The following is a 144,179-nucleotide window of genomic DNA, read 5'->3' as shown; positions in this document are numbered from 1 at the left end:
TAGGACACAAGAACTTAAATTGAAATTTTCAAAATCACTACAGCTAAAAGTTATTGATGTTTGGTTTTGCTTTTATAATTTAATTCAAACTATAGCTAAAAAAAATATTATCAATCCATCCACAGTACAAAAAAAAAGAAGAAAAAAAAAAAGACTGCAAACCACAATGGTCCTTAATTATATTTGCTGAATTGGATAACTCCTTTTGACTTTGTTATATAATCAGAATGAGTGGGGAGAGTGCACTCAGCACTATTTTTGCTAACGTAATCAAAAGAGAAATCTTGTTTTTTTTTTTTTTTTTTCTAAACCTACAGCCTAATTGTCCTTGTAAGAGGACAGTAACATTTAGTGCTCTTTTTGTACTCTTTGTAATACAGGAAGAAGAGAACAGAACAAATATATGATTGTATACTTCATAAAATGGTGGCTGGCTCTTACAATCCAATTATAACAGAGACATGACCAATGCTGTGGTATAAAATTCACATTACTTTTGTAATCCTCATCTCAGAAGACCGAGATTAATAAGCATCATCACAGCACAGAGCTAACTAACTGTTCTCAAAAGTGAAGCAGGAAGCTGAAAGGTCAAGTACAAACCCTCATTCTGAATTATGGAGTGCATGTAGTGCTTCCTCTCTGATTCAGTCTTTAACAAAGCACAGCAGAGGATTAATAAACTTTCACAATCTGACCACAGCAATGTGGAATGAATGTGGTTCTTTGTTGTCAGCCCAATCTGTAATACCCTGGGTGGGAATGTGAAGTCCTGACGTAGTTCATCAGGCAGATGTTGCTGTACCTGGAAGAGGACTGGAGGAGCTTTGCACTAGGCCCTGAAACATACACTGGAGCCCCAGCTGGTCAGGCTGATTTACTAGGATCTGTGACACCCATGCTCTGAACCATGACTATTTGGGAATGCTGTAATATCCAGATTTCTCTGTGCTAAGATCTCATTATCTGAATGAGGCACCGGAGAGAAGTGCATGTGGTCATTAATGAGTCAGTTTGGAATTAAATCGTTTAGCAGGTGTCACCCAGCAAGTACTTTCCTAGAATATGAAAGTTTGCAGTAATTTGGGGTTTAAAATCATGTGGGGAAAATAAAATAAAATAAAATATATTACATTCACACACTTGCTTCAATTATGAGTGGTAGCCTGGGAAAAGCCTTCACATGGTCAAATTGTGTCATTTTCTACTATGATATGCAACAGTTCTGGAACTTGATGTCTTAATTGCACATTTGCAAATTGCACATTTGATGTCAACCAGAAATAAAGTTCTAGCATTTTAAAGCCTGAAAACCCCGAAAGTGTGAAAACTGCACTTAAAGATTTCATTCCATCTATTTATGGAAAAAACATTACTGACAAATTTGTAGAAACATATAAGTTTACAATGGGAAATTAGTTTTCACTTTGATTATCATCATCATCATCATCATCCACATCAGTCACTGAAGTAAAAATTTCCTGCGGCATAAGCCTCATCATCGTCTGTTCACTCACTGCTCAATGTTCAAAATTAAAATCAAAATGATTAATTCAGTCAGTTGTGTTCTGTTGACTACATCTCTTGTTATTAATGTCTTATTAGGTCTTCCCTGTTTTGATGTGATGGTGCAGGAGCATGGCTGACAGTTTTAACAGTTAGTATCTGAACACACACTGAATTGATTAGGTTTATGTCTGTTTTGTTTTGCTATGAAACTGTCCAAAAACATGATAAAATTTTAAGAAAAGCACACTTAGCTAGCAGGGGTTTTGACAGCTTTATGCAGACTGACTGCATTGACCATGGCATTACACTGTCTCCTCACAGAACACGATGTTTTCAGGAAGACAGCCAAGGCAAGGTTGCAAAGAAGCCTAAATATGTTCTTAAAGTATATTACTGTCAGAAAAACTACATTTTGGCTCACAAGTGGTGCAAGAGAGACATGATATATGGCACCAACCACCTCCTCACAACCCCCCCTCCCCAGCAATGAATATCTATGCTATGAATATTTGTGGCCAGTAGCTGGAGGATAAAAAATGGCCAGGAGGGATGGCATACTCTTTCTCCCCTTTCAATCACAGTGACATCATCTGTGAGCCCATGGATGCAGAAACGGATATATAGCTCTTTCCTCCTATTGTGTTACACTGCCATGTGCTTCAGCATGAGCAGCAGTTCAGATGGCTTCACTTATTCTCAGCGGAAACACATGTTCAGAAATGACAGGTGACCAAATTGGGGAGAAAATGGGGAATAGTAAAAAAAATTCTGTCTGTTTTTTTTTTTTTTTGTGTTTTCCACAAATGTTGAAAATGTGTATGACTGTAAATATAACTGAATGTAAATGTATGACTTTCATTTGATAAAATATCGCATCAGGCATGTAAGGTTACATTTCCATGAGAATTGTCCATCTCTCGCTCACAAAAGAAATTTGAAACCACACTAACAGAATGAGCAATGGAAAAGAAGACAGAGGTGATACACCATTGTATCACCTGTACAATGGGCTTGATAGTATGCTGCAGGAAAAGGATGTGAAAAATGCAAATAGTTAAAATATGTTACCTATGCATGAAATGAAATTTCATAAGTAATATTCATTGGCATTGCAATTCTTACCTGGGAATTAAACAATAAACAGTTTGAACAAGATGACACATGGTATAAAATGGCTAGAATGGATTGTAACATAATAAGTTTATAAGGCAAGGAAATTAAGAGATGTGCTTTGGTGAAGAGTTTTTGCATTAGAAATCCCATCTGTTAGTGAAAAGGAGAGAGAGAGCGAGTGATGGTTTCTGAGGGGGAAAGAGCGCCCACAGTGGAGCTGACTCTTTTCCCTGCAAACAGTGACGTGTCAGATCACTGCCACATTGCCAAACTGGGGAGACAGTAGGAACGCTGAAATGACACCACAGTTTGACAACTTCCTTATCTATGGGAGAATATCAGGAATAACAATGAGCTGCACAGTGTGTTTCAGAGTATTGTTGAGGCTCAAGTGGTTTCCGGTACATCACACACAGATATGTAAAAGTGTATTGGATTTTCTGATACTCAACTTCAAGTTTTTTTTCAATATTCTTCAATTATTGATCCAATTTATGCAAAAAGGCAGCGCTATCCTAGAATTAGCCCTCATTTTGAAAGCAATCAACTTTATATTTTAACGTTACATTTTTGATCACATTGGTGATTAACATTTTGTTTATAAATCACCATTAAAAAAGTCATATTGTTAAATAACCCATCATAAATAACAAGTAGTGTAAACATTCGTAGTCCTTTAAACCTGTGGTTCTCAAACTTTTTCAGCATTTTTTGGCCCCCTAGTGTCATCAAATTTTCGCAATTTCTTTTTTTCCATGCTAGGCGCTTCCGTATTAACTTTCTCAGCTAAGAGACTATGTCCTCTATCTAAAAACGCATCTATTTTAAATACTCTTAGGTTTTATCAGAGTGTGGCTAACAGTACACTAGTATGTCAGTGGATGTCTTTGTTTGGTGTGTGTCTTAGTGTGCGGTGTATAGCTGATTTAATTTATTAATATTTCTCATTGTTAGGTACTTCATAGTTCAAAGGTTAACAATTCTGACTTACATACAGGTAAAATTAATTGTAAGAAAATAATGTTCTAGAATTTCTATGTGGCTCCCCCTGGTGCTATTTGGTGGGCCCCCAGGGGTCCACGGCCCCCAGTTTGAGAACCAGTGCTTTAAACAGTCTGCTGGATTAGTCACATTTTGTCCTCTCTCTTTCCCATGCTCTTCCGCTGTTCTTCAGAAAGGTCAGGATCTGCTAAAATGCATCTCTAGCTTCGTTTCCCTCTGACTGAGGGCAGTGAGATGCACAAGGGTGCCGTTACAACTAGCCAGGTCTGGAAGAGTGATGGAGTGATGGTCTGGCTTCTGCACTGAAACTGATACTCATGAATTCCAAGTTGCAGTCTGAAGACCAGAGCTGTGACATTTTGATGTCACAGCTGCCACAGTTGTACTTCTTGAATTTCTTATTCAAGCAACTTCCATACATATTGGCTATAAATACGTTAACATTCCTGCAGCTGTTTTTCAGCAACATTTTCTCAAACCCAGATTTTGAGGTTTGTTCACAAATGCAACGTTTGGCGCATTGAATGTTCAGCAAGTAGGGTGGGTGAAAAAATCTATACTGCATTTCATCATTTTTAATACAATTTAAAGTCTTTTAAGGTATGAGAAATTATTTGTGTGAAGCCATCATTGCCTTTTAAACCCCTTCAAAATATAACAATTAGAAAAATAACAATTAATGATTTTTGTCTGTTAATCTGCATGAATAATAGTTATTCATACAGATTAACAGACAAAAATAATTTATTATTAATATTTTTTTAATTGTTAAATTTGTTAAATTGTTAAAAATAGTTTATTGTTATAGGAATATTATCACCACCACAAAGTTGATTAATTTTCCAACAGAACATCCTGAAATGTTTTACTACTCTTATTCCACAGCACTATGCCAACAATTATTTGTTGTAATTTCGGACAGTGCTGACACTGGAGACTCCTTCCAAAAATGCTAAATAAAAATCCTCACAGAAAACTTATCAAAAACCTCGGCACTTATCAACATCACATTTGTTTAAAATTCTTTTTATGTGGTGTGTCCACCTTATACATATACCGTACCTGTCGACAATAAAGTATTAAAATGATCACATTAATGTAATCCTTGTAGCCAGAACTGCTGTTGGCGGCGCTGTTATAGAAACTTAATCAACACCTTCTGACCAATCATATCAAAGATTTCAATAGTGCTGTCGTATAATAAGCAGTAAAGCATTCTCTTATAACGTTAAATCATTAAAGTAATGATTAATAAAAGAAGAACTTCAGGGTCATATTGCAGTAATTACTTGCTAAATACAATATTATTAATGAATCGTGTGATGGAACGACATCATTTAGTTTTATCAGAGGAAAGGATGTCATGTGTTATGGATGGGTCTGATCCTGAGAAAAAAAATGAAAGAAATACACAACGGCACAGAAGTACACAATGACAGCAGGAGCTGTGGGACCCAACACAGGGGCTTTTTGAAAGGCTCTTGTTTCTCTGAGTTTCTTCTCTGGGGGTGACAGACAGACAGTGACAAACAGACCGACAGACAGGCAGCACTCAGCCTCCATATATCTAACCCGATATCTCTTATGCCAGCCAGCCCTGCTCACATCTGTTGGCCAGCAGCACTCATGCAAACATCGATCAGCTGCTAGCTTATGTCCAAATATTTCACAATGTTGTACATCAAACTTTTGGCAGCATAAATAGCACAATTCATTATTTATGGTACCATGAATTATTCTCCCTGATATGAGCTGCAGTCACGTAATGCTAATATGAAGATGGTTCTGTGGAGGCCCAGTGCTGCTTCTCTCTCTCTCTCACTCTCCCTCAAACACACACTCAAACACACACACACACACACACACACACACACACACACACACACACACACACACACACACACACACACACACACACACACACCCATGTCTTAAACAAAAAAATCCCACCTTGTGGAGACCAGTCAAATGTCTGTGAGATATTCCTATCTTGTGGGGACACTACCACCCTTTCCTACATATTTAATCACTAAGAGCACATGGAAATATTACAGTTTTGTGTCTTCTTAATTCTGATCATAATAAAGTGGGCTGTTTTTTCCCCTACAAGTTCTGGATTCGGTGAGCCAGTGTGTATGTTATTTCAGGCTTTAAGCTTAAATTGACTTTGTACTATTTTGATGTGATGAGTTAAAATGTTCACTGATAAAACAAACTAAAAATTAAAACAAAAATAAAACCATTTATTAGTTTTCAAGATAAATAAAAAGAGCTGAAAATGATGCCCTTTGTTTACAAAAGAATTACTGCCAGTGTCAGTGTATTGAAATTGCTGTCTTAAATGTTTTGTTATGGCCACTCGTTAATGTTGACTGTTTCCATATGAAGAACTGTTTAAAACGCTCCACGGGGAACATTCCCTGCTATAATTTTCATTTAATGGACTCATAAAATTCTACTTCAAAGTTTTAGGATTATATATCTCTAACATATTGTTCAATCATTTTAATTCATTTAGACCACAATAATACTTGAATAAAAAAGTGATGACTTTCTTCACCTGAGTGAGTTTTGAGCTGGTACAAGAGAATAAATATTCCTGTAAAAGTTTTAAAGACTGCCCTAAAGACTGTCTGTTTGACTCTAGGAGCTCCCTTTCTCTATCTCTCTTTCTTTTGCTCTCTTGCTCTCTTTCTCTGCCTCTCTTACACCCCCCCCAACCTCCCCCCCCCCAAACACACACATGGTTCTCAGGGCAAATTACCCTCTCATTCAGATAATAATGTTTTTATATCCTTGGGCGGTAAAATACATTTGATGATTTCTTTGAAATTATAGTATAATAAATGTGCTTTGAGCTGTGAGTCTGGTCTGTTTGATCTTTTTTTATGTTAAGACACTTTAGATTTTTTTTCCTCAAATCTGGATTCATATTTTTCCAGGTAGAATCACATTAGAATAACTTCATGGAAATGAAAATATATAGTAAGCACCGTTCAGGAGTATAATCGAAAATTATTGTGTAAAATAAACATTCATGGTTCAATATTTTCCACTTGAGCAGATTTGTAGGGAAGATTTTCTACCCTTATGCAAGAACCATATGCTGTGATATACTGTAAAATGCTCTACAATACATTGAATAATACATGTAAGTTTGTACATGTTCCCTCAATGTATTTAAAATGTAAAATATATTGTTAAATATACTGTAACACATATAGTTTGTGCTGCTGTAGTACATAACAATATATAGTACATACTACAGAACATATCAGAGTGTAATAGTGAGTGGATAATATGTCGCAGTGGACTAGGGAATTTTCATAATTTGTTGCTTCCAAATCTTTCTCTCCTAAGATGCATTTTTTTTGTAAACAATGTTAAAAAGCTTCTATGGAGCACGGTAATATGGCTTTAGCACATTTTGTGTATATATATTGAGACGTGTTACAGTATTATTAATGTTTATTCTGAAGTGATAGTGAAAGTTATACCAGCAATGTTTTAAATAAATGCCATCCCATGTATATCTATCATATAGATTATGTAAAAACTGTAGCTTAGTTTTTGTCAGGATATTATACAATTAATTAAATTACATGTAATACAGTATATTGTGGTTTATATTTTCATGTCAGGTTACTAGCAAAAAAACATTCTAATAATAACTTCTTTCTAAGTTATTTGAATATTTAAAATACATACAAATTGTCCAGATCTTTAAAATGAGGTCTTTTAGGAACTTGACTTGCAGTAAATAAAATCATTACTATTACTACGGGGAAAAAAAAGTGCTTTCAACATGAAACAGACACGTTGTTGATAAAAAGATAAGTACATATTCTAGCATTTTTTTTATTTTTTTACCATATTTCTACATTAAACATGATAAGTATTAAGATAAGATAAGCATTTATAGATTTAGTTAGATTTAGTTATAAACAATTCTGTGAATCTTCTCATGAAAGGCTTCCTCATGTTAGTATTTCATTACATAGTCTCTAAGGTGAGATGAAAAGATCAGTTCCTGAGCTCTATAATGGCTGGGTCATATCATGTTTGGTCTTTTTGCTTCGAGTGAGAGGAGGCATTAGACAATGCAGCTGCTTAATCTCTGCCGCTGAATAAAGATTGGGTCATTTTCCTGTCCGCCCACCGGCCGTCTGCCAGAGCAGGGTGCTTTCATGTTGCCTGTGATTGGGATCATGCTGGGTGTCAAGTAGTCAGAAACACAAAGATGAATGTGTTACTGCAGCAAACCAGAAGAGACACCAATACAGATGCACCCACACCCACACATACACACGCAGACACACACACACACACACACACACACACACACACACACATACACAATACAGAACTAAGGTAAAATGGAGACCTTGAGGAAAGTATGAAGTTAACAGTGGAAAAAGGAAGACATGCAATTTTGCAATTTAATATTCCTCTTTTAGGAAGTCCTGGAGCTGGACTTCACATATCTTCATGTATCTGTTAGCAGAACTGGTAAAATTGCAACTTTAAGAGGGACTTTTTAGCATGAGGTTTTTTCTCCATATAGTGCTGAAAGCAAAACTCAGGAGACTCATTTGTGTGCTATAAACAAAGAAGGTACACAATTGAGCATATACTGTCTCGGCACACCATGAATGTTGTGCCTTTGCCATATTTGTCAAATGTTCTTTGCATATGCAATACTAATTATTTATATGAATAAAAAGGCAATACTTTTTGGAATTTGGACTGGTTTTTGTAATGTTTCTTTTGAGAATGTTGTTAAGTAAAGGATCGTGGAGTACACCTAACTTACAGAGCAAGGTCCAAATTCTGCCTAAAAATCACTTCCTAAATATTCACCCAACCATTTAGCCTCATACATGAAATGAATTTTAATGATCATTCCATAACCTATTTTAAGACTGGGGCGAGCTCCATAGTGAGAGCTAGAAAACCACATTGAGTGGATTCTAGGACTATAATTGAGGATGGAAAACTGTTAGTGCTAATAAAACCGAATGGCTCAAAAGCTCATTTTAGTGCATAATGCCAGTCTGCTGTGTTAAATAGAATGTGGGCTGATTGTCTTTAGGGAAGACTGCATTCTCCAGATCAGCTATTTTTTTTTCTGGTGAATGCCACTTTCAGATGAGAATGTCCTCATTCTTGAACTCAGACAATATGTTCTTCCACCGAATGAAGTGTTTTTTTTTTTTTTTAATTAAATGGAAAGGTCTTCATTTACACACTAATGGCCATGAAAGGTGGAGGGAAAATCAAATCGTGTTCAAAGATCAGAATATTTATTCCTTAATTCTTTGAGAATACCATAAGACATGTCTTGAGTTTTTTTGGGGGGTGGAATATTAATAATTGTTTGAATTTAGAAGTATAATAGATATCATATTAAAAAGGAACATAGGTATGAATGTCTTACTTTGGACCTTCAGATTTGCTCAGGCAGGCTACACATCGGGAAAATAACCGCAGTGCTATACATCTTCACAATAACTCGTGACATATAACTGCAGTTATTACCTGATCAGTGACAGTTGATTAGTAGCATCATGGAGATATGTTACAGTTCAAAACCATATCCACACTTTAATAAACACACATCCTCAGCTTAATTCTGTCCAGATTTCTCTTACCAATTCCATCTACATGTTATTGTTGTAGCATTTTAGTGGCATTATTTTAATTCAGTTTGGTCATTAATGATAATACAATGTAATAATAGTGGTAATTTCTTTCCAGGGATCTACAAGAACACTGAATCTGCACAGAAAACTGCACTTCACTTTGAGATCATAATACAATTTGTACATCTGAATTTGATTTATTTTAGCTATTACTCTCACTGTAAACATAAAGCAGGAAGATCAGCTGTGCTCCAAGCTGTGCTCTAGGACAAACAATAAAAAAATTATGATGGGAAAAAAAAGCATAGCATAGAACATACGAGAGTGTCTTTGACAGGAACCATGCCGAAAGTGTCATGTTTTAGGCACATGTCCTGCTGTTTCCAAACTCACTTTTGATGGATGAGCCACAAACGGGACCCAGGACTATCGACTGCAATGTTTGAGTCACTTTGTATGTCATAAATTAAGTCTGGATGGATGTATTGAATAGCATGTCTGCCTTCTCAAATTGTATCCAGATGTCATTGCATTTAAATTAAATACAAAGGCCGAAGTATGTGTTTCATAAATGTTGAGTTTCCCAAGCAGGTGCAGGATGATCAGAGTGCTCAGAAATGCACAGGCGATACATGTCCTGTTCTTCTTAGTGATGACCAGAGATGCAGGCATGTCCGAGTTAGTGAAATCCAAACACAAATCACAACCCATGTACTTATTCTCCCTTATCAGATATTGTATTATTTCTGCTACATTTTGCTATTTTCTAAGAATTAACTAAGAAGAAAAAAGTAACCACACAAAATTAATCATTAATAAACTTCTATTAGTAAACTGAACTGAAAAAGAAAAAATAGCCAAATATTTCTGATTTATTTGTGTTTTGGTGGCTGTGGTGATTCCCATTCTCTCATACACTAGTCAGGCTCTTCATCATATAGTTAAAGCCTTGGGGACAAGCCAGATTTGTTGCTTGTTAGTGACATTGTCTCATGACCTCTCTCTTCATGACACATCATATCTAGAATAAATGAAGTTAATGGAAATGCCATTATGCTCTTGCACCACTGCCCTATAACTCAATAAACAAAAGTGCACCATGCCCTTGCTGCTCTGCTGAGGAAGACACTTAGATACAACTCGTTACAAGAGGCCTTCCCTCCTGCATGACTGCATATACACTGATAATAGTGAGAGTGCTGTAGGCAATGTCACCAGAAGACTGCCTGCGTACTCCTCACTGTAAAAACGCAGAAGAAAGAGCCAGGCAGCCATTACAATCACAATTTCTTTCACACACATGTGCACACATGCACGTGCGCGCACACACACACACACACACACACACACACACACACACACACACACACACACACACACACACAATCCCTTCGGTGGGTAGGATATAAAATGCACTTAAGCATAAAGAAAAAATAGCATAAAGAAAACACAATAAATTATCGTGTTAAGCTTTAAGTTACGCACAATGTGGGACTACCATTTCCAGTCCATATATAACAACAATATATTTTAACGAGTCATTTATTGAGTAAGCCAAAACACACCACAGGTGCACAAGCTAAAACCATGAATTAAAACATATGACTCAGAATTCACTTTGAGTTCAGTACTAGAAATGTGGTACAGTCATCATGTTGTGTATTATGATATATTCTTAATATTTCAGGCAAATGCTTTACCTAAAAAATAGGGCAAAGGCTTCCTCACGCTTGCGTGATCATTGTGTCAGGCATGGGTACTGGCAGATGGTCCTCTGCTTGTGCATGTGTAGGCTGATCAGCAGCAGCACAGACGTCTGATGTACCGATTATATTTTTAAGTCATTTCTGTGATTGGAGTCATTTGAATCATCCCAGTTAAATGATTTGTTCAGATTTGTTCAGTAATTTGTTTAAATGCATGGATTGCTGAGATGTGGGACCTGATCATGCTGAGGTACACAACAAACAACTTGAGTAGTACAAGCTAGCTAATATTTGATATATTGTATATTTTATAATCTGCTTATATGTCCATGTTTAGAGTCATATTTTCCCAAAACTTAGACTACTGAAACGCTGGAAATCTGCTCAGATCGAATGAGCTGTAACGAGACTCACTGACTCAACTGATTTACTGAACGAGAGAAGAACAAGACCATTATATGAACATACAACCCATGTAAATCTCTGTTTGATAAGCATCAAGTTGTGGATAATCATTGTGGATTTGTATGAAAATGCAGTGCTCTAGAGTCAACGGTTTTTGGGATTTTTTTTTTGTGAAGGCAGTTACCAGCGACAGAACTGGCATTCTAAAAGACAAGTCAGTCTGATTTCTATGGCAAAGTCCCAGGACAAGTCTCATTCTCAACTCTTCCTCCCCCTCCTCACCCACTCCCCCTCCATCCGGTACCGCGTACCGGGAGCACAGCCCACTGATGAGTAACAGTCAGTCAGCCAGGCACATCTGCCCTTAAACTGGATGTCAAAATGCAGACATGCTGAAAAGCAAAAAATGGGAAAAACAATCCTTTTCTCCTTGGGTGAAGGTTCAAGAAGGAAGACTTTTGGGTGCAAGGGATAAGTAAAACTAACAACAATCCCTTGAAGTTTTGTAACATTTTCTGTGATTAACTAACTAAAAATATTTACACTTCTCTGAGGTCTGAGAGACCTGTCTGAGATTTAAAAGAGGTATTATAGTACTGCAATCTTATTTTATCTGTATGACCTCAGATTTAAAAAGGCTTTGCTGCATGCAGTTATATCAGTATTCTGTTCCAACAAATGACTCAGTGTTCCTCAGTTGCTGACCTGGTTTTTGGTTGGCAAGATGGTTTGCATATGTTGTGTTCCCTCTGATTAAGTCATTTGTTGTGGCCAATGACTAGTTTTCATTGTTACAAATATTTTTTGTAATTTATCTGATAGTGATGTTCTCCAGGGCATTACTGAAGTGCAATAACCTTGCTGAGAGTGAGAGAGGAGAGTGAAAGTGCATGTCACACTGGCTGAACAACGTGGAGGCTTCAGGCCAATGGAAGTGGGAGGTCAACGTCTCCTTCTATCACATATGCACAGCCATCAATTTCCTCATGCGGGTCAGCACTGGGGCCTCTAGAGGCAGGCAAGGTTGCCTTATCTGATGTTACTCATGGCTAAACACGAGAAACTCCAGGGTGAGAATGTAGGCCTCCCCTTCACTGGGCTGAGCGGTAGGAAGGTCCAACACAGACTAAAAGCTGTTGCAGAAGCATGATGAAGGCCTGACCGAGCCTCCGTGCTGATGTCACCACCAATGTATGATTTGATGATGTCCCAAGTCCAGACTGCATCACAAACAAAACTTTTGTTTTATGTATAATGTATTACCTGGATAAAGTAGTTACTGAAAATGAATAGATGAATGAATGAATAAATGCATTGGATGATTGATGCTGCTACCCTTTGGATTCTTTATTGTTGATGTATTTTGTCACATATTTTATGAGAAATATCCAAATGTATAAAAAAAATTCCTGTTTTCCTCTACCCTAAATGCTTTACTGTGATAAGTACAGAATATTGTTGTAGACTGTTATAAATTCTCCAGAATCAAGCAAAATACATTATTATTAAGGAGGTGATCAACTCAGCTAATTAAATTGTAATGAAAGCGAGTCAGTAAAGCCCCCACAGAGAGGAATTGTTTTGCAGCTTTGCAGCAGTTGATGAATATTAACTTTTTTTCTGCTCAATTTCCCCTTTTATTTTTAGACCTTTCCCCAGAGGATAATCTGAAGTCAAATTAATTACAACTGTTGGTCAGAAGAGGGCGATCTAGTGGCATGCCTCGGGGTGCCACTGGCAGGGAATCTCTGTGTGCTTAAAATAGCTTCTTTTCTAAAATATTTTCCTCTCTGGAGCAATATAAAATCGACAAAATAAGCAAACAGAAATGAGCCTCATCAAAATCGCATTCACTCTCAAGAGGGTGGAAATTCAATAAAATAACATAAAAAAGCAGCTATGATTTACAAACATGGCATGGGGCACACAAACAAAATTTGGATTGTAGGTTCTCTTCAAGGAGATGCAAGTGACTACAAATAAGCAAGGGGGCTATAATTGCAGAGATATCTAAGCAAAGTGTCATATAAAGAAGTCCCTGCCGTGGTGTAGATGATTTAGCTTTTCCCCCGTGAGAGAACATTCTCTGCTGAAATTCAATGGTGATAATTAGCTCGACATTGTGTTCCCCTGCTTCCCTCCCACTATGTCTCGTTCCTCCATTCTGCACTCCCTAACAGGCCCAGGTTTTCTGCTGAGGGGTTTGCATATGAAACTAAGGATCGAGAAGAAGAATAGGAATGATATGCAGTCATTATTTGCACCGAAATGGCCTTGAGCTCACACCACATCTATTCATTGCTGCATCAAAGACCCTCTCTCCTCTTCCTCCACTAGCATAGGTAAATAGTTATCTGGTTTCCCCTTTAGAAATGAAGAATTGACTAATTTCTTCTCTCATCTCTAAGTTTGAACTTTTTCCCCCTCACAAAAGCCTTTTACCCTAGATTTAAGCTGCTATAATAGGGTTATTTTTGGTTTCAAGAAAAAACAGAGATATTAGGTGGATGTACAGGAAAATGAAAATACTACAGGCCTAATAAAAAGAAAATAAATTTGTAGGTGCTACACAGATTTGATATCTATTTTATTTCTTTAGTATATTTTTGTGTGATATTTTGTGGAATTTAATGTTTTTTTTTTTTTTTTTTTTTAAATAGATTTTGTAGGTCTTAGCTTTGCTGTATTCACAAATTTTCTGCACATTTTCCTAGATATTTATTTATTTATTTATTTATTTATTTTAAGGTGGCCAGTTTAGGCAACATCAAAATACCTGACTGCTAATCCCCCCAAAATAATTTGAAAGCTCCAATATAGTGAAAATAATTTTAGTGGAATAACTGCTGCAGGGTATAACCTCACAGCTGTAGTTCTTTCACACAATGTGATATTCAAAAATTCAGGATTCTTTTGGGACAAATGACACTGATCACTTTAGTTAAGGACTCTTTCAAGAATTAATGAAAGATTTTCCATGCTTAGTGGTTGGAATAACAGCACTGATTATTACATATTCTGTGCCCCGTTTGCTTGATAAAAAGTTACTTCCACCAGAAGAGCTTCCAGCTGCTTCAGTTTCTGTGGCCTCTCATCCTCTGAATATTTTTTTGCAATGCCCATGATTTGTTGCATAATGTCTCGTGATATTAAATTCCTTATTTATGCAACATTCTCTTGAAATATGTGGCACACACTTTTGCTATGACTCTCAAGGAAAAAGTATTCTCGTTTCCAGATTTCTTAAATTGCTTCTTCTCTCACTGTTAACTTTGTGTGTTTTGTCTGTAGTCATGACTAAATACAATTCAGTAAATTCATTTGCAGGTGTAGTCAGAAGAAAAAAGCCCTCTTGCATTTTAGCTAAATGTTTTCACACAGGCTGCTGCTACTGCCAGGTGAAAAGAAGAATTACAACGTGTTATTTGGCAGGCCACCTATCATACATTCGAAGAGAGAAACCACAAGCCAGTTAACATCTGTCCATAGCTGCATTTGGCTCTAGGGCCGGACTTTGGAAACCCCTGTTTTTTGTTTGAATAAATGTCACAAAAGAAAATATATGTTAATAGTACAAATAATACATTTGAAAGGCTTGTGAATAAAGATGTAAAAATAGTGAACATTGAGAATGTTTTGCCACAATATGGTGTGAATCTGTTTTGTTTGCAAATGTTTAAAAGACATTTCTCGTTTCTTGTGACAAAATAGTTAACTTAAGCCGGGTTTACACAGTACGAATTTTGTTCTGATTTTGCTATCACAGACAAAAATCGACACATCAGAAAATAATACTTTGGCTGTAGTTCAGATCCGTGGTCTTTGAAAGCATAAACTGGTGTGCTCACCAGCAGCGGATTTAGTGCCATTGCAACCGAAGATAGCTGAAAACAATGTTGTCGCACTGTCTGAGATTTTTGGTTTAAATCTCAAAATGTGACCACTGCTATGAAAGTCATCTAAAAGCCACCAATAGGAGCATGTCATATGATGGCAGCTACAAATATGGTAATGTCAAAATGTAAACTAAAAATGCTAATGTATAGAAAAAATATGCTTATTACCTTACGATAACATTGAAGCATGTTTCTGTTGAGTGGCCTAAGCAGAATGTAGTCATTTTAATTAATCACAAGTCTACTGTTAGATCTTTTTCTAGGATATAGTATCTTCTTCATATAATCTGACAGAGAACACATTATCACGCAGTCTGTCACCACATTCAATAAAGATTTTATTTTAAGGCCTCATCTCATACAGTGACTAATTATAATCTTAAAAGGCTACTCTAATAAAACACAAATTTCTGAAGTACTTTATTATTTAAAAAAAAAACATTTTATATTAAAACAATATCACAATTTATGTGTGACAGAGAAGCTCAGGCTGCACATTTAGCTTGTATAGTACAGTACATACAGCACCTGGGACAATGTTTGCTACATTTCAGCAAGAGCTGTGCAGTCAGTTAACTAGGTCAGCGGTGACTGGGTGTAGAGAATATAGCCCTCCTGCATGTTGCCTTTCTGGGAAGAAACAGGGGAAAGGGACACCTTGCCAGAGATATTCCCAGCCTTGTTCTAACAGCAGGAGGGAGCACATGAGTTGACCTCACCTGACAACAGCACCTTTAGAGCATCTACATATAGAAACTGGACCATATCACAGTGGGTGGATTATGTCTGGAATGCAGCTGATATTATTACATTGCAGAACAGCACATAGCAAAGCACCAAATAATACATTTAATACTTTGCAGGTACTGTTCAGATATATTTCATACACATGTCAGTTTTCTTTCCTTTCCTTTTTTGTGTTTTAAAAACAAAAACAAAAACTCACTATATATTTATTGCAACATCCACTGTGGGTTTAAAGCTCAGATATCTTATATTTGAAGTGTAGAGGGATTTATAGTTATAACCTCATGATAGGTATGGATTTTACCATCGTGTACTATCTTACCAAAAAGGTAAGCTTGTATGACTTTCATTACCGGACTAGTCCGATTAAAGCAATGCTCTTATCAGATGGAAGCTTAGCTCTGGAGCTGGGTTCATGCAATGTCAAAAATAAAAGAGCAGAGTAAAAGGTAGGATTAGGTTCGATTTGTGGGAAGGGAAAAAAAAGAGCCCGAAATTAGAAGCATATAGTCGCTCTGTTTTTGAGCCTCTGTTTCTGACTGAGTTCAGACCAGAGAACAGTGAAGTCACAGCACACACAGAGCTCCATGCTGTCTGTCTGGGCCCAAACAGCAACTATGATCAGATAATAGGGATCAACAGACCTACCACTGCTGAGAGCCAGAGAGATAGAAGGAGATAAAGAGAGCGACTTATCAAAGTTCTTTCTGTAAAAAAAAGTGTAAAATTGTTTTTTCAAAATAATCTGAAGAAGAAGCAGTAAAAGATCATATCTCTCTTATACAGAAAAATAAGAAACCTTCCAAACTACAGTACTGTGCAAAAGTTTTAGGCACCCAATTTATTTAGTACAAACCTTGCTATAGATTATTTATTTTATGACTTCTACATTATCAAGTCAGTACAAACTTTAAAACATTAGTTTTCTACCATAAAATTAAATGTTACAGAAAAATGTTTGTAAGTCATTAAAGAAAGCAGCATATTATGTAAGAGACCACTTTTCAGACAAAAAACATAGTGATTGCTGCTGGGTTTTGTTGCAAAAATAAGAAGCGAGTGCAACAGTCAAAATCTCCAGAAGAACCGTGTCTGGTGCTGCAACATGCTCAATAAAACTTACAGCTCATTTCCTCATAAAACTGCACTAATTGTACCTGAGAATACTATTTTTATTTTTATTTTTATATTTTTGTCACACCAAACATTGACTTTCTTTCATTTACTACTGTTTACTGCTCTTTACGGTATTTAAATTTTTTTTTTAGAAACATTTCGTTTCATTATTTTGAAGGCATCTTTGCTCTAAAGCATTTCTTTGAATTTCTTTTGCTCAGTACTATACATCCGCATAGTTAATTAACATACTTAAAAAAAATCACATCTATACCCACATTCCTGTAATTTATCCCAAACAAGCTGCTCTTTTTCTCCTACTGAGCTGCTTCACCTTTGTTGGAGGCAGCTGAGATACGGCCATATATGCCAAGCTTGATTACAGCCTCATGCAGCTGTCTGTGTTCAGAACAAATATATTGGCCTCCTTCCACGGCTAATGAGCATAGCCATATTACGAGGCTAGACATTAAGATGTTATAATTTTGGAGATAATTAGTTAGCTTGTCAGTTTTATGTTTGGTACCTCTGTGGCGTTGGGAACAGGGTCTTGCAAACTGGGTGTTTGTGAGTCAAGTGTCTGTGTGTTTTATAGTGTGATTTTATTTAAATTTTATTATATTAATTTAGCTATTACTGTTATCATTCATCAGTCTGCCAAAGTTTTTTTTTTTTTTTTTTTTTTACAATTTCCTTTCCTATGTATATAAACTGAAACAGGAGATGGCCTTGGGAATTTTTGCTTAAAAGAAAAAAACTTTCAGAAATAATGATGTCTAAATATTAAAAATGGACTATTATTATGGACTAAATGGCATTGTCAAATGTGGAGATCTCTAAAGTACAAGAATTGTGCTCGACAGATCAGTTGACTCAGATAATAAACAATCACATTTTCAAACCCAATGTGTTTCTGTTATGAGCCCTGCAAACACAAACTGAACAACTATAAATTAACAAATTATTCTGCTTCACAGTACTTCATATTAAAAGTGATTTTATGCTGAAATGTGGTTTATTTAAAATGCATGTATTATTTTATTGAGACAACAGCAATCTCAGTCAAAACAGGTCCATGTCAAAAAATACTTGCATATGTATAACAAAACATGTTCTAAAGACTTTTGAATATAATTATCACATGCACCCTGTGCATACCAGCAGTAGTGTTAGAATACTGTGTATGGTCAGGGGGGGACAGTAATCTAACCCAACATGTGACCTGTGTCCCTCATTAATGCAAACAGCACCAGTCCCATAGGTTTTGGCTCTGGGTTTCAAAAACAACTTCAACCATTGTACTGTGTGTACATTGCACATTTGCAAAACATTTGGGACTTGACTTGGCAACTTGTGGAAGCCTGAGTGTAATTTCCTCTCTTTGAGTTGAAATTGCACTCAAGGGTCAGGGAAAAGAAACAAAAAAATCCTTTTACTTAATTCACACAATCTATCATCCTTCAAAGCAGGAGCAGCATGTGAATTTCTTTAAAACAGTGTTTACTGGCTCTAGCCCATTAGCTTGTTGAAGCTGCTATTATTCATTATTCATTACAAAGGTAGTTGCTTTATACTTGATTATACTTGATATACAATGGCGCATTGAACGTGAAGATTTCCATAGGTAATCAGTTAGGTTTGACAGAAGGCCGACTTCTTGTGGAGCAAATGTTTGAGCACTTAACAAATAATAATGTATTTAAAATGGATACCAGTAATTTTATTACATTATGTTGATAGAATTTTTTTTTATTTGAAAAACAGAGCTTGTGCTTTGCGTATATAACAATAGCTGTATATACTTTATGACATGCACAATACATAGCACACACCATTTTAAATATTGAGCCACAGAAAAAATGTAGTAGACAAATGCTAAAAGTACATCCTTATTTTTGCATACTTAAGTGAGGTTAAAAATTAATACCCAATAAAATTACTTTTACAAGTGTGATTATTTAAACAAGCCAAAACCACTCATTTTATACAAAAGTGAGATTGTCACCATTTTAAAATCTGTGCCGAACTAGAAATGTACTGGTACTTCTCAGTACCCAATTCTCTCACTTACATCCTCACTCCTAACTCTTTTCCCTATACTCAGCGTAACAACCCTGTTCTTTTTCAGCCTAATAGCTAATGACAGAATTTTTGATTATTCTTATGAGCTTGTCTTGCGCTGCGATGGATTGGCACCCTGTCCAGGGTGTACCCCGCCTTGTGCCCAATGCTCCCTGGGATAGGCTCCAGGTTTCCCTGTGACCTTGAAGAGGATAAGTGGTATAGAAGATGGATGGATGGATGGATGGATATGAGCATGCTTTTTTCCTCTGAAATTATGTCACACACACACACACACACACACACACACACACACACACACACACACACACACACACCGTTTAGGAGGGCGTTGTTATAAGTAATATAAGTAATATCATGACTAGCATAAGGATACTGATGAAATAATTATTATGAGTCTTTGGGTTCTATTTACAAGAATAACCCAGAAAAAAGTTGAACTTTTAATAATAAAAAAAGGGTTGTGAAAGTCAACTGAAAGCTAAATGGCAACTGAAAATTTGGCTGAATTTAACATAAATGTAATCATAGGCATGGGAAGTAACAGGCTGCAGCTGGTGACAATTAGCCGTAAGTCCTGTGTTGCACAACAAAACTAAAATAAAAACAATGATGTCACACATTTACATTTAGGTAGCAGCTTCCTCTAACTCTTAAAGCATCTTCCTGTGGACCTGAATAAAATCATATATAATAAATGAAAAGAACAGATGTTACTGCTTCCAGATACTGTTTAAATTGAGTATAAATATGGTTAATCTTGTGAAATTGCCACACATTTTGCCTCATTATTTTGTGCGTATTCTCCTGTTAATTTCTGTCAATGTATGAGGTAGAGATGGCAGAAGAGTGACGTAATGTTTGAATTTATAAAAATAAGCACACATTATAAATATTCTTTATTAGGAAAGTAAGGTATCAAAAGTATAAATACAATATTGATTCTACCCATCCCTAGTCTCCAGTACAAGAGCACATCACCTAGCTTAATTACATTTCAGTAAGCAGGACAGCATTCAATTATTTATCCTTTAAAAAACAGATTCTACATCGTTTATATGTACATGTAAATGTAATATGTTGGAATATGGGTTTGGGCCTAAGAAAGTTTTACTTTTGATGCAAATATGCTAGACCTCCACACTGTTAAGAGAGAAAAACACGAGTTAATATTTATGTTTGTTTAAATTCCCAGCTTGATCTTATTTCTGAATGCATTGCTAGACGTGTGTTTGGACTAGGATGTAGCAGTCAATATGTAGTGGAATCAGCCATTCATGTGGAAGCAGTACAATGCATAAAATCATGCAGATACAGGTTAAGAGCTTCACTTAATATTCCTATCAAACATCAGAAAGGGGAAAATGTGATCTGAGTGACCTTGACCGTGGCATGGTTGTTGGTGCCAGACAGGCTGGTTTGAGTATTTCAGAAAGTGCTGATGTCCTGGGATTTTTATGCACAACAGTCTAGAATTTACACAGAAAAAAAAAATCCATTGAGTGGCAGTTCTCTGGGAGGAAACGCCTTATTGATGAGAGAGGTAAGAGGAGACTGGCTAAACCGGTTTGAGTTCACAGAAAGTCTACAGTAACTCAAATAACCACAACTATGATGAGCACAAAAGCATCTCAGAATGCACAACTTGCCAAACTTTGAGGTGGATGCGCTACAACAGCAGAAGACCACATCGGGTTCCACTACTGTCAGCCAAGGACAGGAAGCTGAGGCTACAGTCGGCACAGGCTCACCCAAACTGGACGATTAAAGATTGGAAATAACATCCCCTGGTCCCAGATTCCCAGATGTGAGTAATAAAAAAAAAGAATTTTGGCACTATAGGATCAGTCATGTCTCCTGTGACTATATCTACAATTTCCTTTCTGATATGATTAGAGCATTGTAGAAAGCCCCAATGCTTTGTTCTAAAATACTGGACAGACAGAAAATGCTTAATAAATTAAAATTGGAAAAATTTTCCTATAATAACTGAGTTCACCCTATACACACACACACACACACACACACACACACACACACACACACACACACACACACACACACACACACACACAAATACTGTATATTTAAGGATAACTGCATACTCAACTGGTTACAAATATAATAACCATCCTCATGGTACCAATGCAGTCATAAATATCTACTGTTTTATCTTCAAATTATCAGTATTATAAATATCCTTATAAGTATACAATCTAAATTATATACATTGTGACCCAGTGGCTGATAAAATCAGAAACTGATCAGGTGAGACAATAGGACATAAAGCAAAGAGTGTAACCCCCACCAACACTTCACTGACCTTTTCTTCACCTCAAAGAAAGGGAACTGATTATGGTTTTCACCTCTTTTCACATCTTTTACCGTTCAGAATATATGGCAAACCGTGGAGTTCAAGGACACCACACTTTCACACATAATAGGAGATTCATCACTAACAGTCTCACATTTTTAAGCACTGCCTGTGTCTGAATAGGATAGTGTGAAAAGAAATAATACAGCAAATCAAACACTACACTGAATGACTTTCATCTCCTTTCATGCCTATAACAAAGTAAAATGCAGTCTTGGGATAGAAAGAGTATTTTGTGTTCAATAATTATTCTGTGAATAATTTGCATATGAGGCAAGCATGTCCTGGTGAAACAGGACATAGAATCCCCTGTTGGGATGCATCAATTTTTTCAGACTGATTATGTGTACGAGTGCATGTTATCTGGTACTCTTTGATAACAATACCACTATAAAAATGAGAAGCCTACTTAGTATTAATCAGTCAGGGGCATCATACAGTAGAGCATTTTATTTAGCTCTGTTGATTCTGGTTGCTGCCATGTGCTGCGAACAATAAACTACTCATGCTGAGTTTTATGTTTAAGACAAGGGAGGAAGTAAACACACGTATGTAATGAAATGTTCTCATAACAGTTTCTCTGCACATTCGCTTCACACATTTGTGTGCATGCAATTCATAGTACCTTGCACTGATTTTTAATGAGCACACTTTAACACCATGCCATAACACCTTATTACAGATGCTGTATATAAACGCCATATGATGTTTCCACAAGTTATTGTATTGCAGGGAGATGCCCTAATACAGCCTATTGATAGTTTCACAGAGCACAGTTTGCAGTCAGTTTAACTTTTTTTCGCCATTATTAATACTGAAATACGTCCAGATCACTGTCATTTCATGTTGTCTCTTCATTAACATGACATGAATGGATTATTTATAAAGTCAGTGTTTTAATGAAAAAGCCCCCCCCCCTTTATTTTTCAGCATGGAATCTACTCTACTCGGCCCTGATCCCAACCATGCCCATTAAAACACCATCACACAACAACAGAAGGCTGAGGTGCAGATAATCTCATCCATTTCTCAGACCATCACAGCATTCTGCATCATTTTCATGACATCCTCAACAATGCTGGTGTCTTTTGTGTTTAACTGTAAGAGGAGCAGAAAACAATAGACAGGAGACCGTCCTGTCAAATTCTCCTATAACTAAGGCTGTTGAAGCAGCATATTGAAGAGCAGACAACTGATGAAGATGATCAAACAATGGTGAAGCCCAGTAGTCTTTTATATCGTAGAAGAAAAAAGAAATGTTTGCCTTCTCTGTGTAAAAAGTGAGTAGGCAATGGTGAAGTTCAATCCCTTTAGTCTTTTACATCATAGAAAAAAAAAGACATGTTTAACTTCCCTACGTAAAGTATGGTTTGTTTAAATTTATTTTATAAAGCAGATCCTGAGATGACTATGGCATTCAGTCGAACCAAGTTATGCACGGTTCTTCATCTTATCTTAATCAAACAAGATACAGTGCTAATGCCAACCGCCTTTAAAGCTGTGTCCTTAATCCAGGATGTTTGTAGAAGGAGAGAAACTCTTCAGTAAATACAGGCCTATCATGATTCCATTTATTTGAAAGATCATGTGTGTTGATGTTCCATCTGTTTATTCAAATAATACATTCAACATAACATCAACAGTGTGCTTCTGAGTGATGAGGCGTACAAGGATGGTTAATAGGACAGAGGGATGTGTTATTCTTGTCTGTGGCCTCCCCACCACTACCGGTCTTTCCCTCTCTCCTTTGTCCCTTCTGTGTTGTGTCTGCTCTCTCCTTGTCTCCTTCACACACTGTCTGTGGCCATCTGGGCTGTGGTAATGTCTGTTCACTCAAGGTGAAAGTAAACTACAGTCCATTCTGTCTGAACACCCGTACCACCAAGGCTTCTGCCTCTAATAGCACCACATTTGTTTCAGTAAGCTATCGCGCATGTACTCCAGATAAGTCTATGGAGTGGGTATGTACTAACACAAGTCTGTGTAATCTGACATTTATGCAAAGGACAAACGAGAACTTCATAACAGTAAAGGAATATGATCAGCCAGTTTTGAGTAATTATCTTAAGGTATAGGTATGATACCTCAATATGCCAACAGATGTTAGTCCTCAGAATACTGACCACACACACACACACACACACACACACACACACACACACACACACACACACACACACACACACACACACAACACACACAGCTTGAGACAGCCTTGCTTCAGAAGTGTTAATAGGCTGAGGGTATTGCTTCACAGGAGGCTAGGGAGAAAATAGGTTTTGTGTCTTGGGGCTGAGTCTGCTCTTATATATTAGCTCCAACCTTTATGCTTCTGTAATTGTGCTACTTTGTGAATATTGGGAATGCACATGCTCAAACATGCTGCAAGAAAATAATCTGCCAGATGAATATTCAGCAAGGCTTGACATATACGTAGGACATATGTTGTCTCATAAGCACCTAATAAATATGCATTATAATTTTGCTTGTACATACTACTGTCCCTAGCACATTTCTTCTCATGCTGTCCTCTCTCTAAAGTGCAAAGACAGCTCTGTTTAAGAAGGAAACAAAATCTCCAAAAACATAGTGGAGAGGCCAAATATCCACAGAGTTTACAGTGCAGTGCTCCCAGAATAGAGTATTTCTCTGTATAGGACCACCACATAGTGAAGACATGGATGTGTGAAATGTCTGACAGTTGCCCCAATAAGAAGAACATGTCTGCAGTTAGAACTTCTTCAATATTTCCATTATCCGGGGAATGCAAGAACAATCACTAATTTCCATTTTTGCCACCAAATTAGTTGTTAGCATTAGACAGCAGTGTAATCCTGAACAAACTACGACTGGAGATCAGTGTTAATAGAGGTCATGGTAGTAATCCATACACCCTGCACTTGCTGCCCTCCTGTGTTGTATAGACTCACTAGCTCAGTAGTGTTACATATGCAATTAGGTTGTTTGTTTTACATGCATTTATGGGTCCTGGAGGTCTGACAGACACAGGGTAGATCTCGCTCCCCATTGAGAACCATCTGCCGCACAGTCAATTAATATTCAGTAGGCATCCTGCCAAAGCTCACATTCACTATACCTGTTCAGAGAGCTACCGAGGAACGGGTGCAGGCTCAGCACACTTCAGTTCATTTACAGTAATGTAGTGTGTTGGAGAGTCCTGGTACACATCTTTTGGGAAGCATGTTAAAGGCAGGATTTTTTGTACAAATGTATACACAATATGCGCACAAAATATTAAAGCTTCTCGTGGCAAGATTTTGGAATTCAGTCCACTTTATGATAGAAAAATGCTACTGTAAACTACTCGCACAGGAACAATACATAACATGAGCTGTGTTCTCCTCCACAAAGATTCATCTCATGGCTCCAGTGTTAATCATTACACTTTTTAAGAGAATTTAAGGCTGTGTTCAATAGTACATAATAGTACTGTGCCTAGTTGGTAAAGAAGTCATTTTAAAAAGGTTATTGTACACATAAACAAGACGGTAACATGAGTACTAGGTGGAAGAGTGATATGCTCCCCTATAAACCTCAGTTAACCAGGCAGGGCTCACGTACACTGATGTGAAAAAGCATTTGCTTCATACTGATCTCATACTAAACTGTTTCAGAAATTAAAACAAAACCTAAAAACAAAGGCAACCAGAGTAAACACAAAATACAGTTTTTAAATGATAATGTTATTTATTGAAGCAAAAAAATTATCCAACATCAACTGGGCCTATGTGAAAATGTATTTGTACCTGTAGTTACTAATTCCCCAAATCTATGAAACTGCATTCATAATAGGGTTCAGTCTGATTACTGCGAACCCTGTTCAATCAAATCAACACTTACATAGAACTTTTTCAACAGCATGAAGTTGGTTAAAAGATCTTACCCAGTAACACGCTATGCCAAAGTTGAAAGAAATTCCAGAAATGATAAGGAAGAAGGTGATACATCGGTCTGTGAAGGGTTACAAAGCTATTTCAAAGGCTCTGGGACTATAAAGAACCACAGTCTCCAAATGGAAAAACTCAGCACAGTAGTGAAGCTTCCTAGAAGTGTCTGACCTTCCAAAATTCCTCCAAGAGCACAGCAACGACTCAACGATCAAGTCACAAAAGAGCCAAGGACAACATCAAAGGACCTACAGGCCTCTCTTGCATCAATAAATGTCACTGTTCATGACTCCACTATCAGAAAGACTCTGGGCAAAAAATGGCATCCACTGAAGAGTGGTGAGTTGAAAACCACTGCTAACCTAGAAGAAGCTCTTCAAAGATCGTCTGAATTTTGCCAAAACACACCTTGATGATCCTCAAACCTTTTGGGAGAATGTTCTGTGGACTAATGAGTTGAAAGTGGAACTGTATGGAAGACAAATGTCCCATTACATCTGGTGTAAACCAAACTCCAAATTCCACAAAAAGAACATCATACATACGGTGAAGCATGGTGGTGGAAATGTGATGGTGTGGGGATGCTTTGCTGCTTCAGGGCTTGGGCAACTTGCAATAATTGAGGAAAACATGAATTCTGCTCTCTTAGAGGAAATCCTAAAGGAGAATGTCCGATGTTCAGTCCATAAGTTGAAACTCAAGTGCAACTGGATTATGTAGCAAGACAATGTTCCAAAGCATAGGAGTAAGTCCTCGTCCTAGAAGTACGTGAAAGACTGATCTCCAGTTATTGGAAGCATTTGCTTGCAGTTATTGCTGCTAAAGGTGGCACAAACAGATTTTAAGTTTCAGGGGACAATTAGTTTTTCACATTGGTGATAGGTGAGGGATAATTTTTTTGTTTCAATAAAAAATAAATAAACAAAAACTGTATTGTGTGTTTACTCAGGTTACCTGTTTTTTATGTTGTATTTCGTTCACTGTAAAGATCTAAAACTATTTAGTCAATATATACACAAAAACAAAAGAAATCAGGAAATACAAAAGGCAAATACTTTTTCAGAGAACTGTATGCTAAGATCTTCAAACAAAGACAAGTAGTAACTAGGGTTGTAAAGATACACAAAATTCTAATTCTATAATTGAAGATGTGTCTTCAACTGCCATTTTCAGTTAAAAGATTTAAAATTATAAAAGTACAATAACTGAAACTCAACATTGACAGAGTTTGCATACTGCTTGCATAATCCATTCAGACTTTTGGCAGCAGATAATGAGACAAAATCTGTGCTTTAGAATATGACAAATTTAAACATTGTTAATTAAACATCTCTCTGGCCAAGCTTTCACTGGTGTTTTCAAGGGGAAGTGTCTGAAGCACAGAGCTTTTTCATTTCATACTCTGCTGTTAGCTAGTTGTGCTGTCCAAGTCACATACCTGTCTGTTGCCCTGGACATATTTTTTAATCCTGCATACTCCACTAGCAAGTAGTGACATATCTGCAGCTATCTGTAGTTTTTCTCATTCGCCATAGTGATGTCTTCAGCCCAGACTGAATCAGCCGGGAAATGCTGCCTGAATGTTGCAGAGAGACGTGCGTGTGTATATGTGTGTGTGTGTGAGTGTGTGTGTGTGTGAGTGTGTGTTTTGTCCTGTGATGGACTGGCATTCCATCCGGTCTGAATTCCCGCTCTGGATCCACCACAGCCCTGACAAGGACAAAGTGGTTACTGAAAGTGAGAGAGTGGTCTTGTTCTCCATGTGTTTATCTAATCTGCTTTGTGTCATACACCTCCATTAGCTACTACCCAGGATATAAAACACAAATAGACACAGCAGCTAAGCAGGGGTGCAGAAGGAACTACTTGATCTAGTCTTACACAATCGAGTGTGAAGTAGAAAAATACAAGGAAATCTGGCTAATCATTACCTGTTCATCTGGTAAAAACAACTTCACAACTGTGTAACCATCAAAATTCCACCACGAGGATAAATCAGATCTATATCATTAGTTCGCTTCCCATAAAATTAGGGTGTTTTCACATATAGTTCATTTTAAAAGAACAAAACCCAGTTCACTTAAAGTCAACCAGAAAGGTAACCAGCTTAAAGTAACCTCAGACCTTTTGGTGTTCACAGTATAGTGGACTCAAATAGAACCTGGTTCTTTTTTTGGTCTTCATCAGCAAGGATGTGATCTCAGGCCCTTTCTTGCTCACATCAAAACTTCATAAGAACTTAGAACCAGCTTGCACCCAAGATTTCATCCAAGTCATCATAGAAGGGAAAGGAATCCTTCGTTTCAGCGGACTCTCCACTTCGACGGATTTTGGATTTTTGCAATCCTCTTACCAAATTTCAAGAAATGCACAGCTCTCTCCTGAGACCACACAACCCTGTGACCTGACATAGTGAAAAGTTTTGTGCTGTTTTCAGCAGTGACGGAACATGGCTACAGGTACAGCAAGCTTCCAGGTACACATGTTGAAAAGAAACGCAAAGCGGACCGGGACCTCATTGCTTTCACATATCACGAAGAAATCGTAGATCATAAACCAGTGAAATTGTCTGAAAAATGTAAACGTTATTGTGCTTTTTATCCAGAAAATCCACAGGTCTTGCCACAGTCTTGCCCGGATCAATATGGCAGACATGTGTATCAGTATCAAGTATCGACTATCAAAATCTAAAAGGATAGGTTGATTTTGCTGCTTTTACTACTAGGATTGTTCCTCTGCTGCTGACTGTTATTTCTTTTCTCTACTGGTTGTGCTTACAGTGGCGGAAATAAGTATTGAACATGTCAACATTTCTTTCAGTAAATATATTTTCAATGAGGTTATGCACATTAAATTTTCAGCAGACTTTGGTATTAAAAAAAATCCACACATATAAAGAAATCCAAACATTTAAGTCCATAAATGAAGTTATGTGTAATAAAGAGGAATGACACAGGAAAAAGTATTGAACACACTAACTGAAATTTATTTAATACTTAATGCAGAAGCCTTTGTTTGTAATGACAGCTTCAAGACACTTCCTGTATGAATAAATTAATCAGCCGCAGTATACAGATGTGATGTTGGCCCATTCTTCTAAACATATTGTCTTTAAATCTTGTTCAATTGGATTAAAGTCAGGTGATTGACTGGGACATTCTAATGCCTTGATTTATTTCTCTGAAACCAATTGAGAGTTTCCTTTGCTGTATGCTTTGGATCGTTGTCCTGCTGGAAGGTCCACCCACGTCTCATCGTCATCATCCTGGTGGATGGCAGCAGACTCTTCTCAAGAATCTTCCGGTAAAGGGCTCCATTCACCATTCCTTCAATTATATGAAGTCTGCCAGTACCATTTTATGAAAAACAGCCCCACACCATGATGCATCCACCTCCAAGCTTCACTGATGGTATAGTGTTTTTAGGGGGATATGCAGTGCCATTTCTTCTCCAAACATGGTGTGTAGTATGACAGCCAAAAAGTTCAATTTTGCTCTCATGTGACCAGACTACACTCTCCCAGTATTTAATAGGCATTTCCAAATTTGTCTGTGTCGTCTGACACTCAATGAAGTGTGGCATTTTATCCAACATGGCGGAATTGACTGAGCAGTAATATTCCTCAGAAGCCCCAGCAAACGAATCTCTTTAGCTGGATATTCATTTTTCATGATATTCATACTTCGGAAATCATATTAACAGGGAAGTTACTCAAAATTATGGCTTAGTATTGCAAAACAGTGAGAAACTTTTTTATTTGTAATTATTCATCAGTATATCAAAATGGGAAAGTGTTTCAAAATTATGACTATTATATATACTGTACTACTAATATCATAGTCATATGAAAAAAAATACAATTACAAAACATACTTAGAAAATAATGACTTTTTTCCATTATTCAGTAAAAAGATGGTTTTAATTCTTCAAACTATACTCTGTTTGGTGCTACAGTAAGATATAAAACATTTCTCCTTGAAATGAAAAAAGGCAGGTAAAATGAACCCCAGCCCCTCTAAGCGCCTTCTTGCTTGACTAACCTTGAATGAAATCTCAGATGAGAAGAGAAGCTATTTTCACTCACCTCACCTCACCAAGGATAGTGTGTGTATTATTATATCTTCTGTGCTAGGCTGTTTTCACCTGTCTCTGTTTTCAAATACTATACGTGGATTCACACAATAAAATACTGGCTGACTATTTTCTATACTTATGACATTCATAATGTTTATACTGCATTGATTTATTAATATGGTTCATTTCCACTATTATTCTACTCATATTTGGCATCAAATTTCAAATTCCAAATGAATGTACATATTTTTCATAAAATTTTGCAGGACAATATTATGCTAATATTATTTTTAAAAAATAATGCACAATTAAAGGCAAACCCTCCACACCACCCCCAAATTCACACCCCAAATACAAATAAACAAAATATATTTTGTCCTATCACACTCAACTAGCTATTGAAAAGTGAAGCATAAATGGTAACTATTTTGGCTCTTTTCACTTTCTGCTTAAAACAGGTGAATCTGATCTTTGCTGAAGATCAGTGACGAGTCTGTTACAGAAACGAGTTGTCAGTGCTGCATTTGGTAAAAGGAAGAGATGGTCATAGTGCAAAACAGAATGATGTATACTTTGTTTCCCACATCCAAGTACTTCAGCATACTACATATCACATTTACAACCCTGCTCCTTGAACTATCACATAATTTGTGTCAAGTCTCAGAACCCCACTTTCTGCAAGCCTGACCTCTGAACTGCACAACCTCAGCCTCCCTTTGTCTACCCCTGCATCGCTGGCATCTTGGAAAACCATCAGCTGACAGATTTATTGGTGTGAGCATTAGCTAAACTCAGCAGAGGGTACAGTCCCATAAGGTTACATTCCCAGAATGTCCTCCTCTTCTTTGGATCCTGAGTAGCCTCCTCTTTATAAAACCGTAAAATTGTATATAAACTGTAAGGGCACCTTTGTGAGCACAGTACAGGAATAATAATAATAATAATAATAATAATAATAATAATAATAATTATTATTATTATTATTATTATTATTATTATTATTGTTATTATTATTGTTCAAGGAAAACCTCTGTCGGTCCCTCTATTTCTTGCCTGGTTCAAAAGAGACAAGATAAATCCATATTACTGGCCATAGCTGTCACTGGTCATCTAGCCAAATATTAATTTGGACATCGGTCCAAATTAATTTGCATTTTATCCTGTTGGCATTGTTGTGTCCCATTTTGGACATGTGACAAAGTGACTTAGTCCCAGCTTGGGTGATAATTTATGGAAACAGGTCTAATAAAAAAGGTACAGTTTTCATTAATTCTAATTTCATGTAAACGAAGCCATAAAAAAGTACAAATGTATCAATAATCTAACCCCATTTGCATGAATGGAATGCTTAATAACCATAAAGTCATTAAACTGATCTTCTGGATGACATGCAAAGAAAGTGAATCCAGACATAGGTATGATGTCAACACCATACAATCCAAATTTAGCTCTGAGACTGAGAAAATATAATAAACCCATAACCACTATAACCACAAGTATAACCACTTAATTTTTGGAGTGGAAAAAGTGGTGTGGAAGGGGTGTGATGGAGCGGTGGAATTTATTTACTCATTTACCATTGGTAAATTAATGTTTTGATTCTATTCAAATAATATGAAATAACACTACATAATTATTCCAGCAAAGACCACTGTAAAACCTTTATCTCTTTTTAATGCCTCTTCAGCTAAGTCATAAATAAACTACATTGTACTGAGGCATGGACTTCAGAAATGACAATTCCAATTAAAATTCATAGAAACTGGATTTCCCAGTCCAGCCTATGAAGGAACAATTGGAAATTAATGTTTAATCCTATTAAGATAAGGCTGTGATTTTGGCCTGGTCCCTATCTGCCTCTCAACAGAGAGCCTGTCATATATTGAATCTCCTCTGTGACAAGCACAGTCTCAGACTTCCCTCAAGTCATTATCAATCCAATGACCAGCACCACACATGCCACATTTTTATGTTAGAGCACTTGTATAAACTGAATCACTTTGACTAACAGCAGCAATGGTTTACCTAACAGTGACACAATATGAAAACAGAAAAATGTTTAGATAATGTCTACCTTTAGTTATACCATCAGTATTCACACAAAAATGTCATGCCAGGCTTCAGATGGTTCATTTCTAGAGAGGATATGCTCAGTAGGATTTCTGAAAGTGATAAGAAAGGAGGAATACTTTTGGTTTTTCATTGCCATCATAATTCCCTTTCAGTGTAGAAATCCATTGTGACAAGATGAAAATAGCCTGTGCAAATTGTTGCCTTATGGTAAATGTTTGTTTCATTAACAGAACTTCAACATGTGTGAAGGGTAGGTAATTAATCATATATGCTTTAAATGTATGTTCTAACTTGAACTGATGAGAGAACTTTAATCTTGTTTTTAAACTATAGTCTACATTTGCTTGTTGTTTGTTTTGTTTCTTTGTATAAGTGGACCTTGATTGCATTGATTGGATTAATCGTTCTTTGTGTCTTCCTTTGTTTCCTATGCAGCATTGTATTCTAATCTGTTTTATCACTTAAACATCTGTGTAAGCAAACATCCTTTTCCTAGTCATTTCTCTGTCACTAATCCTGTTGGTAGGTGTATATTGACTTACACTGTTCTTTTATGTGCTCTTTCTTCCTAATCAACATTGTATACTCAGCTGTACTGACACTAGTCCTGACTGCCTGTTTGACCTTTGATCCTCTGTATAAGCAGATATAGGTTTTTCTACCAATATGAGTTGGATGTAAAGTATAATCCAGCTCTCCGGTCTCTCAGTCAAGACACAGACCATCTACACAACTGCACCTAACCTCTCCTGATGGTCAAATAAAATTAAGATTAAGAGTTTGAGTTGTCATTTCACCTTGATCTGACATGTAACATATTAAATAAGCAGCTTTTTATTTTTCAAATATAGCATTATGAAATTAATTGACATCTCCCACTCAAATTTGAATACTTTCTCTGATTTCTTTTTTTTCAAAGTAATGATATCCAATCATTCTTTAGCTTATTCAAACAATTCAATGATAATTTTGATCTATCAAAAATAGAGAACTAATGAGACATTTCAGTCTCAACCATTGTACTATCAAAGCAACTCGTCAAAATCCCAAGATGGCTTTTATCTACCTTGATGTTGCACCCTAATTTCATTGTTTAACACTCTGCAATCAACTCAGTGCCTGCTCTTCCAATCTTGGCCTCATTTACAATTTGCTTCAAGGGACACTTTAATGCAATTATTACTGTCTTATAATTAAATACAAAATGGCACAATTTTCCTCTTGTCTCAGTACTGAATAAATGCTCATTTGTTTTTACATTTAAACAATAATGTATTAGACCACCATAATGGGCATGTATCTTTGTCTTTTTCCATTCTGTATCACTTTTTCTCTCACCACTTTTATTTTTCCCAAGAACAGATTTAAGGGGAAATTTGTGTGCCCTTTCTCACCTGTCACAATTTGTCAATGGCTAAATTTGCACCTTAATTCAACCAGCAAAAGAAACCGACCACACTCTGCACAATGCATTAACAACTCCGCTAAATGCCATCGGGACCAAAATTCACCATGGCTTGGCGTGACTTATTGAAATGTAGTCCAGCATGAAATACCACCCACAGCAAGTATTCCTCCATGCAGACGAGCTACTGTTATTCTTAACTGAGAGTGCTGTGAGACCACACTTCACCAACGTGGGGAGGAATGCACAATCAAGGATAGTCACTAATGAGAGCCATTTACAGCAGAGCCTGCATCTCATCTTGTGTGTGTCTAATTGCAGTATGTGCAAGCTCATTTAGTGTTTTGTTTATCCAGGCCTGCTCTGGCCATGCCATGGCTTAGCCTCAGACCTGGATATGGGAAGAGTGGATAGTGAATTAATGCCAACATGGAAATGATCTGTATCTATGTGTCATCCTGAATAGGTTGAGAAATCCATCAGAACAAATAGAGCGAGCACTCTGTGGGTACTTCATTTAGATGGATATCTGTAGAGTCCACATGTATTTTCTCCTGTTTTATCTCCAGTATTGACCTTCATTAGTTAAAAGAGCTGGGCTAACCATTACTTTTACCCAATTAAATCAATTTGTTTCGGGGAACATCCAAAATCAAAGCATTGCAAGGGAGCATTAGCTTGAATGGGTGTGCTCTAGAGCGTGTGAAAGCGTTGGGAACAGGCAGGCATCCTGCTGATGTGTATTCAGATCTTCAGACTCAATAAAGTGGATACAGTGTCCACAGAGCTAAAATCCAGATGGTCCACGCACACAAATACACACACATTGCTGTCAAAACATGCTGTCAAATTTATGTGACAGGCAGTTGTTTCATTAAGGGAATGCACTGTGTCTGAAATAACGACAAACTGGTATATACTCTAATTAAATCAAACAGGGATTTTTCACTTAGTTGTCAAGCTGGGGGTATGTTTTTTTCTAGTTATTCCTAGTTGGCTTTCATACTATTAAAGATAACTAAGATGTACTGAGCAGGAAGAGGCTGCATAAAACAGAGTCAGATGATTTATACTCCTTCATGATTCCAGCGATTTTCTCTGGTTTGGAATTCTTTAAGGAAAATTCCTCTCACTTGCTGTCTCCAGCCACTGACTCACTGAGCTCTGTTGTCTATGACCTCTATTATTTCCCAATGTTGGCAGGCACCAGGACAAACAGTAGCCCAGATCCTTTTATTCCTTACCAGCTCTGCAGTGGAAAACATCAATAAAGAGTGGTGTATAATCCCAGTTGTTTGTATCTTAAGGGAAACGATCGTTTACAGGGCTACAGGAGTGCTTTGTCATGATGATAAAGTAGTAAGGTCCTACGCATATACTGGGTTGTTCACTGGTCTCTGCTGAGTGATGAAAAAGCATATTTAAATGCAACCATATTTAAAGACTTGGACTGATGCTGCCCTGATAATGGTGGCAATACTTAGTCATCTGAATGGCAGAAAGGAGAAAATGGAGCAGTAAAGGTGTGGAAATGTTTTGCAGCAGAAGGTGTGGATGTGGGGGGTGCATAGTGGGGCATATTTCATACTGCCAGGTGATAAAGAGCATGCAAATAAGTCATTTTTCACAGCGAGCCATGGCTTAGAATTAAACACAATGTTGATTACAGTGAGAAAATGGTTTGGGTGAATATACATACTGTAGGTATTCAAGTTTGTGAGGAAACTTGCTTGGCAGAACAGAGAACATGGTTTATATACGGTTTCATATATAGGTCCCTTTTTACTTTTTAAATAAAATAAATCATTTCAACCATTTATAGCTGTTTTTAGGGTTTAAATAGTATGATCAAGTAAGTCCAAATAAAAGAAAAGTACAATAAATAAGGATCTACTGCAGAATATTTACACAAAAGTTAAGAAACTGCAGATGTGTTAACACCAAATGTTGAAATGCTTTATTTATCTAGAGCAGGCAGTTTCTAAAAACAGTCACTTTTTCTGCAAGAGCATGCAATCGTTCAGCAGAGTAATTTTCTGACTAGAGGTGAGCGCAGTGTTTGAGTATGGATGAACAGACAAAATAAGATTAAATTATTGAACCTGTTAATCATTTTCATTCATATTCTACATATAGGACAATGCTAGTTGATTTTGTGTCATGACCTCTTTAGCACAAAGGCACAAAAGTATTTAATATACACTCAGGCAAAGGCATCAGTTAAACAAGGTTTGCCGATCAACCTTACAAATGTTCATTCAAATATAAAGAGAAAACTCTCTAGCACTGACAGTTGATATGTTTTTTCTTGTTATATTGTGATTGTGATGTTTTAAGTATGATAACATTGCTTTAACAAAGTAAGCAACATTTCTCTTGCCATTTATTGTAGTGATAGACGGTTCAATTTCCATTGTTTCAATAAAATGAAACAGCGCAATTACATTAGTACATGAAGGTAGCAGGTGTAAGTTGTAGATGTCAATTTGTGCTTGGACTGGTTTGGAATTTGACCTTGGGTTAGTTCTTGCTTTTAATATTTTGCAGCGTAGTTGTTTCTGCTTCTAAAGATTTATGAGGGGCCATTTGAAGCTATGTCGGTTTGCTTACTGGTGATAGATATCAGAGTAGTGCTAGGTAGCTTGTTACACAAGATGTTAGCAAGCAATGTTAGCTAGATTTCTAACATTAACCACCTGGAAAAATTTGTGGCATTGATTTTTTTTTGACTTAATTCAGCAGTAGGCCTACAGAAATAATGGACTGGCAACGTGTATTATTTAAACACTGAATAGTAGCAGTTTAACTTTATATATATATATATATATATATATATATATATATATATATATATATATATATATATATATATATATATATATATATATGTGGGGCAGTACAGATGTGTATTTTAATGGTGATCATAGTCGAGTGCATATGTATGTCCCTGTAACTTTTCAAAACAATGTTACATGATGGCAAAGACAGTAAATGCTAGTGCTATAGGACTTGGACTAGAGTATGGTATTGAAAATGGTGTTCTGTATTGACTTGTACTTGTCTAGGAATTATTACCATTTGTACTTGAACTTGTCTCATTCTTGGCCATTGGTCCTGTTAAATATGATCATGGTCTTGACCTGTGAGTTTGTAAAAATTAAAGTTTGACAAGTAGCAATTGCTTCTTCTAGAAAACATAACCTAATCATTAACAATGCACAAATGAAGCCAACTAGTTGAAGTAAAAGTTTGAACTTGATAGGGATTTCATGGTTTTTTGGTCGCAACCATGACTCGACTGGTTTTGGACTTGTTTTGGATTTGGATTTGACAACAGCTCTAGTGATTACATTAAAGTATTGCACCATTCAGCATGTATATTAGTTTTAGAGCTATTTTGCTGAAAATGGCACTATTGTATTTTTTAAATCAGTAATGTTTTAGACTGGATGGGACCATCTGATTCTCAGATATAAGGATGTCCCAAATTCCATCTGTCTCATACAAATTAAATCACTTATGGATTTAGGCTATAACCACATGCCTACATGCCAAATCCACAAGAGGAAATTGAACACATGCAGCAGGCACAGTTCATGGGAGTTTAAGAGAATGAAGATGTTCTTATGGATAGATTACTTACTTACAAACCTAAGTACGAAACACCAGTAAATCTTTCAATATTTTTAAAGTAAACAGGCAGTGCAATTTGACAGTTTGGTCATATTTACTTATAATTATGCTGAACAAAATCTACTGATGCTATTAACTAAATGATGGTTAATACTGGATGTCTTATGAGAAACAGATTGCAGTTCTGGCCATGAAGATGTTTCTAATAGAAGAAAGCCAAGTCATCTCTCTGCATCATTCTAGACAACTTCCTTCTGTTTGGGCTCTGGTTGGTTTTGTTTATGAAAGTGTTCTGCTCTCCATGTCGAACCATGACCAGCCACGCAGCTTATCAGAAACACCTGTTGTGTTTGAGATGGTTGAATAAAAGCTCTGTTCAAGCTCTCCATTCACTCAGTCTCAGGTACAGCATGAACAGCAACTGCGGGCTAAAGGTTTACTTCCTCACTGAAGAAAATATGAATATGTAACATATAAGGTCCATGCATCCAGAAATCAGATTCTCATGGCATATAGCTAGCTATCTTCATGAGTAGTGACTTGTTTGAATTACGTTGCTTTAAGCAATAACATTCAAAGAAGAAGGCTGCATAAATAATCCACTGGATTACTTCAACCATACAGTATGAAGGTTAATATCTTCTGAATGAATGAATGATTAAAGGTGAATTAGAACTTTTTTAGAACATGTTCCATACTTTTTTTATGCATGAGCCAGCTAGCTAAAATTATTTTTATACTTACATAAATATTAATAGAAACACAAAAACACCTCCCATTAGTCTCTAGCTGGCTAAAGTCACTAGCTAAACATTATGCTCTAGCTAAAAAAAATCACAACTGGGTAGTGAGGATAAACTGTTTCTAGCTTCTAACCAGTTAGAGAACAAATAAATAAAAATATTTTTATTTATATATATAAATATCATATTCTTTCACTTTGTCATTTCCACCTGCTTGGTTTAAATGATCTCTTATGCTTTCTCTCCTCTGTCTTGTCAGTCACTGAGTAGTCAGATTTCTTTTAAGACTGCTGTTGGGGCATGATGACATTTGACGTATCTAAGCTGATGTATCACACCCTGTGAATTACTATTATAGGACTGTAAGGGCAATTCACAGCAGCTCAGGAGCATAATATTATTATATTAAAATTATTAATATAATTATTATAGAGTTTTTTGTTCCCTAACTCAATAATCATGTTTTTATGGTTATGAAAACGGAAAATTCTATGCACTGTAGATTTAAGAACATACATTTCTTAAAAATGGAATTGCTTAACATTAATATTATAAATTACATACATTTTCTTATGTTTACTTCTTGTGACTAAACTGAAAATTTGCAGTTCTAATGCCCAGATACGTGGATACATCTGCAGTCTGTCAAGACTATAAAGCATGCATTAAAACTCAATCACTGAGACATATTACAATCCACATGAACAAAATCCAAGCAATATAAGACTTGACTTGGTGTGACCAGTGGAACCATATCTGACTTTGGTACTATAAGAGTCAGTAAAATACTTACCTTTGTAATATGTTACCTCCTGCACCATTTCTGTGTATTCTGAACAATTACCAAATGTATCCAAAAAGAAGAAATACAAGGCAGCACCAAATCTTTCATTTGTTTACTTGTCTGAATTTGCTCACTCTGACTTACCCTCTAATCAAATTTTCAGCAGATGTAATGTAAGTAAATGTAAGTAAATGTAAGTAAATTTAAAATTCTGAAAGAAACGTTTTGTCCATTGCAGAATCAGGCCAAATTTGACAACCATCTGCAACTCCATGGGATAAATATGGAAGGAAAACATCTGAATAATTTTCTTCTGTTTAGCGGCGGTACTGCAATTAGACTGCACTCATGTCCAAATATAATTCGGCAGAATTAAATGATGAAAAAATCAGTCAGTAGTGACACAGAAAACAGAAAACAACAGACCAGTGTGTGTCTTTCTGTAATAAATGTTCAGGTATAGCATGCACGTGCAGCAACCCTGGCTTCGTGGAATGAGCTCTGTGACATGCTGTCCTGTGTCTCAGCTGTGATTCATGGCACTGGCTGCCACCTCTCCCTCTCCTCTTAACATGTGAGTGAGAGAGTAGACATGTGGGTGTTCACACATCCTCACGCTGAAGTATAATCAGTCCGACAACACCTCTGAGAAAGACCTCTATCATCTGACCTTCAGAATGACTTGCTGAAAACCAGGGTGGTCCAAAGCTGAGAGGACGCTGGAGTTCTATTTTGCTTGTAATAGCTTAAAGCTGGAAGTTAATGAATACTGCAGGATTTGCGGTGAAGTAACTGGAGATCTCCCTCTGTCAAAGTCATACTAAGCTCAGGCTCATGTTCCAAATGTAAATTCACACCAAGGATAAATTGGCTTCAACTTTCCTCTATCTTCCAAGCTAATAACTGTGCAGTGGAAAAGATTCAAACTGGCCTTTAATAAGATTAGGTAGATAAACTCTAAATGGTGTACTGAAAGGAAACAAAAATGCGGGTGCGGTCTGAGAATTTTATTAAGAAAGACGTGCATGTCCCCATAAGAGGTGTGCTTTTACATGCAAATGGATTCAATACATACACAGTGTGAAAACCTCTGGATCCAGTTTTACGATTGGTTACACTAAATTGACAAGCAGCGGATATGATTACACAATCAATACCTGCTGTACAGATCATTTGACTTGTTTACATTTTTGCATGAATATAGCATTAAAAACAGTGCATATGTTCCAGACCTGTGTTCTGGGCTAGCTGTGTAAGGAGGTTCATATGTGCTTTTGAGCTGAATTCTAAACCCACACTATAAACCAATAATACATTATGAATTAAAGTCATTGCCTGATCAGATTGGGTGCGTCTTAAATTAAATTGGGATGCTTTTAGATTGCTTTTGTCTAAATATCAAGTCAACTTTGATTATGTGCACAATCTCTGATTGATAAGAATGCATAGGTAAGATCAAACTGTACATCAATAATAATAATAATAAAAAAAGAGGAATATATAAACTAAAAAAAAAATACTATTATGGGTCAGACTCTCCATGTAGATGAAAAGCTTGTTTGACAGGCTGTTTGACTGCATGTTGAACTTTAAATATGACCCGAGCAAAACAATTTATGTCTGATATATTTATAACAGACCTTGAAACTTATGGAAGTGGTGTTTTTTTTTTTTTGGCCATGTCTATCAGGTGTGTTTAACCCACATCATAAATATTATGTCAATAAAAACCAGAGCCTATGCAATGATAAGTTGTAATATAGCCAAAGCCACTCACAAGTTACACATGCCCTCATTCATCAGATGTCTCATGTCTGATAATACTCTTTGAATCAATCTGAATTAAGATCATGTTCATATTATTAAAACAGTTTATTTCTATTGTGTGTCAGTCTATATTAAAAACAGGCCTGCAGCACCTCTTTTTATTGAGTGGAACTCATTCTTTGAACTGTACATAGTAGTCACTATATCCCACCTGCACACAGAGAAGGAAAAGGCAGATGAGAAACATGACATCCCACCAAGAATAAATAAAAACATAGAATCAGGGATATTTTAGCTTAGTGGACCAAGCTAACCCTTATGACCACCCTTATAGGCTGAAGTGTTAGTGGACCATCACATAAAGAGCACTGTAATAGCCATACCTCCTTTCAAAGTAAATTAGGCAGTAAATCCCCCTTTGCTTAGAATCATCTGCTGAAATAATCCCAGGATTGTCTATGAGGAACACTTCAAATCACTTAAAGCTTAGCTAAGTCATAGAAGGAAAATCTGACTGTGCTCTTGTGCCTAAATATAAATATGTAAATGATGTTTTCTCATTTCCTTTTCTACTATGTCTATTTTTACATTATCATAATTATTATCATAAACGTAATTATATTAAAGTTTAAATTTGAACAGATTAACATTATGGAAATAATGCAGCATCTTGACACCAATTGAAAACAGTTGCACTAGTGCTTCAGCATTAAAGAGGTTAATTATTTAGGGGCTGCTGAACGAAGAGAAATAAAATAATTTGGCACGCAGTGTCTCTGCCCATGACATTAGAAGAAAACTGTGCGTATTTATCATTTCCTATTTAGAAATGAGCTGCATCCTGTTTAATGCCACAACATGCTTGTAAAAGGCCATGAACACAGTCCTTACAAAGCACCCTGTGATCTGAGCACTTCTAACACTGTTTGACAATCAACAGCACTTGTAAACGAGTCACAGCCAGAATGGAAAGAGCCAGTAATTGTAAATGTCAGGCAGAATTAAGAGGGGAATAAATAGTTTTACCTTGGTGCAGCAGAACAACAAAGCAAGAACAGGGAAAAAACACCCACTCTTCCCAATAGGAGGCCTTTGTGCAGCGCTGCACCCTGAATGAGGAGGCCCTGTTGTGACAACTCCTAATTGTGGAAACATGTTCCATTTAATGAACAATAGCATGAAAAGTGATTTATGATTTGTGAATTGGTGCGTTATCACTATAAAATTTGTTGCATCCCTGGGTGCACACATGAATAAGTAACCCGTCTTTTCCATTAATTTCATACAGAGCTGCTTATTTTATTACAGAGCATTTACTTATTGTTTTGAGTATTTCCTTCTTTTCTATAAAGCTGAAACAGAAGGGATTTGTGGGTCACAGATTAGGCCTATTGTTGGACGAAATTAAATAATTTTGTTTTTACCATCCTATTTTTCTGTCTTTCTTCTTTATTTATTTATTTATATAAAAAAAACAACAATAAGCTAAGAACATATTATCAATATTAATTTGGGGGTGGATGAATTAAACCATGGATGCATACAATCATTAATGAGCTCTTCATTATTTTAAAATAAGTTCTTGAATCTAAAATATAATGCATTTTCAAAAAAATATGAAATGCCTCATTTGAAATCAGTCCAGAAATGGGGATAGAGAAGTATAATACCCGTGGAATTAGTATTTTTGAGGTTGTGCTAAGTTTTGTGATGGATCGGAGGAAAGGATTAGTCATGTCTGAACTGTATGGAAACATTCTGCACACAGAGGGAGGGTCAAGCCCAGCTAATGAGAGGAACTAAATTAGAACAAGAAACAAATGCATTCCTACATTTTTAAGATTTGTGGATTTGGAAGCCATCAAGCTCTCAAAGTAAACATAAAAGCAGCCCCTCTCTAAATGCAGGACTGGAGCAAAGGCTGCTAGAAGCATTGTGCCTGTGGGCCTGAGGTCAAAGCAGCCATAGACCCATGTTGTTTTATAAGTGAGTTATGGCAGATTCTTCCAGCTTCCTCTCAGCCTGGGTAAATCCTGAGCTCTTGTGGGTTCCCCTCCCAGCATGCTGCTTCCAAGCAGCTCTGTGGCTTCTTTGTCTGGCATGCAGTGCAGCCCATTGGGAGCCACATTCACCCCATCCCCCTAGTGTCCAGATGTTACCTCCTATGTACCAACCAGCCTGATCCACTCTGACACTGTTTACACTTCACTGTAATATGACCTTTAAATGAATTTCCTCCATTTAGTAAACAGAAAAAAAAACCCCAAGTGTGCAGGTGTCTTCTCAAAACTATAAAGGAAGGACTGGGCATAAATCGTTAAGGAGTTTGAGCAACAATAGGTGCTAACCTATATTAACTGCATGTTTGATATAAAAAGCAATGACAAGATTAACTGCACTTCAAGGCATCTCATTTACGGCTAGGGGAAGATCATAATAGCGACAGTAGTCTGTAATGAGTACACAGCAGGGGCCCATACTATAAAAGTCACAGACAAGGATGATAGCAGTTAGAAGTCTGTAAATCATCAAAATGGTCCATTTAACTGCTTTTGATCTGTGACAGTGCTATATGAAATATCCAATATGAGATCAGAGTGTGCATATACAGCATGGGGTACCATGTTCGACACTCAGGCTTTATTCTATAGTGCTAAGGTCTACCATTAATGAAATATTATCAAATGCATGCATAAAAATACATACTCAATCTGTGAGTGTGGAATCCATGACACCATATCATAAGCAGCTTTTATCAGAGAGAAAAGGCACTAAACACAGGCGCCTTAGCCCCATCTGTTCTGGCCTATGCTGGATAGCTTTATGATTTAAACAGACCCACAATTAAGACAAACACAACAAGATGTTAACTGAATACTTGCCACATTAAGTACACATGCAATGATGTATTATAGTGACTCAGCTTAGGCTTTGATCATAAGGAGAGCATAGCCAATGGTCATGATGTAATGGACCCTACATTCTCAGAGCCACAGCATGTTGTCTGATTTCAAGTCTGGAAATGGAAGTGACTATTCTTCATCCATAGCAAATGTTTGGAAACTAGTCAGTGTACTTGAGTGGTTTTCACTTGTCCCACTTCAGATGATAAAACATAACGACTACATTAGCTGGCAACAGTCTTTCCTGTGTGTAGAAGTAAGAGCTTGAAATGCTTCTCATTTGAACATGCTATTTAAAAAAAATTATAAACACTAACACACACAGACACACACACACACATATTCATATATATATATATATATATATATATATATATATATATATATATATATATATATATATATATATATATTCTTAAACCAAAGATGCAATGTTAAGTGTTTGAAATTTGTATAAATGAGAAATACGGACAAAAGATTTTATCTTCCTTGATCCATGGAAGGAGGAACATCATAGTCAGGCATTTATGGTGATGAAGTTCCCTCTTGCATCTGACAAGTCATTTGTTATACAAACAGGAACAGAGGAATGTGTTTAATCCCATGACCTGTTTCCTACTTGAAATGCTATTGACTTTTCCCTTGGTTAAACAGAGATTGACGAGCTAGTCCCTGAAAAATGTACTACAGAGACTCCAACCTTTCCATCCGGTTCAGTCATCAACATAGCACGCACACACACACACACACACACACACACACACACACACACACACACACACACACACACACACACACACACACACACGCTGTGACAAAGTTGCTTCAGCCTTGTGGCATTCAGTCAGAGTCATTAGTGGACAGATTAAATGCTCCATTTATATTTAGTTCATTAACCTTGAGAAGGCACTTGATTAAAAAAGGCACAAAGGTTATAGCAATGAGGTTTTAAATGAAGACTCTTCCATCTTTAGGGACAAATGCAGAGCTGGAATTATTAACACATGTCATCTCCAGCTTTATTGCTGACCCATGACCCCTTTTTCAGGAAGTGACTTTGGCGGATATCATGCCCTTAGTTGAAGCTGCTAGTGTCAAGGCTGTTTATGTGTTTGCAAGGTGTTGTTCTACTTCATGCTGCAGCTGCAAACAGCTGGAGACTTTTTAAGGGCTGGAAGACTGAAGTGTCTCTGGGTGTCTTTTAAAAAAATGCAGTGATCATATTTATCTGATCTTAAGCAGTTTAGCAGTTGCTTTGTATGATTTATTTGTATGATTTTGTATGCTATCAAAGACAAACCATCTTGAGTGATTCATAGCCCCCAACATCATCTACACTATAAAAAGAAGTCCTAACATTTTTCATCATTCATGCTATTCCACAAAAGGCTTAACAAAGAAACTATGGCTCACAGAGAATAAACATTATCCTACACTACACTCCTGCAATCTTGTTAAGCACACTTGCACCTGTCTTAATGCTTTACATCTCATGTCATGTCTCTTATCACACAGGAGCCTTGAAGGAGCAATGGTGGGCATTACATCACATGCAGAACTAACAGAGCAGCATCCTACACACTTTGTTCATTGCTTCTCATCCTGATCTCACCCTGAGCTCTCCTTTTCCTGGGACTGTGAACTTCCAGCACATCTGGCCCTTCACATCTGTTCTGTCTCATGCTTTCTGGGTAGAGCAGATTTCCCATCACTCATATCTCAGGCAATTGGGTTTGATGGCTCTGGAAAACTTAAAAAAAATCAGTTGCATTAAAAACTAAATCACACAATAAACCCAGGGTCTAAGTATTTATGAAAGAATATGGAGTTGTTTATTGAAAATGGGTTGTAACATAACCTATATTGGCTGTCTGTTATGTACTGAGGACACAAGAGATTTAGTAAATGGGAACCACATGGATGATGCATAATTATATGAAACATCAACACAATAGGATGCTTGTTTATAGATTTGAGCATCATTCACAAGTAGAAGGGAGTATCTTTTTTATAATTTCCAGCTGTGGGCGAGATTTTCTAACCAATCTCATAGCACAAATCACATCTTATGAATGAGTAGTTCAGTTTTATAACTGACTAAATGCATCCTCATATCACTAGCAATGTAGAAAACAAATATCAAATGTATTCATTCTTGTGAGTTTCTAGCTAAACATATGACTTTTTCCACAGAATAACTGGCTTCCTGCTGTATCATTACTGAATCTGTAGATATAACAGATGCTAGAAATTGCAGGAACTTTCCGCTTGGGTTGTATCATTGCAACACAACTCCTGTTGCCTTCAAAATGAAAACCTACAGTACTTACATAAGAACATGAAACACAGCATAAAGTTAGGTCTACCTTGTACTGAGGTCTCACAAGGCTACATAGCTGCTACTTATATGACACATTTGATGGAGAAGCAGAAGATGGTCACTAAAGGGTTTATAAAGATGATTTCCCCAATGCATTGCCATTTTTATCATTGGCATAGGAGACCGGTCAAGTAAAATCACTATGACGCAATCCTCTCTGCATTCATTCTTTAGAAAATATTTTTACACAGTTTATTATAAAAATATAAATGTTTCCACTACAAATCATTTTACATTAGTAGACAAGGCCATCTACATTCGCACACCCACTTGCATCCTCACACACACATATAAACCACTCTAAAGGAAGATTAGAGGAGCACAGGGTGGAAGAAATAGTATTGCTTTCTAGAAGTCATGTCTCATAAAGTAAAATGCACAACACTGATAATGTCATCACATAAACATGTCATAACTTACTGTATGCTACAAAACAAAAAAACACTCAAATTAGCACGGTATACTGTTTGTTATCAAATAAATAGGTCATTACTGTTGATTTTTTTTTGTAAAGTAAAAAAAAAAACCCCAAATATGATACAAAAGAGCATAAAATATAATACAAATGAAATTTTACTTTTTTTTTTTTTTTTTTTTTAAAGTTTGAACAGATTTTCTTTCATTCTTTTATACATACAAACATTTGTACAAAAGGATGGCTGGGTGCATTCACCATTGCTGTTATTACAGGGTATGTTTACATACAGTATGTACATGCTGAGAGCTGAGGGAGCAGCAACATTTACAGGCAGACTGAAGGGTAGAAAAAGAAGAGCTAAATGTTTCCATCATTTTAGAGAAAGTCATTGTTTATTTAGATAATTCATGGTCTGAATAAACCATGTCAAGGCATAAATGAAACCTTTTTAAGCATTATGCATTTTTTCCCTATCGGATTATTTCTATTTCTGTTTTTTGCCAAAAACTAATTGATGATCAAATAGCACAGCCTGAAGTAAAGGGTTGCATGTTATTTACTTCTTTTCTCTCTTTTGCTTCCTAAAATTGAATGAGGGCCATGCATCCTGAGCTTTTGCAATAGAGACATATCACTTGACATTGTCCCTAAAGTACTTTCCTTCAAATATATTAGTGCCCTTTGAAGGTTTATGAAATTTCACAGCAGGAAATGATACGCTTTGCTCTTCACCAAGGTCCTCCATTCCTGTCATATCTAACACTTCCAATGCCCTACTACACTATGTTCTCTGACCTTCTCTCTCTCTGATCTTACTGGACGGATGCAGATGTTCCTAACACTTTTGACCACATTCCAAAACATTACTCTAACTGATCTCTGAATGCTGATCAGAAGAAAGCCAAATTAGGGATATACATCTAAGAATCAACTTTACAATTGCATTGATTTTTTTTTCAAGTAGTTCACAAATTCACATATTCACTTTTGGTTAATGTAATTGTTCAGTTACAGGTTTTCTCAACACCAAAAGAAAGCACCTGTTTTAAGTGGCATAAAGAGCACAATAAAGGAGTACATAAATAGTCTCTTACTGTTAATCTCAATTTTCTAGTTATGTAATAATTAATCATATATGCTGTTCAATGTGTCACATCCACAGAATGAAATAGGAAATTTCTGAAACAGTAATTTGCCTTTATTGGATATTTCTGCTTTGATGGCCAATTGCACTGTAGTTTACTGGAGTCCATTCCCCAGCTCTCTGGTTCTCTAGAGAAATATTGAAATTAAAGGCATCTCTTATGTATTGGCAGGTGGTTGTACTCTTCAACTAGCTAAGACACTCCCCATCCAACATGACAGAAAACCAGTGAGGCATGTGAATGGAACAGGTCTTAGGCTTGAGTTCATTCTCTCCAAAAGGGTGGCTGCATTACAAAGTTTTTGCATTTTATTACCCTCCTGTCATGTGTTAAGAGCTGTTAGTTGTATCTGCACAGAGGAGACACGTCCAAGTTCCTGATAGCTCCATCTTGCTCTTCATACAGTGCTCTGCTGATCTGTGGAGAGCTTATGGGACCCTAGAGTCCTGCCCCAGAGCTTAGTTTTAGCAGAGAAGCCCCACCTGCTTTTTATTCTTCTTTATTACATAAGGCAATCCATTAACAGGCCACGAGGCACCCTTTCTGCCTGAGCAACATGATTGGATGCTAGAACAACAGTCATTCTCCAGGAGTGTTGCTTTACTGTGCCCTGATATGCTAACATTGTTGTTTATGCCTTTTCTCATATTCATAATTTCTGTCTTTTAAAACCTAAAGCAGCATCAGTCTCCTGAATTTCTCCCTCTTTTGTCCATCCTTTTAACTATCATTAACTTTTTTTTCATCCACTTTTTAGACAGGAACTGGGCTGTTTTTTGAGTGTGTTTCAAGTGCTTTGATACTGCTCACAATCTTCTTCTGAGGTCCAACAAATGTTACACCAACCTTCTTGAAGTCCCTGGGAGATGAAAGAGAGGGAAAGAAAGAGCATGAGTGGTGCAATATTCACTGAATGACATACAGTACTTGGCTGAGGAAGAGTCCTGTGAAAGACAGTAAAAAATCTGATTCCAGGATTCTTTCATAAAAGGTTTAACTTGATTGAACAGAAACAAGCTTCCTTTGCTCTGATTTGGTCTTTAGGACGAGGAATAGCACCTTTTTATTTCCATGCAATGAGTAAGAGAACAAAGCCTGCAGATCCACCAAGCATGTTATACTGTACGTTACTCATCCCATGCACATCAGTTGAAGTTAGACTGTTTTCTTTGTTAATGTTATCTTTAACATCCTGAAACACTTGTTGAAAACATTGTGACATTCACAAGTTAGTGCAGTATTCTGAGAAAGTTTCCTTTTTTCTGCAAAAATACTCTCACATCTCAAAGCGGTGTTATGTTGATCTTTATCAAAGCATATTAGTACAAGCTCATCTGGGTTACAAGTCACACTGTTAATTAGCTGTGTCTTTTAGCATGTGCAGTCAGCATCTTGTACGGTCTTGTAAGTAGAAGATTTAGGAGGTAGCCAGCACACAGAAAATCATGATCCAAACCCACCGTCCACACTGTAAGGCCTAAAGAGTCGTAATTCCCATGGATGGTTCCCACTCAGGACAAGTGGCTGCAGGCCTGACCTCAGCCAGGCAGATTCTATGGACAAAGCAAACCTTTAAAGTGACTGCTATATTTACTATCTGTGATACATTTGATTCCTGACTGAGCATCAATATGCAGCAGCTATGAAAAATTTTAATACTCCATGGGTAATTTATAATCCAGAACACTGAAAAACTATATAGCGCTACATAGAAATGCACATGCTATCTGCAATGTTAATTATGATCATAAGCTACATTGTGAGTACATAAAAATGAAAAACAATGACCCATATTATAAAAGCACCACTGCAGAAAAAAATGGCTGATAGTTAAATACAGATTACATGACAGAGTAAACATTCTGGATTTTTACCTCATTGTCATTGTTTTATTTCAAATCCAATTTGCTGTAGTACAGGGGCCAGAACAACTATGGTTATTTCCTTAATTTGAGTTGAATATCAAGTATCAAAATGCACTTGTCAATAAGATAATTGTACCAGAGACTAGTGAAGTTAATGTGTAGACAATCATTATCCAGTCTTAAGTGTAAGTGTGCCAACACAGAGATACCTGAGACTGAGTAACAGTTATGACTAAATAGAGAAATAATAATTACTTGGTATTTGTAACATTTTACATTTCTGGTAAATGGACTGTACTGTAATAAGAATGGTTTGATTTTTTATTATTATTTTTTTTAAAATATAAATGTGTTTCCTTTTGTACAGAAATGGCATATTGTCAGAACAATGAACCATTTCCTTTGGTGATTGAGGCTTAATTTAGTAATTCAGCAGCCAGTCTCCTGAGGATGGTTAGTATGGAAGTAAATGGAACACCAGTGCATTTAAGCTGACAAGGTGGCAATTTAAGAGAACATCTTTTTCATTTTATAGGTTTTAGGTATTTAGTATTATTATTTCGACATTCATGTATTTGGAAAGAAGCAAAAATGACTGTCAGTAACAGACACTTTATCACAGAAGTCTTCTAAATCAACAACAATGCTCACATAAAGAAAGCGGAAGGTGAAAACACACTTCTGTAAGCATTCTTTAAGTGTGAAAACCTTTTAAAAACATTATGTCTAAATTTGACTGGGGTGGCCTAGGTGGGACACAGAGCTGGTGCTGAATTTGTACTTTCAATTATTATTAATTTTAAGCTACAACTACATCTATTAGATAGGATAACGATAAGAAACAGAAAAGTTATAAATGCTAAACTAATAACTGGATATACAGAATATTTGTAAAATAAAAAGGGTTTCTAACATAAATACATTTTAAAAACAATTTAATGCTACAAAGTCATTTGTAAGAGAAAGATATAGCTGATAAAATAAGATTAATAACCAGTGTACACATATAATCTACAATGATTCATACACTAACCCTCAGGTTTTGTGTATTTGAAGTTCTATATTTTAATGCTACATTTAAGTTATTTCTGTAAAACAGACTTTTAGAGATGACCTGCATATGTACAAATATGTTGTTTACTTTGTATATATAACAGACATACTGAATATTGCTGATATATTCAACATAACAATATAATGTACTCTCTCATACAGATTTTCATATGTGCACTTTCAGACTGACTGTTGCTATGAGCAGTTCTTACTTCACAAGATGAGATAATTCCCCCAGCACAGCCAATTTGATCAAACAACAATCAGATGATCATGTATAGGAGGCCTGTGAATCCCCAGAAATCAACCAATCAAACAATATTCAAGTGGCATGGTAAGAATGTATATCCACTTTTACAGACATATGTAGCTGAAATGGAAGAAATAAACTTTTGGCTTTTTGTTGAGTAGACAGCATGCCAGAAAACCCAAATATCACAATCACATCCTCATTTCAGGATAAACAGTGTATACTTGACAACCCAAATTCTAAGCAGAGTAGCTACTAAAAAGGAAGTTTTGTTACATAGTATTGAACGAAATACCATACAAAAGCCATTTAATGGGTATTTCACCATAATAGTAATTTAAAGCTCAACTTCTATTGTCTCCTTTTGTCAGACAAATATGGTACAGTCAACTCCCTGTATAAGTCATGAGAAAACATCTGCAACTACCCATTCTGGGTCATGGCTGTGGGAGAGAAAATCTATTTGCATATAATTATTTCCCCAGACCTCTAAACCAAATATACACGTAAAGCATTCTCTGGGGCCAATCTCTCACTGGTTAGCTGTTTCCTCCAGAGGAGTACAGCACAGAACAAGAAAACCACTGCTCCAGGACCAAGGCTTTGATCATGTTGATTATGAATGTCACGTTATTTACACTGTCAAATACCTTATCAGTTGAGGGGGGAAAGTATCTGTACAGATGTTATTTGGGCTACGAGAAGATTTCTTGCCAGCTACTACACAGCTTTTTCCCAGAAGCAGAAGCGAATATGCAAAGATGTGAACCAAAGCTGGGATTGATATTTTATTTGGAGGAGCTTTGTAAATAAGCCCTTTATTGTGTTGAGTGTTTTGGGTGGTAACAGCATCCAGTCCACACATAAAAAGGGACCACACTCGTGTTGCCTGTTTGACTTATTTCTAGTTTGCCTCTATGTGACAAAAATTCTGCACGTCTGCTTGTTTGTCACTGCAAAAAACATAGCTGTTGTAGTTGAGAGGAGATGCCTAAGTAATCAAACATTTCTGAACAAGGTCTGTATATTGCTGATATATTTAATATAACAATATAATGTACTCTCTCATACAGATTCTCATATGTGCACTGTCAGACTGACTGTTGCTATGACCAGTTCTTATGTCACAAGATGAGATAATTCTCAGATGTTACAACTTTAAATGATACAACTTTAGGGTTGTATCATACCATTACCATTGTGGTTCCTTACCTATTCCTGTCCACTGTAGCAGAGATAATTTTCCCACCACTAGACAATCAATTTTTCTATGTGTTTACTGCACTCCTCATCACAAATCACTTCATGTATTATACATGTACACTAGGCACGATTCTTCCCACTCGAAGCCAAGAACTACAGTAGTTATGAGTTGGAGTACAGCTTTTTCTGACTGTGTGTATGTGAGGGAGTGCTGTGAGGGGAAGGCAATCTTACTCTGCAGAGGTCTTGGGTAGTGTGTCACAAGAGCTGTAGCTGACTCCGCTGAAGGCCTCTTTACAAGGTAGAGTCCTTGCACTCTCCAGCCAGTGGCCCACAGTGCTGAATGAGGTGATGTCTGTGCTGGTCTGGAGCTGGTTGACCGGCCTGGAAGGCAAAGATAATGAATGTGAAACCTCTTAATGTTTTGGAAAATGTGTTTTTGTTATTAATCTTATACCATAGCACTCAAATCTGATTTGTCAGAAGGTGTTGAGCACAACACAGCTCTGACAGCAGTGTCAACAGCAAGGATTATATTAATGTGCTCGTTCTAATATTTTATCATTTGTATAGGAAGTGACATTGTATAGTGTTTACGGTTTCAGGGTAATATGACAAGCTCCATTTTTTTTGTCTTATTAATGTCAAGAAAGAGAATATCAAAGTGACTGGTGAATGAATGACTGGTTATAGCTGTTAAAATGTGTGATAAAAATTGTAATTGGTGTTAAATTATTGTGGTATAAAAGGAATAAAAACTTCAGATCGTGCTGTTATTGGAAAATTATCAACTTTAGGGTTGTATCATACCATTACCATTGTGGTTCCTTACCTATTCCTGTCCACTGAAGCAGAGATAATTTCCCCACCACTAGACAATACATTTCTCTAGTTTTCCAGTAATCAATATAATAATTTACTTGAAAAATAAAGGTCCAAATGACAAGCGCATAAAAGCGCATGTTGAAGAGAGCAAACACAGAGGGCTCATATTTCTGTAAGGAAATACCTGCAGAGACGCCAAACGTTTCGCCTCCATCCATGTTATGGCAAACATTCCCTGGTGAAATCCAATACATGCAGGAAAGTTTATTTTAATGTATCTCCATTTCTAACTATTTCTCAGTGTGCTTGTTTCCACTGGATGTGTGAGTATCAGAAGCACATTTATGAGGTTAAAACTGTCCAATACGTGAATAATTCAATGGGAACCGTTAAGACACAATCAGTTACAGTACTACAAAAACTATTCAGTTACATTTACAAATATTTAAATATGATATATTTTATCATTATTTTGGCATGCTGAGCCTTTGTAATTTAGTTATATTTAAACATAATGTAAATTCTGTTAAAAAAAACTCCAAAAACCTGTTTTGCTATATTTCTGAGAAACATTCTAATTAAATCAAACTTGTTAACTCAATCTTAACTCAAAACAGACTTAGCTAAGCAATCTGCAAAATATTCCTTCTGCTCTTTCATATATTAGATGATAAAATATTTTGCAGTAATTTTCAGACCACTGTTTTTATATTAAATCACTCAACATTTTTTAATGTTTCTTCAACACTTGTTTGTAGAGTATGAGACATAAACGTGTGACTGAATATATAATTTTTTCTTTTCATGCAAAGGCCTTTCATACAAGTTCAAATTTAAAAAGGGCAGTAAGGGCAATTTATACCAATTCAGTGAGCATTATACCTAAAAAAGCTTAAAGAACAGAACAGATGAGAAAACCTGATCAAAAGCAGGAGAATAAATGTAGGAAATGAGATTATGATTCCCCTGGAGATGACTATTAATAGTAACGTGAATAAACTAATTATAATATCAGGGAGTCCACCCTCCAGCCACATTTGCTCAATGGCAGACAACGAAAAAGCCTGCAGTAACAGCTGTGACAACTAGACAACGGTGGAGGTGAAATCTTCCCAGATTATGAACATCATAGGTGAAATCAGAAATCTTCCACAGTTATTCAACCACACAAAGCAGAGAACGCCAAAGCACCAAATATTAAGTGAATGACTGTGGAAAAAATGCATAACTTAATTGTATTTAATGTTGCACTTCATGGTCTCCATGGTTAAAATTATGTTTTAGAATAAAATGTTTGAAGCATAATCTTAGATCTCAGATTTTCTAAACACAACAACAAGTTTGACCTGTACACTAATCATCAAAGGACTGCAGTGGTAAACAGATGTTCTCTGAGCTCAGGTCAAAACCGGCAAAGAACAAGCTTCCCAATGATACAGAGAGACTATTGATGTGAATGTATCACTCAAAGCTCTGCACTTAACCCATTGACTATACTAGTAAACTATGAATGACCTCAACTTTTTATTTCTCTTTTCTGTTTTGATCTGATGGTTTATTTTCAGACACCACACAGAATTCTCAACAAAACACATACAGCACAGAGGGAAGGCCAAACATGAAAAGAAACAGCTTTGTTGTTGGAAATGGAAGCGATAGCCTAAAACTCCTGTGTCCAAAACCTGCTGGCTCTTCGACTCTGAGCCTTCGCTTGGCATGAGTGCATCAGACATGAGGGACAAAACTGGGGGTAAACAATTGCCTCTCTGTCTGTTCCTATCTTTTTTTCTTCTTTTTTCTCTCTTTCCCTACTGGTGTAGTGACCTCTAAATAACTGCGGCTGCGTAGTATCTTGTTTTTAATGCTCTCAGGGGAGAAAAGGGAGGAGGAAGAACTTGCCCTTCTCCGTTGCAGGAGAGACATCTGGGCAGCTTCATCACGGACAGGAATGCACCTCTTGCTGCGAAGGGGAGCAGGGTGCCTGAGCCATCTCTGAGCTGGAAGAGTACCTCCATTTCACTTCCTGTGTATCATGCTCTGTGGATTTTACTCATCCTTCTGACTGAGGGTCAGGTCTTAGTGCCTGAGGCTGGGTGTTAAAGCTGGCTGAATTGCTGATCTATTAGCACACAGGGCTTGTAGATAAACGAGGTGCATGGGAGCGGGCGCAGCTGAGACTGTAGAATGACTTTTTCAGCACCTCTGAGCAATAAATCACCTGGGCCTAGTGCTCCCTGGCTCTCCATGTTAAAAACCAATTAGTAAAATTACAAGTGAACTCCCTGGCACATATTTGCACTTCCTTAAGACATCATTAGTCACAGTTATGTGCTTGGGCATCTTAATAATTAAATAGCTCCCTGCTACATTTAATAGATTGGCACTGAATGAGCAAATGTACCAGGATATTACTCAGGTAAGCTACCTCCTGTGCTATTTTAACACAGAAAAGAAAAGGCTAGTCAATTCCATTTTTAGAATGACAGGAAGTATAAAGGTGAACAGTTATCTTTGTGACCATCATTTTGTAAGAATACATTTGACACAATATTTATAAACAAAGAACCAAGGCAGGCAGCATCCTGCATACCCTATTGACCAGGACAAGGAGGAAGCCAAATGCTATTTATTCCACACCGGGTCTGTCTCAAGACAGTAACTGCAAACTGGCTCCATTAATTAAAAACACACACACACACACAAAAAGCACAAATAATTTCCAACAAATATTGGTTGCTCATTTAGACAGCAGAGCACAATGACCAGTGGCCAGGTGGTGGGGTGGAAAAGGAAATCTGAGTGACGTGAGAGTATGAAGGAGGAAGAAGCTGTTTCCTTTCATTAAGTTTCATGAGAAAGCTATGTGTTGATGAACAGAATATGACATGGAGCAGAACATGAGTGGGTGGCAGTTTGCAATAAGCACATGTTCAATGCTGAGCTTCTGGATATTGTGGGTGGATGAAACATCAACTACCTGGAGGCGGTGCTGGCTGTGATCTTCAGACTGCCTGGGTTACGTATAAGCTTGTCCAGAATGCTGACAATCTGCTCAAACTTGGGTCGGTTGTTTCTGTCTTTTTGCCAGCAATCCAGCATTAGCTGGTATAAGGGTGCAGGGCAGTCCATAGGTGGGGGAAGGCGGTAGCCCTCATCCACTGCTTTGATCACCTGAAGCAAGGAAAAGATGAACAAAATCATTGTTATGCTGAAAGGCCACATATTCTGATGTTAAACTAAATGATCAATTTCCAGACTTTTTTAGTCTCACTTGGTCAGTAGATAGTTACAGTGGAGTCAACAATGTCAACAAATCCATTTTGATATCTTACATTTACAGTATTTGGAAGACACACTTATCCAAACCAACTCATAGTTTCCATCAAAACATATTATCATGCTAATACAGGTAGTTCAGGGTCTAAGAATACTATTTAGCTAAAGCCCTACTAGAAAAGAGCCTTTCTCCATAGAACATGACATAATTTGATTCTTGGGTCCAGAAGTGTTTAGGAATGTTCATAGATTTCCTCATTAGATGAAATAAAATCTAATGTTTATATTGCAAGCTGAAGTTACTTATCAACAATGAACCTATGGCCTGTGTTCCTATGCTGCACTATAGACAGTGATACCGACAACAGTTGCATTCAACATAATACCTGATTTCATAACTGATTTTCCAGATCACTAATCTCATCAGAAAGCTCTGGCACTTTTTCAGTAATGTCTCTGTGTGGGGCTGAGCGTGCTGTCTCAGCATGCATGAAAGCATTCAGGTGATCAGTATCAAGTTATGTTTTGCCACCTGTTCCCTCCATGCTTTACTTCCTCTCACAGCAGGAAGTTCATTATCCTGCCATAGCGACATTGCTTTACTCACATCTTGATTGGACATCTCCCAGTAAGGCCTCTCTCCATAGGACAGGACTTCCCACAGTACAATCCCATAGCTCCACACATCACTGGCTGAAGTGAACTTGCGATAAGCGATAGCTTCTGGTGCTGTCCACCTGATTGGGATCTTGCCACCCTGAAGAATGACAAGGTCTCATTAACCATGTAATTATTTTAAATGCCAATCTGTTTCAAATCAGGAACCTGCATAAGGAGCATGTTTTCATTAATGCACTCAGTTTGAGGTTAACATCGTAGCCGTACAGTGACTTCTGTGTTTTCTAAAATGTAGTCACATATTTTAAGCAGACCACATGTAAGATGGCTTACACAAAGGGAGGAGGAAATATCAAACTGTTATGCATGTAATGAATAAAATTACAGTGCTGATGTAATATCTGCTGCACTAGTATTAGCATTTGTTTGCTGTTGAACAGGACCTGGCTGTAAATCATCAGTGTGAGTGAGGTTAAAATGCAGGACTCTGATCTGTACTGATCTTGGTCTGGGCTTTAGTGCTGTCTGAGCTACTTTCATCTGCAAAGTCGCCTCCCTGAGGGGCTGCACTGTATTTACCCAGCTCTGCCTGAGCTCCCAGGCTGGAGTTACTCTGAGATCAGCCCTCATTGCTGCAGCAGGGGCGGAAAGAAAGAGAATGGTGGTGGAGCCAAAGCCAACCAGCTACACAGCCAAGTAACACAACTCCTGCCCAGCTTTATCCAAACACCTGGTCCTCAAAAAATAAATTCACTTGCATGCAGGTCTCCCCACTGTGCACACTCACAAAACCCCAGCTCTTTTAGCACTGGGGATTACCACTAATGAGTGCAAAATCTCATATGTCTACTCTATCCTGTCCTCTGAATTTAGTCGAGGCCGAAGGTGAAAATGGCCAGATTCAATATGAAAATGTAGACTGGGCTAAACCAGAGACATCTCCATCTTGGATAGGGCAACTATACAGGGTTAGCTCATTGGGTCGCGCTGTATTTAGCATCAATTACGGTTTTCTATAAAAATGCTGACTCATTGTGCAGTATTTGGATGTACGAATGACAGGGAATCATTAATCACAGGTGAAAGCTCTGACAATTTTATGAAGGAAATATGGGGTTCAGCTAGGTGCTGGCTAGGTCAATTTACAGTTTATTTCTGTTTATTACAGCTTCCAACAAATTTTTGTTATATGTGGTAGTATATACAGTATAGTGTTAGTTTTAGCGAGTTTGTGGATTTGTGATTGAGTACTATTGACTTATGGTATGTTCATCATGATGGAACTTCTGATAGCTACAGTTAGCTTGAATCCATGTCTATCACAATAACTGGTGCTTGATCTGTTTATGATAAATATGTTGCCACACAGCATTTCTGTGTACAGTATACTGTGATTTTAAAATATTTTCATTTGCAACTCTGTTATTGCTGATATTTTTTTGTGTGAATAAAAAAAAACAAAACTACTCTACTCTACTCTATTTTATTAAAATTTGGCTATTATTATAGTAGATTAAAATATGTCAATAAAAGTAAAGTGCTAGCTTAAGACCAGCAGCTCACAGACATGCACAGTTGGCTAGTTTTGCACTAATTGACTGGGGAGAGAGAGTATGCCATCTCTCATACCCAGAGAGCACACCAGTTTTATTCTCTTGGTCTCCTGGTTATGATGGCTGTAGAATCTTCAGGATTCGAACTTGTGATATCCATACAATAGGACAAACACTTTTTTGTTGGACCACTTGGGAACCAAGCAATAAATTTTTTAAGTGGATGCTGGTACATTGACAATAATGGATTTAAAAAAAAAAATTCTTCTTCAAGTGTATATGCAATATACTCCCTTTACTAAACACATGCTTGAGTGAAGTAAACCTATGCTCTAAATTAGGCACTGATGTTGTGGAGTTACATTAGTCTTATCAGATTCATAATTTATTTAGACTGTGGCTGTCTGCTCTGCTGCTGAAAGGATTCTTACATGTATGTCAGATGGACATAAATAGTCATTAATTTGCAGTTATTTACTGAGAGGTTGGCTGAGGGAAGGTATTGAGTGAAGGCATTTCAGTCTCAGCATCTGAGATGAATTTAGCCATGTTTTTTTATTACAAAACAAATCTCAACTGCTCTTTGAAGCAACTGGCATCTTGCTGTAACATTTACAATTTCAAGAATCAATCAGTAAGATCAATATCACTTTAGCTTTTTAATTAGAGTATGCATAAACTAGCACTCACTCTTGTTGTGTAGGCTGCCTCTGGATCATCCTCAAGCACTCTGGACAAGCCAAAGTCAGACACCTTACACACCAGGTTACTGTTGACCAAGATGTTGCGGGCAGCGAGGTCTCTGTGCACGTAGCCCATGTCTGAGAGGTATTTCATACCTGACGCAATACCACGCAGCATTCCTACCAGCTGAATCACTGTGAACTGAGCATCATGTTTCTAATACAGAGACAGAGAGAGAGAGAGAGAGAATAAAATAGAGGATGAGATGTGTTTCATATCACTGTACGATATAAGAATAATAATCTGGGAGAAATACTGGAAGTCGATGTATTCATGTGTCAAAACTTTTATGAACATTAGGTTATTGCAATGATGAGTTTCATTCATTGCAAGTCATTATAATTTGAAAATACAAAAAAAAAACACAAAATTACAAGAGAGACTTCATATCTGTTTTTCAGAAGCTCACTGGCAGCCTGCCACTGTTTACATTGGCATGTGTGAAAAGGGTTTATGCTGAGAGGTATGCTCAGTGCTCAGAGATAAACACCAGGGAGGAAGCTCTTCAGGATGAGAGGAGAGACACACCGGATGAGCAAGATAGCATTGATTTGTCAGCAAGCTCTAGAGAAAGAGGCTTCTTTACTAAAAACAAGCACTATCAACAGATGGCCAGTGTGAGAGCTGGTCTTTTTCCATGTGTCCTTTCATGAATCCTTTTCTCTTATGTCTTTCTTTCTTTCTCTCTGTTTTTCACTTTCTATTTTTATCCACCTCCTTCTATAAAAAAAAGAAGCAGGGAACTATGTTTACGTGCTGCATACAAACTAAGACTGAAAGAAAACAAACCCTGGACCACCTGGAACTGACTGGAGTTCAGTGAGGTTCAAAGGATGGCTTAATAATAGTCATATAAGCATGGGTGAGGAAAGGCTCTTGGGGAACACATCAGTATTTTTTGATAGTGTACAGGCCATGCTGAAATGCACAGGAAATTACTGCAACGGTCTGCCTTTCCTGGGATGCTGTGCAGGCACATATGGAATACAGTTCAAATCGCTCCTGCTAAAACCAGGCTGTCTCTGCATGCACTGTTTTAATGCTATGCTAATTTCAGTCATTGAGTCTGTATTTAACCAGAATTGCAAAGTACTCTCAGCTGCCTTATCCAGATGCAGATGGGTTTTTTTGTGGGCTTTTTTTTTGGCGAAATATTGCTGTGCTCAGTGAAATAAGGTGTAAATAGGCATAACCTTTTTTTCCTCTACTATGTACAATGTAGCACAATATGACCAAGATGGAAAAAATGTTCCATGAACATCTACTTGCCATTAGATCACTTTGTTTCCTAATACCAGCATGTCTGTCTGTTATACTAATATCAACATGGCCTCCGTGATGGTAACTACTTGAAAAATGACAAAAATGCAGGTAAATTATTGTCAGATGTAACATTGCCAAGGCCAGACTGTGGTGGCCAAAGGTTAATCTGAGCCATTTAATGAGCTCATTAGTGCTTCTATCAGCACATTTTTCAGAAGAGCCATCCTTCTGCATGGCACACATACGCTACAAACTGTTTGCGTGTTTATTTTAGCTGTGCTTACGTAGCTGTAAGGGGAAGTCATTGTAAGGACAGATCATGTCCAGTCTGTTTACTTGGCCAGGTTGATAGGGCAGGCACAAGGCCATTGTTATAGTCTCCATATTTGCAAATCTATGCTCGTTATCTGTGGGTTTCCCCCCCCAAATAGATGCCTAATTTATTCTTTCTGAAACAATTAGGGCATTGTGCAGATTAGTTAAAGTAAACCACTGACACATAAAAGTTTTTGGAACATCAGGCTCTATTTAAGACAATTCCCTTTTAGCTATAAAATACAATGGCTGATCCATTTGCATAGTAATCACTGCACAAAAAAAAAACCTCGCTGTCCCAATATCAGTTCTCTAACCAGCAAACAGAAACTGTAGTTTTTGGAGTGCAATTTGTGTCCATCCGTGGAAAGCAAAATGTTCTTAGTAATGGAGAGAATTTAGCGCTTACTGTGATAAGCAGATGCTTTGCAGGGTGATGTGAGAAAAACATTAATAGTGGAACAGAGACAGCGAGAGAGAGAGAGCGAGAGAGAGAGAGATTGAGGATGGGGATGGGGATGAAAGTCAGATACTTAAATCAGTTTAAGATGAAACTTTTGCACCATTTGTCTGATCATACATAATGGAGGATCATTATTTGCACTCTGTGTGTCATACTCACTCGAAGGAAGCTGTCCAAGGAGCCATTCTCCATGTACTCCGTCACAATCATTACTGGCTTACCTAAAGAGAAAGAGAGAGCGCGTGATAGAGAGAGAGGGTGAACAAAACAACCACACATTTGAATTAGCTGAAACTATAACTTCTTTCATGATACAGTATCTCACAAAAGTGAGTACACCCCTCACATTCTTGTAAATATTTGATTATATCTTTTCATGTGACAACACTGAAGAAATGACACTTTGCTACAATGTAAAGTAGTGAGTGTAGAGCTTGTGTAACAGTGTAAATTTGCTGTCCCCTCAAAATAACTCAACACACAGCCATTAATGTCTAAACCGCTGGCAACAAACATGAGTACACCCCTAAGTGAAAATGTCCAAATTGGGCCCAAAGTGTCAATATTTTGTGTGGCTACCATTATTTTCCAGCACTGCCTTAACCCTCTTGGGCATGGAGTTCACCAGAGCTTCACAGGTTGCCACTGGAGTCCTCTTCCACTCCTCCATGACGACATCACGGAGCTGGTGACTGTTAGAGACCTTGTGCTCCTCCACCTTCCGTTTGAGGATGCCCCACAAATGCTCAATAGGGTTTAGGTCTGGAGACATGCTTGGCCAGTCCATCACCTTCACCCTCAGCTTCTTTAGCAACGCAGTGGTCGTCTTGGAGGTGTGTTTGGGGTCATTATCATGCTGGAATACTGCATACTGATCATGCTCTGCTTCAGTATGTCACAGTACATGTTGGCATTCATGGTTCTTGGTCTCATCAGACCAGTGGACATGGTTCCAGTAATCCATGTCCTTAGTCTGCTTGTCTTCAGCAAACTGTTTGCGGGCTTTCTTGTGCATCATCTTTAGAAGAGGTTTCCTTCTGGGACGACAGCCATGCAGACCAATTTGATGCAGTGTGCGGCGTATGGTCTGAGCACTGACAGGCTGACCCCCACCCCTTCAACTTCTGCAGCAATGCTGGCAGCACTCATACGTCTATTTCCCAAAGACAACCTCTGGATATGACGCTGAGCACGTGCACTCAACTTCTTTAGTCGACCATGGCGAGGCGTGTTCTGAGTGGAACCTGTCCTGTTAAACCGCTGTATGGGCTTGGCCACCGTGCTGCAGCTCAGTGTCAGGGTCTTGGCAATCTTATTATAGCCTAGGCCATCTTTATGTAGAGCACTAATTCTTTTTTCAGATCCTCAGAGAGTTCTTTCCCATGAGGTGCCATGTTGAACTTCCAGTGACCAGTATGAGGGAGTGTGAGAGCGATGACACCAAATTTAACACACCTGCTCCCCATTCACACATGAGACCTTGTAACACTAACAAGTCACATGACACCAGGGAGGGAAAACGGCTAATTGGGCCCAATTTGGACATTTTCATTTAGGGATGTACTCACTTTTGTTGCCAGTGGTTTAGACATTAATGGCTGTGTGTCGAGTTATTTTGAGGGGACAGCAAATTTACACTATTATACAAGCTGTACTCTCACTACTTTACATTGTAGCAAAGTGTCATTTCTTCAATGTTGTCAGATGAAAAGATATAATCAGATATTTACAAAAATGTGAGATACTGTATATGCTATAGACATACTGTGCATGTGTAGTAACATTGCAAAGTTATTTCTAGAATGACACCATTCAGTTAAGATGAAACATGCTGCTTTCAGTATGGCAGCATATGAGTATTATAAAAAATAAAAAAAAAACAGTGGCACTTTTTACAGGTGTGAAGAGCAAAGAGAGTGAATGCCAGCCCTAGGACTTTCAATACGTTTGAGATACCGCATAAGCTCCCAGGACAATAGCAATGCTCGCACTGCTTGGGTGCACTTCTTCACATGACACTCCTGACACAGTGAGGTCAGTCTATGGCCTTGAGTTCAAGAATGCTTCCTGAAGGATAAAAAGAGCCTCTGTCTGAAACCTCTGTCTAAAGGGCCCACAAGGTCAGCTGTCACTGTTTGACAGCTTTATTTGTTCTCCTTGCTGGTCATAAATTACTGCTTCAATCAATTTCATTTTATTCTAGGCCCTATAAAAGGTTCATGTACAAAAAAAGGACAAATTAGAAACAGCTGGATGAACAGTTCTGTTGCCACTATATGTTTGTCCATTTTTGCCTTATGTTTGCTCTTACTTTCTCTTCCAAACATGTACATGGAAAAGCAGGAATACCACACATCTGGCTAAAGTAGACCTGAGCTCAAGATAAAAACTTGAGAAAACTCAAGACACTAAACTTGCTGTGCTAGGAAATGCGGACAAACACAGCCCAGTTAATGAAAGCTGTTTTAGTCATATGACACTTTCTGTCTTGGTGGGAGCTGTTTATATTACATAGCTTACTCTGTAGTGTAGATGAACAGTCCAACCTGTTACATATCACAATGGCCTGCCTCTTTATCCAAACACATGGGCCATTCTTACTCCAAACAGTCTGGGATACTATTAAACACACGCTTACATTTCACTGACCTATGATGAAGTGCTCTTTTTTCACATCAGTCACCAGCCCTTATGGTGGCTTATAATAATAACAATAATAATAATAATAATAGTAATAATAATAATAATAATAATAAAACTTTCCCGGAAATAGACTTGTGATCATAATACCAGCTTATGATAAGTATTGCAGTCATTCTGTCCCTGGGAAATTCCAATTGTAGTTCCACAAATATTTTGTCAAATAGCAGGCCAAAAGCAAAGGTTAAATGAGATATGAAAATCTCTGGGTTATTAAGAATTAACCAGGCTGAGTCATAATAAATCATGTCACATCATAGTTTATGAAAGACACATTTCAGCCTTGTCTACCACAGCTGCTTTCACCTACATGCACTGTATGTATACCTCTCTCTCTCTGTCTCTTTCTCTCTCTGTCCTGCAGTACAATGACAGTGTTTAATAAGGTCTAAATCAATGCAAAATGTTGGATTCAGCTATTACTTCACTTGAAATTACCAAGCATAAGAAAGTCACAGTTAACATGAAGTTTAACTGAAAACTAGATTTCAAAGCAATTTATATATTTTGCTCAGATTTAGATGAAATGGCCTACTACATTAAAATATTCATGTTACGGGACCTTTTAAGATTAGAGACAAAGGCTTTGATCATGAAATATAATGAAGATTGAGTGAGATTTATTTATTTATTTATTTGCAAAGATTACAAGAAACACTTCAATAAAACAGGGAAATTGCCAGCATCAAAACAATTACTAATATATAAATCAAAATAGTTAATGTTTCATACCAATAAAATTGTTCTAATAGGGGCCTGCAACTAACCTACAGTTCAAAACCAAAATGAAAAGAAAAAAAACATTTTCAATAACCACTTCATCCTGATCACCGTTGTGGGGGAGGCAGAGCCTATCCTGGTAACACTTGATTTGAGGTAGGAATACACCCTGGATGGGATGTCAGTCCATTGCAGGACAACATGCACACTTACATTTCACTTATCCACACCAAGGGGTAATTTATTATAGCTAATCCACCTTCTGGCATGTTTTTGGGAGGTGGGAGTAAACTGGAAACCATGTAGAGAAAACCAACACGTACACACTGAGAACAAACTGCACACGTGCATTTTACAAGCATTAACCACTAAAACAGAATATACACCTTATTCTGATACAGCGAGTCATTATAAACTTTGCTTTTAGGCTTAATGAAAGTTTCAGACTCAGGCCACTCTTTAGCATGAGAGTGAAAATAAGATAAAGTCAATACACTGTATCTAGTAGTTAAACCAAACAGTGAAATGTGTTGAGATGTAACTCACTGCGAGTGACCACTCCTTCCAGTCTGATAATGTTGGGGTGATCAAATTGTCCCATGATGCTAGCCTCACTCAGGAAGTCTCTCCTCTGTGTCTCTGTATATCCTGCTTTTAGGGTCTTGATGGCCACACAGATCTCTTTCTTAGAAGGCAATTTCAGACGACCACTACATACCTCCCCAAATTCACCTGCACACATATAATTTGGGTAGAGGTTATTTTCTTAATTATTTTTTAGTTTGTTAAATATCCATAATTAGTAAAGCATAATTCATATACAGCATTTTATGCTGTCAGCTTGGAGGCCTGGATATTTTTGTATGTGCTATTAGAACCCATAATCAGACATTTGTGTCATATTGTTCATGAACAATGGAGAACAGATAAGAAATTTAGTTCACCCTTTTTATTAAGTGTCCTGAAGCATTATGTCACATGCCATATGTAACAGGCTACATATGTAACATAAGTACACTGCAATTCTTATGAACAGCACAAATTACAATTCAGCTTATAACTATACAAACTGTTACAAGCTGACTACCTCCATTAGACGTATGTTCTCAATGTTTTTGCACTTACTAAGAAATAATTAAAATGTAAATACATATGTATAACAAAGACTGTGGCTGCATCTGAAATCGCGTACTGTGACAGTACGTGCTGCATTCGGTTCAGTACCTACTGCACGGCCGATGAAACAGTACATACTAATCAATATGTGTGTGTAGTATGAATACAATCCTGGACATATTACATCCTCCATGTTAGGATTGTCGTGTGACCTTCGATGTCAGCATAAACACAAAAATCTTAAAGGGACCACCAGATTAAAGCAACCACACTAACCGCAAAATGCACATCAGGAACGTTAACTGAATTAGTAATTTAATGTGGGCAGTGTTAACAGGCTGAGGTAAATTTGTTGCCATTAGCTTTGCCGGCTAAGGCATGATGAAGATCACAAACACTGTGACAACTGTTTTCTTGTTTAAACCTTCAACAAGTTAACAATTTATTCAGGTATTGTTGAACAATGTCCATCAGTTGCATACTGCAAAATCTAGCCAGAAGCAGTATGCCAGCCGGGAATTTCTCGCCTACCGAGAATTCAGACATACTACCCCTCTGGCGTGCTGCTTTTCGCCTACTGTGTAATATGGTAGTACGCGATTTCAGACGCAAGCATTGTTTTACCAATTCTCATTATTATGTGTTGAAGAGAAGCACATGTGTATATTTTATATAACTTCTGTCCCATAGGTTGAGGCTCATATTGTGCCCATGATAGACTTGGCACAACTTACACAATTATTTACAGCATTCAGACTAATTAATATTGCAGGTAAATAAAGCAGTATTATTCTCCATCCTCACCAGCAAGCATGTAATTATCTTAGTATCTTAGTAATAAGCTTTTTTCACCTAATACTATATAGCATTAAAAATACTAATTTGGGAGAAGGTATGAAACTCTAAGGCATAACTGTTGATCTTGATGTAATGGCTTTAGAGTAAAACCTATATCATATAGTCTCATTATTTGCTGGTTTCTCTTGCATTGGCTTGTGCAGCTATAAATTATGAGGCATTATTTTGATGTGTGTTCTATTCTTTAAGACATCAGGTATGCAAAGTGCCTGGGAGAGAATGAGCTACAGGGGGTGAAAAACAATATCCCAGCTGGAGGTATGCTCCGTTTACACACTCCTCAGCTCCATCAGCACGCACTCTATTAAAGGCAGTGAGGCGATGAGGATGAGCACTGGGAGGAACACTCTCCCCATTTCCCCGCTCACAATCAAAAGCATATATTTCCAGCTGAGGTGCTAAATGATTCTCATTTACATTAACTGTCACATCTTTGACAAATGCATTCTGCCCTGTTGCAGGTAGCTTCATTACAGCTGGAGAAGGTTAAGGAGAGACATGGCGTACCTGCACCCACAACTTTGTCGATGGCAATGCAAGAAGCATCTAACTCCTTGGCGAATTCATGCACCGCCTGACTTGGATCCTCATAAGTGTGGGGATCCACGTAGGTCCTAATACCAGGCAGTCGCACTGAAAATAAAAGAAGAGTTGAAATCATAATTGAGTTAATTATCCGGGTTAAATAATTACAACGAGTATATACATTGGGTGCCAGTGTATTGACTGATATTTACAAAATTAATTAAAAGGTTAGTATTACCAGGTTGGACATAGGATACACAAATACATATAGTGACATATACTTACAGTGACCATTACCAAAGTGAAGCCTCTTTTTGTCTGGATGTTTAGATTTGCTGTAGCCACAGCACCTGTCAATCAGAGTGTTAAAAGGTAACAGTTATCATCAGTGACATTTGGATGAGCCTATTGCTACTCTATACTATGCTAGAGAACATTTAATGACTCAATAGACAAAATTCATGTCCAGGATGAACCTGTCTACTTTGGTATGAGGCAGAGCAGTATTTTAAAGTCTTATAATAAATCAGATATTTATACAGTCTTTCAACAGTGCTGTCTGCCAAGATCAGCCCCTCTGCCTGACTTGACACTCAAGCTCTCATGGTGCCTGTTACTTTAAGTAAAGCAGAGGCAGGAAAAATAATACAGCTTTTGCCAAGTAAATCATCCAGTACTATATATAGCTGGTTGACATGCAGGGGCATGGTCTTCTTATATCTATGTCTTCATCTAGCAGATATAGGGGGTGGGAGGTGCTGAAGTGGGGAGATTTGAGTAAGAGACATGTATGAGAGAAATGACAGGTTCAAGATGGCCACACTTAAGCCTCTGTAAAGGTGTTGAGTATGAGTGACAGGCCAACCTGCTAATCACAATGTAAAGCACCACGGTTAGGAGGATGATGGCGACAGCAGAAGCAATGGCAATTAGCACAACCTGACTGTTCTCACTGGAGATTGAGAAAGCTGGGAGAGACAAACAGAGAAATAAAGAGACACAGAAAGATCAACTGACTGGATCAGAGTATACTAAACAAGAGAATAAGGAAAGAAAATACTGTTAAGATTTATGTGATCCTGCACAGGTCAAAGTGAGATTTATGCAAAAACTTGATGAGAACAATAACTTTCTTTACTCTATAGCACAGAGTATTATATGACTTTAAACTGATTTGTCACCATCATACATCATATCATCTATTTCTTAAAACTGACTCTCATTTTACAAATTACCACATCAAATTTACTCTGCAGATGCAATAATTTCTTTAAATAAGCCATGAATCCTTTCAAGCCGCTAGACTGTGAACTAATGCACAGGAAAGCTCTGGTGACTGATTCTCCAAATCCCAAATGTAGAATGCTTTTTGCTCAGATTAACAAATGAATAATGGGAGCTATCATCTCAGGGGAGCTATGCCATCATTTTACATTTGCTATGCATGCGGAGTTCGATAGAGCCATGACCAGTTCAGTAACCTGAAGATAGGATAGTGCTTCTTGCCTGTACTATATCATTCCATTCCATGACCATCCATTGATTTCCTATAAATGTTTCATTAGTAAGACGAGTACAGAGAAAGGAGAGGTTCTGCTCTGATAACAGGATATACAGTGTATCAAATACACATGGCGTGCTAAATGCAGAAGATTTACTGACATCACAATGACAGAATATTTTTGCCATTAGTAAGACTGTTGTCTTATAAATAAATAGCTTACACACTACACATTTATACGCTAACATAAAAATCAACTTACAGTTACAGTACAATTAAAACAAGTATTTACAAATGTAACATCTGAAGAGGGATTTTTAGCAATGTAGTAGCAAAAACAAAATGACAAAAGACTCCATGGGGAGTCCAAGTGTGTCTAATCCAAAAATGATCCTAAATTATATAAAATACCCTAACATTAAACCTTGATTTAGTTTGACTGATGGGACATGATTCTGTTTAATCCTCTATGAGTATGTAATTGGGGCAGGTAATGCTTACTTATTGAAATAATATTGAGGTAGGGAACCAGTTTGTGCTTACAGTCAGGGCTGGTCTCAAACTCAAACTTGCGGCTGCTGCTGCCATAACCCGCAGCGGTACGAGCTCTAATCTGCAGCAGGTATCTGGTATCAGGTTTCAGTCCATTCAGAGTCACATTTGTGCCCTTGCATCTCAGGATGGTATAGCTGGTCTCTTGTTCTTGCTTCAGGAAACAAGGGAGACAAATGAAAAAGAAAATAAAAGAGAGACATGTTATCATAACATAGATTTTGAGATAGACAGCTCATCTGAGCAAACTGAAGTAGTTTGGCCCTTGTTAGAGCAGACTGTCATGTCTGAAGGCTTTTTTTGTAGTTGGCAGAGTTTAGTAATAGTATTACTGGGCCATTTCCCAGGTCCAAAAAAGGTGTATTCATAATTGGATAAGTTCCAGACTGCTGTATACAGTACCAACGTGACTTGATAAATGGATACTTTTATCTTTATGGCTTTCCTAAAGACCTCAACAGTGCAATGATCCTCTCTACTGCTCTAAAAAACCTACAATGGAATTATGGGACATCTATCCTTTGAACCCACTATTTCCAGATGTACCTCTGCTAGGGTAAAGTGAGATCAGTGGAATGAACAGGGTGGGGTGCTTTAATCCATTTACTGTAGGTTTCAGCAGAAAACGGATTACCGTTAATGGCAGGCTCATTCAAAATATCATGGTTTTTCTCTTCACCCATCAGTCTTTAAGTGGCATAACATGTAGTCACCTAAAAGGTCTTCAGCATGTTGTATCATCTCTGATCCTTTAGAAGAAGTTCACTTGTTCACACAGTATTTTTGTTGTTGTTTAAGTACATGGACTTGGACTGAGACCTCACATACTAAAGAATATGTGCATATGACTCAGCAATGTCTTCAGATTAAACTAAATATCTGACCTTTGATTTGACTAAAGCACCAACAAAGAGCAAAGCTATCAGCAGACTTTATATACAAATCATGGTAAGAAAGCATTCTGAAACTTCATATGGAGTGCATTGGGTTTTATGATTTAGCAAGTGCTTTAAATTCAGTGGGAAGATGAAACCAATACCCTGCATCTTACTGTATGTGCGTTCGTTCAAGTCGTAAATCTTTTCGCAGGTTGTCACTGTTCACTGCTCATGACACTATGTGATTCCCTGAAAATTATATACAGGTGTGCCCAAACGTTTTATGCTGGAAGTATTCTTACCATATGTCTCAGTGGTGCATTGACTACTTCCACACACTGTGGCTTGCATTTGTTACTTCTCAATGTGTTGGTGGAATTTAATATCCTTGTCATGTTCTGCTCTGACAATCTAAATACTCCAATCTCGGAAACTGCCTCAACTTCAATTGAAAGAGAAACTGTGTAAATATTCAATTTATTTCAAAAAGCATTCCTTCTCTACAAACTTTATAAACAATCCAAATTAAAAAAACATCCTTTCATTTTTTTACTCTCATAGATTAAAATGATAAAAAAAAATAACCACAAATATGTGTTCCCACTAGTTTCCTTGCTTTGATTAAGAGGATTAAAAAGCCATATACAGTATCTCACAAAAGTGAGTACACCCCTCACATTTTTGTAAATATTTGATTATGTCTTTTAATGTGACAACACTGAAGAAATGACACTTTGCTATAATGTAAAGTAGTGAGTGTACAGCTTGTGTAACAGTGTAAATTTGCTGTCCCCTCAAAATAACTCAACACACAGCCATTAATGTCTAAACCACTGGCAACAAAAGTGAGTACACCCCTATGTGAAAATGTACAAATTGGGCCCAAAGTGTCAATATTTTGTGTGGCCACCATTATTTTCCAGCACTGCCTTAACCCTCTTGGTTCACCAGAGCTTCACAGGTTGCCACTGGAGTCCTCTTCCACTCCTCCATGATCACATCATGGAGCTGGTGGATGTTAGAGACCTTGTAATCCTCCACCTTCCGTTTGAGGATGTCCCACAGGGTTTAGGTCTGGAGACATGCTTGGCCAGTCCATCACCTTCACCCTCAGCTTCTTTAGCAAGGCAGTGGTCGTCTTAGAGGTGTGTTTGGGGTCGTTATCATGCTGGAATACTGTATACTGATCATGCTCTGCTTCAGTATGTCACAGTACATGTGGGCATTCATGGTTCCCTCAATGAACTGTAGCTCCCCAGTGCCGGCAGCACTCATGCAGCCCCAGATCATGACACTCCCACCACCATGCTTGACTGTAGGCAAGACACACTCGTCTTTGATGCAGTGTGCGGCGTATGGTCTGAGCACCGACAGGCTGACCTCCCACCCCTTCAACCTCTACAGCAATGCAGGCAGCACTCATACGTCTATTTCCCAAAGACAACCTCTGGAAATGACGCTGAGCACGTGCACGCAACTTCTTTGGTCGACCAAGGCAAGGCCTGTTCTGAGTGGAACCTGTCCTGTTAAACCGCTGTATCGTCTTGGCCACTGGGCAGCAGCTCAGTGTCAGGGTCTTGGGAATCTTCTTATAGCTTAGGCCATCTTTCTGTAGAGCAACAATTCTTTTTTTCAGATCCTCAGAGAGTTCTTTGCCATGAGGTGCCATGTTGAACTTCCAGTGACCAGAATGAGGGAGTGTGAGAGCGATGACACAATATTTAACACACCTGCTCCCCATTCACACCTGAGACCGTGTAACACTAACAAGTCACATGACACCGGGGAGGGAAAATGGCTAATTGGGTCCAATTTGGACATTTTCACTTGGGGGTGTACTCACTTTTGTTGCCAGCGGTTTAGACATTAATGGCTGTGTGTTGAGTTATTTTGAGGGGACAGCAAATTTACACTGTTATACAAGCTGTACTCTCACTACTTTACATTGTAGCAAATTGTCATTTCTTCAGTGTTGTCACATGCAAAGATATAATCTAATATTTACAAAAATGTGAGGTGTGTACTCACTTTTGTGAGATACTGTATGCTGTGTCCTACATATATATATATATATATATATATATATATATATATATATATATATATATATATATATATATATATATATATATAGTACTGAAAAAGTCTGAATGGTGAGATATGTGGTACTAGACATGACATTTTATGTTACATACACCTAGTCATTGATTTAATAAGAAGACAAATAAAGAGTGCTAATTTGCATGTGCAATCTGATTTATTCTGTTTGCAGTCAGTGGGTGTGTTGTGGAGCATTTATAAACAGATAAATGACATCATGTGCAAAATAAGGGGAGGAAAATATTTAAATGAGGATTTTGCTTGTACTAATTATTCTCATTAGCAATGAAAGTTCAGATGTTAAAATGACTCCAAGAGAATTGAAACATGTCACTCATATGCATAATTACACATCAGGTAGAATGCTGTTAACAACAAAATACTTTATACTGAATACTTTAACAACAAAATTAATCTGAAATAAATAAATAAATAAATAAGAGTAGACAGAGTATGTATTCTGTTCATGGAGAAAATGTAAAGACAATCTTTTCCCAATTAAATGCTGTTGATATTTAAACTGAAAGTGCGCTTGTAAAAACTTTGCTGTGGTGAAATGTCTTTATTTCAAGAAACTTTCTTTTCATTTTAAGATACATAGATATAATTTTATGAAAAATTATAAAGAAATAAAAAAAGTAATTAATTTTTTCAAAAAAAAATTAAAAAGTGCTTACACAAAATTTAATATCTGCCCTTTGGAAGTACTAATTCATGCACACAGTTACTGTTCCAATTGTGACTTTCAGGCTTAGAAGAGTGCACAGCGGGTGGTAATTAATCTATTTGCATAGACACCACCATATATTTTGCAGATGGAAAATGCGCTGAAATGCATATTCATTAAGGCAAGTGAAAATCTCTGTAGACCCTGCTAGTAAGTTAGCTTGCACATTTCCAGGTGTAATTAAATTTACACGTTTCAACACATGCAAAAATGTAGTAAATCATGGCAGTAGCATAGTTTGAAGTATCACTGCCTACTGCTTTACCATATAGGCATTTAGCAGAAGGGCCCTTTTTTATTTTTTAACATTTTTTTAGAGAAACATTGCGTGGCTGTTTTTTTCAGGAGCTGCATTATTTCAATAAGCAGGCATCTTTAATCCTGTTTAGGGAGACATTTACCACTGTTTATTTATGGTTTACGGTATACACCATTATAAAGTGTAAACATTCTGTTGTTTTGAACCAGACCCATAGATGCCATTTCTTCTCGGGAAAACTCACTTAATGAATTCAGGGCTCTTTTGTGGGCTTAATGCCATGGCCTCTTGGTGTTACTGTGGTTACTATGAGTCAGGGAGCCCTGTGAACAGATTTGGAGGCCCCTTTTCTCTCTCAGTGGGTGTGTTTGTGTATTTCTTAAAAGGGTGAGGGGCACTCTGTTATCCTCTGCCAGCCTAGATCAAGGGCACTGTAAGTCCTACCAGGGGTATTCCTTTGCTTTTCCACATGGCAGACCCAGTTGTGTAGGATTTGGGCAAACTAAACCCCGCTTTTGGAAACGATGCCTCAGTAGCATGTGTAATTAACAGAATCAGTGAGGAGATACAATAGATTTGATTGTAAAAGGAAGATACTATGCCACCCAGGGTCAAACAAGACATGGATTTCAGGGGCCTCTGAGTGTACATGTGCCAGTGAAACCAGGCCCAGATGAGATGGCTTTGGTTACAAATAAGGAGATTATGGCCAACCCGCAGCATTTCATAAGCTGAGATTTGGAGTTTGGCTGATCACGCTGAAAGGCATTTAACAAAGGTCCTCTATAGAAAGCAGAGGAGTCAGTCACACCTCGCCAGCTCTCCTTTTTGCCAGTGGATCGAACTGTTATTAGTATAACTTAAACATTTTTGTAGCCAGTCAGTTCGACAGAACTAATACAAAAAAGGCCTGGTATTTTTGCAGAAATGAAACAGCAAAAAAGCAGCTTTATTACTGTTCATTAATAACTTTAATAACAATGATGATGCATTATTACTAGGCTAATCTTGTCTTTATGGAATATGGATATATAATTTACCGACTGTAAAACATGATTCTGTATTAAATTAGAGTATAACTACTTAAGTTAACTACTTACAGACAGTGTTGTTCAAAACCAAGTATTAGTGAATAGTTTGTAAGGTTTTGATAAAGATGTGTTTAACTTCATTCATGAGCTTGATAGCAAAAGCAAAGAGTTTTTGCCCATTCATCTATTTTTGGAAGCCTGTGTGTCTGTGTTTAATGCATATTTTACATGCATGTGAATGTTTCTATGTGGTCATAGAATCAAGCCATTTACTCAGTAGACTATGAAATGTTGTTTTCTGTGGGAAAATTCTGGCTAATTGCCATTGGAAACTAGGCCTTTTTTCACACCCTCGGATTCCCTGCCAGTTTGGGAGAGACACACAATGTCAGGGTCCAATTAAGTGCCAAAGCTGGAGCCCCACTTCCTGCAATCTGCTCGGCCTGAGGGACACATTACCCACTTCATGCAGGAGTCGAAGATATCACAGTGTCTGACAGCATGAAAGAGCTCCACAGAACACTGACCCTTAGAAAGCTCTCAGCGGCAACAATGATGTGGGGCAACAAAGCTCACCCTGGTATTCCGCATATTAAATCAATCAGGGCCAAATCCCTGTACGCTTCATTAATCACACAGCAGCTGCAGCAAACCTGGATAGAGCCTGACTAAACTGACTTATGACAGGAGAGCATGATAGTTTTGTTTTATTTTTTAAGATGAGAGAACTTGGGTGTCTAGCACACATGGGCTTAACACACAAGTTTATGTTTTCTTAAGTTTATATCACTGCTTCTCCTGGTGCAAAGAATTTATGAGAGTCAAATTGAATAATATTTGACACTTGTCCAGTATTGTTTTTCTTTATATTGAGACCCAGGATTAAGTGTTTAATGAAGATGAATGAATAATTTGAATCAAAACACCCCACTCACCAGTCAGGAATGTATATCATGTTAATAAATTAAGCCTCTGTACATATGTCTTTCAGAAGTTGAATGAACAAAATACCCTCTTTAATCTCCATAAAAAAGGCCATAGAGAAAGATTTAGACCCAGGTTAAATGCTATTAGTGTTGAATGTCCAGAGTGAATAGCGATTAAAGTGCCCCCACCTTCTCATAGTACTTGACCTCGTAGTCCAAGATAATACCATTGGGCCTTTCTGGCTCCAGCCAGGACAGTGAGATACTGTTTCGGGATGTTCTGTCTTTCCTGATGATTGTGACCTGGGATGGAGCTGCAGGGAGAGAAAAAAATAAAGGGACATGGAGATTGAGGATGAGGATTAGCTTCTTCCTCTGCTTCTGACTTCATTACATGCACAGTTCACAGTAAGTTCAGCAATTTTGCTTCAACTATCCAAGACTGCTGTGAATTGATTCTTGGGTGACCTAATTGAGTTTTCTTTAGTAGGGGTCAGAGTTGGAAAAGACAGTGATGCATTTGTTAATAATTTGCATAATTAGTATCATGTCATGACAAATCAGTGACTCCATTTCCCAGAATGCACCATGAACTACAAACATGGCCAACCACTACAACTCCCAAAGCTACACACTGTCACATCACCTTCTCTTGAGAACTAATCAGACACACCTGTTCCCAGAAACAATATCAATGGCACCACACTAATTAAGAGATTATCAGACCCTGTTTAAACTAGTGTATTTTCATTTTAAAACGCATAACTTTTGCTACAGTTACACCTGTCGTCTACACTACTCCAGCGTTTTCGACCCTCGAAAACGGAGACTTTTGGAAACGCTAAAGACCCCGTTTTAGTTTGAAAACTCCGGGCTCATGTTTCAGTGTAAACAGACCAAAACGAAGACTTTTGAAAACAAAGGCGTGGCTCTGCCCACATTCACTCCCTGATTGGGTCTTCTGGATCATTGCGTATCCTTCCTTGATTGGTCAAGCCCCTACCATATGACCATTATGCTACCTTGATCATATACATAACAACATGGAGACTGAACTGCAAGCTTTGCTGGCTTTGTTGTCATTCTTAGAGGCCATTGTGCAGTTAAATTCTGTATTTTAGAATACTGCAGCTGCATACATGCGCAAGAGGCAAGCTATGATTAGAGCAATCGGCAACAAATCTCATTTCAAGCGGCTTAAGCCCTACATGGACCGCCAGTTTTGGGTTAGACCAAAAGAGAGCGGACAATGGACAATAAAACCGAGGGGAAACAAGTGAGACTCGTGGTGACAAGGTTTCTTGACCCATAAGCCATTTGAGCAGCCCACATTAAGAGCAGCAAAAAACAGCCTACATTAAAAAGAAACAATATTCCTTATTGTTTTATTTCATAACGAGTCTATGACTGCTTGTGTGACCTATGCATCTGTTTTTACCTTGATGTGTCGTTTATGTTTTCACTGCAATGCACCAGTGTACTAATGTTACAAATAAAGTGAATTATTTTAATTTGTATCGAGTTTGATTAAGTACACACTAGCCTTGATTATCCATATTTATAAAGAACAAACATGACAATAAAAATAGAATGAATAGAAAGTAATAAACCCAATGTGTAAAAAAGACATCCTTGCTTTTCCTCGCAATCATGCTCATTGTTGTGCCTGCCGGTGACTAGCAACCAACTTCCTGTTTACAACTGTATGCGCATGCCCAGTGTGCATGGATGGTCATGTGACATACGTATTCGGTCATCTAGTGTGGATGGACATCGTTTCTGAAACTCCAGTGTGGACGAGGATCAATAACGCACTAGTGTAAACAGGGCCTCACACACACACAGCCATTGCAAAGTATATGCTCAGTTACATTTAGTCTCTGCTGTTACCAAGCCTTGATAACTTGTTTGTTTATTCTGGTTTTGACTTTGTTCTTGTTTTCGACATCGTCTTTTTGCGTTGCCTTGTTTGGACCGTTTGCTTGATCGCCTGACCTCTGCCTGTATTTATTTATTGATTTCTGCTAATCCCTTGGACTTGTTATTTTATTAAACTGCCATACCTGCACTTGCTTCCATCCTAAACCTCATTACGTGACAGTTAGTCTGGGTTTGTCACAATAAATGAGGCTCCTGTAGCAAGGTCTAGCAAGCATTTTCAGCTCTCTCATTCTTTTAAAGGCTAATATCAATCTCTTATATGTTTCTCTGCTTTAGTACTTCACATGGCCCCAATATGTGATCATAATTCAAGTCAAAGTTCTGTCCCTCCCTTCTACTGACTGGCTCACTTATGTACTTTTCAGTTTTACAGCTCTCTAATTGCAAGGCAGCAATGAAGCCATGAAGGCATCTGACTGGCCCATGTTTTAATTTTATTAGACCACAGGAAAAAACATGTTGTTCTTTGAAATGTTCAAGGTTTTTCTTGACTGTGATTACACAGTTTTGATTTTCCCCCATTTGGACCCTTTTTTTTTTTACTGTTAACAAATCCAGATGGACCCAGTCTGTTCCTTGCACGCCTACACACAATTCTGATAAGGTATTAGTGAGGTTTTATAGTGACTGCAGTTTATGGAGTTTATGGTAGGCAGATTTATGGTGTATGGACTATTGTATGTCTTTCTGAGCTTTCTGTTTGGCACTCCAGAGTACAAAACACCACATATTCTTCAAACCAATTTAAAGAGGGAAATACTCGCCTACCATGTAGCCCATGTATGCAGTATACTGAAGATGCAGTTACAAAAACACAGAGATGAATCACCTCGCCAACAACCAGAATTGGATTAAAACCCAATGCACAGGCCAGAGCAATTTATAGGTGTGGTTTTCTCCACCACTTTGTTACAAAATTGTTTCAGAAATTAACATTTTAAATAATCTTTGTGAAATGTAGGCATGGCATTGACAATCAGAAGATCACTACATCACCAAATGTCCTCCACATGGCTTTTGAATTGTCCAATGGTAAACACTCTCAATATGGACATAGTTGGGACTTCTCTACTGAAGTCTTCCATTCTCTCTGCTCCTCAATAGACCCTGCAGATTTAAGGAAAGAATCTTGCAACACTCTACAGACAGAACTCTTCACCCTCTGCCTTTCTAGTACAGCTCCAGCTAAAGTCATCTTCCCATAAAACGCAGTCCAACAATATTAAATAATGGTAAAAGGACATCACATTCAGCTCCAGTTCTCCTATTGTCATCAGGTTTGTTGAAATTCTACATCCTGTGCTGGCAGGAATGAGCAGGAGGCCGTGGTTTGTCTGACGACACCCTGTCAAAATGGCAGAACACAAACATTTTAAAGTTTTTGTAGGCCAAGAGAAGATCACTGTCCTAACACAGAGGGCATGTGTTGTCTCCCTGGGGCTATGCCGCACATGCTTGCTGTGTTTACATGGAAAGGTCTGTGCTGACATCCTTGTAAGACCTCGTAAATGTGCTCTCTGACAGGGAGTGCAGCTGCAGAGTGGGAGCACTGGACTGGCCATTCACACGTCTCTCTCTCTTGCTTTCATTTGCATTTTATAAGACAATAAATGTAGCTGCATTGTTTGTCCAAGGTCGAGGGAGTAGAGCTGCAGGGAAAGGGGTTGTGATCTTGCATGTTTTGAACTCTCCAAAAGATCCCAAAGATAAAATTAAATACGCATTTATATTCACTGTTTACATTGAGATGAGTGAAGAAAAAGTGAGAGAACACTTCAGCTAAGAAGTTTATATGTGCTTGAGAGCAACGGCAGTCGCAGTAGAATGGGAAAAAAAAATCTTTTTGTGAAAGCTTTGTAATGTGAGACACATAGTGAAACTAGACTTGTGGTAGAAACACAAACACAGTATTAAAAGTATTGTATCTATAATAGTATAGATAATGCCTCATGGCTCTCTGCAACTTGTAATCTCCACATATCCACATATAGAATAAATTGACTGTGTCCCCTAACACTATTTTGGAATCTAAGTCAATTTAGGTCACACTTAGTGTCCTAAGTTTGATTTTCCATCAAATAATTTAAGGGCCAGAGGTTTATTTACTGCCTTACTTGTTGAAGGCCTAAAACTTTTCTCAAAGCATCAGTGTCTGGCAATCACTCTGTTAATAGATCACAGCTGTGATAACATGAAGAAAGCTGAAACCACAACAGCATCTGACCAGAATGCACTCAGCTTTGACAAGAAAATATCATCGAATCACAAGGCCAAATGAGTACCTAATCATATATGTTTGTTCAAAAACTTTGAGTTATATAGAAAATCAGGCCAATAATAATAATAGTACTCAGGGTTTTTGTCATTTTACAACTGCCACTAGCATTTCCTCATTATTATGAAAAACATCATTCTATCTATGGACCAGAAGCTGATAAGGGAAAGACTAAATTTTGTATTATATCAAGTATATCTACAGTCTCCTCTCCATGACTGTAGTGCTCTTACAAGGTTTAGAGGTTTAAACTCCCTGTGGTAAAAGGGTGCAAAACTATCAATCCTTAGCCTTTGATCTACAGTAGCCCTCAACCTACTGTTTTATGGCTCCAAACTCTAGTGTCTGTAACCTCAGTTCTAAAGCTTGCACTAAATCATCTACCAGTTTCTGCACCTATCACTTTAAAGCTAGAGCAGAACTGACAGAAGAGACAGAAGCCAAGACCTCATATGGCTCAAGAGCACAACTGCTCATCTTTACAGAGGAAACCCTAGTGGAATGGAAGGCAGATGGCCCTGAGTTCCAGCTTTATAGTAACCTGAGGAATCATGACCTTCATGCTGCCTGACTGGATGCCAGCACCTGCAGACAGATATGTGCACAGACTGCTCTGATAGCACAAGAAGTTTCAGGAATGGGAGGATCAAAAACAAGCTTGCTGAGATATTAAATGCATGTTTTCTTCTCTCCAAATGGAATTGTGAGCTTTGTTGCACATCGCTGCCAGGAAATTGAATTGTCTTTATCGATCCCCTTTATGAATACATTCTGGGACGAAACATTCTTCCAAGGTTATTTTAACTTATACAAAAGTGTTTTTATTATAAGCTAGGACACACTTGATCTAAATGCACCTAACACAGCTTAATGGCAGCCTATCACCTGTGGGATGCCATTAAAACCGAATGAAGCAACATTATGTCCATGTGTGAAAGGCTATCTGTACTTTTACCCCAAAGACTTTGTTACTCGAAGAAATCTAAAGGAAAATCTATTCCATGTAAATTATGTTGAATGTTGTATTAGTCTTAACTTTCTTGTTAACTTTTTTCATTGCTAAAGTAAAAAATACAACATTTTATGTGGCAGCATAGTGGCACAGAACACACAGTTGCTGCTTTAACATTGTTGTTTGCTGACGTTTGCCACAGTGTAAGTGTATGGCACAATTGCTTTGATAAATGCTTTTAAATAACACTAAACTTGTTTGTTACCATTTGACAAGTCAACTACTGTAAATCCTCTGACTTTTTTTGAGCACAGTAAGAGGTGATGTAAAGACAGCCTCACCTGCTTGGTTGGTAGTTATAGTGACGCTGGCATGCTGGCGCATGGCAGGTGCCAGAGAGGAAACTCCATTCTCTGCCTCAATCTCAAAGGTATAGTTAGTGTGTGCCAGCAAGTCAGCCACAGTCACTGTGGTGTTCAGGAGGCCTGAAGCACGGGGCAGGAAACGCACAGCCCCTCTGCATGGCTCGCATTGTTTAGACCCAGCCAAACAACGCTTACACACTACTTTAAAAATCAAGTCCTTCCTGCCACCTGTGTCTTCTGGCCAACTCCAGTCCAGGATCACTGACGTCTCGTTGATGACTGAGATCACATTCCGAGGAGCAGAGGGGGGACCTAATAAAAAAGAAAGCAGGCATGTGGGCACGATACTATCCGGCAAAGAATTTAAGGCTGTCCTGACATCTTATGAGTTTTGAACTCAGCCTGTGCAATATGCAGTTTTGAACATGAGATGTTGTTCTTCGTGTCTAAGGCTATATAATAAAGGAATTTAGAACTGCATATCTTTTTGTTAGGTCTTTTAAAATTATGGCATTACTTCACATTTTTGGGGTATGTATGAAAAAGACTGCAGTGTTAATTTTAAAGGAAGTGGGAGTGCAGGCAGTCCGATTTCATCTGATTGCAAAAGCAGACTTACAAAAAAACAGGTAGACATTTGACTGGGACTCACCGCTCTTTCCATATGATCACAAGAGCAATTTTGAAATGAAATCTGAGGATAAGGAATGGAGCAAGACACCGAATCTGTCCAGACCTCAAACAAACTTAAATTGCTCCTGGCTCTGCTCTGAAGATGTTGTAAGTAGTGTGGAGGGTTAAGAGGGGATTATGTTTCAAGATAAAAACTAGCGTTTGGTCATTTGATTTGACATGAAGAATTTACAGAGAGCATTGTTGTACCAAGTGCTGTCTACTTAACTCTGACTAAGATCTCCTAAAATCTCCTTAAAGATAAAGAATGAGGGAAGGATTCAACCTTGCATTAAGGAAAGACTCACTGCACAATGTGGCCCTCCCACACACAAATATACTTCAGGATTATGTAAGTCTTATCCATTTTAATGCTGCCATAAGTCAGCATTTAAGATAGATTATGAGATGCACTGCAAAGATGATGCATATAATTACATCATTAAAATGGCTTTCTTTATAATTTACCCAGGACCTATTACTTAACATTCTTGAAACAAAACGGATTTCTTTTTTCAACAGAGCACTGCAAAATTACTTTAAACTTCCTTTCTAATGAAGAGAAATAAAATATAATTCTTTTCAATTTCATAAGGATAAGAAAGACATAGAGTCGATACAAACCACAGACATAAACAATCTTGTCTGCCTACAGGTCAGGGGAAATGTGGAATTCTGTTGCGGGTTAACATCTTTGCCAGAGCACAGCATCTTTTGATCTGGACGTATAATAGAAATCACAGTGTGCCATTTAACGTTAACAGACTGCCTGGCCTGCCAGCAGGAGCATGTGAGGTGTGCCGGAGTAAGCCATCCATTACACACACACACACACACAGATACACACACACACACACACACACACACCCCTTCTGACAAGCAGCTCAGCTCCATGCTCACTGAGGTGTGAATGTGGCATTCAGGGCCACTATAAGCTTAAATTAGCAGTGCTACCACAACGCAGAGCCACCACACATTCTGGGCCCATGACTTTGAGAGTGTGACATATGAGGGCTGTTTGTGTGGTGCTGAGAGGTAAATGGTTTACATGCTATTGATTAATGTACCAAATATGTAACATCCGCTCCTTTCTACTGCAGTACTTTTCCTCACGTTGAGGATTTATGCTATTGAAAATGCAAGTTTTATGGGCTCATAAAAAGGAGACGGGTAGAAATAAACAGATCTATTTTTATATACTAAAAGCAGGCATAAATATGTGCACCTTTGAAATGGCTGACAATGAATAAACACAGGATCTTGCAGGCAGGGGTCTACAAAATTACACAAAAATATTCAGCAGTGATGTATAACTAAATCTGTACTATGTAGTTACAGCATGGACTAGAATGTAAAATGCAAATAAATGTTGAACATCTCTAAAGAATACTAAAGGGGGCTTTAACACTGGCAGTTTAGTACAAAATAGAGCACGGTTTGCATGAAAAATTGGTAAAGTGAAAGCTGTCATGTGGGCCCAGAAGTGCACCCTGGTACCAAACCCGAGACTCCCTGTAGGAGGAGTAAACTGTGCTGGAACTGTGCTGCGATTCCCATGAATGTGAACGCAACTTGTACTCGGGTCCGCACTTGCTCAGGAAGTAAAGTAACCTGCACATGTGTTTTAGCCGATGATGACATTGTTATTTTCCACAACACACGTGTACTATGAGTGGCAGGGGAACGTTGAGAAGAGGTCCACTGCTGCGCATAACAGCATCAATATAAATAAATAAATAAATAGGCAAGTAAATATATATATATATATATATATATATATATATATATATATATATATATATATATATAGTGAGTGAAGTTGTGTTCTCCATGCGCTTTATAAAATGAATGCAAATGCACCAGGGTTCGAAAGAAATATAGTGAGTTAAAAACCAGAACAATGCTGCGGGGCGCCAGCAACAATTGCACTCTAATTTGGACAACAGCAAATGTACCCAGTGTGAAAACCACCTAAATGAGCTTTACATTTAAAACAGATCATATTAGGAAAAGGCTTACTTTCATTTCTGTGCTGTTCTCAGAAACATACTAAAAGCTAATCTGTTCTACTCTGAGTACCTTCCCTGCATCTGAGTAGGGAAGATTATATTCAGATAAATGTCTCTGGTGGGGACCACTGAAATTAAACTCAAATATGCTACTTCAGTACTTTCACCATATAACCTTGTTTCTCCTGCGCAGTTTAAAAGACAGACTTGTTCAAATTAAAAGTGCATCTAATGTCTAAAACGTAAATTAACGCTACGTGCTTAGGTGAAAACAAAATGTCAGGACAGCTCTTGATGCCACAAATATATGCAACATTTATCAGCATTACATGACTGCTTTAGATGTCACATAAGAGATACATTTTCACACTTGGCCACAGAAAGCAACACTTTTACATCTGAATCAGCTATGAAGCAATGCCGTGGTTTATGACTAATGTGCAATGGAATGACACATGTAGGAATGTTTGTCAATGCTGTGTACCATCTGCAGCCTTGTCTATAAAAGAGAATGGACTAGCTCTCTGGGAGACTCATTGCCTGGGAGACACAATGTCTAATTGGATTAATATAAGGAAAATCAGAAACCTAATCAGATTGAACCTACATAAATCCATAAATCCAATAACAAACTCTAAAAAAACAAAAATCAGATGTGATGTGAAAACAGTACAGAAAAAATGTTTAAAACATAAATGTGGGTATTGTGTTAAAATTGCAGTACATTAAATTAAGAAGTCGTCAGTTAGAAAAATGAATACTAAAGTGTTAAAAAGTGTGCATGTCAAAATGTGGTAAATGTTTTTAGCATGGTCTCACACTTAGAAATTCAATACTATTTATATGATTTAGAATATGAAAAGTTACAGACGCTGAAATTAAGGCTGCAGTGTTTTAAATGTTGTCCATAAAATAGATTTAAAATGCACAGTAATATTATTAACTTGGATTCTGTGGAGAAAAAAAAATTAATCATTATATTTGAATGTTGATTGATATGTACTTGCAATATGTATTTGGAAGGTTTCAAATAAAGTGTCCATGGAAAAAATAAAGTAAGAGTACTACTAATAAGAGTACTCTAAATTAACAAGAGTAGTATTCATTTTCAATTATATACACTCATGTAAAATACAAAGTACTTTCCATTTCTAATTGAAGTACGTAACTGTTATCTGTATATCACATGACGCAGGAGAAATGATTCTACATTAGAAAGATGATGTGCAAGATGATCCTCTCTACGTTTGAGCTTGATAACAGTGCAGTTATGAATACATACGGGTACAGGCCATTGACACAGGGTCTCCATCCGCACGGAAGTAGTTCTTGTCACAGATGCAGTGCACAGCCCCCTCCTTGTGGGTGTAGCTGTGTGGGGGACACTTTGAACACTTCATATTCCCAGACGAAGCCTTATAGAAGCCAGGCCGGCAAGCTGTCAAAGACAAACATGAGCGGAAGACAAATTAGAATGCGTAAAGATTTTAACCAACAAAGTCATCCATTACCTCATTATCACGCTGCCACCTTTAATGGACCGGATGATTTCACATGACATTATCCATCAGTGGATGCACTGAAAAGACTGACTTAAACCAACCCAAAACACTCAGAGCATGGAGAGTGAACACTGAACGTGTGTGAAGAGAATGAGGATGAGAATGGGTTTGTTCCTTTAAGAAGAAGGGGGAATCATGTGCCAGACTGAAGCCTGGTGATAAAACATATTTAAAAATGTGCTGCTACTCTCTCCCTTTAGTGACACGTAGAGTAGATGTTGCATGAATTATGCAAATATACCTCTGAAAATGGAAAAAAAAAGAAAGCTCTCTTTAAATATCTCTGGTATTAAATTGTGCTCAGCAGCTCATCTGCTCCTATTCTCGAGAATCCCATTACATTATACATAATGAAGGGGTAAAAATTACGACAACCCCTCTAATTACAGGGGCTCACACATCTGCCTTCCACTCCTTTCTTTTTGCAGGTTCAATACTTGTCACTTGATATCGTTGTCGACCCAACACTTTTGAGTCTGCAAGAAGATTTTTCTCAGTTGCATTTCATAGCTCTTCTGTGGAATTTACAGCAGTGTGGTTGAATTATATCTCTCAGGGAATGCAGTACAAGATCATTTGAACACATAATACAAGGCTCTCTTGGGTTTGATTGTCACTAGCAGATCTGTGACTGTTATTACATATTGTCCGGCACTCACAGTTCTATATCACTACTGAGCATCTAGTGATTTTTCTCTGTAGCACCCCTGCTGTGCGAGCAGATCAGGGAGGCATGAGGCCATGTGATATATGAGAAATCAGGTTTACATTAACCTACTGCTCCTTGGAGAATACAACAGCCACTGTAAAAACCCCAGATGACAAAAAAAATCAGTGGTGCCTATTAGCCCGAGTTATGGGAAATCAAATGTGACACAGTACTTCCTTGGCAAATCGGGAATCACAGAGTCCCAAATGAGATAAGCACTCAGTCTGCATAGCCGGGAGACACTTGACTGCAAGATGAAAATAGCAAACATGACTCGATTTATTTAGTGCTTAGCCCTGAGTGTGTTCTAAGAGTACACATGAAAAGTGATCAAAGTGATCAAATAACTAAAAATACCAATGACACATAAACAAGAGACCCTCTCTACTTATGAGGCCATTGAAAACATATGTCATGGGAAAAATTTGGTGCTTTACTTCAATCATGGTAGTGCATTTCCTGGACAGCTCTTTAATGGAAACTTGAGAGGTAATCATTCCTGGTGACATCTCCGTCTCATCTCTCACAGCCTTTATATGTAGTGAAGTGATAGGGTATGAATGACATTAAACAGAGGCTGGCCTTCACTTCCTCTACATCTACGTCACAATGTCCTCAGCTGTTCAGGCGATCCCTGTCTAACTGTGCAGAGTGTAGTGTAATAGAAGTGAGGCTGTCTTCCTCACTTGTTGGTTGGTAGTGAGCAACCCACCTCACTTAGAAATATGTGCACAAATGTGTGTGTGAGAGAGGGAGAGAGAGAAAGAGGTGCTATTATTGATTGCACATGTGCTGTGAAGAGACACTGGAGCTGGCTTCCAGTCTAACAGGCTGGGAAGGGGGGTAACTTTGGAGAGTCACAGAGGTGATTTCTCATCCAGGGCTTTTTCAGCACACTTTACATACACACTCAGTCTTCATCTGGACACACAGGCACTCTCTGAGGAGTGGTGCTTAATTAGGATATGACAGATGATATTATTTTGCCCATCTTTGTTATGTAGGGTTTAATGGTGAAGGGTCTGTAAATATGCAGCATATTTTAAAGACATTGTTTACAGTGTATCATAGAGTATATACTCTGTTCAGTCATACACATAATTGGGTTATATCTATTATATATGTATGTCTGATTATTATATATGGTGTCTACATGGATTTCAACTGGGGGTTGAAACGAATTTCTGTACACTGCACATTTACTTGTACAGAATGAGCATGATAAATAAAACCTTGCAATAAAATCACATGAGCTGTGGATGTGACAGAGAGAACTTGAGCTAGTCAACAGCTCCACATCAATCAATACGGCGTCACAGAAAGTGCTGGCTGGATTCGTTTACTGTTACACCCTTACAGTAGCTCACAACGCGTGGAAGGGTATGGGGAACAAATGCATTCATTCAGCAGCTCCTGTTCAGACTAATTGCCTGTGAAACCGAATCTGTCTCAGTAGAGGGCTGTAGATGTTCCTTCCCTGGGGACTGGCGAACAAAGGCCAGGTCAGAATCCCCACTTCAAGTGCCACTCACACATTGCAAGTGTCTGCTGTGGTTATTCAAAAAGAGACATTTCCTGGAAGGCTGTTTCTGCTTCACAGGCAGGAAAATGAAAAATCTAGACATTCGCTTGATCAATCAATTCCAGTCACAATATACCTTCATCTATAATTAAAGTGTTGAGTGATTGTCTCCTTCACTGTAAAGGAGGAGGAGGAACATTCTTTTGTTCCTGCAATCTGCAGAAAACATAAAACCATATACCATTAAAGTGCAAATTTGTAGATGCCATGCTATGCCTGACTGCATTCTAGTACATTATGCAAAATATTAAATTAAAGACTAATTATAGCACACACATGGGTTTCATCTTTGGTCTTAATCGCATCACAACCAGCCTGAACACTTCCAGGGCTCTTCTATACCGCTTATCCTTCAGGGTCACGGGGAACCTGGAGCCTATCCCAGGGAGCATGGGGCACAAGGCAGGGTACACCCTGGATGGGATGCCAATCCATCGCAGGGCACAATCACATACACATTCACAGCCATTTATACACTAGAGACACTTTGGACATGCCAATCAGCCTACCATGCATGTCTTTGGACTGGTGGAGGAAACCAGAGTACCCGGAGGAAACCCCTGCAGCACAGGGAGAACATGCAAACTCCACACACACAGGACGGAGCTCAGCTCTCCTAAAGTCTCTGCCCAAAAGACCTCTAACTGTGATCAGTGTCTGCTGGGTTCTATTTTAGAGAACTAACTCATTGTCTTTTAGTGCTTTTCTGCCAGACAGTGTGACAGTGCCTGGTAAATTAACTGTCATGTTGTATTTAATTGTTTCCACTCTTACATGAGCTGTACCACAAGCCCATCTGATTTCCCGACCCATATTTGTCCAGGTATCAGGCAAGCTTATTTGGGACATATAACTGTAGATAAAAATATTGCAGATCATTGATTAGTCAAATGCAGTTGACCTGATAATGCCTCTGGTTACAGTTTTTCTGGTGGACAGTATAAGACCGCAATCCTCAGATAGTGTATTCTCTAAGACTTTCTTTCTCCTTTTAAATGTAATTTTCCGGTGGGCAATATCACAATTTAGACAATATCACAATTGTATTACAGAGTTTAATGTTTCAGATTTGCTTTTATTTTTTTATCCACAGAAATGTTTTTTATTACTGATATTTAGCTTTATTTTATTTAATTTTATTGATTGATTTTTAACCAGTACTCCACATAAAGTCACAAAATCTATTGCCTTTTGATATTCAGCCACAAAATGTTTTTGTTTTACTTTAATCCTGGGTTTGGATTTGTTATAGCGACATCACATGCCACTCTGTCTAGCAGAAAATGCTGTTTTGCAAATTTTAAGTGCAGATCACATTTGCTTTGAGTTACTTCAGTCTTTGTGGGATATTGGGACTAAGCCAAAAGTACCATGCTTTGTTGGAAGATAAGCAGATATCTTGATATCTAGTAAACATGCCAATGAGTGATTGTAAGTAGTAAATACAGTAATTATATTTCAGAACTCTCTCTTTTTCTCTCTTCCACTAATGCACATGATAGTATTACTTTATTTACATTGATTAAATAAAAGCTACAGTTCTTATGAAAAATAAAATCCCACAGCTAAATGCAGCCACTTACAAAACACATGCATTCACACAGAGACATGCACACATAAATCACAGATCCAAATGCTTAGCCTTGCACTCACATGAGCTATCTCCCACTGAGTGGGCCATTTGTAACTGCTTGTACACAGGAGAGCCCAGCTGTAGCACAGAGAGTGGCCTGAAATGTGATCAGGGATCGTCAGCGAGTCTATGTTTGTCCTGGAGCCTGTACAATAGCACTCTCATAGGAGAATGAGGCTACCTCACCCTGAATCAATACACACTGACTTGTAAACAACTCCAATGACATCCCATATCAGCTGGACACCCGCAATAGCAGGGCTCGATTTGGATAGAAAGGTTTTCACCTTGCAGCATAAACAATATCTTTGAATTTACTAAATTATAGTGTACTCAGTATTCCTGATTGGCTACATTCTTGCGCAAGCAAAAAAAAAAAAAAAAAACTCCTGACACAGTAAAATAGAATCTGACAGCAAGAGCAGTGCAAAAAAAAGGGAACACTTCCAGATTAGAAAGTGTGTTGGAGGGGAGAGTGGAGCTTTCTATCATGGTGAAATGAGAGGTCGGTGCGGTTCTGCTCCACTGCAGCCCTGCCAAAAGAGTGCCACATCTAGCGCATTCACTAAACAAATGATTTCCTGGTTCCACAGAGTGGTTCTCCTTCTCTTTTTTTCCCACAAGGTCAAGCAGACTTTCACGCCACCTGGACGCCTTACCTCTCCTCTCTAACTCTTATCAAGATCTGATCAGATGTTCTGAGCAAAGCCCATTCCTCAGCGAAAGAAATAGCACTTAGACCCAGAAGCAGCAGATCCAGAGTGAGACATCCATACCCACTGCATTTGCGATGGATATTAGCATAGTAATTTGCACCATGCTTCAGGGACTGTTTACACCTTCAAACATGTGTTTTCTTCCTTCTTTCTCTTGTGAGCTACAATGCCGCTCCCATGCCCACACCTTCCCCAAGCTGCTCATCAGACCCCTTTCTCATTCAAATCAGACCAGGATCAGATTGCTTAATTAGGCGGTCCAGAACACAGTGCCAATTTTCTAAAGTGAAGCTCCAAATGTGAAGAGACTCTTTGAGGCCATTTGGAAATGAATAAGCCTCTACTCTAGTACCATTACCTTATAGTTACCAGCACAAACACCAATCTGGGACTGAAGAGGCACCACAGAAAACGTCTGTTCAACAGCTTCCTCATTCAGTGCTTGGCACAGTATTCGCATAATATGTTTCAGAGTGTTTCATTTTGATTAGCTTCGGCTGTGGTGAATACACTGCATCAAGTGCAGCAATAAACATTTTGATCTTCCATTAAAGCATCAGTGGGATGCAGGCACTGGTACTGATGAGCTTAAAACTCTGCTCTGTGTTATCTTACAAATGCTCTCTGTCACTACAAACGAACTATGCAGCCACTCCATGTACAATGAGCTACAGCAACACGATTTTAACACAACTGTCGCACAGCAATGACTATGTTTCTCGATTAATTTACATTTAAAAAGACTCACAAATTAATTGTAGCCATATCTTAAATCTGACAATGTGAGTCATAATATTGTGCATGTGCACGTATCAATATTCAGTAAAGGCATCAATGTAGAGACATTAGAGTAAGCCAGTACGGGAAAGTGCTCTGGACGATCTAAAAAATTTTTATATTTACAGGCCAAGCAAACAGTTTTCAAGACAAAAGGAGAAGCGACATAACGTCTGAGGAGAAAGGTGGAACGGTACGACCTCATTAAAAGCAATATTTCATTTCAAACACCTGAATACTGTCAAGCCATGTTCTCTCTCTCTCTCTCTGTCTCTCTCTCTCTCCATGTGTCTCATTCTTACATCTTTCCTGGTGACATCTCTGTTAGGCAGCTTTTCCCCTGGAACAGCAGCCACTGGCCTTGCCGAAGGAAAGACACACACATACACACCTATGCAGATAGATATACACACTGACACCATACAGATAGTTAATGTGTCATACACATGTAATACAAAACTGTGATTTCAACAGAAAATACATCAGAATCAAGTCATCATATTCTAATTAGTAAATATGCGGAGTGTGTTCATGCATACATACAGGCTGTGCATTGTTTATCCTCAGGAGAGGGTGAAAAAGTGCTGGTGCAATGCCTGTTCAGTTTTACAGTGCAGTGTACTGTATTTGCTATAGAAATTCCCCAGTGGACTTTAACTGCTCAAATTTCTTAGGTAATAGGTGAGCAAAGCCCACAGTTACTAAGACGTTTTTGGGTTCTGTGCCACTGCCTGTACTTAAGGTCCATGAATGTCCTGTTTGATTCAGACATCTTTCACTGATTAAATACGTCGTGGTCATTTGTTCATAAAGTGAAGTGTTCAATTTGCTGATTTAAAATTGAATGAAGTTATGTCTTGTTGCTCAAAACACTCAAAAGAATGCTTTTCTACAAAATACACATGCTTCTTCATAACTCATTAGTTAGACATGAAGAAAAAATCACACCAATATGACAACCTGGTGTATAATCTAAAATTAGGATGGAATTAAGAAGTCTATCACTAAGGGTGTAAAACTCACACCCCTATTAAAATGGCAGTTTTTTGTGAAGTAAAAATATGACACTAAGATAAGTAAAAGAATTACACTAAGATAAATCATGTCAGATCTTTTCCCACATTTAATGTGAAATTCTAAAGTATACAAATAACATAAAAACAATCAGAAACACCCTTTAATTTTATTACACCACTCAGTCTTTTGGGTAAGAGTCTATCAGCGTGGCACATCTGGACTTGGCAATATTTTCCCACTCTTTCTAGCAAAAACATCCTAGATCCATCCAATTTTAAGGGTATATAATGTGCACAGTGTGCTTCAGGTCACCCTATGGATTTTTAGTTGGATTCAGGTCTGGGCTCTGGCTAGATCATTCAGAAACATTGATCTTCTTTTTGTTTAAGCGATTCCTCTGTTGATTTGGATGTATGCTTTGGGTCATTGTCATGAAATGTGAAATTTCTTTTCATCTTCACTTTACTAGAAAATCGGTTGGTATTTGTAGATATTCATGATTCCCTCCACCTTAATAAAAGCCCCAGTTCTGTCTGAAGAAAAGCAGACATAAAGCATGATGCTGCCACCAGCATGCTTTATCATAGGTATGGTGTTATTTTGTTCATGTGCTTTTTTTGCACCAAACATACCATTTGGAATTGTTCACATTTTGGCACATGGTTTTGGGGCAATTTATTTGGGCTTGGATGTTTTTGTGAGAAAGGGCTTCCATCTAGCCACCCTACCCAATACCCCAGACATGTGAAGAATAGGAGAGATTGTTGTCACATGCAGAGAGTAATCAGTACTTGTCAGATATACCTGCAGCTCCTTCAGTGTTGCTGTAGGTCTCTTGGCAGCCTCCCTGGTAGGTTTTTGTCTTGTCCTTTTGTAAATTTTGGAGGGATGTCCTGTTCTTGGTAATGTCTTGGTAATGATGATGGCCTTCATGGTGTTCCATGATTTATTTAATATTTTGGAAATTCATTTATACCCCACTACTTTCTTTTAACGGTGAGACCCTGTACAGGCTTTGCCAACTCTGCAGATCATGGCTTCAGCAGCCGGGTGAAACCAAGAAGATGTCAAGAAGATTCTACAGAAACGACTGATCTTTATGGTTAAACAGTATCGTTTCATTGATGACAGCCATATGATAATTACTTCTGAACATGAGATTGAATGTGATTGGTTCATTCTGAACACAGCCACATCCACAATTATAAAAGGGTGTGCACACTTATGCAACAAGGTTACTGATTGTCAATTAATTTTTATGTGTTGTAATTTCACATTGAGGGTGGAAAAAGTTCTGACATGATATATCTTGCTTTAATTTATTTCATAAAAACTTGCCATTTTAACAGGGGTGTGTAGACTTTTTATATCCACTGTATCTGAAGTATGATTGTCATTTTGTTTAAACTTGAGGGCATGTCCCTGAACAAATTTGCACACATATACACACACAAAGATGTGTGACAGGAGAGAGCTAAATAGAGTTCTGCAACCTTTTCCACATAATTTTCCCCAAGCTGCTGGATGTGACTGGGTCAGTCGGTAATTTTAGGACACCATTTCACTGAAATCCCCTGACATGTCTCAATAAGCCACCATGATGCCTGCAGCAAATTGAGCAGATGAGGAGTGGGAGCCAAAGAAAGAGGGAAATAGCTTTGTAACAACTAAGCCTATTAGCATAGTTTTCAAAGCCTTTTGGAATGTGTTTCTCCCTGCCTGGGTTTTGGTCCTCCTTCTTGGCTCTATTGTAAAGAATGTACAGCTCTCAGACAGAAGGCACCACAATAGGAGTCCTGCTTTGGCCACCACCTAATCCCCCATTGTGGCAGGTTTATGGCCACCCCTTTCTGTGCCACTCATGGCCCACCATTCCTCCGGAGACCCTGGACCACACGGAATCCGCTGCTACTGATAAATCTCTCCCACAGACAAAGGCAGAACAGGGTCAGCCAAGGGTTCAGGGATTGTGCTGGTCACTTTTAATGTACGTCGACTGTCAGACATGGTGGTGACTGATAACAGAGGAATTATTTTCACACAGAAGCAGTAGGCAAACACCAGCCATAAAACTTCCTATTTGAATCCAAATAACCTGCTTCAAGCTATTGTGTTGCTTCCATGCCAAATGAAAGCAAGATAACCAAGCCATGTATTGGGGAGGGATCTATAAGCCTGTGAATTACTGTCTGTCAATCTATTGTGTCCCTATGTGCCAACAATGACTGCCAACAGCAATGGGAGTTGCACCATATGCCCAATACGACAATGAAGATGAACATAATTCAGGCAGATGATTTTTCAAAATCTGCCCTGTCTCGATTGCTCAACCTCCAGATCTCTGATGTGAAAAGGAAAAGAAGAATGATGAAGAATGGCTGGAAATGCAACAGGACAGTAATTATTCAAATTTATTATGCCTCACTCACCTCCACACCTTTTATAACTGAATATTCATTACACATAAGTGTGTGTGTGCGTGTGTGCGTGTGTGTGTGTGTGTGTGGTAGGTAGAGGAAAGAGCACCATGAACAAAGCCTTGCTTGAATGAACAAGGCTAGTGAGTTGGAAGTGTCCTCCTTTTAGGAGTGCTGAAATAGGTCAGCTGGAATACTCCACAGCAACAACACTGAGCCCTCTCTGAGGATGGCCCACTTCCCCTATCATCAACATCTCCACAGTCATCTATTCACACTTCATAATAATATCATAACCGCCAAATACACAAACGTGAAGAACATACCAATACTCACACATAGTATGTAGACAATGCAGAGTACAAGTTACAGCATACATGGACTGTATATGTACATGTACAGTATACATAGACTTTACACTCATACATATAAATACCAATATGCACTTTACAAAGTGTATACAGTATACATTTTGACTTTGATTAATACATAGCAGAAGACATGAAATAAAATTTCCATTATATGTGTGAAGGTCTAGGAAAACCTTTCACGTGGTCAAATTTTGACATTATCTACCATACTATATAATATAATTCTCACAATTGCAGGTTTTCCTGAAGAATTTACCATTTGCATGTATCTAAACCACAAGTAAAGCATTTTATTCCCCAACATGGTTGAATTCTTGAATATAATAAAATAATATATGAATACAAGTTTCATATAACAGCATGGCTTGGACAGTAGTTCCAGCTTTAACAGGAATGATAGTCCACATAATCTAAGACTAATAATAAACAAATAATAATTTAAAAAAAAACATGCTTAACAAAGAAAAATGTATAATTGTTGATATGGTGAAGTTTTTATTTATTAATTCATTTTTTGTTAGGAGACATTTATTTAACATTTAAGGAAGTAGTCATTTTAAGTGCTTTGTAACAGTTTCAGCAGTTTTCCAGATTCCCAGTAAAGGAAAGTCTTCATAACAGGGAAGTTTACACTTCTTACTAATGTAAGTAATAACAGGAACTAACTTTTCTAACAAGAACTACTGATAACAGGAACTAACTTGTCAGAATTAAAATAAAGAATAGCACATGACAGTGTTTGATTATAAACTGAATTGATTAGGCATATGTCCATTTGGCTATGGCACAAAACTATCCCAAAAGTTGATTGAAGCCTGACTTTCACTATGTGAGGAAATCACACTTAGCTAACAAGGTTTCAGACATTTATAGGCAGACAGAAAAACCTATTTTGGTCAAACCCCCATTTTTTTTCTCTTTTAGCTGGTTGCCAGAAATCATCCACAGTGACATCTGAGGGGTATCTCCCAAACATATTTGTTTACACAGTTCAATCCCTACTTGTCAACTTTATCAATTGAAATAAAGTCATGCCCCATAAGGGAATGCAAAAATCTGCAGAGTTTTCTGAAGTGGTTTCAGAATTTCAAGTGGTTTCCCCAAATTCAACTGAAAATGCAACTTAAATGATTTCTCCAGTCTCAAAACTATTCAACCCCTTAATTGCAAACATCTTTAGTACTTTGTAGAGCACCTTCCAGTCTTCCAGGACTTCTTCTGCAACCAAGCCTTTATGGAATTTGAGGTATGCTTGGGATCATTGTCCTGTTGGAAGGTCCAATTATGCCCAAGTTTCAGCTTCCTCACCGACATCATGACGTTTTCTCCTAGGATTTCCTGATACTTCAATGAATCCATCTTGCCTTCCACACGCTGCAGGTTTCCAGTGCCAGAGGACGCAAAGCAGCCTCAGAACATCACTGATCCACCACCATGCTAGACTGTGGACATAGTGTTCTTTCTTCATTCTTCTTCCTCCAGACATACCGCTGATCCATCGCGCTGAAAATTACCATTTTTTTTTCATTGCTCCACAGAACAGAATCCCAAAACTTCTGTGGCTTATTTATATGATCTTGAGCCGACTTTTCTTGTGCTTTTGGGTCAGTAGTGGCGTACATCTTGGAGTTCTGGCAGGGAAACCTTCTGTGTTTAGTATGCGCCTTACTGTACTCACTGAAACCTTAGTCACTCAAGGGTTTTTCACAACCTGCCTTCTCAGAAATCTGGTTGCAGCCGTTGATAGTTTCCTTTTTCTGCCCCGTCCAGGTAGTGTACACTCAACAAACCCCTAGCCAGTTCAGGTATTTCATGTGTTCCAGCTCAAGCACACCTGGTGCAACTAATGAACTAGTTGCATCAGGTGTGCTTGAGACAACACCTGTTTTGCATATTTGTGCTGTTGTGAAGGATTTTATTCAGGGGGTTGAATAATTTTGAGAATGGAGAAGTCATTATAAATTGCATTTACAGCTGAATTTGGTCAAACCACTTGAAGAATTCGTTGTGTTGAACTATTTCAATTCCTTTTGTTTGATTTGTTCATTGCAAACAGCTGAAAGTCTGTAAATTTTGACAATAAACATGATTTGCAATGGGGGTTGAATAATTTTGATTGCAACTGTACCTTATCACTGTTTTCTCACCTGAAACAGTTCTATTTCAGAACAGAGGGTATTTAAATCCCTATCTCAGATGTGAGATGATTATCAACACTCAGCCCGCTCTCTGTATTCACAAAAAGGACCAGAGAAATACATCCACATGGAAGAATGTGGTAATGGCACTTTATGGGTGGCAATGACACTTTATGACTTTGTCTTTAATGAAGTTGTAAACATGCAGGTCTCATGAGAAGCACAGGCCTAAAGGATCCCTGCAAATGAAATATCCCTGGAAAAGATTAGTGTCTCTGAGCAGGGTCATGTCACATCCTTACCGTTCAAGGGGCAAACAAGAGCAGCAAGCAACTTCCCCTGGCAGGTGTCACTGTCCTAGTGCAAGCACAGGGGGCTGCAAATCAATCTCTAATGTCAGGCCACACGGCAGGGTGTCCACACATTTGTTAAGGCTGGCCTGTCCCCATTCGCCTTCGGGTGGGGAAAAGGGGCCACTCCAGGGAGAAGGTTGAGGGTATGGAGAAGCACACCTTCATAAATCAGAGGAACTGAATGCAGTGCAGCATAGCAGGGCTGTCAGGGCCGGAGGAGACGCACCACCGCAGCTGATCCCCAGACACCAGTGTACATCAACCATCTCTTCTTACCTAGCCACTAGCAGCTGCTGAGATTACTCTTCCTTTCTCTCCCACACACAAATATCGATGCACATCAATTATATACTCATACATACACTCATGCACACAAACTGTGAACCCGTCTGTTAACATTGTGCTACATAAAATGCCCTCCTGTGGAGCCTCAGATGTTTTCTGATGGCACAGATGAGAGGCTGAATTTATGAGTCTAAAGCAACGGTTAGATGAAAAACACAAGGGCAAATACGGAACATCTTCAGGGTATGGCCAAGGTGAATGTGAATGGAGTTGCCTTTCTGCTCCTTTCCCTTTCAGATCTAAGAATCAGCAATGCACCATGGGAGCCTCTTGAACAGAAAGAGTTCCTCTGGGTCCTCCTTAGATATCCAGTGCTTGAGGAGGGCTGACATTTTAGACGTTTTTACACAAAAGGCCTTCAATGCCTGTGGCAATTATCAGTGTGTTTGCAGCAGACAGGGGGGCAGTTACCTCAGAGGAAGGTCAGAGAGAGTGTTTCACTCCAACAACTTGCCAGGGGATCGATTGCTCACCTAGTCCCCTGACACGCATGGTCTCACCTGAAGCTGTCCTCTCCTGACACACTGATGGCCCCTGATGCATGGCTCCTACAGTGCCAAACCTTTAAGTGAACCTTATAGGGCTTAGGCAAGGTAATAAACGTGATGATATGTCCAGGTTGGGGCCCACAAAATAGTAGAAAAGTTTAATCAGAACTTTGAAGAAAATATGCAATTTCAAATTTTGTTTTTTTGGATTACTACTTTTACACATTTTGGAGTGAGACCTGGAAACTAGTCAATAAAAAAAACACACCATACATATTTTTTTAACGAACTACAGATTCATCTATCTAACTAGCTGTCCAATATAGGTACAGTTCCAGTTAAACTGAAAATCTTAATTCATAATATTCTACTCATCTTAACTCCCTCATCTCTGAGCTTAATATGAACAATTTGGGTCAACTTTCAGCTTGGTGTCTCATCATATCGGCTATTTAACACAACTGCCATATGCATGCCTATTAAAATGTAATAGGTAAAAATTACCAAACATACAAAGATGCATAATTAATAATAAGATGCTTGTGGTAGCAGTTAGTATAATTTCACCCACTATTCCTGAACTCTGTAGGATTCTCTTTCTTTTGCACATTTATGCCTCTACCACACCTGGAATCACTGTTATTCACTCATTTCTCTCTTAGATTCAGTCCCCGAGCTGCTTGTACTGAAACTTTGTTCACCACTTCTCACCTTTTTTCTTTTCTTTTTTTTTTTTAACCTTTTTTATCCTTGAGGCTTTAGCCTGCTTCAGATGTGCTCATGCAGCAAAACCCAACTTCATACACACCACAAGGTCAGCTCGAGAAACTTGCAAAAACCTATCAAAGCTCTTGCAGTGCAAAATAATGTGCAATTTCATATTCTCATCACTACACACACTACAGCAGAGAAATGCTTAAATGAAACATCTATTAAATAACATCTCCAATGTGTCTATTAATAACAAACACCAATAAAACACCAATAAAACAGTAATCAATAAGTATCTCTTTCTGCCTGCCAAAAATCATTTCACAGTTTGATAAGAAAGTGTGAAGCTTGTAAAGGGAAGTACGAGATTTCTTTATAGAGAAGCAGAGCAGCAAATGCACAGAACAGGTCGATCATTAATGCTGATCTATTAGTGGATCATCTTTTGTCTATGGTCAACAGAGTCTCACGATTAGTTACACTGATTGATTTCTTAAGACATCAGAGAGGAGATTAGAGTACACTTGACTGTGAAAAATAATCCCTGCAGTGGGCCTCTCTTCCCAAGCCTGATCGATGCACACTCAAACTGGGATTGTCAGGACTGGGCTGTACTGATTGGCCTGCACTGAGATGCCAACAGTACACAAGTTGACAGCGGCCCATTTCCCTGCTCCCGCCCATCGATCTTCTCATGGTTCCAGTGTTACACACATATTCACTCAGACTCAGTGACTGTCCTGCCCGCTACTACAACAAGCATGCAGCATGTCACCACAGCATGACAAATACAAGTCAACACATGCTCTTACACTCCGGCACACATTCTGACTTATTACCACGCAGTAAAAATCATACCCATAATGCTAACACATGCATAACTCACATGCATAACTGAGAAATTTGCAGATTATTATAAAAGCAAAAAGAAAGGCGTAGGATACATCGGTCGGAGGCCACTATCTACGCAGACAAAAATACTACTCAAAAGAAATGAAACAACTTCATTTGCATGGAAGGCTTTGAAACAGGATCACTCAAAGCGATCTGTGTAACAGATTGCTGTACTTATGTGCTAGTCCACAATATCTCATTAATCACAGACACCCAGCCTCTCCATCATGACAAAGACTGGGCACACACTCAGGAATGAGCAATCAGGGACCCTTGCTAATCGAGGTTCAACTTCATTAAAACCAGGTTTGTTTATGCTGAAATAAAAGCAATCATTCGAGAAGCTGACAGTCACTCAGCTCAGGACTGTTTATCTTCAGCTGACAAACTGTCAGATGTGATGAGTATATGCATAACTGTCACATACCCAAACTAAGTTTGGCACTTTTTTATTTAAATTAATTGACTAAGATTGCATATATCAATTTACTTGACAAGGAAATGAATGAAAGAGTTTTAGATAGGAACATCTAAAACAATTTTCAGTAGTCCAATACTAAATACACTATTTGGGTGTTTGTTATGCCCTATGTCCTGATGAAGTCAATGAGAAAATATAAAAAAGTGAAAAATTTGCTATAGATTCTGTGCATTTCTGTTCATTATTTTTCAGCATTACATCTGAATACACGTGTCACCATTGACAGCAGTGGAAAATGATACTTGATTGTGCCACACTAAAGATAAAGATAAAATTAGACACATCCCTTGATTTAATAAATATTTGTGCTTAGATAATACACAAAGGCTAAAAGGCTGATTTTATTTTTTTATTCAGGCAATTTGTTTTATTCAGACTCGAGCTTTCTACCTTTAGAGTTCAGATTTAAAAAACCAACAATCTATGCATAATCCAAAAATATCTCAAACAACAACAATAACCTCATATTTGAAACTAAATCTATTATTGCAGTAGCACAAGCATTCATCACAAAGATGATTCTCTCGGGAGGTCAGCTCGTAGCTTATTCACTGCTCATGAATTGAGGGATAAGGTGAGTCAAGGCTAGATGTCATTTTTAATGGCAGTTGTTAGTTTGCCTCCACTGACACACTGGTAAAACGTACTGATAATGTCAGCTATACACTGCAAAAAAATATATCTCTTTATCAGTAAAAAGGCACATTTAATCTAATATTTAATATGTAATATTTGATTTAATATAAGATTATTATGAGGGAATTACAAGATTTTTAAAAACCTATCACTAAACAGTTTTCAAGTTCAAGTTGTCTTATTTTATTGTCAGTTAATTTAACTTCTTTCAAGATATAATCAATTTATTATAACTTATTTAATATTCATGTTTTTTGCATATATACGCATATGCAGTGAAGTTCGAGGTAAATATTTGTTCTTACCCATCTTATTGATTGCAGTTGCATGATCACACAATTCTGACAAAAAACAGATCTGTGTTTCATTTAGGGGCGAAAAATTTGATTTGTGCTGCTTCAGCATTCTAATTTTAGCATAGCGGTAGAACCTGCTCCATGATTCTAGGTAGAACCTGCTCTTTTCAGAACCTGATACATGGTGACCTAATGATAGTATGGACTGGTGGGGAGTTAAGGCCGAGGACAATGCGATTACAGCGGGGTTTCCGGTGGATTAATGTGCTGAATGTGCTGAGGAAATCACAAGCCTACAAGAATGTCCCCCTACTGGGTGCACACATGGTATTTCGCTCTGCTCCTCCACAGACTCTGAAGCTGCAGCCTGGACATTGAATCCAGCAAAGCCCATGACCGCTCTTATTAGTGCAGGATCACAAAGCCGTGTCAGAGAGCACTGGGCCTTGTAACTTCGCCTGCTGAACCAGAATTCCATGCAGCTATGTGGCTTCCATATGTTCTTCTCAATAAGAAAAAAAAAACGCAGGGTCACATAAGACCATTTTACTAATGATGCTTAAATATATAATATGAATAATGAACACATATTTAGGTTTTACAGAACCAGAACTATAAATAGAGTCTGCTGTAGATTCAGTGACCCAGTGCATAAAATGACATGAGAGTAGGCGATGATGATAAATGCTAACTATTTATTACCATGGATCTCACTTAGCAAAAATATTGGCTTTGGATGAACTCCCCTCTGCTCCACTGATGTATTTCTGGACCTCTTCTGGCATTCATTTATCCTAAATACAGGCTAAACAGCAGTAATCATAATTAGCTCAATTAAAATGATAAATAATAAAAGTGCCAATTCTTCATACACCTGGAGACAATTTTCAGATGCTTCATACACTCTAGTGCAATAATTAGCTTTGATCTGCAGGATGTAATTTCCATTTGCACATTGTTCTTTAAACTGCATAGTAATTTACAAACGATTAAATAGACTTTCTATTCCTTTAGAAAGGCACAAACCACACAGATACAGATATGTTCACACACACACACACACACACACACACACACACACACACACACAATGTGCATTAACATGCATTTACACCATTCATTCATTCATCCTTTGTAACTGCCTGGTCTGGGTTGTGGTGGTTTACATTAGCTTGCTATTTTGTTTATATGTTGAGAAATAGAACAATAAATTCTTTATAAAATATCGCAGACAGATCCAAACAAAATGAACAACTGCACGAGTAGGATTAATTAAAACAGTCTCATGCACACCCCTAGTTGAGATTAATGATGAACTTGAGTGATGTAGCTGAAGTTGAGGAATTAAATCAAGAATTTACAGACCAGGCTGATAGGGCTGGCATTTCTATATCTGGGATTGTACACGCAGAGAGAGACACACACACACACACACACACACACACACACACACACACACACACAGTGCTTTTACAGGTTGTCATGTCTTCATTGGAATAATCATAAGACAGAAGATATTTTGATTAATTAAACGAAAAAAAAAAAAAATCAAATAAGACTGTGCTTTATTGTGCCTAAAAGTACATGTTTAATTTATGTGGTGATTAACTTTTACTATAATCATATGCATCCTGTCTCTAACAGGAATTTGTATGGTAACGAGATGCAAATGACAGGGAGCAGATACATTTGCCTATCTATTTAAATGTAAATTGATATATTAATTGGTTTGTCCTTATTTAGCATGGCAAGTTCTCATTTCCAACCTTTACTCTTCATTGTAATCTTCATAGATGAGCCATCTATCATGGCAAATAAATGAAATGTGTGATTTTGTTGAGACATATGGACTGTACAGTAAATCAAATCCCTCCCTTTTGCTTTCAATGCCATAATGTTCTGCAACATTGCTTTGCAATTAACATACATACAAAGGGCAGCATTGTAGAATAGCTTCTATAGTTGTGGTCTCACAGCTCCACAGTCCCCAGTTCGATCCCGAGCTTGGGTTACTGCCTGTGTGGAGTTTTGGATGTTCTCTCTGTGTCCATGTGGGTTTTTTCTCGGTTCTCTGGTTTCCTATCACCTCCCAAAAACATGCCAGTAGGTGGATTGGCTATGTTAAATTGCCCCTAGTTGTGAATGTGTGTGTGCTTGGTGCCCTGTGATGGACCGGCGGTCCCATTCAGGGTGTATTCTCGACTCGCATCCAGTCTTCCCTAAATCCACTGTGACTCTGACCAGGATACAGTGGTGTACTGCAGACAAATGAAGGAATAAACACACCTACATAAAGTAATTAAGTATGTCTACAACATTATTCACATACATTTTATCTAAAATATGGGATGTTTTCAGCTATGTAAATAGTGTTGCTCCTTTAAGGGGGAATTAAGAGCTTCTGATGCCTTTGTTTTATTGCTGCACTGGGAGCAAGTCTTTTCTTTAGCATTTTAATGCCTGAACATAACAATAAATGTGCATGGTCTTTAAGCTTTAATTGTGTGCAGCAAAGATTCACATAGTAGCCCTTGGCAAAGAAGTGACATTCCTTTGGCAAGCTCTAAGAAAAAGAAGACAGTGATGATAGACAAATAATTACAGGTTTGGACTTGTCATTTCCAATCACCAGATTTTTGGGGGGCTCAACACAGTTTTATTGTGTCAGTCGAGACAAAAAGAAAACAGCACCTCATTATCCAAAATACTCTGCAATAAGTATCACTTATATTTTGTAATAAAGCTGAGTTCATGTATAGGAGACACACATAATAAAGCATTCCCTTAGGCCTAATACATACATATAATACACACAAACAAAAACTGTAAAAAGAAGTATTTGTTTAAATGCAGTCACTGGATCATTCACTGTATGGATTCAGGTCTATTCCCTTTGACAAATATCTTTATGCTGAAATTGTATTGGAAAATATGCCCTCCACTCAATTTCACATGATGGGTATATTAATCTTAGTGGACTGTCCTCAGTGGCATTTCAAATCTCCATGGTCTCTTGCACTGGCCGGATGTGTTTAAAGACTTATCTCTCAAACAGTCTTCCTGAAAGGTCACTGCTCATCTCAAAGGCATCTCACAACCTTTAAAGGTCTCCTTTTTTGTCCCCTCTTTAAGTGGCAGACATATCAAAGTGCTCCTGTTTCGAGATTCTCACCACAGCTAGATTACAAGTTTTGATCTGCTGGCTGTATTAAAGCACAACGATGCCTCAGGGTCTGGGCTTTATACACTGCTTGATAGTATCGCCATAGAACAGCTTTCATGAAAAAAAATCTTGCTGCTTGTGTCTTGACTTGGATTCAAGGCTCCTGTCTTTCATCACCTTAAGCCACATAATGCTGTGTTTTCCGGGTAGCCATTGTAGCCGCTATGCATTGATGCTCTGGAAGATTCACTACTATGCTTGGCATTCAAGGTAGAGTGCATGCTAAAAGGTTGGAGAGCTGTGCAGGTGCACTGGAGTCTGAAACGCTTTAATAAGCTGTGGGTGTGGAAATTGCGGCCTCTCTGGAGCGATGCAAGGTCTCAACCAGGCTGAACAGCACTACAGTGTAAGGGCATGATGTGGATCTTTCTCTTGACTGATTTCTCTCTCTCTTTCTGTCTCTCTCTCTCTCTAGCTGAAAGCAGAAAATCAGAAACATATCCTTAAACACCCAGACCTAGCCCCCTAATGCATGCACTGCATTGCTGACAGTGAAGTTGTTTTTCTCTAATATTCTATGTTTGCTGTATTAGCAAACAAGCACATCTGATAACTGCACATAATGAAATTGAGCATTACTGTAGGCTCTCACACAGAATCTGTTAGCCAGGTTGAAAGATTAAAAAAAAAAAACGTGGAGATACTTCAAAATCTTATTCTGGCTTATTCAGACATAAAGTCACAAAAAAGTATGCTCCTGAAATGACACAATGTTTTGAGCAAATAATGGCATAAAACATAATGTAATCTTCTGGTAAACACTGAAGGCTTTATTTTCATGCCAGTACAAGGGTAATTTGCTGGTTAACACCAGTTTGGGTGCAAGCAAGTTTTTTTTCGAGTTTGCAAAATGTAATTTTGCTGTTATTTCCGTGGTTATAAATTAATGTGCTGCCCTAATGTGGATGGAGCAGAACAAAGGAACTGTAACATTCCAAAGTCAAAATGCAGTGGAATTTTTAAACCCATTTTGGTTTAAAAAAAATAAAAATAAGATAGCGTGGCCCAAGACCACTTTTAGCGCAGATGGAGGGACAAAATGGTAATTCCTGAGTTTAAGTTCATCCTTCTCATCCTACCATTTATTAAAACCAGGTTTTATGGAGTCACAATTTATCACCTCACTTCAACATAAATAGGCTTCTTCACCCATACATAATTAAATACAACAGACTTTATTATTTTATCTGCAAAAGACTACTAAAGCCAAATTTACAACTAAAGCTTTTATGAATCATCTTTTAGTCACAAACAAACTTCTATTTTAACTAGTGCTCAAATCCACACAACCTGTGAGAAACGCTGTACAAACATGCACCCAACTCATCCGACATGTGTGAAAGTGGAGCAAAAGACATAGGGAAATCCATCCATGCGTTGTTTAAATTTATTTATTTATTTGTTCATTTATTTATTTACATGTGCCATGATCATGAAAATATCCCTCTCTCAATGTGTCAGCTAGTTAATTCTCAAATATAATGTGATATCAGATCACATTGTCATTAGATCTAGAACATATTTTTGCTCATGACATGCATGAGATTTTCCCTTCAAAAACAAATATCCTTTGAAAAGAACAACCTTATTGAGGGTGTGCAGATATTTTGAGTTCTCTCTTACTTCGACCGGCCCGTCTCACAGTTTCTGGTAAGGCCACTTAATCATGTGGACACTAGGAGCTATCCCAGGAGATTTGGCAAGGTGCAGATACAGAAAAAGTACACAGAGGGAACCCATGGGACAGAGTCACACAAGAGACACTGTGTACTCATTTACAAAAAATAAAAAATAAACAAACACTTGCAGGTCAACGAAGCCAAGCAATTAATCTGTTCACCTCAGCCTGAACACCAGTGTCCCAAAAATAGTTTTATTCACAAATGTTTTTATTTAAAAAAAAATAAAAATAAAATAAATAAATATGAAAAAAAACCTCTAAAAATGTTATGCAATGGAGTAAACAGTGAACAACTGGAAAATGATGGATGTATACTTTACACTTCATTTAATCAATCCTACCAAATTTGAACACATTTGAAATTGCTTTTATATATGATTTAAAAAAAAAAAACTTGTGATACCACTTGATCCACTTTAATAGTAATGAGGTGCAGATGTGCATAACAACTTCACTTCATTTGAGAAATAGAATGAAAAAAATGCAGAAGTATTTTAGGCTCAAAATATACCCTATGAAAGCATACAGAAACAAAGGACAATGTCTTTCCTACATGGTGCAAAAGTTGCATTTTTATGTACCTGTGGCAGTAATATAGCCTAGCCCGCAAGTGTGTGATACAGGGTAATTCAGAGTGAACATGCTCAACTATTGGCAACAATCAACCAAAAAATCAGTGCTTAGAGCCCCCCCCCCAAATCCCCCTATTGCTTTATTAATTTGTAAAATGACCATGTGAAATGTTTTTATGAGCAAGTTCTGAATAAGAATTACACCTAAATTAAATGATTGGAGAGATTTTGGTAGATAATAGATCCAAACACTGTAACTTTCCAGTCTTATATTCTATCAACACTGGATACATCTGAGATGGTTGCACACACCAAAGATTTTTTTTTTTTTTTAGGAAATATACACAATTACTTGTTGGGAGTCATCATGGTGGCACAGCAGGTAGCATTGCTAACTCACAGCTCTAGCGTCTCTGGTTCGATTTTGAGCTCAAGTTACTGTCTGTGTGATGTTCCAAATATATACCTTTAGAAAGACTGGCTACCCCAGGTGTAAAAGACTGTGTGAATGTTTGTGTGAAGGGTCTGTCCCTGCCTTGTAGCCATTGTTGGCCATGGATTAATAAATACTTGCAGAGGTAAACTATGTCAATTAGCTTTGCACATTTACTTTTTCAGTTTTTTAACAGATTTTTAGTTTGACAATCTGTAAACCAGATGATAATTCTTTTTATTTCATTTATGGTTTGATGGCAGCTGATTCTAACAGCTTTATTGCCATTTCAAAAGAATAAAACATTTGTATCCGGTTTGTTATATGGAAATTACTTACATATAATATGAACTATACAAGTGCTGCAGTTAGAAAGATAATAGTACCAAAATAATTATTTTTTTAAAAAATAGTAGTACCTATTTTCTTATATTGTAGATACAGCCTTTCAAATTCCTTCATTAGGAATTGGGAGATAAAATAAGCATAATAATGCAGCATCATTAACATTTTCTTCTCCACTGTGGTTTATAGTTCAGTGTGACAAAAATAGATGTTTTCTACTGAGCTGTAGAAACCAAATCATAGTAGAAATCTTACAATCTTACTGCCTAGTACTAAGAGAAAATACTAAAAAAGCTCAGCACTGACTTCAAAGTACAATTCTGAAAGACTCTAGTTTAGGCAGCATGTGTCCTAAAAAACAGGCCCAGGGAATGAAGGCAGTCCAAATAACTCAGTGGATTGTCTATGAGTAGACAGCCTGACATACACACACCAGCTTGGACTTGTATTGTTTTAGCATTGCTAGACTCACTAGGAGATATGTCAAGCCAGGGCCATGATAGTGTAAGAATTCAGAGAATGGTAGTGTTTGGATTTGCAATTCATCTGAGGTTGTGTGTTTCACAACCTTGCTGAATGAAAGGTCACAGAAACAGCTTCACTGGGTAATTTACAGATGTTCATTTGCCATTCCTCAAAGCACAAAAGAACACCATAGCAGCTTAAGTGAATAGTTGATTAATGACACTAATGTCAAAACTGAAATGTGATTTTTGGAGAAAAAAAAAAACACACTGTGTAGTGCCAAAAGAGACCGCCATTGTGTTTATCTTGGTGAATGGGCCACTTCCCCCTGTGCTGAGTGAGCAAGGGGAAGGCGGGAAGGGGGAGACTCGGCCTGAAGCATGCTTGAAACACTGGCTGTCAGAATGGCCTTGTCCTGCTGTCAGACTAGCAGCACGCTCATCGATCACAGTCACACCCCCCTCTAGCCCATGTCCCATCCACCAACAGGGGCCATCCCAAATAAACAGCCTGACCCAGAGGCTGCATCTGCAGGATGGGATTTACATTCCAGAGCTTGTGGTTATAATCTTTGAAGTGAAAATCAACCTTTAAACAGAGCATTCTCTGGACTAAATCAAACAAACCCACTCTGGGGCCGCAGAAGGTGAATTCATAACAACAACAACAACAACAACAACAATTTTGCTGGGAAGAACAGATTATGCCTTATGGAGTCTTGGGACAGTAAGACCCACACAGAGGCACACACTACACCCTTCTCACTCACTGTTGGATTCTCTTCTCCATAATTAATTCTTTTGGTTAGGATTTGTCAATGGTGCCTTCAATAAAAAATGCAGTGTTTGTGAACTCATGCTGTTATAGACTGCTCCTTTCCCCACAAGACTTCACCACAGTTAATCTCTGCATAGAAACAGCATTACTGCTGTATGGGTTTCTCAGATTTAATTAGTTTTTCTTATATACAGTGAAATTATGAGATGTTCAAAAGTAAAATATCTCATTAGGTGTTTAGTGGGAAGTGTAAAAAATGTAGTAATACATTAGCCCACATATAGCTCACTCTTAGATCAAATAATAACATTAACATTTCACATTTTGCACCATAACACTGGTTTGACTTAAATTCAAAATTTCTATCACATTATTTTCATTGGTTGCTGTTGTCAGTTGAAATTGGTTTTTGAAAGGAATTAAAGAATTATTTTTGCCTTGACCATTTTTTGATTTCTAACCCTCATAGTTGTTACATGTGTAAGCCCATCCTGAAACAATCTCACTTCAATTTGCCCATGGAAAATGTCAAACATTAGTCTTTATGGTGGAAAATGCTTTAGGGTCAGTGGAAAAGCAGCTAGAAAAATAGTCAGGGAGTGAGTGTCCCCTAACTTCAAATTGATAGAAAAACCAAATGCGGTGAGTCAGAAGTACAATAATAGCTTCCATCTGGGACCTGACCTGGGTATATGAAGAATAATTCCAGTATAATAGGCCTAAAGCAAACCTGCCAATGGCTGCACTGTGAAGAACAAAGCATCTGGCCTGATGTACGAGTAAGTAGTTTGTCCTGCAAAGGTGTCAAACTATTACCATACGAAGGAAAGACAGAAAGAACTGTCTTACATCCAAGGCCATGAGTTAAAGCCTGATTATTCCGCGTCTGTTTACTGGGGCAGAAGGAGCCCATGTGGCAATGCAGTTATTGTGAGGTGAGTAAACCCTAGAACTACTCTGCTGCTCCCTACAGCACACAAACACTACCTTCTCCCCAACTCCAGCTAATTGCCAGCAAACTCAACACTCAAGGGGCATGGGAGATTGGATCAACTCTGTGTTCCTCTGGCAAAGACAGCTAATAAACCGACACAGCATTCCTAATAAACTAGCTCAGTAAACAAACTGAAAACAAGGAAACTTCTAGAACAACCTTTTTCCGTGCTGTTCAGCGGGTCAGTGTAAATAGTTGTAGCTACTATATAAAATGCTCACCACTTGTTCCAACAGTGGAGGAGATCAGTGCTGCAATGTTGAGAGCTGTTGTTCAAAAGTATGTACACCATAAACAAATGTTGGAAGCTTTATTACTTAGCCAGCAACTATATTTATTCCAATTCTGGTATGCCACATAAAACACACACACACACACACACACACACACACACACACACACACACACACACACTAGTCTGAGGCCTTAACTTCCTAAGATAATTTACTGAAAGGGTGCAAGTATGTGTCATACAAACCAACAAAGTATGAATAGAAAACAAGCCAGTCAGTGAATCCAAAGGAAAACTCAATGTTTGACAGTTAAACATGTGTTATTACAGTTTCTAGTTAAATGTACACTCAAACACTCAAAACATGTGTAAATCAAAAACACACAAGGAAAGTTAAATTGCAGCTTATTTCTAGTCATTTTATATGTATGGTATTTCCTTTTACTGGGAAGTGACAATACACCGTGCATTTCCTAATAAGCTAGGTGAATATTTGTTTCTCAAGTCTCTCTCAGGTTTGAGCAAAAGCAGACCTAGTCAGAAGCCTCATTTGGTCTTTAATGTAAATGGCCCCAGCAGAGTCCTTAATATGAATGAAAACTGAAAGCACTACAACACCAAAAAGCAGAACAGTTCACACTCAGTTTTTCATTCCATGTGGGAGCACTTTGGCCATTCCATGGCTTTGCCATTGTTTGGGAGCAATGATTTGGACCATCAGTAGTGGGGTGACATGAAGCAATGTCTTGACAATGTACATGAGCCCTGAAAGTTTGTATGAAGGGGAAACACAGGAGAAAGCGTTTAGAGAAAGGGTGGAGAGTGATAGAAAACATGTGGCATGTGACCGACGCCTAGGCATGCAAACCCAGCCTTTGATCCTCCAGGTAGGACGGTTAGCCGCCAAGGCAGAACATTACCATTACAACTACCTCACAGAGCATTAGCAGCAATGCATGGATTAATCAAGCAAACATTCTGTCTTGTGACTCTCCTCAGAGGACCCCTGGCCTTATTTACTGTGGCTATTGCTACTGTTACATGTTATATGAGAATGTCAGATGGCTACAATAGGTTATACTGGCCTGGCTTCATCAGGTTATTTAGAATATCCAGTGTTTAAAATACAGAACAGAAAATGCAGGACATGTTTAGCACTTTTATTTTACAACACCTGTGCCTTTTTCAGAGGTTGGCCAGTATTAAAAAATATTCTAGAGAGATGGGCTTGATTTTAATAGGAGTTTGTTTTGAATCTATATTTGATTTAAGCTTTTATTTATTTCAAGGAAGATCATGTCTCTTACAAAGCAGCTAAATTCCTCTTGGCTCCGCATAATACTGTACCAATCCTCAAACTTTCAGGAGGAAATCCATTAAAATGTTCAAATGAAGCATCTGTTTTATATATACACAAAGGGACATTTAAAAGAGAACTGCTTCTCTTGAATGGACATATAATGACGTGCAAAAAGATTCAGTCCCATCACTGGGAGAAGAAGAAATCCTCATTTTAGACATGAAGTGAAACAGAGGGACTAAATTAAGGCAGAAAGGGGACCTTGAGACAGAACACAAATAAGATGAGCACTCAAAACTCCCTGAAATGCACTGTGGACTCTCAGGGCCAGCGATGGATTCTCTGCTGACTTAAAAATTTTCATAAAAATAAATAAACTACCATATACAGTAGATTTCTGTGTTCACATGATTATTCTCAGTCATGTAAAGATTTTGTCAGTGAAAAGAAAATGGTGGAGGAGGTTTAATCCAAGTAGAATTTGTTCTCTAATTTGTCAAAGTTTGTGTCTGAGGTCTACTGCTTAAGACTTTCAGAAAGTGGTCATATTCTCCCAGCCAGTCATATTTGTATGCTGTGAGTGCTTCATTCAGATGTATTATTATTTTTGCCAATCATACATTTTATGCACACATTGTACAGGTATGTATATAAATCTAATATTGTGGATGTGAGCTGTGAAATAGGCCAACAACCTGCACATATTATTATGTGTCCATTGAAACAAAAATGAAATATATCAACTTGCTGCAATGGCAGAAGGAGGACAGCTGGATTGCCTCACAAATCCCCTGGTGATGCCATTTTGAGGACAGATTTTAATGAAAAAAATTAAGACAGTTTGGAATAGAAATCAGCACCACAGTAAATATCATTATAATTTTTTCATATTAATACATAAACATAAAATTTGAAAAAAGTTGGTTTAAAACAACTATACTATAGTGTTATGGGTTTTCCTAGGGCTTCATTGTTAATTTAAAATGACAATACCACGTGGATCTCGGTGTAATGTTTTTGCTCCTTTGAATATGTATATGATTTCCTAATAGTCACTGTAAATCTTTTTTGTTAATGGCTTTGTTTAGTGTGGTTGTTAAAGTCCAGTATTCTCTTTCTATTTTAAGGCTTTACGCTACGTGTTAAGGCTGTGTAATGTATGATGTCCACACTGTGATCCATTCTATCCAATATTGTTTTCTTAGTGACATAGACCTCACTGAAGGCCTAGACCTAAAGTGCATGGACTGCCCCACTGTTGAAATGTAAGAACAGGGTCAGTGTGCACTAAACACAGTTCGCTGGCCCAATGTCTTTCATTCAGTAAGGCTTTAGGGCTTGTTAAAATACCCATTGCACTTTCTAGAGCAGCATTAATAAGATCTGATAACTAATCAGGGATCGTGAGCACAGGGATTGTATATCCTGGTAAAGCCAGGAGGAATGTAAACCACTGCGGCTCTCAAAGGAGCCCTGTGGCAGCTGCGAACATGGGAAGCTCAGAAAGCAGTCAGACATCCGGATCACATAGTCTTTTTATTTGCTGTTTTAAGATCAAATTATTGTTAAGACTTTAATACAGATTTTAGTGCTCTGTTTGATTATCGTAACAGGCCGTACATTCACGTCACGTCAGCTCAGAATGTACTGATACACTGCCAATGAAGCTGTATTGCAAGCAAATTAACAACACATTTAACTTTATAATAAGGTGACTTTTAAAACTTTCACATCATTGTATTGCTAATGCTGTTATACTAGATAATGAATTAAAGAAAATCTAGTTGTTATCTCTTTCAGGTTAATTCTCTAGTGACGTGAACAATCAAAGTAACCTTCAATAACACACTCAATTACTTTCAATGTAACAAAGGGTAAAATTAGTTGTACTGCATAATCAGTAATTAGAATACTTAAACCATTTCAAATATTGAAAGTGCTTAATACTTGGAGACCGTGTTTTTTTAAAGGTACTGTTGGACGATGCTATGTCATTGCTTTGACCCTCAATAAAGCAGATACAATTAACATTTTTACTATTTTGTATTGTAAGCACTACTTTGGTGTAAAATGTCTCACATATATCCAGGGGCATGTAACAAATAAGTTTTTTTATTTGTCAGCAAAGTAAATTATTATTCTCAACTTGCCTGTCAGTGCAAATATATTGAGTCTCACAACACCAACCTGCTCAAACACGACAGTACATGAAATATTCAACAAAGGATCTCCTGCAGTGCTGTGTCCTCTATATGTGTCAGATCCACACTCAAGATGATGAAATTCTGCATCTGCATACCTCAAAATATCTGTGTTAGAGCGACACTTGGACTCCATACAGTAATCAATCCATTAACACAGCAGGCCTGCAGAGTGAGCTCTGAGTAACACCCTTCCCCTACAAATGTGCTTATGAGTATGGAGGTGCAGCTGTCACACTCCTGTAATACAAGCCCTTATTAGTGTCCATTAGTCTGCCCCGAAACTAATAAGAGATTGTCAAATACATCTAAACTTTCACACAAGCACCACACAAATAGGAGAACATAGAAAAATGGATGGTGCCCTAAGGGGAATCACTGCTGCATTATCGCTGTTTCGCTACAGAGTAATCAGGGGGATAATGCACAAATCTCCAGTTCCTACAATACTACAGAAAAATTATGATTTATCTAAAAACAAATGGAGCAAGCACACTCACTCATTCATTCACTTGCTTACTCACTTATTAATTCACTCACTCCATCACTCAGTCTCTCTCATTGTATTGTCATCATCACTTACATTAAAGTAACACAAAGAACCACTTGTCAGGCGCCGGGTTTTACACGCCACAAATCGGTGTTGGGATTGACAAATTGTTTGGAGCAGTCACCTTCAGATGCGTCAAGTTCTTGCCAAACCACAGGCTAGAAAACCGGACAGCAAAAATGCATGACCATGCACAACTATTTCAAATGTATGGTTAGCCCTCAGACATCAGAATTTGTATTTAGTTTCAGTGAAAGAGTTCTTTTGGCTGCTCCTACAGCTCATTCCTTTCATGGGGTAAAATGAGAAAGGGGAAAAAATCGCATATGTTTTCTATGATTTGCATTTGATGAATAATAGATTGGGAGAAAACAATCCCCCCTAAACATGTCAAAGACACTTTCCAAAATGTTTTTCTCTGTTTTTTTTTGTGTGTATTGTTTTAATCTTGCACAGAACATTATTATTATTATTATTATTATTATTATTATTATTATTATTGGTGTTGTTGTTGTTTGTTACAGTTATGCTTTACAAATATGTTTGCATTCAAAAGTACAAATCTTAGTGTTACGATTTCTGACAAGCACAACTAAATACAGTAGTCTAGTGGAAGATACGTACTTTATCTACATCAAACTAGGATTCCAACATGGCTGTATCCTGGAAGACAACAAACCATAAGGCAAAAAAGGAAGGTTTTATCATAACCTTCTCAGTCTCCAGTCCTGATTTACAGAAGGCAGTGTATAATATCTGGCAGAGTTACAACATGACATGGAGAATAAGGGCTAAATATTACAACTCAGAGGATCCGAAATCTCCTCAGGTTGGAGGCAGTTATGAAGGCAAATAAAAAGTTATTAGGAAATATTTACATCACAATCAGAATTAACAGATATATTTTTTTGTTCACTGTGAATATGTTACCATGCAATATTTGACCATTTTATTGTGAAACCTGCTACCTAACAAAATGTTGCAAATTAAATTTCACTGTCTTTTTCATTTTGTTCAAAAGTATGCAATGTTTTGCCCTTGAATGCAAGTACATAACTAACAGTTCTATTTAAAATGCCAGGTATTAAATCTCAGTTTATGGACATTTTATGACCAATGCTCTTTAATAATTGCATGACTAATAACAGTAAAACTTAAATATTGCACTAATCAAAAACACAAATCTAAAGCATCCAAGTACTCCTTTTTCAAAAACTGAATATGTGCAATGTTAGCCAAAAATCATTTCATGTTTTCATACAAAGAACTTAATATCAAATATACCTATTTTTCAATAAATGCTCATAGCACCTTCAGCAGTTTCTCAGCATACACAGTTCAGCACATAACATCATCATCAATCGGGCCCACACATCTTCAACTTCAATGGCTCTCAATCAATTCTCACGCATCCATGAACATCGAAAAGTATCACACAGAATTCCAGAACTGAAAAACATCTTGAGGCCCAGTTGGAGAGGAGGAGAGGGATACAGAGCACTTTATGAGCTGTAGTGATTTCTCTTGGGAGCTGGCTTAACTCAAATAATACCACAGACAGGAGTGAATCTCTACATGCCAGCTGCCAACCAATTTATTATCAACTCTCTCAACCACAGCTCCTCTCACAATTATACACGCCAGCCGAAATACATGGTTCAGTATATTTACTCTGAGCCAGCTCTCCCTGTAACGAACTTCCATCCTAACATTGACGTTCTTGCTCATTTAACCTTCTGAATCTGGCAAAAGTGCACACTGTCCATACATCTATAATAAATCTTTCAAGGAGTAGAGCTATGTAAATCATTTTCCTTTATATCTTCTATATTACATTTATAAAACAAGCAGGGGAGAATAGAGTAACTCACAGGATCCTCTAAGAACACTTTGATACACACACACACACACACACACACACACACACACACACACACCTTTCACCACAAAGTCTTGGATTCCAAGCACACATCTATTCTGTCTCCTGATGAGGTGATACCGAAGAGTGTTTCACAATCTTAACTGCTTCAAGCTGCTCTTTGTGGGCGCCTACACCACAAATCTATCCTCTTCCCCGTTGGACTGAGTGCTCATACTTCTCAGTCCCAACACACACCCACTATGGCTTACAGATCAGAGGTGTGTCGGTATGTATCTCTATGAGAAAAAAAACAAAACAGTTTTGCTCTCCAAGTAGCACACAAGTTTACACATTTTAAAACACAACAAACAAATGAATGAAACTACAACGATAGATGCTGGAATTCATTTAGAGTGCTTGTATATAGTATTGGTGCTAGTACATTATGCTGATGAAAGAAACAAAATGGGCCGTGAAATGAAAGGCACTGCAAATAGGAAATGAAAGAGGAAAAGAGACTATACCTTGGCAGGTGACTCCCCGATCCTCATAACCAATGTTACACAAACATTTCCCAATGGGTACCAGCCATTCTCCCTCAGTGCTACAGTACATTTTGGGAGGGTCCTCTTCCTTGGAGTTGTTGACGCAGGAGCCCCTCACCTCCACTAATGACTGAGTGTCCATGGGTACTGTGTCAGGAAAACTGGCCAGGTTCCGCACTGTGAAAGGGCATTTCTTAAAGTACACCCTCACTGACACCAGGGCCACGCAAGCCCCCACATCCTGGAAGGCCAGGTAAAAACCTTTCTTAGTGACTGGACCAACTTCTCGCACTTCAGTGTTGAGTTTAAGAATACGATCCCCCAGGTCCATCTGAGTAAAGCTTTCATCGGCTGCAATGGTGTCTATTTTCGAGAACTGGTGTTCACGGAACTTACTGCCCTGGTCCTCGTCTGTCTCCAGGTAGTGCAAGTTGAAGGTTTCTTTGCAGGTTCCCAGCACCAGTGGGATGCTGTTGCAGTCTCTCAGAGTGAACTTGAGCTCCACATATATCTTCTGAGCAGAACTTCGAGGGATCCAGTTGGTTCTCAGCCAGTTGTTCTGGCTGTACTCCATCACATTGCACACCTGGAAGGTCCGAATCGGTGTGTAGTGCTCATCCACACCACTGATCTCTTCCCACTGGGAAAAGCAAAAGGGAACAGGTATGGTTATGACTGTGGAACAGGACTACTAGGGTTCACTCTAATACTAAGCTATGGATATTCACACTGCCAACAAAATATGAATCACCTGAATGGCACAGTAAGATTTAAATGAATATTTATCCTTTGGTTTATAATTAACATGTAACATATAATGAATTGGCCTCACCAGTCTCTGATGTAATGGGAGTGTGAATTTGACTCATTTCATCATGCCTAAGTGTTTTACCATAAAGTATATGGTGTTCAAAGTAACACTGTGTCCAGAATCATATAGCCGACAATTGTAACACACACAAGCCAGAATAAGTTACAGCATATATTAGAAGCTGGACTCTTTTAAATCTCACTCTTGTCCACTCCTGAAGGAATTCTGACCCATCTGACCCATTGATCACTCACTCCTGTTCCAGTTATTTTAGCATGTACCTGCATGCAATATTTTCGAATGAACTTTGTCAAAATCAATTCGTAATCTAAACTACCAAGATAAAGTATTTACCAAACCCTGTAAACGCACTCACAAGCAACCTGCTGTGTCCAATACACTCCCATTTAATGTGGTCTTTCTTTGTCCACAAACTTCATAACTGACTGCCCTCTCCTACCCACATTACAGTAAAAAGAACCCACTCCCACAATGTACACATCTAGTCCTGATGCACACCTATAGTATGTACAGAGAAATACTGTTTTCTGTTACAAAAACAGAATACTGTCTGGCTTCCCATCAAGTTGCAGTTTTAAAAAGCCCTTGGTAAAGTCAAGTGGGTCATCTTTAATAGTCTTGACCTGTTCATTAGCAGGCAGGACAAGCGTGCCCTCAGACTCAATTGCCTATTTATGTTTCTCCTGTGGCAGTGGTTAATGAAACACCCAGGAAAGCGCATTAAGACAGGTTTATTTTCACATTTGCTAGACCACTATTGGTTATGATGGCTACAGTAGCAGTTTACCAAAATTAGCAGTAGACACTAAATAAATACAGAATTTTAAAAAACATATACCATACCCTGATGTACACTCATTAAAAATTTAAAACTCATGAAAAATTTTATTAAAAATATGGCTACCATGTAGTTGGCACAAAGTCCAAGTTGAGTTAAGTTGCCATAAGTATTAAAATAGAATGGCTATGTCTTCTATAGTCCAATCTAAATTTCTTGAGTATGTATCACAATCTGTATCTGTATTACATACTGTAGAGTGTCTATGTTCACAGCCTTTTTAATGAACAGCTGTGCCATCTGTTACTTTTCTCATACCTTTTAAAGAATGGAACCAATGTCAGTTGACTTTTATTAGTTTACTCAGATTCATGGCAGCGCTTCAAATTTTCTAGACTTGTATTTTTTATGATTTACACCTACAAATTATACACACACATTGAATAAGGATAACTCCAATCAAAGAATAACTCCACTGATTATCTGAATACTCTGCTTCATTCTGGACCAAGGTTATAATGTGTTCATTTAAAATAGGCAGCTACAGCTATCCTGGCTCACTAGCCTGTATAGCAGGGTTGGGAGGGTTACTTTAAAATGTATTGTGTTACAGTTACAAATTACTTCATAAAAAACATAATCAGTAACGTAATCCAAGTATGAATCACAATATGAATCACAATATGAAAGTAATGTAATCTGATTATTTTTGGATTACTTCAAGGTCACATATTGAAATAAAGTCAAGAGAAAAGCAATACGATCTGAAATACTTTTATGTACAGCTTATTTTAAGCTTAAAACATGTTCAATGTATGGATTAGTTTGAATGAAATACATTTAAAAATAAATAAATAAATAAATAGATCACTGTTCCTGATGCGGCAGGGCGGGGTCCTTAATAACATTCAAAACAGTGTTACTATGAATGAAGACTTTAATACACTGAAAAATACACACTACTAGCATCACATAAATAAATATGTGTGTGTATATATATATATATATATATATATATATATATATATATATATATATATATATATTATACGTATTTGACAATTTTCTACTTATGAATGTCCATGGAATAAAAAAAAAAAATTAGATGCCACGAATGTACCTTCTGCTATCATTCACACATTTGAATGGCCATGTAATACGAAGTAATGTGATAACATGAAATAAAAAATGAGCTTATACCCATGGGCATTGTTTCGACTCAGGACAGCCGTCATTTGCTGCTATTGTCAAGCAACTGTTTGATGCTGTAGACAACAGTGATTCGTCTTTGCATGTTTGCTGAGAATAGGCTAATTGCCTAGAGGCAGGAATTTGGCCAATAGTTGCTGCAAGTCTTTTATAATCAACTGATGTGTTTGAGAAGGTGGGAATTACAGACAGGGATTAAAGCAATGCAAATATGCGCACACATGATGCAGTATTAGACAATAAGCACACCATAATGAAACGAAAGCCGAATCCCGGACATTTTCTCAAATGAAGAAATGCTTTTCAAGGTCCGAAAAAGAGGACATGTCCGGGAAAAAGAGGACATATTGGCACCCTAACAAAACCATTTCGAAGAACAATGTGTGTTAATTTCTACTAACTGTGTGCATACACCATGAGGTTGCTCATGTGAGCCACGATTATAGCCACGAGAACCAGAACTATAATCATCAGCTGTCTATATTGTGTTATGTCAAAAGATTAATTTCTTTGGTTTTAAATGATTTTTTTAAATCCTGATAGTATTCCTATTTTTTTACAAAATGTATCTGTAATCTGATTACTTTGTTTTTTGACATAACTGTAATGGATTACAGTTACCAGTTTTTTGTATCCTGATTATGTAACATCGTTACATGTATTCCATTACTCCCCAAGCCTGCTGTATGGTATATGGGCAGTTTCCTTCAAACTGGAGATTCTGAAGAAGTGTTATGACCACAGTTGAATGAAAACTGTTTTTGATGTCATGTGTTTATGAATTTCCAAGCAGACAAAGTGGAATAGTGCTGCAAAGTCAAATACATCACTGGAAAGTTCAAGTGGTGATTTGTCAAAGTAAGTTTCATTCCATGAGGTATTTTTTGAATTGCCAGCTTGTGTTCACTAGCGTAGTTGATGCCCCAAATTGAATCCAGGTGCCTGGGCTGCACTACATTATCATATTGCAGTGAAGGACTGTGTCTAGACCATAAGTGCCAAAGTAAATGAAATATCATATATGATGCATAGATCACACACTTGAAAATAGCAAATTACAGGAACGGTCTCCTGTCATGTATGACATCATCATGGCACAAGCCACCCTCCTATAGCACCCTTCTTTAAACCACCATGCTAAGCTGCACTGAGCAACAGTAAATCACTGTACACACATACATCTGTCTGAACATTTCTTTTAACAGGTAATAGTTTTTCAGAGAGTGATTACCTCTGAGATTCAAGCTACAACTTTATACCATGTAGTATCTCTCTAAGCTAAAAAAGGAGACATTATCTCTCTGTTTTGCAACTTAACGTTCAACAGGCAGACTGAAATTGACTGAAGGTTTTTCCAAATATCACTTTACATCAATAATCCCCCTCGAGCAAGGAAAGCAACAAGGAAACATGGGAATCAGCAGTTGGTACATTTGGCAGAATCATGGCCAACTCCCCCTCTATGTGTGCTCTCACTGTGAAGACTGACCAACTGTTAAATACTTTTGACTAATAGATGCTCTGGCACTAGTGTGGAAAGAGACAAATTGAAAGAGGGCTTATGTTTCAGAGAGACATAATAAAATTACAGCTTCTTTCGTGTATTACAGTGAAATTGCATTAGTTAGAAAAGACCAATATATAAGCCCAGATGGTATCAGACATGAATTTGCTTATTCATACAGAAGACAAAATTGAATCTAGCAAATCCTGCTTTATCCATTATAATTCTTCTGATGTACAAATTAGAGCACATTTTTCTTCTAAGAGCTGCATTATGCACCTGAGTGCTGAGATGACAGAGAAGATCTACCAAGAGATATCATCTATGATATACAGTATGACACAGACACATCAAATTTAATCTCATACTCACTTTCTGTTAACTGACATCATTCTAATTGCTTCAAATAAAACAAACTGTATAAATTCATATCTAATTTCACAGCATCACTGCCCTAAAAACTGTTGCTTGTTCTGTTTTTTTTTCTTTTTAGTTTTACAGAATTAATTGTTCTTCTATCCTCCCTTCTTCTATCCTCCCTTCAGAATTTCAATTTAGTTCACATCATTCCCACACCAAGGCTGGAACCAACAGTGGCTGCAAATGTTTATCCAGCTAAAATTTCCTACACTCGGCCATCAGGACAACTGTAACCTATCAGTCAATGACTTTTCATTGCTATTTTATGACTGTGGAACCATAACACATTGTACACTGCCCATTTACCCTACCGAGGCCATATGATGTGCTAATCCCAGTTTATATAGCAGCTTTTCTTCACACTTCATACAGCTGGGTGCATTTTTGGTATTCATTTTCAGAGCCCAAAACATGCTGAAATTGTTTGGACTTTCTGTTGATACTATTGTCTTCTTGGAATCATGAACATGGGTCTTGCCTGAATAAGACCCAGAATTACACAGTGAAGTGGAATATGACAATTTCTGCCTAGTTTGTATAGTATATTAGGCTGCAGTGAAATGGACATTCTGTACTGGCCATGTCTTTGGTTTCCAGCATATTATATAGTTACTCATTACTTCACATTTTTATTAAATGGAATGGACACTGTTTTCGCAATACACAGACAGTTCTGAGAAGCAGCCCCTTTTGGTTTTGAAGCAAAGTAGGATCTAATTTGCAGCTTGTAGTTCAGAGTTTGCAGTTTAGTTATTTTACCAGAAAAAACTGATTTTCCACAAAGCAAAAATAATCTATCCACATTTATTTAGACTTCAGGAGGTTGCGTGTTTATGCATTTCAAAATATCCACCATTATGTGACAAAATGTTCATGTTTTATTTAACCAAATAAAGTTAAAATTAAAAAGCAGTGATAGAGTCGTGCCCCTGAGGCATTAAATGACTGCTTAATGTACAATGTTGAAGCATTTTCAAAGCCCTAATCTACAGTTCATAATCATGCCCAAAATCTCTTCCCTTCATAGCACAGATGATCTCTATGTCGACACTGAGCTACAAGCCAGGCACTCTGGGTAATCATGGAGCAAAGGCGAAGTAATCCTCCTGCCGCGAGTAATGAATCCCAGACTGAGGCCTGATGCAATTTGGACGAGCCATAATAAACAGAGCTGTGCGTTTAAAAAGTCAACCACGCTGAGCCAATTTATATTTACTGTCCTTATTGGGGAAGGCGGCCACGTGGGGAGCGTCTGATGGGTTTAGCTCCCAATTTGCTTTAACCGGGCCGATTTGTGCTTACACCGGCAGAAGGCTGGAAGCCCATCCATCAGTGTCAGTGCTGTGCCGGCACATTACGTGCAATCATTTTTGAGGACATGGCTCTTAGGGCAAAATGCTTATCACTCAAAACTAGGTAAAAGTCATGAGTAATTATAGTACATTTATCTCAAGGTCTTGATCTGCATTCTCCTTCACCAGTTATGGCAATGCGATGTGCTAAATAAAGGTTACGACATTCACATTCACCTTTATGACTGTAAAAAAGATTAATTGTGTCATGCCATCATCTGTACCTGCTCCCTAAACTACTAACAATTAAAACTAACTACAATACCCAAGATCCTCTGCCAAACTCCATGTCAACTGACAGTCACAGTCAACTATCCCCTTTTCCAATCACCAGACTTCTAATCATGGACACCTGTTTGCAAGTCTTACTCAAGATTCTTTTCTATTACTGAGCCATTCTCATTGTATGCCTGTTCCTCTGGTTTGACCTTAGCCTGTTTAGTTAATTCCTTGTTAAATATTAGCTATAGTGTTTGCCTGTTTGCCGATAACCCGGCATCTGTCTGTTTATGCATTGAGATTACCATATGATCCTTTTGGTTTGTCTGTTTCCATTAGTTGTAATAAAATCCAAACTTGTACTTGTGTCCTCCTGTCTTTGTCTAACTTAAATATGCTCCAAATTTATTAGTTGTAAATTTAGTAATAAATAAGTAGTATTATTTTCTCCACCAAATAAGGTCTTTACATGAAGCACATATTATCTTAAAATCAATCTATTCCCTTTTAGCCAACCATCTACAGAAGAAGGACAGTCTAGCCTATATTTTACAGTGCCAACAATAAAAAGAGCAAGCGGAAACCAGATTTGGCAGCTATATGGAGAAAATTACTGGATTACCTTCGGCACGTGCCAAGAAGTAATTTTAACACTTAATAAAGTTTAATAATGGTTGGATTAAGTAGCCCCTGGGGCCAATTCACAGTAAGATAAATAAACACGGTTGTTACTGGGCACTTTGGGTTTTGAGAATAGAAATAAATTATTTATTTTAAACACCCTGAACACTGTCTTTAGGTCTCCTATTTCCCAAAGCCTCAACAAAATTATATTCTTATTTTACCAAAAGTAAAGAACCTCGAGATAAAAAAAAAGTTTAAATACTGAATAGTACTACTGTATGTCGTTTCTGTTCTCCCTCACTAAGAGTTATGGTTAACATGGACATACATACCCCATGTGGTGGATATGATATCCATCCCAGCTCCCCTTGGCTTGCTTTGGAATCCAACAGGTTAACTGCATGGAAAGAGAAAGAAAGAGAAAAAAAAAGAATGACTATCCCTCATTAGCCTCTATTATCCTCCCACCAGCCCCTTGGGAGGCATGTACATTCTGACCAAAAGAGTATTTATTCAGCTGGACTACTCTTATGAGATGATCAAATTAAACAAACAGTGCAAGCTTCTTCTCTCAGTAGATCAGGCTCATCATCCAAATGACTGTGGTGGGTGCAGCCACTGGGGAAACAGGGAAATACCCACATCAGTCGGACTGTTCGATTTCAATCCCTGCCCTGCTGCCGGGAAGAGGCTGCCAATGGGCGATGGTGTCTCACATGTCAATATCTACTACACTGTTTCTTTGTATGACGCACTGTTTTTCACTGATCTTTAAGCAGGGCACATCCAGCAAGCATTGTCTGAATGAAATCCAATATCCAAAAATTTATGTAATGTAAGCTGTGAAAAGATTATGAGGAGACTAGTTCTACGGACAGGCTGCATGCATGCACAGTCAAGCTGTGAGAATGTGAGATTTTACATATATATATATATATATATATATATATATATACATACACACACACACACACACACACACACATATATATATATATATATATATATATATTTTTATATATATATATATATATATATATATATATATATATATATAATATGAAATATATGAAATACAATTCACAAACAAAACGAAAGGAGGATTTTTTTATTTGACTCCTCAAAGAGGAGTGTGAATCGGACAAAATGGCTGTCTATAAAGCACAAGCACTATAATGCACTACGTAGTTCTTTAGGGCATTAGAAGACAGAAGAGGTGAGTGTATACAAAAACATTGTTATACTCCACTCCTGACAAGCTTTTAACATCTTTCAATCTTGTGTTCTACTCAGCTTGACTGAACGCAGGTCAAAAAGAACAAAGACTGCTTAAATACGCAATAAATGCATAATTGTAGTTGCCATGTGGGGCGTTCAGCAGGGTGCCTGTGACTCACCCTCTCTGATGCACTGTCCAGTAAATGTTTATCCAAAACAAATGACATGTACAACTCAAAATGTCAAGTGACTTGACTGGTAAAATATGCTTAATTAGCTGATTTTCATCATATAAAGATCTGACAGCAATTACAAATAGGTCATATAGGTCAGCAAACTTTCAAATACAGCAAATACCAAATCCACATAAAATAGGAGAGTGACTGGTGCAAACATTTTGAGTCATACCATTTATATCTAGAATTAAATGGAGAGAAAGGCCGTGCGATTGTTAGAATCCAATACACCATTCTACAAATGGGACCACACCTACTAAAACAGCTGGCTGTTCCCATACAGCAGACAATTTCCTATTAACTGTAATGAAGATATCTGCTTGTGTCCGGTAATGGCAGCTGACATCCAGCTCCATTGGTTCCAATTTAACTTTCTCAATGAGCCGAGCCAACGTCTCAAATTGAGCCGACCAGGGGAATTTGAGAACAGAAAATTAGATGGCTATACTGGTGAAGTGAATTCTTTAGCTGCAGGAGCAGGAAATCTCAGCCAAAGACACCACCCTCCCAACACCAAGAAATAGGGGTACATCATGCATACTCTCTCAGCTCAATACTGCAATGCCAGCTTATTAATACATTATCCACTGCTTGTCCATAGGAATAAACAACGACAGGCAAAACAGATACAATCAATACATGACAGAGACAGTAATCTAGGATCACAACCACAGTCTCTCCGTGAGCATCCGCTGTCCTGATAAATCATCCCTGCACCAGTAACTATTGTCTTCATCAGCACATTGCATGTTTATTGAACACATCAGCAGAATGGAGGAAAAACACAACGGCTTATTTCATTCTCTATCTATCACGTGACAGCCCACAAGTGCATACAATATCCTATTTGTCAAATATTTACAGTATCAAGGACAAGTTTTTACTGTACAGTAAGCACAGCTGTACATTACCACTCAGAATAAAAACAAAAATGTTTATAATCAGGAGGTTGATGAGACGACCATACAGCTTTTTTTCATCATTCAGCTAACCTTCACCTTTCTTGATTAGCTAATTAAATCTGTTATTAAATTATGATGGGAATCGGGTGGTGCAACACGTAAGAAGTGGAGTCCAAGGAGATGAGGCATGCTGAGGCTTGGCTTTATTAAAAGCTGATTGTACGTCTACGTGTGTGTGTGTGTGTGTGTGTGTGTGTGTGTGTGTGTGTGTGTGTGTGCGTGTGTGAGAGAGAGAGAGAGAACACATGGAGAAACTGAGGATTGATTTCATAGATTTTTAAAGAGGAATGTAACACAGATTAAGTTAGCTAAGTCCCAAAGAGCCTCTCCTGATTAGTGAACGATGTTTAAACTTCACTTGAAAACCAATGCCCTCTCAAAAACAAACAAATACAAATAAACACAAAAACAAACAAATGTGTGTTGTGATCCTATTTATGGTGGCTATAAAAGCTGGAATAGCTGTACAATGTTATATTCCTTATATAATTGTTTCACTCAGTTCCTCAGGTGCAACTTCAGAAATTTGAGATAAAACAGCACAGTACTTTCTAAAATATTCAAATAAACATATAGAATATTAAGACAATAAGTCAACACAACCTACAGTGGTGTAGTGAAGTATTAATCTGCAGAGTATGAATAATTCAGCTCTGTCTGCATGTGTCTTCTGCTCCAGCCTCTGTGCAGCTTTTACCTCAGTCAGTTCCCTGTGAGGACCGAGCAGTCTCTGCCCGCACAACACCGCCAGCCCGAGCCCCAAATACACAATTTTTACCATGATCACATGTGTAAGCAGATTTTCTGCACCTCTGAAATGTACCACCACTCACAAAACATTGCTTTCAGTAAGAGCAAAAAGCACCTCCGCACCCTGAACCTGCCAAAATGACGCTCTGTCTAAAAATACAGAAGGCATTGAGATGGCAAAGGATGGCCCAGTATACACTAAAATGGAGGTAATTTGTGTGATGTGCTATAAAAAACTTTGATTAGAGCATAAATGTCTGGAATTAGAGAGCTTTCAAGACATCGACATGAAATGCTTCTCTCCGAATCACAGTCTTTAAACAGGAATATTATTTCAGACAAGCTATCCAACATATACTGAACTATCCAACCTTCAGTTATGCAACATAAGAATAAGCATAAGCATAAGAATAAGCATAAGTCCTATAGTTTTGTCTGAGTTGCCCAGACCTGACTTCACAGGGTCTGCTAAATGGCAGCAAAATTAATTCACTTCTTTAAACAAAAGTATGTTTCACTAGGCAGTATGCCCAGATTAAAGAAAAGATAAAACATATACTCACATTTAGAATCTCTGAGGTGTTTATTATGTAGGAAAAGATCGATATAGCATGAGACCTAATGGTTGTCCTGGAACTAATTATAAAAAAAAAAAATAATGCCAACGTTTTCAAAATAATCTTCAAAAGAGACACTATAAGGACTATATGTTTTTTAAAGTGAACCTAAAATGTCATTATTTCCCATGCAAAGTTTGAAACACATGAAAATGTGTTTGTAAAAAAAAAAAAAGTTAAATATCTATAAATAATCAGGAAAAATGTCACATGAAAAGAAATATTATATTTTCCAATAAGCAAAAACATATGGTATAGAACTAATACATTTATTAATCTGTCTTAATTGAGTCCAGATGGTAAAATGTTTAGGACTGTGTATTGTGCACCTAAAAATAAAGTAAGCTTCTAGAGTTTAAGCATAATATTGTGATAAAGTACGGGGTGTCCCCAAATTCTCATAGGGGAAATTATTATTTTTTTTTTTTAGCAAAATGTCTTCCAAAATGTTTCATACTTAGTGTAGTGTATATTACAACATTGCTATTATATCTTATTATTGCTTAGTGTAGTGTATATTAATATTGCTATTATATCTTACAAGTTAATGAGACATTTTAAATAAAAAATGTTACAACAATAAAAATAAAGATTATAATAATAATAATAATAATTATTATTATTATTATTATTACTAATACTAATACTACTACTGTTACTAATGCTATAGAAAAATAATTTAGTGTACCTAGTACCTACCTAGTACCTAATGTATTAGGCATTCATGTTTAGGCTTGTTTTTAGCCGTGTATAGAGCAGAGCAGAGCAGGCCTGGAACCCCAGATGTCTTATTTAATAGGAACCAAACTAACGCGCAGTTATAGCTGGGCCTGTAGCGTCTATCAAACCCTGGTAAATGTCTTCATGACATTTTTAATCTATTAGCCTATTATGAAAAACTTTCTTGTTAATGAGCGGTAATTAGAATAATCTGTGTAGACTGGAGTCTGTGTAAACTGGGGTTTACACAGCTTTATCGCTTTATATACACTTTCTTGATCGCTTTTTGTCTGGATCGTATGATCGCTTCCAGCTCCGAGTCTCTGCGCTGTGAACAGCAAGAGGGAAAGTGTACCATTCATACACACTACTTATACAAAGCAACCTCAAACGTTCTGAGAAAGCCACTATCACCATATGGTCGGTCCCTTTTTATTATTATTTTAATTTTTATGTCACTTCATATATCACACACTGATATGAGTTGAAAGCTCCAACCTCACTTCTAACTATAGGCTAACTGGTGCTATAATCTGTTATCTTCTAAACTGTTATATTGCTCTAATAAAGAAAATATGGCAAAATGCATAAAGTAGCCTGATCCTGCTGCAACAACAAAATAATAAAACAGAAGCTTTTAATTTACTGCTACGATAAGAAACAATAATAAAAATGAAATTCAGACTGCAAGCTAAATCATAAAATTATGATTTTTATAATACGGGTCATCCTGAACTGGGCCTTAAACTACAAAGGCAACCAGCAAAGGCACAAAATGGTCTATGGGAGATTTTACAGTTTGACATCGCCTAAAAGCAATTTTAAAAATTATTCTACATTCTCACCGTAAACTTTAGGCCCAATTAAGAGAGTGAAAAGCCGAGAAAAAGAAAAGTCACTTTCCTCTAAATATATATCTATATCTATATATCTATAAAGGTGTAGCGCAGCGCGTGCAGCTCTACACTGACACTCACTGGTGAGAAACCTGCGCTTAAAGCGCCTTTAGCCCACTATCACAGGTTAAACCTGATCTAATCTAACGAAATGCAGAAAAATGCGTGATTATTTCACGCAGAGAGAGAGAGAGAGAGAGAGAGAGAGAGAGAGAGAGAGAGAGAGAGAGAGAGAGTTTTATAATTTTGTTGCATATAACTTTTAAAAAGTCACTCCGAAGCTACACTCCGAGCTTCCTCAATTCAGTAAACAATCCTGGATAATATTTAATAATATTCTTTTCAATTAGTCACACCGCACATATTATTATTTTTTCATAATGTGTTCCTTCTGCTGTTTTTAATTTAGTTGTGGTTGTTTATTATGACCACTTAATTCACGTACTTGTAGAAAAAGAAAGAAAGAAAGAAAGAAAAACAAAACGTTGCAAGTTTGGAAGTAGGTGTTAAACATTAAAACAAAGTACATTTGCAAAAAGTTAACACTACACACCTACACTGTTCCATAACCCAATTATGGAGATTTGTTTGTTTCAGTGACACAGTGGCACATACACTGCTTCATCAACTGGATTAAATTCCATCAAAACTCTTATACCATGTAAAATCGTATACCATTTCAAAGACCTCTTAAAACACCATTTTAGCTGCGCGTGGATGCATTTTACTTTAGATTTTTTCAATAATTAAAAATTATATATATATATATATATATATATATATATATATGTATATATGTATATATATATATATATATATATATATATATATATATATATATATATATATATATATATATCTTGTAATGAGGTTAACGCACTTACAGTACACGGTCCCGACACAATATCGCAGAATCATCCTTTGACCTTTAACTCTTGATAGTTACCACAACTCACTTTACACTTAATTTACTATTTTCACGTTAATCACCTATTAGTCGTCGAAATTAAGCAAATCTCGCTTTTCTTGTCTTTTTTATCTGAGATGCGTTCAGACTAAGTTAAATTAGGATTTAAGTTGTAAAAGAAAGAAAGACATGTTACGCCCTGACCCCGAATCGCATTTAAATGGAAACTTAGAAAACTGACTAATTCGTGAAGTGAAATAAACACAGACATGGCATAGGGGTTTTTCACCTTGCTTTCAGTATAAGTTTGTAAGAACACAAACATGTATAAACATGTCTGAAGTGTTTTCACATTTGAAGTAGGCTACAATAAGAATAACATATAGCCAAATAATCTAAGAGTGTACAGTATATACAGGCCTATTAACAGGCTGGGAGTTTATAGCAGCTCGCAGGACAGTCTCCTGGTCCATGTGAAAACAACAAGCTATTGGACGATGTCTATTCCCATAAACTGAATGTTTTCAAGCTGATTAAAAACAACACAAAGTAAAAAAAAAGAAAAGAAAAAAAAAGAAAAAAAGAGTGATAGATTATAGCTATTACTAACTACGCGCCGAGAAATTTGTCTTAATGAGTCATCAATATGAAGTTATATGATAAGTTATATGAAAATATTAAGTCAAAAGTGTCCTGTGTTAATACATGGAATACGAAATGACCCGAGTTCACTATAAAGTAGACCAAATAAAGCAAAACTGACTAAATGACAAGCTGGCAGAGAATTCTGCTTCACTCATAAACCGCGTTTATTTCACAGTCAAGGACAGGGACAGCCGAATGACTACTACGGAAATATGTAAGTGTTTCAAGTAAAGCGTCTGTCACATGCAATGAGTCTGGACGACCTAAAAAACTTTGACATGCCGCGGACAATGCTGCGGAGTCCGTGAGGCGCGAGCGGAGAGTCTAGCCTATTCCATCTCGCGCCTCTCATTCTCCGCGTTTGCTTACCTTCATTGGACGGATAAACGATGAATTCGGCACAGGAAACGAGCATGAAGAGAAGGAGCAGAAGGGTTAGGAAGCGCGTGCAACCCATGACGGCAGTTGAGCGGGCAAGGAAAGGTACATAACTCCATGAAGCATGCCACCGACGTGAGTGAGCTCTGCGCCGCTGAACCAGTTACCATTCTCGGCGCGAGCGCTGATGTCAAGTTTGACACCGGAGACAAGGAGGAGTCTGCGCGCGCGCTCCCTCACCCTCCGCACTTCCGCTGGGTCCTACACCAACCACCACGCTGTTTTCACACCTAACACCTCCACACAGGTAAACACAAGAGTGACGTAAACTCAGTGATTATTTAGCATGTAATTATCGCTGCATACGCTGTCATGGTAACATTTTGGCTTTTATATGAGATCCCACCTCGCGCCTCTGCACACAAGAGGCTATGCTACAGCTCTCACTGTTGTAGGATTTATATATTCCACTTAACAAGTTCACCACCCGTCTAACTGGGCAAAGTATTCCGCCACTGCCATACAAACACAAGCAATAATGTTATATGTGAATCCCATACAGTTCTAAGCAGATGCTGTGTGAAAACTATAGCCTATTGTAATGTGATTAAACCTGAGAGAAACAATGCATAGTTAAAGCCTTGTGTAGATCATGCAACTGAATTCATATTCTGTGCCAATGTAGAGAACCCTGCATTTTTATAGAACAGTTGTGAATCGGTGTATTTATTATTGTAAATAATAATGTAAGCTACTCAGTTTGATTTACGTGAGGTAATGAAGCAACATTTAGCTATAATTTCTGTTCTCTGGCTGTACCTCACCAGTCACTTGAATTAGCACTTATTTATTCTATATCAGTTCTTATTCTATATCTGTTCTTCTCTTGCTATACTAACCTCCCCTATCAGGGTTTTAGCTTAGGCTCTGACCTAGTGAACTAGCACGAGGATATGTTTTTAATAAGAGACTACAAAGCACTTATGTAAGTTGCTCTGGTTAATGTATGCTAAATGCTGCCAAAGTAAATGTAAATGTAAACAATGCATTATATAACATTTCACATCTGTTTTACTGATTTCTTTTTAGAATAAATATTAAACATACAAAATTGTTATTATAATTTTTTTTTACGAAAACGTCCTGTGCCACATCTAATAGGCCCACAGAAATTCATTTATTCATGTTTTTTTTTTTTTTTTTTAAATTTGCAAATAGATTCCTATGAAAGGGCTGGCTGTAAAATCAGTAAAACATTCTTGGAAAAGTTTAATGTTTACATATAATTTACAACCAGTCAGAACGATTATAAAATACACATATTTTAGTTAGAAATCTGGCGGTTTTTGTGTGGGCTCTGCACAGTGCTACATTTTATTTCTAGTCACCTAATTATTCTTTTTTCTTTGCCAAAAGTATATCAATTTATAGTCTTAGGGAAAAAAAAAAAAACTTTTCAGAATGGTTTTTGGTCACTACATATGGGACAGTGATGATCTGGATTATTTGTAATAATGATTTTAAAAGTTGCCAGGAAGAAAATCAGTTTGGAATCCAGTGGCTGAATGACAAGTTAGGCAGTGAGCTTTGGAGCATGAATATTATCGACAAACCTGGGTCTGGTCCCAGGCAGCCAGAGGGGACATTCCCACACAATGAGCCCAAAATCAGCCAGTATTATTTCACATCACATTCCTCATCCAAAAGTACTAGATTCGTGGAGCATGAGTCCAAATACAACAATCTGTTCAGCAAGTAAACATGACTGGCACATGATTTAGTGAAGAAAAGTTAAACAAGGAGGGAAACCATCAATAATGGCAGTTAAAAGAAGGAAAACAACATTTGGTTACTCCTGATGGCATTGAGGTTTTGTGTGGAGGCATAAATTTCCTCAGACTGTCATGTGTGGCTCTTATTACAGTGTGTGAACAGTAAATGGAATTACTTATGTTGATCACATTATATTCAAGACTCCAACAAGCAGTGCAACATTTAGATATGTTTACATAATTCGATCCCTGACTAATAACCACCCATATGATTGCAATTCATTTCTAACAAGCATCCATTCCCTTGTAGCAGAGTTGCATTGATTTTTTTTAAGTACTCTTGGCCCCAAACATTTTATAATAAAGACATTAAGATATGGTGCTGTAACTGTTTTAGGAAAACCTCTTTTCCATCTTATCCTTTTGTGGATTCACATATTTGTAATGTTATGCTGTGCTCACAGTGCCAGACTTGTTTCGATGCCAACCCTCCACCATCTGCTCTTGCATTATGCCAATCGGAGTTTGCAATGGCACCTCTGTCTCGCCAGCCAACATAACAGTTGCATTGCAGTTATTCTGGTGTAAATTATTACATGGGCCACAACCATCTCTTCATTAACCATGGCTCTCATTATTCAGCCGATCCATTATTCCATATGGTGAATCATTACTTCCATGTAATAAAGACCCACTACTTAAAAATAAATGCTTCAATTACACTGGTAGGGGTGGATTCTATGTATAAACTAATGTATAAACTTAGTTGCAATAAGATACACCATAATATATTGATACTTCACTAATTCTTTCATAATGATGAATTAATACCTACATTAATCCTTAGTGCACTAGGAAATAATGAAGTGTCATATACGAGTAGCCATTAATAATAGTAATAGTTAAGTATTACCATCTTGTTAACTCATTCTGTTAATTATTATCATGACTTATGCAGTACATAATTGTAAACGATGTAGGTTAACTGATTTTAAATTATTGGCTATAATATAGTGTATAATACAGCAAACCCAATTCTTAACTAAAGCATAACACATGATATTTTATAATAGAGTACTATAACACAGCTTTACACAATTCTAAGTTAGGCTTTAACTTAGGCTTTAAGTACTTTTATCAGCATATACCTCAGTTATTTCTTTGAATGTGTTTGAATGGATCAACCTCCTGCGAGACATCACCATACCCATATTTAAAACATCACACAAACAAAGTGGTGTGATTTGGATCATGTGGTCTCAAAGCAACTTGTTAGTGGTGTTGGCTTTAGGTTGAAAATTGCGAAGTTGTCCCAAGTTATCTAAGAAGCCTACATTTTTTATCAACTTACACTGTGTACAAAAAGATAACTGATCTTTAAAAAAACTTATGATACTAATGAACAGAATAAGTTAGTATAAGGTATTAAAAGATGATTTAGCAAATGCCATTATAAATGGTTACTCATATATGAGTCACAAATAATGACTCATTATTTCCTGATGCATTAAGGACTTTATCATTGTGAAAGCATTGGTTAACTGGTACTATATTGCTTACTTGTGAACTATATGAAAGTATTACCGAATAAACTATTATCTAGATTCTTTTTTAAATAATTAAACATGGTAATTGTGAGAGTGGTGTTTTTAGTTGCATTTTTACTCATGTATTGTTTCCATTCTTTTTAATGTTACATAATAGACTACAGGACTCCAGGAGGCAAGGGATCCCACAGACACTTCAATAAGTACTTCAATTTTATATACTATGGTAGCCCATGGGGTTGTAGTCCTCTGGCTTGCTACAATTAGATGACACACATCATTCATCACATGAGTGGTTTTGGTATTTTGATTTTCACATATATTGTTTCATATTAATATGTAAACTGTGCAAAAAGTACAAAAAATTAGATTATGATTTTTTTCTTAAAAAAAAGAAGAAGATAATTTTCCCATCCTTGTAATGCATTCTGGACTTACAGCTCACCTGACTGTATGACATTTCCAATGATATTTTCACTGCTTACAGATTTCATTAATCTAGTAATTGAATAATTACATTATGCTAACAGGAAAGATTTTTGAAGCTAGCATCTTACAATATGGCAGCATTTAGATTAATTGTTATTTAAATGTTTAAAAGCTTAAAAGTGCCATCAGAAAGAATCACAAACAGTCAGAGCAGTCATGAAAATGTAAAATGTTCATTATATACAAGATACAACATACAACTCTGTTACTAGTCTTTGTCCAAAACTGTAATACTGAATTGTGCCATATATAACTCTGAGTCTGTGGGTGTCTGTGACTAATCTGCTATACCGATAAAATTATGATAAAAGCCTTGCATCATGCAAGTGACTTGCCAGGGCGGCATCTGGTCAAAATCAGAGAATTATCCCTTACCAATTCATTAATCAGAGCCCTCAATTATAGCTGACTGAATTACCATCATACAATGCAATGAAAAAGGCCAAAAATGCCAAGAGAGAAAAACCAGATAGTAACCAGTCTTCCAGATTTCAATTACACATTACAGCATCACTATGATTACTCTATTGATGATTGTATTTACTGAGCTATATTCCAACCACACTGTGCATACAATGCAAATTATTGAGGATAAGAAGTTAATTGAAATGTCTGTTTTCTTTGACTTGGTAATATGTATTATTTCACATGAAATAGCCCTATGCAAAGCCACTTTGTAGGTCAATTATTAAGAAAACAGAGACCCTCCTAAGCAATTAGCTGTGTCTACTCTTCATTTACAGCTGAATGTAATAATTGCACATTTAATTAGACTTACATCCCTGGCACACAGTACTTTAAGAGACTTAATTGGTGTTCCTGACTGGGGGTTACTAGACCTTTAAAGTTTAAACCGCAGAGACCTACATCTAATGATGCACTATAAATGCAGTAGAAATGTGCATGCAGACATAGGCCTACACACACACACACACACACACACACACACACACACACACACACACATACACATACACATGAACACTTCAATAGTGTCAGATATTACTGATAAAAAATCCTTCCCTCGCACTTAATCGACCAAAGCCATTTGTCAAGTAGGCAATCATTGTGCTCAGTTGAAAGTAATCTTATCAACTACTAATAGGACGCTGACAGACAAGATCCATGATTACAGACTGTCTGGTTGACGGCATTTGCATTTATTAAGCTTGACTCATGGGTGGGTGCAGTACTGCTCTGAAGCATTGTTTGAGCTCGGGAGACACCCAAAACTTGCATTGCTGACAGCAAAGCTCAGCATGTTTCCTTTTTTTTCAGTCTCTTCCTGAGAAGCTGCAGAGTTTTCTCTAAATATAGCTGGGCATGCTCAGCTCAATCAGAGGCCAAGGGAAGAGGAGCCCTTGAAAACCTACAAAGCAGAATTAATTACAACAGAGCAGCATCTGCATATTCAAGGGGACCTTTGCTAAAACTGTAGATTTAAGGGGGTAATTAACTGAAAACAATGTAATTACAGCTGTCTTGTCATTCCCATGACTGGGCCGAGCTGTGCTACTGTAGAGTTCCTTAAGGATGATGGGCATCTCAGACCAGGTACAACTCCCCCACCATAATCCTCTAACAAGAAAAAATCTAACAAATTCTGGAAATTCCAGTTTATTAGTACTTTTATTGCTGCATAGCATAGATTTGGTTTTTCAATTATTGGTCAGGAGTTTATGGTTCATTACTACACTATGCATGATGGGATGCACTGAATGATGTCATGATATACATGACATACTTTAGTTCCTGTATATTTGAGACATGTTTGGGAGCAAAGCACCAGGCCTGAAATACTCAAATACTTGATAATACAATGATTGCATGTTAATTCTGGAAACATTTACTTTGGTCCTACTTCTTGGCTCACAAGGGTGCAACAGCCGCGAATAATTCAGGCTGCACTCACTAATAATCACACAGACTATTGTGTTTGTGCATATGTTAGGGAATCTGGATTTTAAGGCATTGCAGATTTGAGTCCCTGCAGAGAAATCTCTGGCACTTGGACAAATATTATAGAGGCCATCTCTGACCATTCAACGGCTATGTTTTTCGACAGAGAGGAGATTACCATTATTTATCTTCATTACCACATGAGCTTATGTCTCCCTCATCATCACCCTTTAGGGGGTTCCTACTCTTACAGCCTGCAAAATACAACACAATAAACAAAGTTATGGAGTGTCACCTTGGGTTATTTTCTCTTATGTGATATGAGAAATATAGACAGAGAAAAACTTCACAGGCATAGTGCTTCAGATCACTCAAAAAATACAACAACAACCTGCTTATCACAAAGAGTATTTGATGATTTCATTACTGAATTTGCATTGAAAATACTAAAATACTTTATTGAAAAATACATTTAATACAAAATGTTTCCAAAGTCTACAAATAATAATGGTGGTCTAATACAACACACAGTCAAGGACAGATGTCAATAAAGTTAGAGGGGCAGTTCAGGGTAACAGAATCATCTGGAATTCAGTGTAGAGAGGATTTAGAGATGTTAAAGATATGAATCCTGTTATGTAGTCAGGATTCCAGTCAACTTGAGTTCACCAAAGATACCAGATGCAGTGTAATTTTACTGTGGAATTTAGTGAAATAAATTTGAGTAGTGATGTGGTGCATGCATAATAAGTTTTGGCAAGGGCAATCTAACAAATCTTTGTGATCACTTGAGTTTCAAGCAAAAATGTAATAAGTTGACTGGAGGCATCTTGGACAGCAGCTTATACAATGTGCAGTAGTGAGCAGTAGGCACACTCTTGGTGGTATAACAAGTTAGAATTAGTTGTATTAGTCTAATAGCTCATTCAGTCTGATCTTTATCTGATTCACTCTGATCATTCAGTCTGATCAGTCTGAAAAATTAAATGAAATGTAATTACCTTAACTTTTATCAACATTTTTCCTGTTTCTTACCATTGCTATCAGGACACTAGATCCAATGTGAAGTGTTTTAAGAGGCGCTTCAGTATGTGGCTGGTGTTCCCTTGTCCTAAGCCAGTTAAAATGGACAGAATGCATATGTGGTGCCATGTATCCCCTCTTCTGTTTGTGCACCTTCTTTTTGAAGACTCTTCCCACAAGTAAGAAACCAATTTTAGTCGGTTGCATTAATTATCACTAAAAAGAATAAAACATGATAATGTTCTATAAAAAATATAGGTAGTTGCAGCAATTTGGTTAAAATCTTTCAGTGAATATTCACACAAGGGTTGTAACAAAGACATGCCAGTGCTTAAGCTGAGGCATGTGAACCAGATGTCAACAAAAATTTAGATAATAAGAGTACACTGCAAGGAAGGCATTTGGACAACATAAGTAATAATTGGTTATGGAGGCTTTGTATCATATAAGATGGTGCCACAAATAGATATGATGATATAGCAGTTGTGCACTGCATTTAGTACATTTAGCACTCCTGTCAATACGCTAAAACAAATATGATTGTCAGAACAGGCATTAAATTACCTGAAATATCAGCAAAACATTCCAGAGTCAGCAATCACTTTGAAATGCATTAGTGTCAATCCATTAGCTTTTAAATATACATCGTTGTGCTGATGATAAATAATTTATGAGCACAGTGGTAATAAATTTCTGTAACCTATTAGAATGTGATTTTTTTGTGCGTGTGTGAAAAAAATTGCCAAGAGAGGCTAATAATTAGTTAGGTGTAGGCCAGTTGACATGGAAATGCTATGACAGAGTAACACTCTGTAATTTATTAAAGGCAATATTAGTAGAAGCCTTGCATGTACTGATCAACATCACTGGTGTTAACTGTACCAACCGAAGAGAAGGAAACTTTTAGACAGGGAATTGGTACTAGTACAAGATTAAACCTATACCACGACCTGGAGGACTGTGATAGCAGTCCTCCACCCTCCTCAGCACCATCACTGAAAAGCACACCACCCACTTCACATAACACTCACTCCACATAAAAGCTCTATCGTGTTTATTACAAACACAGATATCTTAGCAGAGTTAATATTAACCTGCGTAGGCCACAATTTTCCTATTTGTTATATTTTGTTTACCATGTAGAAGCATGCACAGCTTGCGAGGGGCAAACCTCATGCTCGACATGAAAATAGTTGCAGAACAGGTACAATTTGAGTAATGACTGCAAAACAAACACAGCCTCTTAACATTAAACAGCAATCCCCATGGAACTGCCTTTTCTCACACACATAAGGAATGTGTTATGGACTTTAAATGTGTTCTGGGTCACACATGGATATAGATTTCCAGCTTGTTTAAAAATGTTGCTCCTTCAATGGAACACCACCATAAATACAATGTGAAACATTGCATATAAGATGAGGTTCAATTGTATGTTTTATTTTTCTGTCTTTTTATATAACAACACCAAACAGAATGAACAGTGAATGTTTCAGTGTGTCTGTCTTGAACGGTTGCTCACTCATACTTCTTTTCAAAACACTGCTGTCACCTCATATTTCTTTACAGGTTGACATATGCCTTCACAGTAAACAAGGAGAGAGGTCTGAGTTATGTATTTCACTGTGTAATATGCCCTTTATGTGCTTGTTTAAAGGAGCAGAGGCTGTGGAGAGGATAGAGGAAAGACTCTGCTCTGCTCAGGCATTAAAGGAAAAGGCAAGAAAAGGCTCTGCTCAGGCAGGAAACAAGTAGCAGCGTCAGGAGCTGTTTATCACAGACCTCCCAGCTGACAACTTTAATGTCCCTCAGCACAAATCTCTGACATAACTCAAAGCAGGCTATGGGAGTCCAGTCCAGACCAGACATATCTGTGACAGACGCTGGATTCAAGTTGGATGTTCGTGTGTGTCTAACATTATCTCTGTGGCCTTGTTAGTCATTAAGAAGTCCAGTCACTAAAACATGACTCATCATTTACTACACAGCTCTCAGGAAATTAACCATGTGTGTGTGTATGTGTGTGTGTGTGTGTGTGTGTGTGTGTGTGTGTGTGTGTGTGTGTGTGTCATTCACAAATCTTTTTCCAATTTCCACTCATGTGTCATCAGTGATTGTAGTGAATGTTTGATAAAATTCTGCAATATCACCAGCTATCTGTATACTGGAGTGCAAACACACCTGGATTGAAAGAGAAAAGGTGGCTTTAAGTGAAAAAATAAACATTTTTGGTTTCATTATATATCACCAAATATAATAAGATATATAATAATAGACAGTTTAAACCTGCATACTACCAATAACAACACAGTTAACATCCATCCATCCATTTTCTGTACCGCCTATCCTACACAGTGTTGAATGGAGCTTGGAGCCTATCCCAGGGGACTTGGGGCACAAGGAAGGGGACACCCTGGATGAGGTGCCAACCCATCGCAGGGCACAATCGCACACACACTCACACACCCATTCACGCAGGGCAGAGGTGGGAATCGAACCCCAACCCTAGAGGTACAAGGCAAATGTGCTAACTACTAAATCACTTTGCCCACATCACAGTCAACATACGTATGTTAAATTAACAGACTGTTATGTCTACTCACTCCATGAACTCCTCTTCCTAGCCTGCACCACGGCCTACAAACATGGACACCATGGACTTCAATTCCGAGAACACTCACACATTGGCTGTTTCTCAGTATACGTTCTTATGCAATCTTGCGTCCTTGTGAACTTGTTGTACGTCATCTTCCACTGCCGAAGTTCAATTCCAAAACTGAATAACGCAAGTACTGGGGACGCATGAAATGTGTTCTTGATATCGAGGATGCATCAGAAAAGATAACATAAAATAATATAATACTTTATTAATGCCCAGATGGAGAAATTAGGGTGTCACAGCAGCAGCCAAAAAAAAGATAAAACGAAAAGAAAATAAAGAAGAGTTAAAAGAGATAGTAAGGAGAACAATACAGGGAGAAATAAAGAGTATATACACAGGATGTATAAATATGTATAGACATAAGCGCAAACTCTATATACATTATCTCTCTCTCTCTCTCTCTCTCTCTCTCTCTCTCTCTCTCTCTCTCTCTTTCTCTCTCTCTCTCTCTCTCTCTCTCTATATATATATATATATATATATATATATATACACACATTATATATATATATCTATATATAGTGGCAAGAAAAAGTATGTGAACCTTTTGGAATTTCATGGTTTTCTGCATAAATTTGTCATAAAATGGGATCTGATCTTCATCTAAGTCAATGGTATTGACAAATATAATATGCCTAAAATAATAACGCAAAATAAATTCTGATCCCTCATGTCTTTATTGAACATACTCATTCAACATTCAAAATGGCAGTGGAAAAAGTAAGTGAACCCTTAGAATTAAAAACTGGTTGACCCCCCCCCCGGCAGCAATAACCTCAACCAGGTGCTTCCTGTAGCTGTGGATCAGACCTGCACATCGTTCAGGAGGAATTTTAGCCCATTCTTCCTGACAGAACTGCTTTAGCTCGGTCATATTCTTTGGACGTCTCATGTGTATGACTTTCTTCGAGTCATTCCATAGCATCTCTATTGGTATGAGGTCTGGGCTCTGACTTGGCCCCTCCAAAAGGCGGATTTTGCTTTTCTGAAGCCATTCTGTTGTGGACTTGCTCCGGTGTTTTGGGTTGTTGTCCTGTTGCATCACCCAACTTCTACACAGTTTCAGCTGACATACAGACATTCTCACATTATCCTGAAGAATTGTCTGATATACTTGGGATTTCATCTTCCCCTCAATGATTGCAAGCTGGCCAGGCCCTGATGCAGCAAAGCAGGCCCAAATCATGATGTTTCCTCCACCATACTTTACGGTTGGGATGATGTTTTCATGATGATATGCCGTACCCTTTCTACGCCAGATGTAGTGCTGTGTGGTTTTTCCAAATAGTTCAATCAGTTTCATCAGTCAAGTTCATTAGTTTCATCAGTCCACAAAACATTTTGCCAATACCGCTGTGGAGTGTCAATGTGCTCTTTTGCAAACTTCAGGCGTGCAGGAATAATCTTTTTAGTAAGCAGTGGCTTCCTTCGTGATGTCCTGCCGTAGATACCCTGCTTGTTCAACATTTTACGTATTGTAGACTCATGAACAGAGATGTTAGCCAGTTCCAATGATGTCTTAAAATCTTTGGCTGTCATTCAGGGTTGTTTCTTTACCTCACTGATGAGTCTTCTATGTGCTCTTGGTGTCATTTTGACTGAGCGCCCACTCCTTGGTAGAGTAGCAACAGTCCCAAAGTGTCTCCATTTGTAAAATGTTTGCCTAACTGTAGACTGGTGAATTTCTAAAGTCTTTGAAATCACTTTGTGACCCTTGCCAGCTTTATGTAAATCGACAATTCTTAATCGTAGATCCTCTGAAAGCTCTTTTTGGCAAAGTATGGCTCACATAAGCTTGTGCTTCTTGTTCAGAGCAAACTCCAAAAGTCAAAGTAGCTGTAGTCCACACCTCCAAACTCATTTTCTTAATGAGACTCCAGGTGTGCAAAAAAAAAAAAAGAAGCTTTTTTGAAGTCATTAACTCAAGGGTTCACATACTTTTTGCACAAGCACTGTGAGGTTTTTTTGGTTGTTCTCAATAAAGACATGAAAGATCAGAATTTTTCTTGTGTTATTATGTTAGACACATTATATTTGTCAATACCCCTGACTTCGATGAAGATCAGATCACATTTTATGACAAATTTATGTAGAAAACCATGAAATTGCAAAAGGTTCACATACTTTTTCTTGCCACTGTATATCTATCACACACACACATACATATGAACAGTATATACAGCAAGCAACAATGTACAGTCCAACTACGCAAGTAACATATCACATATGTACAATACTATATACATATTGCAGCTGTATGGTATGATCAGTGTGGACATATAATAAAAGCTTTGAAGCAGTGATGTGATTTGTGAACAGTGCAAAAAGTACAGTATGGTACCCATATGAAAACAGTGTAGCAGTGTATTGGTAGTGTAGTCAAAAGTAAGGTCCGGGGGTTTAACAGTAAACTCTTTAGCTTAGTTTTTAGTTAGCGTGAGGTCGCAGTTGCAAACAGCGTGCTTACTACGTTAAAACATGCTTAATTCATTTTGGTTAATCAGCCAGTTAACAGTAAAACTATTAACCAGTTGAAACATATAACTTAGTGAGCACTGAAGAGATGAGCACCCTGTTCCACTACTAGAAATGTGCTGGGACCGTCCATTGCACAACGGGAAGCTCACAGCACATCTCGGTTCTCACAAAGATGTGTTCTATATCCTCTTGTCCTTCCAAGTTTGTTCTTTCAAGGTAGCCTTGAAAGAATGGTCTTCATGATAACACAAGTTCGTTCTTTGTGTTCTTAGAATTGAGAAACAGCCATTGACACATTCACTCTCACCTTCATTTTAACCACTCATACCTGCATCCAATTCACAGCGCAATCACAGCCACAGTATATAAGGACTTTCATTTCACTCACTCTTAGCAAAGTATACGCTCTATTCCTTGTGTTTGTGGCAAGACCGAGCCTGTTTATCTCTCTGCTCGTGTTTCTGTTCTTGACCTGGTTATGCCTAGTGTTTTTTGATATTTTCCTGCCTCTGATATTCTCTTTGTTGATCGCCCGACCATTACCTGTTTACTGGATCTGATTATTACCTTATGTATTGGATTTGTCTGCTCCTATCTCAATAAACTCCTCTACCTGCATTTGCATCTGTCTGCCCATTCTTCACGTAACACAGTTCAGCACAGACACATCATTTACATGAAAAATCACCCGAATATTGTAGATTTTATATTAAATTATGTATGCATTTATGTATTAACACTTCCCAATGACAGTTTATGCCCTTTGCTTCAGTGAATAATCTCATGTATACTGTAGAATTGCATCTAAGGACCACTGCTGTAATCTTAAAGATTTCTCTGTTTAAATCCCAGAACATTATGTTCATACTAAACATTCTTTCAACAGACATCCTTTCAATGCCCTCACCTTTACACTTCTAGAACTGTATAAACAGAATGATTTGTAATCACACTGTCAGGTATCACCCAGAAGATGATGAGGTCCTTTTGAGTCTGGTTCATTTCAAGGTTTCCTCCTCTTGTTATCTCAGGGAGGTTTTCCTTGCCATTATCTCCTCTGACTTGTTCATTAGAGATCTAAATCAACACCTGGATTTCTGCAAAAATGTTTTGTGACAATGTCTATTGTTAAGTGCTATAAAAATAAAATTTACGCAAAATGAATGGATTTGAATACATTTTCCATTTATTAATTAGATTAAATATTTTCACAGTTTCTATGAAACACCAATCAACAGCTTTGATAATGTGTAGAGCCACAAATAGAAATGTGCAGAGTAATACTTCATACTGAACTGGGATAAGTGGCAAATTAGATATGAAGGCAGAGTCAGTTTAGAAAAAGTAGGGGCTTTAGCCAGGTTGTTAGTCTGGGTCATTAGTGAACTGGCCTACATATTTTCATTTGTCAGTGAACCACAGGAGGTCAATTGCTTCCAAATTACTCACTGTTGCTGGGAAAACAGTGAGCAGATAATTAGTTCATTCTCTGAGTTTAAGCAATTACCTGTGTTCTAAGAAACACTCAAATGATTGGCGCTACCAATATTGCAATTAGTCCAATATGTGCACCAAATGCAATGCCTTTAAGGCAACTATGGGACACACTGTTATCATGAAGTGGCAACAGCTACACATGGTTTACTCTAAAACTACTTAACTACTTTACATCAAGACCACTTTGGGATAAATAGAAACAGCATGCTTGACACAATCAGTATAACCTACAGTACTGTACAAAAGGCACTGGAAATAAAATAATGGGAAAAAATAAAATCATTGAAATGTATCTATAAAGTGTAATGAATAGTAAAAAAAAAAAAAAAAAACCCAAGTCAAATGAATAATTGGTATAACCATCTTTGGTACACTGTTGTCAAGTTTTAAAACCTGGCACAGTTCTGCACACTTTGTCTGTATCGCTTCTGTCTCTGTAGGCATATTTTTTTGCAAAATGAATGAAAAACTATTAATTTTTACTGACATACAAATGCAGAAGATATTTAAATATAAATATTTAAGACTATATATATATATATATATATATATATATATATATATATATATATATATATATATATATACGTGTATCTATCTATCTATCTATCTATCTATCTATCTATCTATATATATATATATATATATATATATATATATATATATATATATATATATATATATATATATATATATATATATATGGTGGGTGTTAAAATTAGATTTAGCTCATTTCATATATAACAATCTTCGTAACCTTAAATAGCAATTTAAAAAAAAAAAAAAAAAGTCTGTTATCAGGTTCTTCTATTTTAGCTCCAGGCCTCTATTATAAATGGAGCAAGGCTGAAGATTATTAACTTTAACATTTCCTGAGAGAACATACTTCACACCCCTAGACAGCATGCTGGTGGCCCGGACACATTGTCCTGTGCTAGAACAGAGTTTACTAAAAAAAGAGTAGATGAACATTTGCTTCTCATTATATTTTAAGCACACAAAATGTTTATGCTATCCATTTTCATGCATTTAAAAGATTCCAGTTTGAAAATTCATAATCCATTGAACCACATAATAGCACTGAATAGACTCAACTATTGTTTTTAGAGGTCATTATTTGAACTGCAGCATTTTGTGAACTGTACTGTATATGAACTCAGATTTTGTGGTGATCATGCTCAGGTCATCTATGCTATTTTAATGCATTGTGTTGTATTTATACTGTGGTGAATCCTGCATGTCAGCTTGGTGCTTTTTTCCCCTAAACTATACAAGCAAGAAATTTTTCTTGTTATTGTCTCATTTAAAAAAAACCCAACAACTTCAGACATGAATTTCATGTTGAAGTAGCAAGTTTCTAAGAAAAAAAAACAACGTGTTATCTCAACTGACTAAGCCTAAAGAAGATTAAAGAGAATGTTTTAAAAGTTGAGCAATAGATGAGTAAAAAAGATATGAACATGGAAAACAGAGGATGGATGGATGAGAGAAGACAGCCATTGAATTTATGTTAGCTGGGGTCAGAGCACATGTCACAAAGAATTATAATCTCTGCTTTGTTTAATGTCACACTTGTTCCCAATTTAAATTGATCATTTTATTCAAAGTTCAAAGTTCATTCCTCTGAGTGAATTATTTAACTCTTTACTGTGACCTTTCTAGCAGTGATCTATTAATGACTGATGGAAATGAAACAGCAACACAAGCTTTTAGAAAGGAAAAACACAGAGGAAGAGCAAGCAAAATAGAAGATTTAAACAAGTAGAGTGCTCTCAGTTGTGGTTTACAAAGCAGAAGAGCTCTCTGGAGCTAAACACAGGTCTATGCTTTAGCTCCATCCAACACTTAGCTGTGTCAGCATCATTGGCTACCTTTCACTC

General features: G+C 37.5%; 1 protein-coding gene across 5 annotated transcripts; it reads right to left on the bottom strand.

The window, feature by feature from the left end:
* Nucleotides 1-43,963: 43,963 nt before the first annotated feature.
* On the bottom strand, nt 43,964-129,206 carry epha3 (eph receptor A3). Of its 5 annotated transcripts, XM_017470447.3 has the most exons (18): nt 128,924-129,191; nt 121,936-122,000; nt 114,645-115,305; nt 83,643-83,798; nt 79,656-79,991; nt 74,336-74,460; nt 68,217-68,379; nt 67,038-67,140; nt 66,458-66,522; nt 66,155-66,280; nt 64,220-64,405; nt 60,413-60,474; nt 58,159-58,368; nt 55,905-56,054; nt 54,999-55,192; nt 51,431-51,580; nt 48,286-48,378; nt 45,419-47,684 (listed from the first exon to the last, which is right to left on the bottom strand). In XM_017470447.3, the coding sequence occupies exons 1-17, from the start codon at nt 129,009-129,011 to the stop codon at nt 48,303-48,305; spliced, it is 2,916 nt and encodes a 971-aa protein (XP_017325936.1). In that variant the 5' UTR covers nt 129,012-129,191; the 3' UTR covers nt 45,419-47,684; nt 48,286-48,302. The 5 variants fall into 5 exon arrangements, with proteins under 5 accessions (XP_017325937.1, XP_017325936.1, XP_017325935.1 ...); XM_017470448.3 differs by lacking the exons at nt 45,419-47,684; nt 48,286-48,378 and adding an exon at nt 43,964-44,632 and having other exon boundaries at nt 128,924-129,192; XM_017470446.3 differs by lacking the exon at nt 48,286-48,378 and having other exon boundaries at nt 128,924-129,192.
* Between the last annotated feature and the right edge of the window lie 14,973 nt (nt 129,207-144,179).

Source organism: Ictalurus punctatus, chromosome 6 (assembly GCF_001660625.3).
Source record: "Ictalurus punctatus breed USDA103 chromosome 6, Coco_2.0, whole genome shotgun sequence".
NCBI classification, from domain to species: Eukaryota; Metazoa; Chordata; class Actinopteri; order Siluriformes; family Ictaluridae; genus Ictalurus; species Ictalurus punctatus.
Note: the sequence above shows the minus strand (reverse complement) of the source record. Positions and strands in the feature narration are given on the sequence as shown.

Bases quoted from the DNA above. Each gene is read 5' to 3' on its own strand.
- epha3 (XM_017470446.3), bottom strand. From the start codon at position 129,011: ATGGGTTGCACGCGCTTCCTAACCCTTCTGCTCCTTCTCTTCATGCTC. The intron at 122,001-128,923 runs GTAAGCAAACGC...CTTTCCATGCAG, and splicing joins CGTTTATCCGTCCAATGAAG to TTAACCTGTTGGATTCCAAA. The intron at 74,461-79,655 runs GTGAGGCTGTCT...CTCTCCCTGCAG, and splicing joins TATAACTACCAACCAAGCAG to CTCCATCCCAGGTCACAATC.